At 42.1% G+C, this 121896-nt stretch overlaps 14 protein-coding genes, 1 long non-coding RNA gene and 1 other non-coding gene across 28 annotated transcripts; 10 read left to right on the top strand and 6 right to left on the bottom strand.

The window, feature by feature from the left end:
* The first annotated feature begins 268 nt into the window (after positions 1-268).
* Positions 269-2540, top strand: hax1 (HCLS1 associated protein X-1). 3 transcript variants are annotated; one of them, XM_086193792.1, is made up of 8 exons: positions 317-461; positions 677-750; positions 835-1109; positions 1217-1443; positions 1596-1659; positions 1737-1861; positions 2022-2142; positions 2225-2540. In XM_086193792.1, exons 3-8 carry the CDS (start codon positions 854-856, stop codon positions 2263-2265), a joined length of 834 nt encoding a protein of 277 aa, XP_086049918.1. In that variant the 5' UTR covers positions 317-461; positions 677-750; positions 835-853; the 3' UTR covers positions 2266-2540. The 3 variants fall into 3 exon arrangements, with proteins under 3 accessions (XP_086049917.1, XP_086049916.1, XP_086049918.1); XM_086193791.1 differs by lacking the exon at positions 677-750 and having other exon boundaries at positions 269-461; positions 2292-2540; XM_086193790.1 differs by lacking the exon at positions 677-750 and having other exon boundaries at positions 270-461.
* Positions 2541-2869: 329 nt separating this feature from the next.
* Positions 2870-7512, top strand: aqp10b (aquaporin 10b). Of its 2 annotated transcripts, XM_086193788.1 has the most exons (7): positions 2870-2999; positions 3276-3626; positions 4735-4861; positions 4937-5074; positions 5506-5624; positions 5980-6194; positions 6270-7512. In XM_086193788.1, exons 2-7 carry the CDS (start codon positions 3405-3407, stop codon positions 6481-6483), a joined length of 1035 nt encoding a protein of 344 aa, XP_086049914.1. In that variant the 5' UTR covers positions 2870-2999; positions 3276-3404; the 3' UTR covers positions 6484-7512. The 2 variants fall into 2 exon arrangements, with proteins under 2 accessions (XP_086049914.1, XP_086049915.1); XM_086193789.1 differs by lacking the exon at positions 2870-2999 and having other exon boundaries at positions 3267-3626.
* Positions 6449-15017, bottom strand: znf687b (zinc finger protein 687b). 2 transcript variants are annotated; one of them, XM_086193785.1, is made up of 10 exons: positions 14767-15017; positions 11726-14071; positions 11088-11350; positions 10770-10954; positions 10167-10343; positions 9905-10067; positions 9257-9607; positions 9001-9101; positions 8800-8887; positions 6450-8579 (listed from the first exon to the last, which is right to left on the bottom strand). In XM_086193785.1, exons 2-10 carry the CDS (start codon positions 14055-14057, stop codon positions 7971-7973), a joined length of 4269 nt encoding a protein of 1422 aa, XP_086049911.1. In that variant the 5' UTR covers positions 14058-14071; positions 14767-15017; the 3' UTR covers positions 6450-7970. The 2 variants fall into 2 exon arrangements, with proteins under 2 accessions (XP_086049912.1, XP_086049911.1); XM_086193786.1 differs by lacking the exon at positions 14767-15017 and having other exon boundaries at positions 6449-8579; positions 11726-14068.
* Positions 9721-9855, bottom strand: LOC147240666 (small nucleolar RNA SNORA13). Its single transcript, XR_015111402.1, has one exon. It is a non-coding gene; the product is annotated as a small nucleolar RNA SNORA13 (small nucleolar RNA).
* A 420-nt stretch (positions 15018-15437) lies between the features above and the next one.
* On the bottom strand, positions 15438-18911 carry psmd4a (proteasome 26S subunit ubiquitin receptor, non-ATPase 4a). 2 transcript variants are annotated; one of them, XM_086192935.1, is made up of 10 exons: positions 18754-18911; positions 17813-17953; positions 17578-17692; positions 17374-17460; positions 17217-17285; positions 16917-17132; positions 16629-16737; positions 16398-16529; positions 16205-16257; positions 15438-16059 (listed from the first exon to the last, which is right to left on the bottom strand). In XM_086192935.1, exons 1-10 carry the CDS (start codon positions 18777-18779, stop codon positions 15889-15891), a joined length of 1119 nt encoding a protein of 372 aa, XP_086049061.1. In that variant the 5' UTR covers positions 18780-18911; the 3' UTR covers positions 15438-15888. The 2 variants fall into 2 exon arrangements, with proteins under 2 accessions (XP_086049061.1, XP_086049062.1); XM_086192936.1 differs by having other exon boundaries at positions 18623-18761.
* Positions 18912-19344: 433 nt separating this feature from the next.
* On the bottom strand, positions 19345-28663 carry LOC147240663 (phosphatidylinositol 4-phosphate 5-kinase type-1 alpha-like). 2 transcript variants are annotated; one of them, XR_015111286.1, is made up of 17 exons: positions 28518-28663; positions 28081-28216; positions 27109-27143; positions 26850-26930; positions 25114-25244; positions 24877-24994; positions 24487-24639; positions 23890-24189; positions 23595-23803; positions 23404-23487; positions 23080-23128; positions 22886-22970; positions 22405-22572; positions 22065-22281; positions 21731-21818; positions 21438-21632; positions 19345-20797 (listed from the first exon to the last, which is right to left on the bottom strand). XR_015111286.1 is itself a non-coding variant. In XM_086193787.1 (16 exons), exons 2-16 carry the CDS (start codon positions 28130-28132, stop codon positions 21627-21629), a joined length of 1776 nt encoding a protein of 591 aa, XP_086049913.1. In that variant the 5' UTR covers positions 28133-28216; positions 28518-28663; the 3' UTR covers positions 19345-21626. The 2 variants fall into 2 exon arrangements, 1 of the variants encoding a protein (XP_086049913.1); XM_086193787.1 differs by having other exon boundaries at positions 19345-21632.
* Positions 28664-29538: 875 nt separating this feature from the next.
* ecm1a (extracellular matrix protein 1a) lies at positions 29539-30860 on the bottom strand. Its single transcript, XM_086193239.1, has 3 exons — positions 30702-30860; positions 30334-30590; positions 29539-30098 (listed from the first exon to the last, which is right to left on the bottom strand). The coding sequence occupies exons 1-3, from the start codon at positions 30772-30774 to the stop codon at positions 29895-29897; spliced, it is 534 nt and encodes a 177-aa protein (XP_086049365.1). The 5' UTR covers positions 30775-30860; the 3' UTR covers positions 29539-29894.
* A 1887-nt stretch (positions 30861-32747) lies between these two features.
* Positions 32748-36543, top strand: LOC147240661 (IgGFc-binding protein-like). Its single transcript, XM_086194326.1, has 6 exons — positions 32748-32760; positions 33101-33151; positions 33730-35001; positions 35652-35998; positions 36110-36431; positions 36533-36543. The coding sequence occupies exons 2-6, from the start codon at positions 33109-33111 to the stop codon at positions 36541-36543; spliced, it is 1995 nt and encodes a 664-aa protein (XP_086050452.1). The 5' UTR covers positions 32748-32760; positions 33101-33108.
* An 849-nt stretch (positions 36544-37392) lies between these two features.
* Positions 37393-42605, top strand: LOC147240660 (IgGFc-binding protein-like). The gene is made up of 8 exons (XM_086193168.1): positions 37393-37592; positions 37685-38521; positions 38604-38948; positions 39295-39862; positions 39984-40183; positions 40497-40871; positions 41621-41892; positions 42084-42605. Exons 2-8 carry the CDS (start codon positions 37847-37849, stop codon positions 42091-42093), a joined length of 2445 nt encoding a protein of 814 aa, XP_086049294.1. The 5' UTR covers positions 37393-37592; positions 37685-37846; the 3' UTR covers positions 42094-42605.
* Positions 42606-45606: 3001 nt separating this feature from the next.
* Positions 45607-55804, top strand: hcn3 (hyperpolarization activated cyclic nucleotide-gated potassium channel 3). The gene is made up of 7 exons (XM_086192866.1): positions 45607-46475; positions 50886-51315; positions 51410-51571; positions 52012-52230; positions 52751-52897; positions 53629-53869; positions 54374-55804. The coding sequence occupies exons 1-7, from the start codon at positions 46003-46005 to the stop codon at positions 54571-54573; spliced, it is 1872 nt and encodes a 623-aa protein (XP_086048992.1). The 5' UTR covers positions 45607-46002; the 3' UTR covers positions 54574-55804.
* Positions 55805-56151: 347 nt separating this feature from the next.
* Positions 56152-61637, top strand: ndufv1 (NADH:ubiquinone oxidoreductase core subunit V1). The gene is made up of 11 exons (XM_086192807.1): positions 56152-56253; positions 57499-57608; positions 57697-57773; positions 58339-58509; positions 58780-58963; positions 59185-59374; positions 59454-59666; positions 59971-60137; positions 60226-60307; positions 60952-61097; positions 61377-61637. Exons 2-11 carry the CDS (start codon positions 57504-57506, stop codon positions 61452-61454), a joined length of 1413 nt encoding a protein of 470 aa, XP_086048933.1. The 5' UTR covers positions 56152-56253; positions 57499-57503; the 3' UTR covers positions 61455-61637.
* A 1015-nt stretch (positions 61638-62652) lies between these two features.
* On the top strand, positions 62653-65971 carry LOC147240657 (uncharacterized). The gene is made up of 5 exons (XM_086193157.1): positions 62653-62691; positions 62971-63110; positions 63207-63322; positions 64112-64255; positions 64334-65971. The coding sequence occupies exons 2-5, from the start codon at positions 63011-63013 to the stop codon at positions 64961-64963; spliced, it is 990 nt and encodes a 329-aa protein (XP_086049283.1). The 5' UTR covers positions 62653-62691; positions 62971-63010; the 3' UTR covers positions 64964-65971.
* A 613-nt stretch (positions 65972-66584) lies between these two features.
* kmt2ba (lysine (K)-specific methyltransferase 2Ba) lies at positions 66585-94804 on the top strand. 5 transcript variants are annotated; one of them, XM_086192775.1, is made up of 36 exons: positions 66585-66973; positions 69450-70923; positions 71487-71653; positions 71934-72017; positions 72641-72797; positions 76021-76291; positions 76421-76482; positions 76619-76858; positions 77492-77601; positions 80341-81489; positions 82249-82362; positions 82460-82606; positions 82976-83068; positions 83219-83336; positions 83499-83612; positions 83860-84050; positions 84171-84272; positions 84451-84561; positions 84823-84899; positions 85142-85323; positions 85462-85547; positions 86099-86233; positions 86407-86565; positions 86660-86777; positions 86931-87009; positions 87236-87396; positions 87751-87906; positions 88047-90369; positions 90762-90881; positions 91082-91191; positions 91348-91473; positions 91656-91908; positions 92138-92248; positions 92361-92444; positions 92536-92665; positions 93022-94804. In XM_086192775.1, exons 1-36 carry the CDS (start codon positions 66674-66676, stop codon positions 93295-93297), a joined length of 9690 nt encoding a protein of 3229 aa, XP_086048901.1. In that variant the 5' UTR covers positions 66585-66673; the 3' UTR covers positions 93298-94804. The 5 variants fall into 5 exon arrangements, with proteins under 5 accessions (XP_086048901.1, XP_086048900.1, XP_086048903.1 ...); XM_086192774.1 differs by having other exon boundaries at positions 77489-77601; XM_086192777.1 differs by having other exon boundaries at positions 66587-66973; positions 81385-81489.
* LOC147240654 (small ribosomal subunit protein eS19) lies at positions 94195-101131 on the bottom strand. Of its 3 annotated transcripts, XR_015111145.1 has the most exons (7): positions 101027-101131; positions 100550-100620; positions 99647-99747; positions 98254-98437; positions 98118-98172; positions 96417-98000; positions 94195-96342 (listed from the first exon to the last, which is right to left on the bottom strand). XR_015111145.1 is itself a non-coding variant. In XM_086192781.1 (6 exons), exons 1-6 carry the CDS (start codon positions 101045-101047, stop codon positions 97953-97955), a joined length of 480 nt encoding a protein of 159 aa, XP_086048907.1. In that variant the 5' UTR covers positions 101048-101131; the 3' UTR covers positions 94195-97952. The 3 variants fall into 3 exon arrangements, 2 of the variants coding, with proteins under 2 accessions (XP_086048907.1, XP_086048908.1); XM_086192781.1 differs by having other exon boundaries at positions 94195-98000; XM_086192782.1 differs by lacking the exon at positions 101027-101131 and adding an exon at positions 100825-100981 and having other exon boundaries at positions 94195-98000.
* On the top strand, positions 95751-97598 carry LOC147240655 (trypsin-3-like). The gene is made up of 5 exons (XM_086192780.1): positions 95751-95794; positions 95881-96034; positions 96420-96673; positions 96920-97056; positions 97403-97598. Exons 1-5 carry the CDS (start codon positions 95752-95754, stop codon positions 97550-97552), a joined length of 738 nt encoding a protein of 245 aa, XP_086048906.1. The 5' UTR covers position 95751; the 3' UTR covers positions 97553-97598.
* A 2614-nt stretch (positions 101132-103745) lies between the features above and the next one.
* LOC147240653 (uncharacterized) lies at positions 103746-108013 on the top strand. The gene is made up of 3 exons (XR_015111336.1): positions 103746-104105; positions 107131-107170; positions 107898-108013. It is a non-coding gene; the product is annotated as an uncharacterized LOC147240653 (long non-coding RNA).
* Positions 108014-121896: the final 13883 nt, after the last annotated feature.

The following is a 121896-nucleotide window of genomic DNA, read 5'->3' as shown; positions in this document are numbered from 1 at the left end:
AATTGTCGAACATTAAACAGATATAAATCTCTCGCTCAAAGAAATATTTATGGAGAGTTCGCGGTGGAGAATCTTAACCAGGTTTTAAGCAGCGCTTTCTAATACAAGGAGAACTTGAGCGAGAGACAAAAACTATGAATTACGTAATTCATCTTTCGATGTACATATTTTATTAAAATTTAAAAAGAAAAAAAAAGGTTGGACTTTACAAAATTTCCTCCTGCGCGTTGCTTGCGTTCACTACGGTATTTCAGCATTACGACGACTTACGTCATGCTGAACCATCCAGACTAGTTTATGGTAGTGTGAAACGGGACTGCCTGTCCTTCATGGTGTGGGTTTCTATGTTTGTACTTTTGAAGCTATATTTTAGTTTTATACTGAAGTCGACTATAAATGAGTGTTTTTGATTTATTTCGCGGGTTCTTCGGAGTACCTGGAGGCCATTATCGTGGAAGAAGGTACGTTTGTGGTGTCACGCAGCTGTCACTGAGCCAACGTCGGCTAGCTAGAGAACTAGATAGTAAAAGTTAGTGGACTCGCTACCGTGACCTCACGCACTGGGATCTGCTGGCGTATTAGTGGGTTTTGATGTTGTTAGTGTGTATTTGGGTCATTTAAGTGCTTCATGCCTCTTGAGCTCCGCCAGGAACATGATTTGCTTTGTGTTTGCCAGGATGTCCACAGGGGTCCTTCAGCTAACCAGTGGTGGCGTCATTCTTAGTCAGATATTAGGACTAGGAGGATTGTGTAAGGCCTTTGAGTAACCTAGAGTTGCTAGTTTACATCGTATACTTTAATATCATTGTCATAATTGTAATGTAAATATTCTAGAGACCCCTTCTTCGATGCCATGACCCGTGACGATGACGAGGATGACGACGACGATGATGGATTCACTTATGATGGTTTCCGGGGGGATCAGCAGGATAACTTCTTCGGTGGCGGGAGGTTTGGCTTCAGCCTTGGCCCAAGCTTCGGCCTCAGCATTGGCCCTGACGGGATGAAGATCCAGGAGTCTCCGGTGTTTGGCAGCGTTCTCAGAGAGATGGAAGAGATGTTCTCTCAGCTGGGCCACTGGGACAGACAGTCGGAGTCTGAATTTTCCAGTATGAAAACACAGTCCCAGTAGACGTGATCTAGTGGTTAAGCTGGTCCAGCAGCTTCCCTTACTGTGTTGTTACTCTCAGCTGAGATGGTCTTCCTCCTGTTCCAGGTGTTCCCAGCATCATGCCACCCCCGCCGCATCAGGACGGAACCCAGAAAGAAGGACGAGCATCTCCCGGGAACCCCCTGAGAGACTTCATGCTGAAATCCCCTAACGGTGACCAACGAAGGTCCCACTCAGACCTGCCTAGAGAGCCCAGAAATTATGGCGGCCCCTCTTACAGTTCACCTGAGTTCCCCAGCTCACCGTTCAGTGGCTTGATGCCTTTTTCAAAGGTGAATGGGATGATGGCATGTGAGACCCACCAGTCCATCCTGGAATCTTGAAATCTGAATGGGCCCGTGTCCGTCTAGGTCTCAAGTTTCCAGGTTTATTTCCAGTGATTCCAGGTTTCAACACTTTGATTGTTTTATTGTTGCATTCACAGTTTAATGATATTTGGAGACAAATGCCACAGACAACTCCTGAGGACGAGTGCAAAGAAGACAGAGGTGGATGACGTTTTCAATCTTTCAGTAAAAGAAAGGAAGCGCATGAGTTCACACTGATCCCAACCTCTCCTCCCCAGACCTGGACTCTGCAGTGTCCTCTGGGGGTTTGCATCAGATTCTGTCTCCGCCTGGCGGTGGTCAGCCTCAGACGGGGTCGTTCTTCAAGTCCATCACGGTCATTAGGGTGACGAAGCCTGACGGGGTGAGATATTGAGTTCATGTTATCATCAGTCAGTCACACGTTAGTGGGGTTTGGAAAGCAGATTCCAAGTGGATTCGCTCACATTCATCGTCTGTGTACATCTTGAGTTGAAGATCTATTTCACATCAGCGCTTGTTTTTCCTCCGGTGGCGTGCAACAGTCTGTAGAAGAGAGGCGCATCGTGCGAGACAGCAGCAGCAACCAAGAGACCACCGTGATCCATTCGGGAGATCCTGGGCTCTGGGGGGGACCCGACCGCCAACCTGGACCTGCCCTACCAGGTCAGTTTATTTAACAGAGTCACCATGCAGCTGTTTGTACTGTGTTCTGGTTCTACTCCAGATGTTGTTGTTTTCGTTTCAGCTGGGAAACCCCCTTTTTCAGACCTGGGACCAGGACTTTGACAGCTTCTTCTCTTCGTTCATTGCAGGCTTTAACGTGTACAGTGACGTCCCTGCTTGAAATACTGAACTCCAGTTCATCTTCTCACAACATGCAGGTTTCCCTCTAGCGCTTTGAGCAGTTTTCCCTTTATTTTACTGCCTTTACACAATAAAACCAAAACTGAGCATCTAAAACAATCCACAATTACATATTTTGTTTTTGTATCGTCCTGTAAATAGAAAATTGTACAGAAGGTGAGTGTTTGAACGAAATAAAGAGTTAATGTATTTGTTTAGTTACAGTTGTTCACCTGTTTATGTTCCGTTTCTTTCATTCTTATTTATTACTGAGATCTGTGGCTGACGTAGCCAATCAGATATGGTAACACAGTCGATTAGTAACTGCAATATCTAAAGATACTCGACTCTTGATCACAGTCAACAAGATGTGATGACATCATCAGTTCAACCGGCATTTTTCCCTGTCTTCCAACATTCGATGCTTTAGGGTAATTCAATGAGCGCATAAATAAACGCACAAATCCACATCTCCATCCTCTTCAGCTTCATCTGTCTTTCCGTTCCTCTCTGTTCTCCAGCTTTGTGAAGGAGGGAAGTCCGTGTAAGATAAGCCTCTGTGAAGGGAACATGGCAGCGTGACCTTCATCCAGCTGCGCTTTCATGTGTGAAATATCAAAATGCACCACTGGTTCCTCCTCACGTTCTTCGCACCTGCGTGGGAGTGAACCCAAACTGTGGGTATACGCGTAGAAAACACTGAGCTCACCACTGAAAAGCAGCATTCCTGCAAACTAAAATATGAATTGTTTAACCTTGCGGTTTTTTGTTTGTTTGTCTTTTGTATTTTTTGTAACTCTAAAATGTCTAAAAAAAAATACCAAAAGCGCATTTCATTTTTTCATCAAGCGATATATCATAGGTGAAGAAAAACAAATGGAGAGTTTGGAGTTTTATGTTGAAATCAAATAACCAATCAGATCCCAGGATTAATCAGAGGTCATTCCAAGCAGGTGAGATCACGGCCACGATCAGGTCCGGCTTTCCTCCTCCAACATGTTGTGTACCCTCCTCTCACACATGCACGCACACCACCGAGCCCGCCGTGCCATAAAGTGCGTGACGTCGCCTACACCTCCAGTATGAAAGGGCAAACTCTGCTCAGTCCTCCGACTGAAGGCGCAGCGCTGCGTGGGTCCGATCCAGCAGACGAAGCCGGAGCCACTGCACCCCTGAAAGTTCACCTTTGGCCCGATTGTGAAGAGGAGACGTCAAAGATGGAGGGGCTTCTGAGAAGGTGTCGGGTCAGAAACCAGCTGGTCAGGGAGTGCATGGCTGAGTGTCTCGGAGTGTACGTCCTGATTGTGAGTGTCCTCTTTTATACGGTGAACTTGATAAGACAACAGGTTTCAGCTCTGTATTTCAGGCTCAGGTTTAGGATCAAGATCTCTGCACTTTAGTTCGACTCCCTTCTTCCCTCTTACAAAACCCCACTTTGATCACATGACAAAACACTGTAACACAGTTGCTTAGCGGATTTGAGGCGGTCGGGAGAATCCTCACAATGGGTAACTGAGGACTTTGGCCTGAAAGAGACAGGAGAGGAGTGAGTAAGGGGGGGGGGTGAGGGGAAGGATGGGTGAGGATACAGAGTTGATGCGGGAGTTCGTCATTGTTATGATCAGGGATTTGGAGTAAAAAGTACAAATTGTTTCCCTAATTTCTTTCCCCAGTGTCTCAAAGTTGATGTCTCAAATGTAGCTTTAGTCCCGTCCAGCCTGCCGGGGAAATGAACTTTTACAACAAGCATCATAAAGCAGTCAAGTCCATAAAGATGAGACTTGTTTACTTGAGCCTGAAACTTCCAGATAAATGGAAAAAACAAAAACCAACTTGTTGTCAAATACACTGTAGATTTCTGCAGGTTCAGGCTCTCAGGTGAGTGACATCAGTGCTCTCACACCTCCTGCTACATCACGCCACAACGGAACGTCCTCAGATTTGCCACAAACGTCCACTTGGGCTGAACGTTTGAAGGTCAAAGGTCGCATCAGCTACTGTTAATGTGATGTCCCAGGAGTGACTTGAGGGAATTTTTTTTTTTTTTTTTTTTTAACTTGGCACAAATGTTCATTGGATTTTGCCCTGGTTTAACACTGCTTATGTGATCTTAATTCTGAAAGGCACTAAAGAACTCATTTTAAAAAAAAAACAATAAATATTTTTAAAATCACAAACTTTTATAATTATGGCATTTCACACAAACATTTACTGGCATGAACTGAGCCTTCATAAGGAGGTCGTTCACACCTCGATGTGATATCCTAAAGTTCTGACAAAATTAAAAAAACAAACAAAAAAAAAACCCTCTTCTGGTCATATTCACTTTCATCTAATAAGTTTTTTCTCTTTTTTTCAAATCAAAATTCTGCACCACACACAGAAAATCATGAGCTCTTTGTTCCTTTGCAGCTCTTTGGGTGTGGCTCCGTTGCCCAGGTGACAACAAGTCAAGATAAAAAGGGGCAGTACCTGTCAATCAACCTGGGATTTGCTCTGGGAGTGACATTTGGGGTGTATGTGTCACGTGGAGTTTCAGGTAAAAGGAGCCACAAGGATATTTTTATTTCTTTATGATGTAATATGTCACCCTCTCCTCCTTCTTCTTCTTCAGGCGCTCATCTGAACCCTGCTGTCTCTCTGAGCTTGTGCTGTTTGGGAAGACATCCCTGGGTGAAGCTGCCGTTCTACGTCTTCTTCCAAATATTAGGAGCTTTTCTAGCTGCAGCAACTGTCGGCCTGCAGTACTACGGTAATCAACCAAAGAATACACTCACCTAAATGTCTCCAGTGCTTTTTTTTTTTTTTTTTCAACAAATCTCATGAAAGGAGACAAGTGTTCTCTCCTGTGTCCTCGTCCCCTCTGAAGACTTACCGTGTCATTCATGTGCAGCTTCAATTCCTGACGGACTTTTTTGACCCTTTAAGCATCTCCAGTCCGTCTCAAACAGAAGTGAATTGTGCTTTTGTTTGGAACGCTTTCAGCTGCGGAGTGATATTGCAATACGAGTGAGTACTTACAACAATCATGTTGCTCTAAGTACACTGTTTCCACGCAGATGAATGAGAAAAGAATTCCGGGACGGCGCAATGACGTTTAAATTGTTTTTGGACAGCGGAGGAGATCCTATACCTGTCAGCAGCATCAGGATTTTGTTGTGTGTGTGTTTTTCGTGTTCCTAGACGCTATTCAGGAGTTCAGTGGAGGTCAGCTGACAGTGACGGGTCCTACTGCCACTGCAGGCATATTCTCCACCTACCCTGCTGACTATCTCAGTGTGTGGGGGGGCATCATGGACCAGGTCAGACTCTCATCATCCTCTCGATTATTCAAAGGTTTGTCACTCACATCAAGGTGGAGGATAAGAAGGGTAGAATGAAGAAGTACTTGGTAGCACCTCATTAAGATAAAATGGTTGGATTAGAGTAAATGTCATCTTTTTTCAAGAGATATGGATACGAAAGTTTTGCTAATTCCATTTGAGGAAAATTTCACTTATTACAAGCAAAAACACCCACAGTCAATCAGGTAGGTTTCAGTGTGGCGAGACGGCTTGTTGGAATGTGCTAAATAGACTGACCAATGGCCATGCTCCTTTTATGCATCATCCTGGTCTGAATGCAGGACCCTCAGCTCTCCGCCTGCATGTTCTTCAGGTGGTAGGCACAGCCGCCCTCCTGCTGTGTGTTCTGGCTCTTGGGGACAAAACCAGCTCACCTCCTGAGGGTCTTCAGCCTGTCCTGGTGGGGGCGGCGGTGCTGGTCATTGGGATCTCCATGGGCTCCAACAGCGGCTACGCCCTCAACCCCGCCAGGGATTTTGGGCCTCGATTGTTCACATACATCGCCGGCTGGGGAGTGGATGTTTTCAGGTTGGCGACAACAACTCAGGACATCTAGAAATAATTCCTTGTACCGAGGCTACAAACTGCTGTTTTACTATGCAGGGCTGGAAATAGTTGGTGGTGGGTGCCAATCGTGGCTCCGTGTATCGGGGCGCTGCTTGGAACGCTGATCTATGAGCTGATGATTGAAGTCCATCATCCTCCCAGTCTGTCGGGGCTTCAGACCTCATGCCAAGAGGCCACGGAGGGCAAGACGGGGGTGGAGCTTGAGGGGGTGGAGCCAGACTGTGTAAAACCACCAGAGCGATTAAAATGAAGCACGGGGAAAAAAAAAAAAAAAAAAGGATTTATGATGAAAGTCTTTCTGTAAACTGATATTTTGGATAAGGTGAAAGCAATAAGAGCAGAAACTGAAATCAGATTTTAAAAAAAAGAGGCTGCAAACACTGTTCTGAGCGTGACCCTCAACTCTGCAGGACGACCCCGCTGCACGAGTCAGTCGTCTCTTTTACACATTTATTTTCGAAACAGCACAAAAGTGTATGGCATTTCAGCAAGCAGACCACAACCATGAAAAAGAAAATGACATGAAATTTCCACTATTGATCTATATAAATATGATATGACATATAAAAAGATACAAACACAAAAAAAAAAATCCACTCATGCCTTCATGTGACCGTGAAGGCTGCTTTTTTTTGTTGTTGTTTTTTTTTTTTTAAACGTACAAAAGAAATGTGAGTACAGCAAGCACTGAGTCTGTTGATAAAAAAGAACCGTCTCAAAGAGATACACGTTTGTATTCATACACATTAAGACAACGACCCCCCACCCCCACTCTCTCTCCTTCTGTAATTACAACGTATAGCCTCTTTTTTGGGGGGAGGGGGGGGCTTTTTTTTCTCTTTTAAACTTCAAATAATTTGGGAAGAAAGGAACAGTACAAGTACAAATACTATATGTATTCACATTTTCATAGCAAGTTACTAAACCCAGAATGCTTTCTTTTAGTGTAATTATATGTATTTACATGGTAAAACTTGTACACCAACTACTGGCAGGAGGCCTGACCGCTCTTTTACTAGCTTAACGAATACCAACATCACAAATGACTGACTGACACTACACAGGTTACAAGTAACCTCATCTCCTAGGGGAACGCCTCCGGAGACTCACCTCATGTCTCAGGTTAAATCGCACTGTCTAGTAAGATTTGACGCAACCAACAAATACCAGCAGCAGTAATGTGTTCTCATATAAATAAATATCACAATATCGTAGCAACATAAAGTCAGTGTCTCCAACTCTGCCCTTCACGTGTCTTTAGATCTTGGTGTGAGATCAGTTTTACCAGCTTGTGATGAAGGAGTGGAGCTGGTAAAAGTGATGCAACGCCACCAAGAGGACATGAGGCGAACAAGTGTGAATAAAGTGAAGCACTATGATGGGTTGGGGGTTGGGGGTGGGGGGCAGCAGGAGGTGACGTAGTGCTAGGGGTAGCTGGCTACAGTTGGTGCAGGTTTAGAGTGATGGATCTGGAGGGAGGAGACGTCTCAGCATGGTTGATGATGCTCTGCTCAGTGGGGGTGGGGCTGGGCTGTTCAAGAGTTCAATGACCAGTTAAGATCGAACATGCAATTATAATCGCACACAGGAGGCGTCGTACATCGAGTCCAAGTGTTCATGGAAGCTAAAAGACCAGGCGCAGCTCGCTCTCATCTCAGGATCAACATTCTACCCATCTTCCACTAAGTCGTGACCCTCCTCCTACATCTGTCCGTCACAGAGGTCCCGCCCCCTAACCTACTGGGGCTTGTCTGTCTTGTGTGCAGTGAGAAAGGCCATGCCATGGGTCCTGAAGTGGGTGTTGAGGTCCGAGGCCTTGTCGAAACGTCGGCCACACACCTTGCAGCTCAGATTCCCATCTCCATCCTCGCCTTGTGCCTGAGGGGAAGCAGCTGGAGAACCGTCAGGAGAAACGTGGGCACGCGGGGTGCTGCGATCCGCGTCGCTCTGGTTGTCCCGCACGCGGTGGGTGATGAAGCGGTGCCTGCCTAGAGAACCAGCTGAGGCGAAACACACACCGCATTGCAAGCACTGAAAGGAAGCAGTGTCTGCGCGATGCTGCGGGATGTGACGCTGGAACTCCGCTCCGTCCTCGGTGGAGAAGCCGCAGGGCACGCAACGAAAAATGTTGCTTTCTTCCTCTAACTCGCCAGGTGTCAGAGACGTCAACACCACCGACGCCCTGGTTCTCTTTGCGGGGCCGCCACCGTCCTCGCCGTCCTCTGTGGCGTTTTCTTCCTCATCTCCTGCCCTGCCTGCAGGAGGCCCGACCTCGCCGTCTTGCTCTGAGGAGCTGCCGGGACCCTCTCCACCTGTGGCTGCACGCTTCCTGGTCATTGGGGGACCCTGAAGAAACGGGAGAGGCGGGTCAGACCGGGTGAACTGAACACTGATGAAAAGACTCACAATTCAAAGAAAACCGTTGGCTCTTACCTCGACTTCAAACTAACAAAATGCAATTTGCCGCACACATAGTAGCTGTCATATACATTACATTAGTGTAGTTTTTGAAGTAGGAATGGGATAAAAGTTTGAATGATCCGGAAAGCTATCAGCCTTTTCTCACCTGTCCATCCGTGCTTCTGTGGTGGAGTCGGATATGCTTGTCAAGTAGGAACCGACTGCCAAAGGTGCGTTTGCCTTCAGTGCAATATCTGTAGATACATGTCACAGGGATTAAAACATTTCTCTGAATGTTTTAGAGGGAAACCTAAATTATTAAAGTTTAGATTAAACAAATCAAAAAAAACAAGTCAAAGTTCCTGACTGGCAATGGAAGACTCTTTTGTTGCCCTCGTGAATGACTCGCTCGTGACGTCTCAGGCTGGAGGATGTGCTGAACGTGCCTCCGCAAATGCGACAAGGGAACTGTGGGGTTACACAACACACGCACGCACACACAAGTAGGCAGAGAAAGGTAAGCAGGTTTTTAAAACCCTGACAATGGAAGGCAAATGTATAAGAGGATGTTTTCATTCACAAAAATCGACTCGTAATTAGATGCATCAATGAGGGTTCAGCACCTTGCCGTGTTCCATCTTCACATGACTGAGATAGTCATCGTTGTCAGTGAAGGTCGTCTGACACTGAGGACACGTCCATTCCGTCTGAGCGCTGGAATGACCGCCACCCCCCGCAGATGGCGGGTGACTCCCCGGCGCCTCGTAGTCTTCATCCCCTTCGTCATCCTCGTCGTCCTCCTCCTCTTCTTCCTCCTCCTGTTCACGTCCCCAGTCCTCTCCATCAGAGTTGTCAGTTTTTGCGGAGGATTTGACCTTCAGGCCAGAGGGGCCGGATGTGTTGGGAGGGGCCGCCGCTGAGTTGGAGGCATCGGCTTGAGCGTCCTGTTTCGCTGATGGGCCTCTGTGAGCAGTCTGAGTGCGACGGCGAGAACACATGGAAGTGTTTAGGAGCGACAGTGAACATTTAGCTTCTTCAATCTGATAACTGTTACTATGTATGAACTCGCTGCCATGACAAAAATGACTGGTGTACTTGGTATAGAACTTAGGACAAGATCACCGGAGAGGAACCTTGCTAAGGCCGATCCAAGACTTGCTGTATGCCTTTGTTGACACCACATTCATTGTGTGCAGCAATGACTGGGCAACACAGAAAGGCAAAAGGCTCAGATGGGAGTGTTTCATCTCAAAAAGTAACAAGCAGCTCACCTTAATATGCTCCATCATGGAGCCTTTCTGGGCGTACAGCTTGGTGCAGTCAGGACACTTGAACACATGCACTTTCTGTTTGGCTAAGTGAGTGTCAAAGTGCATGTACAGCAACGGTTTTTGGGTGAAAACGGTGTCACACATCACGCATTTGTAGATCATTCTGTCAAAAAAAAAAGAAAGAAAGAAAGAGAAAGGTAGAGAATTAACGGCATTAAATTTCAGATCCGGCGTATTATTTGATATTTGGCGGCACTCCTACTTGGCTTGTCCCCCGGTGAGTGTTGGGTGCTGGGTGCTGATGTGGCTCTGGGCGCTGGGGGAAGACTTGAAGGCCATGGGGCAACTGGGGCACTTGTGGAAGACCTCGCAGTGAGCCGTCTGAATGTGGGACTTGATGGAGTTTAACCCTCCGAACACCACCTGGCAGCTTGAGCATCTGGACAGAGTAGAAGATGATGATCCAGAACTCTGTTAGAAGTCCTACCCAGGTGTGTGTACCTTAAACTGAGATGTTTTTGGTGTGTAAGAATGTCTCATAAAACCTTAATAGTTCATATGTGCATGTTAGTACTGACTAAAGCACAAACACGGTTCAAGCCCTTAGTAACAGAAATTTCCTTTCAATCAACAGGAAAGAGTTTGTCTTTAAACTTAATTACAAGTTGTAATTAAATTGTCCACAAAAATACACATAAAAACATCTACAATTTTAATTTTGGCTTAACTCAATTTGCTGTGTAAGGAGGCTCTGGAAGAACTGTCTGGACTGGTTTTTGCTCAAGTATCAGAGGAGTAGCAGGATATGATTAGAAGCTGCATTAGAGGCTGGTGTGGCAGCTTGTTTTTGGACACGTCTCCACACCTGTAGCCAATGCGCCTGGCAAAGTGAAGACACGCCTCCTCCAGATGGGTCTGGAAGCTGGCCTGCCGGGCGATGCCTCCACACTCTGGACAGACGTGAGGCGCTCTGTGTTTGTGGATCCTCTGGTGAGCTGCTACAGCGCACGAGTTCGGCAGCATCATGGGAGGTGAGCACTGCGTGCATGTCTGAAACACGAGTAAAATAACACAGCCGGCTTTAACAACAGCAGAAACCAGCTGCGCAATGCGCACACACACACACACACACGCACACACACACACGCACACACACACACACACACTCACTCTCAGGACTCACTGAGTTGGGGGCTGCTCGGATCTGCTGGAAGTGTGTGACTAGCTCCGTTTTGCCATTGAATTGTGTTTGGCACTCTGGACATTTGAAGTTGTTGTACTGAAGTCCCTCCACCTTCTTGCAGGGCAAAGGCATCAACGCTTGGGGCCCCTGGGGTGTGCGGCGGACCGGTCGAGGTTGGGGCGCTGCCGGAGATGTGGAGTCCTTTAGTGGGCTGGAGTTGGCCGAGATGGTGGGACCCCCTGGTGTGGTGGAGGGAGAGGAGACTGGAGGAGAAGAGGACGAAGAGAAGAGCAGGCCTGGTCAACCAAGAGGTAACAGTCAGAAGAGACAAATGGGAGGTTGTCAATGAAGACGATCACACATTCACTAAAAATCCTCAAAGGACATTTGAACTTTTCTTGACTGCCTACACAAATAAGACTGAGCAGAAAATTAATCAATAACTTTGACAATCAAACAATCATAAAACTTTTTTATATGAATATAAACGCCCTCACAGTTTTATGGACACTTTGAGCTCCTTCAGATTTTGATTTTCATTATTTCCTAGCACCTCATAGATTAAATGATTGATCAACTCAGGGTAGAAGTACGCGGCAGTGCATAGTACCATAACTGATAGTTGCAGCCTCACTCACCACCGATGGGCGTTATGTCCTGCTGACCAATCATCTGCTCCACAGTGACGGGCCTCATGACCAGGTGCGAGCACTGCATGACCAGCCCACGCTCTTTGTGCTCCCTGGCATGTAAAAGCAGGCTGCACTTGTTGAAGAAGGCCAGCCTCTTGGCACAATGGTTGCAAGTCACCTCGATGCGTAGTGATCGGCGGTCGTAGTGTCGGGCCAGGCTGCGCTCCAGGGCGAAAGCATCTCCACATTCCAGGCAGCGGTACCCCGTGGCTGGGAGAGGGAGCCCCCACTCAGGAGGCGGAGGTGCAGAGAGGTCGGGCTTGTAGCTCGGCAAAAGATTCTTACTGTTTAGAATTTTATTGAAAGCCTCCACCAGACTTGACTGACTTCTGGAGATGACGGCGCCTGTGCTGTTGACTATGGAGGCAGGCTTATTTGGCTGGAGGGTGCCGCTGCCTCCGTTAGCGGTGCCTTTAGTGGCTGTGCGTACGCTGATCCCACCAGCAGCGACAGAGAACTTGGGAGATGAGGTCACAGCAGGAGTAATAGGCAGGGCAGCAGATTTTGTGATGCTAACAGCTGTGACAGAAACTTTGGCCTTGTCAGATGCAGCAATTTTGTTTTGGACTTTAGTGGCTGCAGCCAGCATCACGCTACTGGCAGCAAGGGTGGATACTGGAAGAGCATTGAGAGCACTTACTTTCTGCTGCTGGGATGTCATGTGACCTGGGGAGGTTTCAGACTTTTGAGACTTGTTTGCTAACACCTTGCGTTCCCCAGTTTGACCTTTAGGGTCAAGTCCTTTCCCTGCAGCGCCGCCTTTAGATGCAACCCTTGTGACAGTTCTGGTTATTCCACCTGTGGAGGTTTTTATTGTTTTTATTCGGACTTTAAGGGGTCGGGATGGAGCGCCAGAGGCTGCGGGTGCTGTGACTCCTGCTTCTCCTCCTTCAGCAGTGGCAGGCTTAGCCTTGCCATCATCTACCTCCATCTTTTCCTCACATGTTCTTGCACTCTCTCCCTTATCAGATTTACCATCACCCACTCTATCTATCCCGTTCCCTACTTCCATCTCCTCTTCCTCCTCCTTGGGTTCCCGCAGTTCAGGAGGAGGTGGAGTGGAGGCCACAGCAGGGCTGGAGCACCTCTTGGTCCCAAGCTGAGCTGTTGATTTTGGCATCTCTGGCTCAGGACTCTCTGGCGAGTCTCTCTCCTCTATGACATGTTCTGGATGTCTGTCCTCCAGCTGAGGATTCTCAGTCCCAGCTGAGCCAGACTGGGGGGTCGATGAAGACAGAGACGTCCCTGAAGGAGTGTCGCCAGGTTTAGGATGAGAGGCTGTGGAGGACGTGGGTTGTGTTGAGACTGAGTCAGACTTGTAACGACGGTTCAGCTGAGCAGAAGCTGGGGAGTCTGGGCTCTCCTGGATCACCAGTGGACTACCCAAATCTGGGTCAGAATCCTCCTCCTCCATCTGCTGGTGCTTAAATCCAGCAGGACCAACCTTAGGAGCTCCGTTAAAAGGCTGAGTTGAGTGCAGTGGGTGTGATGAGAGGGCAGAGGGTGGTGTGGGCAGAGACTTAGAAGGTGGGAAGAAAGGGGGGGCTAGTCCAACAGGCCCGCCTGCAGCCAGAGGAGAAGACCCAGCTGATAGAGAGGAAGATGAAGGTAAGGAGGCTTTGACCCCGTCTGCTCTTTCTTGACCCGTATCCTGCTGCTGCTGCTGCTGGTGCTGCTGAAGAAGCTGCATTTTCCTTGCCCGGCCCACTGGATCTCCAGACCCCTGTCCCAAAAGTGGTTTAAGTCTGTTGAAGATGTTCCCACCCTGCTTATGTGACTTGGCTGCACCAGCGCTCGATGCTTCTGCAGACACTTTTGGGGTGTTCATCGACCACGGCGCTCCGTTGGATTGGGTCTGGCTGAGGGAAAGGGGTGTGGACACACCAGAAGCGCTGAAGCCGTTATGATTGAGAGCCTCAGACTCAGCCATGCCAGGGGCACACGCACCGAGTCGTGGACCCACATCTACCCCTGCAATCACATCAATAGGGTCCTGGTCTGTGTCTCCATCTCCTCCGTCCACTGCTTCTACACGTACTTTATTTTTCACGATCACACTAACAATTGAAGTGTCCGCCTGGGGGTCTGCAGGGCTAGGTGGTCTCAAGGATGACCCAACACCCACCACACTGTCTGTTTTTCCTAGAGGTGCCCCTGTGGCTCCATGGGGTCCCTCTGCCTCATCTGGGGCAGACTGGATGGCCTCTTTGGCATCTATGTCAGGAATGTCAAAAGCTGCCAACAGGTCATCAAAATCTGGGGTCTTCATGTCCCCCATACCGGGATTAACTCCTGTAAAAACATGAATCATAGACACTGTAGCAGAAGGCAGCCAAGTGCAGTCCTATCAGCCTGCCGTTGTCCATCACTCTCATTTACAGAAACTGACACAACATATTGCAAATTATCACTAGGGTCGTTTAATATTGCATTTCTGCGATATGCCGCGCTGGTTATTTCTGTCATGCTTCTTCGTATTGACACTGACTGACAAACTACAGCAGTTTAACCTGTTAGGAGGGAAGCTAGCGAAGCTACATACATCTAACACTAGCAATTAGCCAGCTAGCGCAGCTAGCAACGGTAACCAAACCCCTTCTCGGGAAACAGGTTCAATGCTAATTTGCTATGAATTGGATCCGCTGCTTCCTTGATGCTTTCAAGACATGTTTCACGCTGCAGTGGCGATCATATCAGTGACAGTTCGAACAAAACCCCAATTCGCAGCGGCGACCTCGGCTGCTTTGAGCTAACAATATCCCATCCCGACTGAGGTTGGCTAGCTGGCCGCTGAGCTCCAGCCAAGACAGAGAGGGGTCACTGTGCTAAGCAGCTAGCGTTCGCCATTTAAAAGCAACCGGAGCGGTTTGTTGGGGTAGGGTCTGACAGCGAGATCAACTCGGTGGCTGCAGGGTCGACGATGGCACAGAAAGGGGTGGCAGGGATGAGGATTTTCGTTTAATATTTCATGCATTTTGATTGTTTACCTGGATATGCGATTCCCGACTATCCTAGCTCGTTTTCAGCTGAAAATGCTGTGCTTCCCGTCACGTGACAACAAACATCCTATCAGGCGGTGATAGCGCTGGAAAAAATGCATGGAGGATGCTACAAACGACACGTATATTTATTCCCTCTGGAAATTACACACACCGTCTAAAACTGTCGCTATCAGACTGCCTAATTCTTCGCGCAGGCCTTCGAGACTGACGGTGTATTCTGCTTAAAACTGACGGTTTCCCACGATGGTCCTCCTCCTCCCCCCCCCCCCCCGCCCCCCCTTTCTGGCCGACAGTATCAATTAAATTGCATTTATCCAGCTCGGTAATTAGAAACCACCGGAGACTCCTTTCTACAGAACAAAGGTAAATGGATGTTCTGTACAGAATAGACTCAGCATGGAAAACCCAACATAACATGATCTGGCGTGTTTGAAGTAACTTCCAGAGATATGACATGAGTCAGAGGACCTCCACAACCTGGAAATATCAGACCACACATCCAGGAGTCAAAAGTCGTGCCATGCAATTAACACAGCAAGCAACAAGAGAGGCAGAAATATGAGGTTGCTGTTCGCAGGGGGAGGAGGTAAATCCCCTGGATATCGCATATTCAGTCCAAGGATCAATAAATGTTTCAGAGTGAAACGAAACACCAGTGGGTTGCATAATAACACGTACCTTTTATTGCAAAAAAAAAAAAAAAAAAACAACACAAAAGACATGACAGGAGGGTGGCTAATAAAGTCATTTGGGAGCCTGTCATCACAAATTATTCGCTCTTCTGATAGATTAATTTGTCATTAGAGCGCACCGGGAAGTGTGAATGAAAACCAATTTAAGATTTTCAAAGAAGTGAACCCAATGAGCTAAAGTGGGCATTTAGGTTAAACACTAAATATTCAATCAGCACTGTAAGGTTTTAAATGCATCTTATATTGGTGGTTTTGAGTGACTGAGGCCGGGGGGGGGGGGGGTATTAAATGTCAGAGTGCTTTCTGCGGCTGGCTGTTGGTAAGATGATGCATCAGCATCTTTTCATACATTAATCCTGCATGAGAGTCTGTAATTGTTCTTTTCATCTAGTCAACGCTTTGAGTCCTTGATCGCTCATTTCTTCTTCTCCTCGTCCTTTTTGCCGTCTGGCTTGTTTCCTGTCTGGGAGGCCAGGGTACCCATGGCGTTGCGGATGGCCTCGTTGCTGGGGTCGACACCGGGCAGGCTCTCCAGCACACTCTGGAGGAACTCTGGGTCTTGCATGACATCATAGTCATCTTCCTCCTGTTCAGTACCAGTAGAGGGAATGATAGATTGGTATATTCATGAGGAAAACAATGCGAATAGTGACTAGAGTTTCTCACAACAACTTGCAGTACGGAACAAGATGCACTAACTGCTTTAAAATTGATTTCAACACATCTCTCACCTTGACTGATTCTGTAGCATCCATCGGAGCTCCTGTGTCCATCTCACCATACTCTGTTCATAAAACAGAAGAAACCCATATTTATGACTTTAACACACACACACACACACACACACACCAAAAAAACAACAACACCCGTTACTACGTGAGACAGCAGGGACAAACGTGCGTTAGATAGTCAAGTGCCACCCACCTCCTCCAGCGAGAGACATCTGCATGGCGTAAGCTATCTGCTCCTCCTCTGTCATGCTGCTGAAGTCAGGGAGCACCGATGCACCAGTCTCAGGCTGGGATACCGACATCTTCAATAAAGCCTCCTCTGATTCTGGGGGAGTGAAAACATGTACAAATACTATCAAGAAGCCAACAAGTGTCATTCCAACAGCTCTAGTGCTCGAGTGGCTGTTACGTTTGCTCCTCTTACCATCGGCGCTGGGTGTGGGCATGCCGGCCTCAGCTGCCGACGCTGCGGCGGCTCTGCGGGCCTCCTCCTCCTGCCTCTGTCGCTGCTCCTCCATTGATACACGCAAGGCCTACGGGGGACCAATGCAGTTGATGTGATAAATAAAATCATCATAATACAGGCTTTGACTTTGAAAGACAAAAAGTGAGGAAGCAACATTCCAGCTTTGCTACCCCTGCTTGAATAATCTGCTCAACCTGCCCACCACTATGACAATGTAGCTGGAACCGACACCCTTAACATACTTACCAGTGCAAGTTCTGGGTCAGCACTGGGATCCACACCAAACTCAAAGTCACTGGCACCAAGACCCATCATGGCTCCTCCCTCACCGGCCAGGATGGGGGAGGACAGCAGGGCATCCGCCAGGCTGGGCCCTGGAGGGACTGTGACCAGGTGGGAGCCTGTGCCCTCCTTACCATTTAAAGTGTTTATGAAGGCGGTCAACTTCTCTGTGTTCACCTCCTGAATAAAACAGTTGGGAGACAAAACTGAACACAAGACGTCGAAGAAGCAGGTCAAGCTGAAATACTCTGGCTATTTCCTCACCTCTTCTCCAAAGTTGATAATGTCCACGTTCACTTTCTCCTTTTTCAAGCGCTTTGCCAACTTAACCAGCTGCATGAGCAAGGAGCAGGAAAAGAGAGATTATCAGCTGGGGAAGCAGGGATTGGCACCAAAAGGTGATAGCAGACTTCAGACTCACATCTTTTTCATTATCCTCCACAGGACTCCCGACAAAAGCGATAATCCTCATTTTGTGGTTTTTCCCTTGTCTGTGCTTGAGGGCCAGCTGCACAGAACAGATAGGACAACTCCATTAACGCTTCTGCAGAGCCTCGTTTATAACACGCAGCTCCTCTTTTATACCTAAGTGGTGGATTTAAATGTAAACATCTACGCTACTCACATGGGCCACCCTGATGCCTGTGCAGAAGGAGATCTTCCCCCTAGGCTGGACAGCATGTAGTTTGGACAGGATGCGGCCGGTGTCGGGTGTCAGTGTGGTCAGGACCTCACAGTTGCTAAGGGATAAAACAAAATACAGCCGATACTAATCGACTACTACACTTTTTATGGTACTTTGAGAGGACAAGTGTGAGGAATATTAATCACCCGTCTTGGTATCATGGAGGAAAACTTACTTTGCCATCGTAATAAGGCCCACATTGTTCTCTGGGTTGCTGCGTGTTTTGGAGTGACAAACGATGTTGACGGCGTCCTGTTGAGCCTGTAGCCTTGTGGGTAAAAAGTCTCCATTTCTCATGTATTCACTGTTGTCCACACTGAGCACAAAAAAGTTAAACCAATCACTTGATGTCAAAGCACTGAGAAACTCAAACATTCCTCAATCAATTCCAACCATTTTTCTGTGAGAACAAGAAGAAGATAACATTTTTAAGTGGAGGACTTTAACCAGGCAGAAGACAGAAGTCTGATTTGAGGGCTTTCTGCCAGATACTATGTTGAACAATCGGAGAACATTTTTCATTGGACCTGAATCACGTCAAAGAGTTAAAAGAGGCTTTCTGTCAAATCCTCTGCCCTGAGCTTTAACCAGCAAACATTAGCGATGGAACTCTGGAGACCTGGCATCTGCTTCTTAATTGGTCAAACCTCTCAAACTAACTTTTGGCATCAGACTCTTGTAAAAAGGCGTATGATTGACATCAGAAAATCCTAATGATCTGTTGCGTTTATTAGCACGGCTTGCTAACGTTAGCATTTAAAAAAATTATTTTCGCATCACATTCGTCGCAGAGGGATATGATCACAACCCTCGGTTGCCAGTACAGGCTTAAGATATCGAACACTATTTTTTTAGGACTGGTTCACACTAATGAGGTTGTATGTTTGTATTTAATTTACAACGCTCGTCGGAGCTAACACTAGCTGCAATGACTCAGCCAGTCAACGGAGCGTTAGCCGTGTGACATAGAGTGACAATTACTAACCCAGTTGACGCAGACATTCGCCAAAAACTCAAGTCCACCAACTACCGGACAACCTAAATACCAACAGTGTCTCTACCGAAGCCGTGCAGACATTAGCAGTGAAATTAAAGGGGATTTTGTGGAGCTCTTACCAGACCATAGTACTTTCCAGCACCATTTTGGAAACTTCTTATTGCACTCCCGTACCCCCGCAAGCTCATTGTCTATTGGATAAAACTGAACAACGCGAATTCTTATTGGCCAAATTTTGTAATAAGGACTTATTGGCTCTGATTTGTTGATGGACTGAAGAACATAAATAGTGGCATTTTTCAATTAAAAAAACAAATCGGGTTCCGGTTTTTTCGTCCAACGAATGTATCACAATCTACAATATCGACTTATGGCACTATCGTTAAAAGCCCAGTTTGTTTTCATTGTCATTATAACAAAAAACCCAAGCTGTTATTATTGTGATAATAGACAGAGGTTACATGCATTCATGAAGCTGGATGTGCTCATTTATACACTGTCAAAACTAATATCCCTTTTACATAAATGAAATAACTGAAATATTTACATCTACAACGACAAAATCATTTTCATATCTTTTAGTTTGTTGTATTTTGCAGAATTCCTTATTCCCGAATTCCTGTTGTGTCCATGACAACTGAACCAAGAATGAAAGGCATGTAAGTGGACCTTGAGAGACAGGAAAACATTCCTCATTTCATTTTCAATTTTATTTACAAAGATCGATACAAAGATGGATTTTCTATTTTCCAGAAATATGTGACATTATGTCATACACCGTCCTAAAGATGTAAAACAAAAATAATTAAATGTACAGAATGCAACATTAGCAAAAACAACACTTCTTTGTTTTCTTTAATAACCAAATACATTTGTAAGAAAATATGACAGCCCTAAAAGAGCAAGAGAGAAGAAAGAAATTGTAAATTTATATCCTCAGAAAAGAGACATTTTTCTGTAAGATACAAAGACCAGAGAATGATAATTAATTCAATATACAGGAGATAATTCCAGAATGATTTGTTTAACTGTTATTATAGTTATAAAAAATCATCACAACGTGGCTGGCCTGTAGATAAAAAGATCTCCTGTGCTTCAGGACAATCTAAATTCATCATGGTTTTATGGAAACCAGAGCAAGATATACAGTAATAAATACAATAATAAATAGGACTATTTACAGTTTGGTTCATAGGTTGCATGTTTAAGTCATTTATGGTTTGATTTTTGTAATAAGGCACTGCTTCACATCCAATACTGGGACAAGGCACTGACTGACAGCTTTAGATCAGATAAAGTATACAGATACCAAAACCATGCAAACTGATCTCATCTTAATATTTCAATCAGTTGAACTTATTGCACATTCATTCAGGCCTCTGTGTAGAGTTATGCTGTATACAGCATGTGACATAAATGATTCTGTCGATGCCATCTGCTGCCCAAATTCTGCATGTTATTTCATTTTAAAATATAAGTGGGATAATAAAAGCCACCCATCAATGACATCACGTTTAAACACTGTAAACTTGATCATCTAAAATCATAATCATCTAAAAACCAGGCTGACAGTAAACTAGTAATTACACGAAGTAGGTTAACAGTAAGATCATTTTTTAGTCTTTAGAAACCAAGCAGAATCGCAAGGTTTTCCTAAAAGAAAAAGAAAAAGAACTAAAATACTGTATTCTGGGACCTGTCTCACAAAGCTCTCTGCAGCGTACATTCCTCACAGTGCACCGGCTATTCTGGATATACCAGTAACCAGGTTACTAACTGCCGTTCCAACTCTGGGCTTACCAGCCATATGACAGACACGTGGTTTGTAATTCTGCTTGTACATTACACTGAAATGTACACATCAGCAGTGTAAAATCGAATAAGATACAGGGTCAAACCACTACTGTCAGGACTATGTTGAAACAAATGAAAGCTATGACTTTGCTCAGGCTAAGATTTATTGTGTCACTTTTCCCTTAAAAAACTGCTTGGTCAGGTCCAAAAATAGCTTTCTTGCAGGTTTGACCGGTAGCGTTAGTTTCCATGGCAACAGAACAGCGCTCATTCTAAATTTAACTAGTTAAAACCAGCGATCTTGCTTCCTGAGACAGGCTCCAGATCAAACACAATCACTTTGGTTATGGTCCAGTTTACACAGTAAATCTGAAAGATAAGAGATTGTGGAGAGTTAACATAAAACATTCATAACATTATTTCACCTAACTTTGTGAATACGAGAGGTGACGCCATGAAAACAAAACAGGTCCCATTACAGCAGCTGGTTAAAAAGTAAACACATGCTCTTTTTCCAGCACTTGCATTCACAGGAAGCCAAGGAAAAAAAAGAAAGATTAGCATGAATGAATACAGGCATTTCTTAAAAAAAAAAAACAAAAACAAAACAGAACAAAACTCCATTTTATTTCAAAATATTCCATCCAAAGAATGTGGTAGTGAGTTTGAGTAAACGAAACATATGGAAGTCACAGTAACAAGTAAACACATATGTGAGTGGAGGGACAGACGGGGGAAAGCACACAGGTGAAGCCAAGTGTGAATGAAGAGATGTAGAGATTCTCTCTTAACTAATTCCAAGTGGCATAGCTGGGATATAATAAGGAATGATTGGTTTTCAAATAGACCTCATGTGACACTTGACACAGAATGCTGGATTAGTTGGGCCACTGCCAAGAAAGATCTTTTTGCTTGTGCATGGCAGGCATATTTCTGAGATGAATAATACTGTTAGCACCGCACCTAGCACCTGTTTATTATTAGTGTCACGACAGAACCTCCCACATACCCGCTCAGACCAGGCTGGGAATCGGAAATCAAGGAGCTGAAACGCAACAAACTCCATATCCTTTCCTGGACCAGCAGTGTGCACCATCGGATGAACGGTTGCTCAGTTAATTGAGTTAACAACAGACATGCATCCAGAGATGTCTTGAATTTATGCAAAGATGATGATGGTGATGGTGATTTCCCACTCCTATACCTGTAAACCAAAGAAATCTTAATGGTAAGAACTACACCGGGAATGACAGAGCTGTTCAAAAATCATGGACACATTTAGAAGTTGTATTATTAACTTACAGAACATTTGCTCGTACTTGGAACCACGTCACTGAGTGAGACGATATCCTGGGCATCGGTACGCTTTTCATGAGGCTCAAACTGAGTTCTGCAAGCAACATGGGAGTATTGTGAGAAAACTAGACAGGGAACCCGAATCACCTATAAGTAAGGCTGGCTATGTGCGTAGGTGAAAAAAGAAATACATCAACAACAGAATGCGCCTAGTGGTATTAATTCAGTTGTAAAACCGGAACCCTTGCATGCACGTCAACCTTAACACAGGGTATTTATTTCACCATCAGTGCTAAGACATAAATCACCCTCTCGTGCCTCATGTAGTTTCCCGTCTTACCTGTGGAGGGAGCTCTGCTCCATATCTTTGTCACTTGGGTAACTTGAATCTACTCCAGCTGACCTGGAGGTGTTCAGGGAGTGAGGTGGAGACTGACTTGTCTCAACATATCCAGAGGTTCCCGAGGAGGTGGAGAGATTGCTTTCATCATCGTTACTGGCAGTGTTGCTCAGCGGCAAAGTCTTAGGGAGGAGGTCAGGACGACCTGACTGCATGACTGGGTGGAGACAGATTAAACACTTTCAGTACTTTGCTGAAAAGAACCACTTCACATGCTGGTACACGCTGAGTCTCTGTAGGCATCTGTTAAAATTTTGTTTCCTCGTCCTCAAGGTCTTACTGTTGTCTCGCTCAGCGTCTTCTTTGGTCTCAGTGCTGACTTGATGTTGCAGGGCTGGATTCTGGTTGTTGCGGCTCAGTGGGGGTAAGAGAAAAGGTCCAGTACCACCTCCCTTTTTTGGAAGACCGTGTGTGACTGCACGGCGCCTCTTAGATGGGGAGGACTTTACTAGATCAGAGAAGAAGAATGATGAAATGAGAGGCCCAGAGAGTGAAGCTGTATTCCAACTAGTGCTGGGAATCAGCTACAGAAAGTGATCAAATTTATCAGATCAAATTCCCGCGATGAGTAAAAAGATCAAGAGTATTTAGTTGTATTTTACATCAAAATCCACACATTAAGGTTTCCAGTTTAATTGTGAATGTTGGCACGTCAACATTCCCAGGACTAATTCACACTCATGAACACACACACACGCACTTGCACACACACGCACGCACACACACACACACACACACTGTTTCAGTAAGTATTGCCTTACATGATATCCTCTTGAAGACTGTGCTGCACATGAACTTCTGAAATCTATCTGCATAGAAACTCGGTCTGTGCACTGATACAGTATCCTGAAAAGGATTTTTAAAAAAAAACAAACAAGGAAAAAAGATTACATTTCCAACTTTTTTTTTAAAAATTTGAAATCTGCATCATCTACGGTGTGTTGATGTACCGTACCCCATCATGAACCAGAGCTTTCCACGAGTGTTCCAGCTTCTTCACGAATCTGAAAAGGACAAGGTGAAATTCTTGTTGACAGACTTGTTTTCACATGGTACCTTCAAGCATTCGACTGGTGTCCAGTGTGTCACCGTTGCTTTAAGAGAACAAATAGAGCATAAAAACTGTTGTTACTTCCCTTACAGTTTCGATTCACCGCCTCATTTGTTCACCGTTTGCTACCAGCTGTCAGGTATCAGACGTCATTATTCTAAATCTCACGAACCTAATTATACTTTGTAATAAAGTCCTTAGAACTGCAAAGATGAAAATACTGTTCACCTGTAGGATTGCAGAATGTCAATAATGCCAATGTACAACAGCAGCTTCTCGCCTTTGGAGTTTTGTGCTGGAATTCCTCCCGTTCTGTAAAACAGAGCGAGAAATATTTCATCTTGATACTTTCATCATTTGTTTTCCGTGAGATTCACATTTACTGTGGCGACGGCATCAGGATCTTGTCTCAGACTCACTTGTCCTCTGTGTTCAGTGACCCCAGACTCCCTACGTCCGCCTCGATGGCCTCCAGAGCCGTGCTGTACAAGGACTTCTGGCCCTGTGGTCTCCTCTGGTCCATAGCTCCAGCCACTTCTTCGGCGCTGGCCTGCTCTCGACAGGCCTGGTCTACGTTGTGGATTCCCACCAGAAGGCTGTAGTCCATAATCTTAAAACTCTGCAAAAGCTGAGGAGGAATCGAAACAATTACGGCCAGGATAGAAAAGTGCGGCAGAATTGTGGAGCAGACGGTGAATGTGCCACTGGTCTCACCAGGCAGTCTCTCTGGATGGTTTTGCAAACAGCATTGTGCTTGTCCGCCTCCAATAAGAGCCCCTCAGGTATGTCCTGCCTGAAATCCAGGTCCTTGTACGTGGGCACATCTTTCTCTCTCTCCTTATCTGAAGCCCGTCTCTTATAGGTGGAGCCCTTCAGATCAAACTTCAGGTGCATTCGTAAAGTGTTCGGGAGCAGATTGTTCATGACTACGATACGGATGTTATTACCCCCTGCCTGGACACAGTAGAGTCCATAAAACTTAGGTAATAAAGTCCGCTTGTTCTGGTTCAGGTTCTGGAGGAGGTAAGAGCACATGGGAGAAGAAGGGTACGATATGGTAATGTCATTTTTTACAAACCTGAAAAAAAACTTGGGAAAAAAAAGAATGTTTTGGTCCTGTAATTTGATGTAACAAAAATATATATACAAGCAAGATGCATCATTTATTGCTGAACAAACAGATACACATAAAAAAAGCATTCAGATCAACAAGAGGCGCATTACTTTTCAATTTCCAGGGACCAGGGGGAAAGTCATGTGATTGTGTGCGGTCGTTACATGGTTGTTACTATATTGTTCATCAGATCTTACCATAAAGTATCCTGGAAGCAGTTTCTGTAAGAATTCAGCCTCTTTGTGCTGAACCGTTTTAATAATGAACTCGTCGTCACTGGAGACGTAGAAGAGCGATCCGCTGGCTCCAGAGTTGGACAGCTCGATCAGCGGCTCGTTACACAGCGAATACTGTCGACAGATCAGTGCACAGACGTTAGGCGTGCGTCAACAACAGTCTCAAGCGCTTGAAAACAGGGAAACACTAAAGTAAGCTGTGACAGCCGCAGCTCCACCTCGCTCATGTCAACATCATGATTTCACACTTCCCTAGTTGCACTCCTTCTGGTTCCTAAATCACACTATGTTTACTGTCAGTACCTTTTACCAGGCTTTGTGTATATGTGAACGCAGCGTTAAGAGTAGTACCATATAGTCATCAGGCGGGATGCCGAACATCTCCCTGAAATAGCGAAAGGCAATTGGGGCGTACGTCTTGAACCTGAAGTCTCCGTAATGATGTGCTGGTGTCAGATTGCTTCCTTCACTGCCAGTAAAAGGAGGCGGAGGGTTACGCCACAGACAGGGAGGGTACGCAGAGGAGAATTAGTGCACAACAGACAAAACATCCTGTCACGTGAAATGAAAACACTTCAAAAGTCCCACCTGGGGAAGAAGATGCTTTCTACCACTTCAAAGTCCTGCAGCAGCACATCTCGCTCAGGTTTCTGACTTAGGCTGCCCACCGTGTAAGTGATCCCCAGCTGGATAGCACCCCTCAGGGTCCTCGAGGTGGTCTGGGACACACAGAAATGCAGACTTTACTCATTCAAAAGATAAAGTTTACTACAGGAGTCGATTGTAACCCTTCAGATCAATCAATCACACACAATTCTGATAAGATGGCAAGAACAACACGAATCAGAGATTAAACACTTGCAGCTCGATCATGTTTGTAGATTTTTACAAATCACAATTCTAAGAAAAAACACCAAATGTAACAGAGTCCAATTAATTACTCATGATTTGGGGGGGTGTTGACATATTTGTCATATTCTAACACGTGAATATGTTTTGTTTTGAACCATTCCATTGTCGCCTTGGCTTTATGTTAAGGGTCGTTGTCCTGCTGGAAGGTGAACCTCTGCCTCAGTCTCAAGTGTTTTCAAACTCCCACGGACGCTCTTCCAGGATTGCCCTGCATTTGGCTCCATCCTTCTTCCCTGTCCCTGCTGAAGAGAAGCACCCCGGGAGCCTGATGCTGCCACCACCATGTTTGACAGTGGCGGTGGTGTGTTCAGACTGATGTGTGCCCCCTCATGGCTTCTGGCAAACTGCAAACGGGATTTCTTGTGGTTTTCTTTTAACAATGGCTTTCTTCTAGCCACTTTTCCATGAAGGCCAGATTTGTGCAGTGCACGACTAATAGTTGTCCTGTGGACAGATTCCCCCACCTGAGCTGCGGATCTCTGCAGTTCGTTCAGAGTCACCACGGGCCTCTTGGCTGCATCTCTGATCACCGCTCTCCTCGCTCGGCCTGTAGGTTTCGGTGGACGGCCGTGTCTTGGTAAGTTTGCAGTTGTGTCGTACTCTTTCCATTTCCAGGTGATGGATTGATCGAACAGTGCTCCGTGAGATGTTGAAAGCTTGGCTAATCTTTTTACAGCCTAACCCTGCTTTAAACTTCTCCACAACTCTATCCCTGACCTGTCTGGTGTGTTCCTTGGACTTCATGACGCTGTTTGCTCCCCAAAATTCTCTGAACAAACCTCTGAGGCGTCAAAGAACAGCTGTCTTTGTACTGAGATAAGATTACACACAGGTGGGCTCCATTTAGTCACTGGGTCAACATTTGGTCATTCAGCATTCATCAGGCAGCTTCTGAGGGCAATTGGTTGCACTCAGAGAAAAGGGCGCTGAATGCTTTTGCACGCCGCACTTTTGAGATTTTTATTCATAAAAAAAAAAATAAATGTAAGTCATGTATAATTTTCTTTGTATTTTATAATTGTGTTCCACTTTCTGTCGGTCTTTCACATAAAATTCATATAAACATATTTATGTTTGTGGTGACGAAATGTGGAAAAGTTCAGGGGGTGTGAATGCTTTCGCAAGCCGCTGTATGTCTAAACTGGTTCCACCACCTGAGTATGAGCTCTGTTGGCGAAAACACGCAAGATTCAGTCAATGCACGAGTGCATGGTTTTGTTTTGGTTTTTGTTTTTTTAAAAAGTACCAATAAAAAAAACTAAATAATTCTAATAATAATTCCCAAATCTTGTAGAATAGCAATTTTAAAGTTGCGTAAAATAAATGGAATCAGAGCCCCCCAAAAAATGGTGACAGTATTGAATCCGGAAAATGTGTGAACCTGCGTTGGTCAACAGTAGCTGATGTCCCACCTTCTTGTACGTGGTCTCCCCGGTGGGGTCGATTCCACGATGACCGATGGTTTTTTTCATGGTCTGAGAAGTGAGGGTGCTCTGTCAGTGAAAACACAAGAGAATTACTGGAGGGAAGTCTGCAGCAATAAGTCATCCTACTGGTGTTAGAAAGAGGAACAGACGATGTGAAATCGAGTCAGTTCCAAGTAGTCAGGATGAACATCTTGTTTCCTGACGAAAGTCAACTACGCACATCCTCCAAACCGTCATTTCTCACCTCTGCACCAACAGCTTTTCGTGGCCCGCTTGAATCTGAAGCGAGGGAACATTTGAGTTAGGCAAGAAATGAAAAAATAGGCAACAAATCCACGCTGCATGCTTTCATATCAAACCATTTTCCCCGTAAGTCCCTGAAGCCACTGAGTGCAGCTCAACAACTAGCATGCAGGGGCACACCTTGTAATTACCCACAAGTCTCCTCCAGAACCGACTCTGCAGGTCTGTGAGTGGAATGGGAGGAACTCTGCAAGTATGCAGTCACTACTGTGTTGTAAGGATATTGTGTTTTTGTAGGCCGGCTCAGACATTAGCATTGTCGCGGTTTCCCTCGACCAGAAGCCGATGGAACAGAGTTTAACGTCCCAGGCAGCCTCTGTGGTCGTGTTTATGCTTTATGCTGTCGAACTAAGTTTTAACCATCCTAGCGTGAACAACTGACTTTATTTCAGGCATTTAACTGAAATCAAATATATATTTTACACACAATTTGGCTGGTAGTCAATAGGTACCAATATTATCTGTATCTAAAGTTAAATGACATTGTTTAATTCCTGAAAAACATGTAAACATTTTTGATTTTGAAAAATTATCCTTTTCATTTCAATGTTTGGAGAGGCTCATGAATCCTATCATATTGTTGTTTCCTCTTCACTGACGACATAAATATCAGCCATCGCACCCAATACGAATACATTTTCAAAAAGGACCGATATCTTTTGATACCGATGACATAAAGATATTATCCTGCATCCCTAGTAATTTACTGACAGCATTTCTTGTCTTGTCTGAATCTGATGGGCAGTTTTAAGGTTGAATTGTGGAACAATAAGACATTAAACTAGTGCAGTTATCTGGCTAATAAGATGCATAAATGTGTCTCTCAAGAGGATCCCAGATCAGATTTGATACATTGAATTATATAACGACTATTACTATAAAACAATAATAACAAGAATAATGTATTACTGACTTCCAGCGGGGGCCTGCAGCCCCCCCGGGGGCTCCTCTGCAGCTGTGGCCATTCAGACCCGATACTCAGCTCCCGGTTGGGGTCAACCGTCAACTCTCCTGAGTGAGGGAGGGAGGGACTAGTTGCTGCGGAGGATCTGAGAAACACAAGTAGACTCCGTCATTCGCTCCCCGGGTGACTTCATCCTCCAAATATGAGCAGCAGACGAGTTGAGTGGACCTGCTGACGGTTTAACTGACTGTAAAGCCGTCTGATTAATGTTAACGATCATTTAAAAAAAAAAAAAGATATCATCTCTATTCTAAAAGGCTGCCACGCTAGCAACCGAGATGTGTTGCGGGATCGAAACTCTCAGTTAACGTAACTCTAACTTTTCCAACTTGACGCGAGCTGGTCAAAAACCTAGCTCAGTGACAACATACAGACGGCCTACTCACTCAGGTGTGCTGTGGAGGAGTCCCCGCCGTTTTCAGAGTTCAGGGATAAATTCAATCCTTACTGGTATAAAGTAAACACGGAAGGAGCGCGGAAGCAGCCGTGCGTTCTTGTGAGCGTTCGACTCCGCTGCCTCGCTAAACAGCTGTCCTTTCACAATAAAAGCCCGCGTCACAATAAACGCAGAGGAATCGTCGGTGCGACCAGAACGTGAGGATACCATGATATCAGGATTAATATAATACTGTGATAACGCATTAAAAAGCTATAAAAAAACAACAAAAATGCAGTGAATTTAACACAGAATCTTTTGATATCATTTCAACTACATTATCTGGTATTTGGAAATTTTAATCTCCAAAATGCATCACGTTGTTTTTTTAGGGCCTAAGCCTGAAGGTACTTCAGGCGAAGACCCTATTATGTTTGCTCGGCAGAGCAACACATTAGCAGCACAATTTTTTTTTTTTGGGGGGGGGGTTCATGATTGTTTTATATAAGCTTATGTAAGCTTCAAAGTAATTTACACAGTTGTCTACTAAATGTAGAAAAGTAAAAAGAACACCTTTATTGTCCAGAAGTGGATGTGAAAAGTGTGAGAGAACTCAAGTAAAGCACTCCTATCTCAGGTTTACATTTAAGGAATGAAGTTCTGCACATTTGATGCTTGTTTCGCATTTGAAATACATGAATGCGTTCAAGGCTGCAGAACCTGGTTACATTCACTCACTTGTATTTAGATGTCTTGATGTAACAAGAATAAAACTGTTGTCCTCCCTGTCACCATAGTTATCATGTACCAATGAGACATGCGTTTATTAAAGTATTATAGAAGCTGATGGGCTCGCATGTACATGTACCCTGTAATTATGTTTTATGTTATCAAGAGATCACTTCCAAAGTTACTTGTACCCCCCCCCCCCTTCCTCCAGCTCCTACATAAACACTGACCTCTGCTGGACGTATTTTAAACAACATCCATAGTTTTTGTCACTAAAGTACAAAAGAGACATCTCAAAAAAGTTAATCAATATTTTTTTATTTAATCTCTTATAAGAGAGAGAATATTACATGAGATATCAGACACTGTGAGATTAGGATAAAATGTATAACTGGAAACAGCTGTTATGAGCTTATGCTGTGGTAAGTAAACCAGCATGTCCTGTCCTCATCTCACCACCTAGGATCTGTTGCAACAATTCAAAGCATTGTTTTAAAAAAAAAAAAAAAATCAGCCTTAATTTCCATGCGCTTTTGACTAACACAAATATTTTTTAAGAAATTTCATGTCAAGCCAGTTTTTATGCAGTTGTTTTCTTATAGTTTCATTTTCTATACATTCACATGCATTCTGATGTATTGCAGTCAGGTTTTAACCTTTAGCAAGCATGTACGTTGAATGTGAAGGCCGGGTCCGGAGGGACTTGAGGTGAGTTGACGGCCGGTGTGGGTTCATAGTTCGGGTTTGGTGTCTCACGGTCAAAGCAGTCCCACCGAGCATCTCCTTTGTCCTTACAGCACAGGTATGCATTGGTCATGGTGGAATATTCCTCTACACAGAAACGGGACAGAGCCTGTCTCCACTGCAAGACAACAACGGTGTCACAATGTCAGTGTGTGTTTCTTATCCCCGTCGGAGCCAAATAAGGTACGATTCATCAAAATGATGTAGATGTCTGTGCAAGTCTGAGAGTGAAACCTCTTCTTCTCACTTAAAAATCTGTGTGTCTGCTGTTTTCCTTGTGTTCTCCTGTTCAAAAACATCTCCTCTGCTACTTTCTGTCCTCTCTCACAACCAAACAAACACAGAGGACTCACGGCTTGCTGGGCACAGCAGAGGATATGGCTGCTCTCCTGGGCTACCTGTCCACTGCAACACAAACTGTACCAGGACTCCAGTTTGTTGATGGCGTCTCCGCGTCGCCGGAAGTGGCTGGCGCCAGATCTAGGAAAGAAGCTGGCTGGGTATCTGGGTCGACCCTGACCCTGATAGCAGATGGCAGCCAGATTCTCAGCAGTGGGCTTGGCAGGTGGGAAAGGGACGTCAGGCTCATTGAGAGAGTTTCTTTGAGTATCTGGGGAAATAGAAAAGAGGAGGACATACACTTAATTATTTTTATTATTAATAATACCTCAGCAGTTGAAAGCATTACAAAAAAAAGTATATTTAAAGTTATTAATATTACCTCCCAAATCTGCACTGTGAAGACTCAGCAGTGCAAACATCCAAAATCCTGCAAGGCCTCCTGTCAAAGTCATAGCTGTGCTGGTGTGGTGATGTGGAAAATGACAAAAAGCTGCTGTCGCTTCCACGAGTCGATCAAAAATTTAAGGACTGCTTCGGCAAGCGGCTTATATGGGCGAGGGGAGTGAGTCTGTGGGCGTGAAGTGCTTGGAAGTAGCAAGAAGGTGTTGAGGAGAAGTGGTGATGGTGCGTGTGTGGGAGGGCAGCCGAATGTCGGGAACAGTCAAAATACACAGCAAACCATCTAACGCCATCCAAGTTATCTTATGAAGGAGCTAATCTCCCAAGGAGCTAATCTCCCAAGGTCAGCAGCTTTCTTGGAGGTCCTCCTTACTAACAACCCAGGCAGCAAGTAAACACGAGTGTAATTCCTTACATCAATTTAAGATATTTTCCATGTGGTGGGCCAGGTTTCTAATTGTTGCTGCTGGCTCAATTGAATCAAATAAACATTATTTATCTGCAATTCGACATTGCTGAGAACCATAATGTTTGTTACTTCACCCCATAAAAATCAGTTGTCGTTAACAATATTACCGTAATTCAGTGACTACATTACCACTCAAACTTCATACGCTCGCCACCAGCCTTGACACCTCTTTTTCTAGTTGGAATAACCCTTTTTTTTCGCAGCTATTTTGACAAGTACGACCTACATGAGTGGAACAATGCCGGAATTAATGTTTTTCTGTCACACATCAAAATGGGTGCCGCGGAAAAGGTATTTTTGCTCACAAAGTCTCGCAGGCTTGTTTCAAATGAAATGGAAATGAGCTTTACAGATGAAAAAAAGCACGCGCCAATGTCCGCCCGCATTATTGTTGTGAGTGTAACTCATGAATTTACTGAAGTCTTATAAGCTCAGAAAGAGCAATCAACAGTTCCCATGAAGGATCAAACGAGCACAAATGTTTAATATGGGATATAATTGCTTTTAGATGCGTCGTAAAGTAAAAAACTCGGTCTATCCCGAGCTTTTTGGTGTTATGGAGGGACAGGGTGCTGACGGGGTAAAGTGTGGAGAAACACTGTGAACTCTGGCATGTTTATCCAGACTGATCTGTTGTCTTTCCCAAAACCTCACAGACCCGATGGTAAACTCCTTCCATCCAAGGTGCCAAAAACAGCCTGAATGTGCTTTTCGTTATCTGGGGATGGCTAAAAAGTCACCCCACACGTGAACATCTGTCTGTTTTCAACAAGTGGTATTATGACTTGTGGTCAGAATGAAGAACGCACTCAGTGAATCATCCAAATGGTTTCTCACCCCCTGAAATTCAAACAATTCACAAACAATTATTGAACTGATACAGAGGCTTGGACCGCTCTCTCTTTTTCCAGCTGTTACATTAATATTTATATTATTATATCTTGACAACAACATAAAAGTTTTGATGATTTATTTTATTTTTTTCTTGATTTTTGGGGTGTGGCTTGAGATAAGATCATGCACCACCCTTAACATTTGCAACGCGATCATAAATGCATTCTGCAAATGTCAAACAAGCATTTTTGGCGTTCCCTTTTAACCTTATTGCTTTTCATTTCTTTTGTTTTGGTATTTGGTATCCAAGGTTCTCCAACAATAGAAAACAGTGTCTCATTACCTTAGAACATTTTTGCCTCGGATGGGAAAAAGCAACAGCATACTAGGCTGGGTACTAAATAACCTGTTGGTAGATCTGTGATAAATAACAGCGTCAGTTCACTTGAACTTCAATCAAACTTTTGAGAGGTTCAAAAGGGAACATCGTTTACTAAACCTCACCGGTATTTCTCAGATAAAACTTCAGAAATAAAGCCACCACCAACCTTTAAGTATGATTACGTTGATAGATGTTCACGTGCGATCAGGAGATTTTGCCATGTGATTAGGCGCCGTGTGACCTGGCAGGCCACACGGCGCCTTCCCTCTGATTGGCTTTTTCTGCATCACTGAGACAAATAAAAGGAGGTCAGTCAAGTTGCAACCCATCCGAGTCCCTGGTTCTCCGGTTCAGGTAAGTTTTATTTAAAAGATGATTTCTATTTTGCCTCTAAAGTCCTGCTGTTCTTCCTTTTGGAAAGGAAGTCTGTAACGGTGTACGAGGAGTAAGCTGTTTGACAGTGTAACGGTTTGTTACACAATTAATACTGATTTTTTTAAATATGCCGCAAAACAGGATGGATTTTCTGATGGTTTGAAGCTGCAAGTTAAAACAAATTACTCCTCTTAACATTTACTTAGACAGTGTGTGTGTGTGTGTGTGTGTGTGTGTGTGTGTGTGTGTGTGTGTGTGTGTGTGTGTGTGTGTGTTAATAATGTAAGTGATTAGTGTGTAATGTGTTGCATTGTTTTAGGAATAAGGATGAAACAGCTGGTCTTCTGTCTTGTGGGTTTACTGTGGGCTGGTAAGTTGTGAAATAATCCAGAAATATCTTATCATTAAGGTGTTCATCCAGGTGAGAATGTTATGTTCACATATTTAAAAGAATAACAGGGGTTCTCATGGTTTGAGATGGAGGGCCTCCCCATAGACGAAGCTTGCCATTGGCAACCTCCTCACATTATTTGTAATTATGTTTCTGCATGCCTCTGGAATCATTATTATGTTATTTGGACCCGTAGACTGTCAACTATTTAGCCAAACTAGCCTAATATGTTGCACATAACTTGAGAATCCATTAAATAGTGAAAACAGTCTGTCCAGGGTCATTTATTTGTTTCACACTCTTGGAAAGTAGGAAAAAACTGTGACATTCGACTGTGTTTCTTAATAGTATCATTAAAAAAAAAAAATCGCATACATTAAGGCTCCACACGATGGCCTTTGAAAATGTATAAGAAACTGTCTGGAGTGCCACTGGGGAGGCCAAGTTCACCCTGACTGAAGGTGTGAACCATTTTAATGAAGATAAATAGAGGATAATAGATCATTTATCAAATTACAAGTTTCATTTCCAACTATTTATTCTCATGGTTTGCGCAGGACCCGGCTCTGCCGTACCAGCAGGAACAGAGTTTGCCACATCTTTCATGCAAAATGCCTGGGGGGACGGTAGGGACACTCGTCTCTGGGTTGAAGTTGCAGCTCTTCCTACATCTCAGGGCAACACCAAGGTGAAGGTGACTGCCTTGGGTAAATTCTATGAAAAGGAAATTCCTCCTGGTAAAAGTAAAACCTTCAAGCTACCCGACAATGTAGAGATGAGAGGCAGTCAAAGATCCCGTCAGACAGTTCTGATTGAAGCCAGTCAAGATGTCACTGTGACGTCCCTCAACTACAAACAATACACGGCAGACACTTCAGTGGTTTATCCAATAAAGGCCTGGGGGACAGAGTACGTCATATTCACTCCTTCCAGCTTTCAGATGAACACCTTTAAAGAATTTTCCATCACCAACTACAAGGAACCCAACATCGTTGAGGTTTATCTGCAGGGCTCTGTTAGATTCCAAGGGAAATATTACGGAAGAGGAACCAGGATGACAATAAAGCTAGACACATATGAAAGTGTTCAGATTCAAAGTCAGGATATACTGAGTGGTACTAGAGTCGTCTCACGCCTTCCTGTGGCTGTGTCCTCGGGCCACACCTGTTTTGTGAAGTACACCTCCTGCAACCACGTGTACGAACAGCTGCTTCCTGTAAACAGCTGGGGAAAAGAATTCATCATCGCACCCCTGCCTTACAATAATATCTTTCCATATTCCTTTGACATCTTTTCACTATTACATGACAGTATTTTTGTTCAAGCATCGCAACCCACCAAAATTACAGTGAACGTAAATGGAAAAGTCAAAACTTCCCATATATCTGCCAGACAAACTCTCAAGGTCGACTCAAAATGGCCACAAGCTGTGTATCTGACTTCTGACAAAGGGATCCAGGTGCTATTTCAGTTCAATGGGGGCCCAAAGTATTCAGAAGTGCGTTATGACCCCTTCCTCATGTCTGTACTGCCAACAAGTCATTTCAGCACTTCCTACTCCCTGGAAGGACAGGAAGATTTTGAAAATGATATTCTCATTGTGGCTCGGAACAAAGACCTGGACGGCATCATCATCGACCACAAGGCTAAATCTATAAACATGAACTGGAACAAAGTAACCGGGACAGATTTCTCCTGGGCCAGGGCGCACTACAGCACTGGAGCGAGCTTCTGTCAGATATCTCACCCCAGGTCTCCATTTGGTGTCTACAGTTACGGCGTCGCTGCTGCTAACAGTTACGGATCCCCTGCACCTGTTGACACAGCAGGTAGTTAAGAAGATGAATGAGTCACAGTATTGAGTCACACACTTTATTACATAGATAGCACAGCACAACAAATTACAGCCCTGCACACAGCAGCTCGCCCAGTGCAACATAGCATAGGATAGAGAAACTGCAGCACCCTACAGCGCACAATCATACAGCATCACACACTACTAAAGGACTTTGCTAAAGTCAGTGTATGTAGCAAAGACCTACATCGCAAAAAGAATACAGCATTGCTCAGCATAGCAAAACAAAGCATGACATAAGGCAAAACATAGTGTTAGAGCAGGTTAAGGGGCATGGAATATGAATATGGAAGCATAGAAAAGCATAATATATAATAGCATGGTACAGCATAGCATAGCACACACATTATTTCCATGTTACAGGACTCAATCCTGTGCCACTCTATAGTGTATGATACATATCGTACTTTTAGTATAGCCTAGCATGACATAATATAGAATAGCATTGTATATTAGTATTCTAATATACCATAGTATTTTTTTATATAGTATTTTGCAAAATAGCATGTTGTTCCGGGATAAAATGGGAGTGGATACCATAGCGTGGCATAACATGAGAGTGTGGACAACTTTATGTGAAAAATAAATGTTTAATTTGAACACTTTTCTCTTACGTCGTATCAGAGAAGCACAACTGCAGCAGCATAAAATGTTCAGCTGGTAAAGTGTGCCAGATGAAGGGAGACACCCCATCATGTGTCATAAAACCACCAGTCATCCAAGCGGGTACCTGCTGGGCAATGGGTGATCCTCACTACCGCACATTCGATGGGAACTACTATAACTTCATGGGCAGCTGCACCTATACGATGGTCAAGAACTGTGACTCGGATGGAACCCACCCAAATTTTGAGGTTGATGCTCAGAATAGGAAACAAGCTGGTTCAAAGGTCACATTTGTTGGCAAGGTGGTCATTAAGGTCTATGGGTACACCATAACGATTGTTGAATCAGAATTTGGTCTTGTCAGGGTAAGTTTTATTTCTTTTTACTATCGTTTTTTAAAATCTTTTTTTAAAGTACATTACTCACGTTATTTGTGGAGTCCGTGTGGAATTAATCTAAAAATATTGTTGTTTTAGATGAACTATACATTGTGGAATCTCCCCATCAGTCTGGATAATGGCAAGGTGAAGCTGTCCCTGAGCGGTTTGTCTGTCCTTGTGGAGACAGATTTTGGCCTGATCGTGCAGTATGATTGGAAGCAACATCTTGTCATCACAGTGCCGGGCAGTTTGTCCGGCAAGGTCTGTGGCCTCTGTGGAAATTTCAACGACAAAAAGGAGGACGACCTAGTCACTTCTAACGGCACGTTGACTAATAGTGTGGTGGTCCTGGGGAAGAGCTGGAGGGTTCCCAGTGAGGAAGATGATGCTCAGTGTAAAGATGAATGCACAGGTCAATGTGAGACCTGTGATAAAGAAAGCATTTTGGGAAGCTACGCCGACAGAATCTTCTGTGATGGGCTGTCCATTGTCATGACTGGACCACTGAGTGACTGCAAGGCTTTGATTGACCCCCGAGTCTTCCACGAAATGTGTTTGTTTGATGTGTGCATGGGTCAAAGGATCAAGGACTTCCTGTGTAACACTTTGCAAGTGTATGCAGATTCCTGTCAGAGGGCAGGCATCAAAATCTATAACTGGAGACGTCTTGCTCATTGTGGTGAGTATTTATTTATTGGAGATGAAAGCAGCTGGTTATTTGAATAAATTAGTCTTTCAAAACAAAGTTCAAGCAATTTTAGGGTACATTTTGCTGCAGGGATTCAAAAATGCAAATAATGGGTTACTGGTGGAGGCTAACAAGTTTATGAAATGTTGTGAGGGATGAGGTGGGGGGCTGCAATGTCCAGCTTATTTGTTGCTTGACTCACGATATCCCACACACTGATCCTTCAAGATTTTCTGAGTCACCGCATCCAATGATGTTAAGGTATTGTTTTTTTTTTAATCTGAAATAGCTCCACCCCCATGCCCCGAGAACAGTCATTATGAGTTCTGCGGAAATGCCTGTCCTGCCTCCTGTGAAAACCCAGATGCTGCTACCAGGTGCAACAAAAGCTGTGTGGAGACCTGCGTCTGTGACAAGGACTTCCTGCTCAGTGGCACCGAGTGTGTCCCTAAGGACCAATGTGGCTGCTTGTACAAAGGCCACTACATAGAAGCTGGGGCCTCTTTCCTTAGTGATGACAACTGTACTGAGACATGCACATGCAACAAATATAACAAGACAGTTCATTGTGAGACACCAGGTTGTCAGTATGGTTATGAGTGCAAGAAGGTCGATGGCCTCGTCAGCTGTGTTCAGGCGGATTATGCTGAGTGCAGCATTTTGGACGGTTCTCACTTGGAGACATTTGATGGTCATGAATACAATTTCCAGGGTACTTGTGTATATAAGCTGGCTGGGGTCTGCTCAGAGAATCAGTCCCTGCAACACTTTGAGGTTCTTGTAGAAAATGATGCCTACGGTAGACAAGTTAGTTCTGGTGCAAAGACGGTGGAGGTTGATGTTTACCAATATTCCATCGTGATCACGAGAAAGCACAAAGTCTCAGTGCTGGTGAGTTCACCAAACTGATCTTATTCTGTCAGGGTATTCTAATCATATTGGATGACATCACCAATCTTCATTTACGATATCTTGCTTTGCAGATAAACGGAGAAATTAAAACATTGCCCGTCTATTTAGGGAACAATATCACAATCCACAAATTTGGTGACTTTGTTGAGATCACGACTGACTTTGGGCTGCAAGTGTCCTACGATCAGCAGTCAGCAGTACATGTGAGAGTCCCTGGTACATACAGTAATGCAATGTGTGGCCTGTGTGGCAATTATAACCACAACCCCAGAGATGATCAGCAGCTGAAGAATGGCACTCAGGCAGCGTCCGTAGGGGAACTGGGCAAACATTGGAGGGTTGCTGAGACCCCAGGCTGTGTGGATGCATGCAAGAATCAAAAAGACTGTCCCAGCTGTGACATCATCCAGAAGGAAAAATACAAGACAAATAATTACTGTGGTTTAATAACAAGCCCTGATGGCCCTTTCCGTGACTGTCATGCCACCATACGTCCTGAAAGTATTTTAGAAAAATGCCTAGATGATGTGTGCCTTTACAAAGGCAAGAGAGATTCCTGGTGTGGTCACCTTCATAGGTACACCATCAAATGCCAACAGTTGGGAATCAATGTCTCCCGTTGGAGGACACAGGATTTTTGTCCCGTATCTAAGATGAAACATCCTGAGAACAGTCACTTTGAACATTGTGGCAATATGTGCCATGCAATTTGCGCCACCAGATTACCACCCAAAGGCTGCAAAAAGCCTTGCCAGGAAGGATGGGTTTGCAAAAATGGCTTCTTTCTAAGTGGAAACAAGTGTGTGCCTCCTGACCAATGTGGTTGTATGCACGAAGGCAAATATTATAAGAAGGAAGAGAGTTTTCTGTCATCAGACTGCGGTGAGAAGTGCACATGCAACAACACAGTAAGTCTATATACTTGTATTTAAAAACTTTGCCTCCATATAACATTTTTCTCTGTTACATATATGAATGTTACTGTTACAGATGATGCATTGTGAGCCGCACTTTTGTGGGCCATCTGAAAAGTGTGAAAAGAGGAATTATGTTCGAACATGTCAACCAGTGGGGAATGCTACATGCGTGATCTCAGGTGATCCACATTACAAAACCTTTGACCAAAAGAAATATGACTTCCAAGGCACCTGTACTTACACAGCAGCAAAATCATGCCACCTGGAAGGCACCCGACTCAAAAGCTTCTCTGTGGTCGTGGAGAACGACAAGTGGACACTCACGGATCAGCCACACTTGGCTGTAACCAAGGTTGTTGTTGTGGAGGTGTATGGCTACACTCTGGTCCTCAGAAGGAATCAACGGGATGTAGTTATGGTTGGTATACTTCTGATTTCTGTTCATCCATTAAGATAACTTCATAATTCAAACACTTTGATTAGCGCTTAAAACAAACCAAGTTGTGATGAAGAATATTCTGAGATTCTGTTGTCATTTTTAAATGATGAGAGGGTGAATATCTAATGGTCAGTAACTGGATATTATCATCAGCAATTGATCTTTTTTTGTGGAGAAACATCGTCTTCAAATGAGAATTTGAAGCTAATTTGTTTAAGTTTTAAGACATTTACATGGAAAATCCTCAAAAATCCCTAATATATGAAAACAAAAATAGAAATGACATCTGAAAGTAAAGCGTAACCCATTTCTTTGTGTTCCCCAGGTGAATGGCACCTTGACAAGGATTCCTTTTTACCTCGATGACAAAAAAGTGCACGTTTTCCAGGAGGGCACTCACTATGCCATTATAACAGACTTTGGCCTGAATGTGACCTATGACCTTGTCTACCATGTCACAATCACAGTTCCTGGAAACTACAAGGGCAAAATGTGTGGTCTGTGTGGCAATTATAATGGCAACAAAACTGATGATTTTCAGCTGCAGCATGGAGGCGTGACTACAGCACCCCAGATATTTGGAGCTTCTTGGAAAGTTTCTGTTCCTGGAGTGGTCTGTGAGGATGGTTGCGTTGGCGACCGGTGCCCTAAGTGTGACGTTGCACGAAAAGAAATCTTTGAGAAATATTGTGGACGGATCACAGATAAAACTGGTGCCTTTGCTGCTTGCCACAACCAACTAAACCCCGTGTTTTACTATAGAGATTGTGTCTATGACCTCTGCATGGCTCATGGAGACCGCAAAGTTCTTTGTGACAGCATCGCAGCCTACGTGACTGACTGTCAGGAAATGGGAGCAAGGGTCGACAACTGGAGGACGAAGGATTTCTGTCGTAAGTTCAAGTTTTTTTTTGTGTGTGTGTGGAAGAACACCTAAGGGTAACGTCTAATGACAGTCCTACCCAGTTAAAGGTCGTCTACTTCGGTATTTACTTTGCGCTGATTATTTTGCAGCTCTCGAGTGTCCAGCAAACAGCCACTACCAGATCTGCCCTGGAAAACCTGTCTCTCCATGCCCCGGTCTCACCGACATGATCCCTTACCCTGACAGGTGTGCTGAAGGCTGCACCTGTAACAATGGCTACCACTTCAATGGGACTGGTTGTGTTGCTCTTGACGATTGCAGTTGTTACCATGAAGGACGCACTTTAGAGGTAAGAGGAAGTAGCCACCAGTTTGTTGAACGTGTTGGTGGTTTTGCCAGTTTTGCAAAAGCCTGTCAGATTGAATACCTGTTTTCCAGGTGGCCATTAATCAATAATCATGTCAAAACTCAAAGCTTGAGAAAAGGGAAGTAGTCATAGTGAATAAAAAGCCATTATTATCTTTAGTCTAAATTTCAGTCATCAGTCAAACTAAAATCTGACACTATGAGTGTCATCTATCTAGTAAAAAGTTAATTATTTTTTCCATTCTATTCATACCTGAGATTAACATACAGAACGTAACTTCTGCTCTCTTCTTAAGATTGGTGAGTCGTCGCTGTCTGACCATTGTCAACGGAAATGCAGTTGTACAACATCTGGCCGTGTCCACTGCGAGGACTTTTCATGTAACGCAACAGAGACCTGCAAGATTAAGAACGGGGTCCAAGGCTGCCACCCTAAAGAGTGCCGACTGGAGACTGGAGGCTCCATCACTCTTTTCAGCGGGATGACCGGCACAGTCTCTGTCATGGGTGTTTATGAGATCATCGCACATTGTGACCCTTCATCTGTTGACTGGTTCAGAGTTGTGGTCAAACTCTATGAATGTGCTCTGACCGGTGTGAGGCGCGTTGGCGCTGTTTACGTCTACTTTAATGACCTGAGTATCACTGTTAATGACCAACAGGAGACCTGGGTGGGTACCTGTGCAGGGTTTATTGAACACCTTGAAAAGAGGGCTTGTGCACTTTGTTGCCTGGAATGTGAATATGAAGCTAGAGCCACGACATGACAAGTTCAGTTTAGAATCCATCCGTCCAACCATTTTCTGCACCACTTATCCATTAAGGGTCACAGGGGGCTGGTGTCATCACCAACACTGGTTTGTTTGCAGGATAAATCCAAACGTTGTTGGAGTTGGATGAAATTTGGTCAGATGGTTGAAGTTGAGCGAAGGAAACCATTTGATATTTTGTGATGAAGGAGAGAGTTGAGATCATAGGTACATGCGCGCCCTTTAGTTGTTCTGTCATTTTAATTCATGCAAAAACAAACCAAAAATGTGAATATGTCAAGTATATAAGTCATATTATTTATCATGCATCATTGGGCAAAAAATAATAGAAAAATAAAGGATTAATAATGAGGACAGAGAGAGGGAGAGAAGGAAAAGAAATACAAAAAAAATCATATGGATGAAATTGTCCAGGTTCTGGACCTTAATGCTAAGCTAACACTGCCCTAACAACCCTCTCCTGGAGTGGCATTCATGTTTTTTGGTATCTCTCAGCAAGTAAACAATTGCATTTCCTACTTCAAACTATACTTAACTGTATTAAACTATTCCTTTATGCATGCACACATGATACGAACTCCACCAGACAGCCTTGATAAGTGAACACACCAACATAAAGCACTAAAATCTGCCTCCGATGTTGTTCACAGGTGAATGGTAAACAGGTGACTCTCCCCATCCTGCCCAGAATGAACGTCTCAGTGAGAGTCAGTGAGGGGACCATCATCATTGAGAAGTTGTCACACTTCCAGCTGTATTTCAGCGAAACCCAGGAAGTCATTATAACTGTGAGTGACAGCATGGCCGACTCGGTGTGCGGAGCATGTGGCGAATTCCTCTCCCTGAATGAGGTCATAAGCTTCTCGCAGGAAGCGATGTTGGAGTACATGGCTGTGTTCATTGCACAAGACTTCCCCGTCTGGTGAGGATGCACAGCAGCAGTATCTTCCTGTCATGTGGCGGCTTTACATTTAGTGGTTAAAAATAAACCCTGACAGAAGCAATCCAAAGGAATTTTCATTTTCTGGGTTCATAGATTGAAGATCTTACGTGTGTGGGGAAAAAAAGAACTTCAAATATGAAATTTAACACAATTCATTTTTTCTCTTTCAGTGGGTTGTAAATGAAAATCATCCTTAAGACACCCAGAGGCTGAAGCAACGTCATCGTCTATAAATCACAAGTGCTACACATAGTTTTTGATGACTTATCTTAAAATTCATTTAAATTGTGTTCATAAACTGATCTGATAAAAAAAAAAATTTCTGCAGTGAATCTAAATTTGAAGCTTCATTTCTTTCTACATCTACAAGGTTCAGACTATTAAAACTGGTTCCTGTTTGTAACAAGTTATGATTTTCTGGATAAAATGATGAAAATAACCTTACGAAGTTGGGTTCATTAGTTTGGTCGATTGGTTTATTTAATACTTGCATCTTTTAATAATGCAGAATAAATACACAGAAAATAGTTTCTTTAGAAATGATGCGACACCCAGTTTCCATGTCAGTAAGGATCATGATTCGTTGAATAAAGTGCTTCTCTGAAAGAATCAAAAGTTTAAAAAAAAAAATTGGGTTTTTGTTTGAGCAAAGATTATTGGACGATATATTAATTTTCTTTCTCAGCTGACGTTAAATGTGTTCACTTATATGATTTTTTTGAATTTTGAATAGTTGTCAAGCCATAAATAAAGGCCTTTTCTTCATCTTTTCAATTGAACAGTTTGCTTCGAGTTTTTATGTTTCCTGCGTGTTGTGTTACTTTAAAAGGAGACAAACTGATACTTTCTTGTTGCGACATTTTTTTTCTTTTCTTGTGCTGTTTTTTTCTTTTACTACTGTTTTGTATGACAGAAAAATTATTATTCTCCTTTCAAATTTTGTATGCCTCCATTAAATGGGAGCCGGGGTGGCATGGCTCAAAGGTAGAGAGGCCGTATCCTCCGTGATGCAGCTAGTGTGGCTCATTCTCCAGGGAATCTTTCTCAAACCCATGAATGATTTTAAGTACTGCCTTGCTGTTTAATTTGTGTTCTACAAAAGTCAGCAAAGAAACATTATTAACCAGCAGGATTAACCAATAGACTAAATTAAGCTCGGTTTCATTATTAATGGATTCTTAAAGCAGCAGCTTTTCTTTATCACAGCAGCCTGTGATGCATGAATAATGTATGATATCTTTACCTTGTAGGTTTGGCCTTTTGTAGTAGCAGTGAGTCAAAGGGAACAGGGCCAGCTCCCATTGTAGTCTAAGCCTTTATCACAGGAGCTGCCCTCAGCACAAGTGCTGGTGCGTGTGAAGGCACCAGGAGGACGTGGAGGGATACAGGATGCAGGTGTCAGAATGGCTGTTGAGTTGAGAGCTGTAAAGAAATAATAGAAGCTGTTGTTTCTTTGGTTTTCTTTATTTTCAGTGAATGGAACCGAATGTTGAATGGATGCGAACTGAGAGATTTTATTGTTCTAGACAGTAAAGAACAAGAATTTCCAGACTGCAGCAAACCGCACCACGCTGCTCTAAAGACCTCTGTGTCCTTGGTCACATTTCCATCCAGCAGCTGTAGCTCATCTGTTTTGTTGTCATTACAGTGGTTCACCTCTGTTAGTTTCCAGGGACAATAAAGGCCAAAGTCAGTCATAATGACATCATTAGCCCCCTCCTGATAAACCCTCACTGCACAGCTGAGGAGCTTTCATGGAAGGGGATGTTGGACCTCATTATCCTGCACAGTCCTTCATCAATGACAAAATTAGCGGCGTGCACAAAATATCTAAGCTTCATTGAGAAAAAATAGACCCATAATGGTCACAATTGTGCATTAATATCGAATATCTACATATGTGCTTTGTGAACTGAAAAATCCAGTCCAAACTCAGAACAAATTGAACTAAAATAAAGCAGTTTTGCAGCTGCACTCATCGCGACCTGCATATATTAATATTTTACATACAGATTTTGAGCTTCAGCTTCAAAGCATTTTGTGCCTACAGATTCTTACAAATAATTACAGATTTCTAAATCTCATTTTTCATTTGAGGATCTTATTATCTTTGGTAATGAAATGCTAAACTTCACCAAGGAGCAGCTGCAAAGAGTGTCACAGTAATTATGACTTTGGTGGCTCAAGTGTGTCTGTAAGAGCATCTGAGTCGTTGGTGTAAATGTGAACATGACACCTGCCACTTTGGAGCACGGATGACGGTTGACAATGGTGAAAAGTGATCTGGTATAACAGTCCATATAATGGTTTTGAGCCTGAGCTGGTCACTTACAGGGAACGGCCAGGAGAGAGCGCTGTTCAGAGTGCCTCTGTTCAATTTTTACAGGCTGGTAGGGTTCTTGTGTCCAAATATATGATTTGTGCATGAGTAAAGTACAGTTTATGAGTCTGGGTTCTACTATCAAGTGCCACTGAGCTTCTCTGTGCACGATCAAAGGTCAAATGTCAAGATGCCATGATATAAGGCACTAAACCCTGAGGGGAAAGTGTGTTAAACTGCAATTTTAAGTGTTGGATTGGAGGAGCCAGTGCATGCTCAGTGTGCTTTTACTGACACAGACCAGTAGAAAAGGAAGTAGATTTGAATTTCATTAGGTTGTTTCACTTTTTAGTCAGCATGGATTAGTGATCATTCAATCAAGGAAAAGTATTCAATTTGTCAAAAGGTCAAAGTTGTGTGAATGTATTTGGAAATCATCAGGCTTTACTTCCTTCCTGTCAGACTAAACTGAGGGCTAATAAAAACCCTTAACACGTAAGAACAAATAACAAACATTCAGCGAATGAGGTGTATTGTCTTGTATTGTCCTGAGGATCTCCAGGAGGTTGACAATGTGATGTTCCATAAAGTTTAGGAGGAATTTATGCTGCGTGCTCACAGGGAACATTCATGATGCTCTCAGAATCTTACAAGAACACTTTAGAGTTCGCAGGCTGTCCCCAGATCTCGGATCTCTGTACTTTTATTTAAAGTCATGCAAACATTCTTGGGATGCAGAGCCCTGGAGTTAACATTCTATATGTGTTCTCCTAAATTTCCCAAGAACATCATGCCATGACAAAGTTCCCTGAAAGTCCCTTTCCACGTCTTGACCACCAGAAACCAATTAAAGACCAAGACAGAACATCTGAAACTGGTTGTTCCTTGAGGAACTTTTTACTCTCAAAACATTGTAAAGGGAGCATTTTAGAAAAATATACTTGTTAAGGACAGTAGGAACTTTAAATAAAAAAAACAACCTATAGAATAACTAAGATGGAACGTTCTCTTCAAGTGATACAGAGATCTGTGAACTTCAGGACTTAAGGTTCGTCACCTTTAACCTTTAGGGAACATGGGGTCACTAGATCTCTCCCTCCTGAACCAACGACGGGACAATAGGAGAGACACTCGTCTTACTCTTTTATTTTATGCCAATTATAATAAATATCGAATGACCTCGAACAGGTCTGGGGGTGTGGAGCTTTACCGGTGATCGGGACGCAGCTGTCCTGAGGTTGCCCAGTCTAGTCTGCGCAATTTCACCTGCAGCCGCATCACCGCCCCGTGTTAGTTAGGGCGGTAGGAGGAGTAGGAGGAGGAGGAGGAGGAGGAGGAGAGGTGAGAGGACGTAGTCATTCCAACAAGCCGATTACTGGAGGCTACTGAGCCCTCTGTGCCCCGTCCTGGTCAGAAGGGAGGCGGACGCATGCGTCCCCGAAGCGCTCGTCGTTGTTTCGAAACTACACGCATCACAGGAAAGTAGCCTACTTTTTTTAAGGATGCTTTCTGGATTTATATTGTGAGATGAGAATTTTTGGGCGTTTGCCGTGTATATATTTATAAATATATATATATACATATATATAGTCAGACAATTTTACCTGCCTGCCTGGGGTCTCCTGGTGATGCTTCTGTCTGCATTGTATTTTAAAGGATTTTTCACATTGCACATCACAAGAACAATGTCATCTGAAGAAATATTTATTTGTAAGTAACTTTGTAACTAGACCGAGACAGATCTCAGGGATCCTTTAGCTCAATTTAAAATGCAATCTATAAAAATGGCCAGCCCCTCCAGGAGCACAGAGGAGCACAAGGGCATCAGTGAGAGTCCAGCTCACAAAGCAGAGACACCCAGGTACCGAAGCTGGAGCAGCCTCCGCTTCTCCAGGTGGAGAAGTGGATCCCAGAGAGCCAGCCCCCCTGGTTCCCCCTCCCCGAAGACGGAGAAGAAGAGCGATGTGAGCAAGACCCTCTTCTCTCTGGTCAAAACTCACAACGATGACTACACCGCAGACCCTGATGGCCTGCTGGACGGCAACGGTGAGGATGATGGAGTTGCCAGTGACACCCAGCTGGACCAGTCCACCTACTTCCAGAGGCAGTTTGGCTCCATGTTGCAGCCGGGGGTCAACAAGTTCTCCCTGCGTATGTTTGGCAGTCATAAGGGGGTTGCTGCTGAACAGGCCAGGGTCAAGTCCTTCGGAGTGTGGATCATCCACCCCTACAGTGACTTCAGGTAATGATGGTTATGACTTTATCTTCATTTCAGCATATGAAAAGTTAAATGACCTCTGCCTGAAAGTGACAGGAATGTGGAGCACAGCAGGACTTTATCTTTCCAACAGAATGTCCCCCAATTTCAACTTTAATTTCCCTTTCACTTTCCATTTGAAAGCCTGTGCCATCATTCCCAGATTCTCCAAGGGCAGACAGCTGATGCCACGATTCCTCGCACATGATAAGGCGATGAATGGATTTGATTAGTGATACAGTATATAGGACATGATCATCCGGATTAATGATACCACGTGTCACTCTCTTTATTCTCCCCCTGGTTTTGAGGAGGTAGAACTCTCCTAATAGATGATCCAATATGTTCCATCTCATCCTTTAGTTAACCTCATTTTGGGAGAACTTTGCAGATCTTGTGAGATCTTTGCAGCCGTGTCCTAACAATATAGGGTTACTAACAATAGCAAATGTAAACAATTTTGAAAAATCCGGCCTCTGCCAGACAGAGAGGATAAAGCTGTACAGAGGAATTATTGCCGGTAAGAATCCCTATAATTCCAATCTTGCTTTATTATGCAATAATACACAGACAGCTGTTTGAGGGATTACTGGGGGCCTGTTCTCCTTAAACCTTATGCTCCAACTTCCCTTTAAAATGGACGAGACTGAACAGCACATTTTTAGGGGTTGAGGTCAGCAAAAGCGCTCCGTTTGTTAAAAATGGATTAACATCCAATTAATCCTATATTGAATGTTGGTTTTGAACTAAGTGTTTTTGCTTTTTCACAGAGATGGACAGTAGAGAAAGGACAGGATATGAGAGCAGAGGGCATCCCAACCTCTGGTCCGATGTTCTTGGTGTTTCTTTACCTCCTTTTGTCTTTTTTTTATTTTCAGCTAAGATCAGTTTACAAAAACATGTTTAGTTCATTGAGAAAACAAAGACAACTTGATCCACTTACTCACTATCACCCAATTACACCATAGTCTTCATTAACAGGTAGAATTTCAGCTGTCTGAGCACTTTTTGAAAAAATGGGATCAAATGACTGAGAAAAAAAGTTGATCTGAGCGGCAAATATGTCTTCTTGTAAAAGAAGCTTAGCTGCTGTGCTTCAATTATGAGTAAATCATGTGTTCGATCAAGTGGAAAACATTTTGGCAGCAATGATATAATCGTCTGAGCACAAGAAATATATAATTGGTTAATTTTTTACCAAATATATATAAACTGCAAAAAAAAATGTTGAAAATACAAGAAATAGTTTTGAATTTGAGGATTAAATCACTCGTCAAATCTGAATGAAACAAACGGTGGCTCAATAACTTCTGGAAAGTGTAACGAGAAGCTGACTAGAAATCAGACAAACCGGTGCAGTGCAGGTTGTGTGTGGTTGTGTGATGATGTCACACAGCATCAAAGCTGTCCAGAATCCTGACTTTCATCTCTGTTGATCCCCCTGACTGCCTGTTCCCTCTGTCAACCTGACTGTGATCTCAGGACTCTGACCCTATCACAAAACCATCCAATAACAATGTGTCCTGAAAGAATAAAAACAACAACAACAATAAAAAAAAACTTCTGGCAGTTAAAAATGAGATTAGTCTTCCATTCAAACTCAGCGCTGCACTTGCTTGGGACATCAGTAACAATTGCTTGAAATGATCTTGGGAAAGACTATATAACTTCTGAATTATGACTTAATTATCATTTATTTATTCAGATAACATGAGCTGAAGCTTACACCTTTTCAGACGGTATAATCCTGCTGTTGCTGTATCTTATTTATTGATTTATATGTGCAGGCAAACAACTAAATTAAGCTGGACTGACCTGAACTGAACATCAATACAGACAGATATATATAGATGACTTGCTTTATGAGATATTTACATGGTAAGATATTGAGTTTTTGTGATTTCAGGCTTTAATCATCCATTATAGCAACTGATTTTCTGAGTAGTGGTGCAGGAATGAGTTCGTAAATCTCCCAAAAATAACTAGCATATGTGACCGGTCACTTCTGGGTTGACCGATAGAAATTCATCATTCCTGCAGCACTCTTCTGAACTGGCAGTTGGAAAAAATTGCCCTTAAAAACCTTAATTTGGAGGATTTTTACAGTATGATTGACCAAACAGTCAATTGGGGAAAAAAAAAATCCATAACACAATTCATTTATTTAAACTCAAAATAAGTCGGTATCAGAGTGCATCCTTTGTTACAGTATGATTGTTATTAATGGTTTGTCCGAAAGGTTTTGATGGAGCACAGATGCATCTGCTTCTCTGACACACTTTCACATGGGCTGCCGTCCAGAGTCTTTGCTGGAGTTCTTAGCAGCAAGCAACCTCTAATCTGCTGCAACATGAGAGGAGATGATAAGTAGTCATGTTAATCAGAGTGTAAACACACACAGGACATGGACGCAACAGACTGACGGAGGGATCAACTTGAGCGAGAATGACAAACTCATTTATCGCTTCTGCTCTGACTGGCTGAAGAAGAAGGTCATTTTCTCACACGGTTCAAGTTACCATCGCTGACCGTGATCTAAAATAATGGCGTTCATACTCTGTGTCTGTGCCTGTGTAATGAAAGAGAGGCTGAGAGCAGCAGATAGACCTAGTGTGATTGACACTTGATGACTACAATCTGTAAGGAAATGCCAAACCGTCTCCCTGTGGAGCCACTGGAGACTTATAGGAAAATGTGACTTGTGTGACTGTGAGGTACCGCTACACTCAGCTCAGACGTCTCCCCTTCAACGCTCTGATGTACGAGGTCTGCAAACCAAACATTTCCAGGGATACAGACATGTTCTTTTCTGTGTCGGGTTCCTGAGGGAAACATGGTACATTTTTAATGAGAAGGGTTCCTCCTGTGACACGAGAGGGTCACTCAGAAATGGGTCACCTGGTCAAATGACTTCATTTGACCTGTTAGCCGGTTCCAGATCTGTACTTACATTCAAATTGTGTAACTGTGAGACACAGACTTCATGAGAGTGCTGTGACTTCCTAGTGAAGACACCTTCAGCATCTAGTCTTCCATTATTACATTTGTAACGTGAGCATCTTGGTGCAGATGAATTATTTGCTTCACATTTCCCTCTTTACTTTCACAAACGTGAATAGGCTCATGTTCTTTGCATACACCAAAAATAGGCACGAACTAACGAGAAGACTTCAGCAGCATGAAAACATTGCCGTCTTTAAGTGTTTAATCTGTTGTCCCTTCAACTATCAAACTTATAAACATAATCTTCACTACCCAAAAACACCAAGACAGCTGTTCCTTTTATACTAAGCTTCTGAGGCTATTAACTCAATGCGCTTGGTTCCTACCAGCTGACAATAGTAGCCCAATATTACAATCAAGTCCTTAAATCAGTCTGCCTGTAATCAATTTCTGAATGTTCTATTATTGCACTCAGAGTGCCCATACTTCGATCAAAGCGAGCCAAACCTGGCGTAAAACAAGCAGCAGAGAATGAACCCTCGCACCCCCACGCACATTGCGGCATTTGGGTGCCGTGTGGAGCGAGAAGTGAGGACAAACCTGATAATATTTGGATTCGTCATGGAGAAGCAAAATGCAGAAGGAGCCAGCAACGTACATTTAGCTTAAGGCTAATGGCGTCTGATGGCTAACGACAGCAAAACTGCCCAGAAATCGTCACTGCCTCAGTAATTCACCCACACTCGGATTTGATTTGAAACTATATCCCTCCTGGTTTTATTTATTTTTTTAGTGTTAGCCACCAGTCTCCATTAGCTTCAAGCTAAATATAATTAACTGCCTCTCTCTGCATTCTGGAGACATACAGAAGTAATGCAGTGAAAAAAATATGTCTTCATGAGCTTCAGACACCTGTTCAAAGAAAGCCGAAATACGTTTTATTAGGAAAGTACAACTTTATGGCATATCTGATGAAATGATCTGGTCGACTCAGGAGGAGAACAAAGAGTAAAAAAACAACAAAAAAGAGGCGTTATGTCCTGTTGCCACCAGGTGGCGCCTTGATGAATCTGGTTCTGAAACTAATCTTAATCCCAGTGTTTGATTGAGATCAACCTTAATCTGTCAACAATGTTGCTGATTTGAAAGAGAGAACTGTGAAGTTAATCACTGGGTATTAGTTAGCAAAGTCTTTTTCAGGAACTTGGCCTCTCATCACTTAAGGAGATCTCTCAAACAGTTGTGAAGTTGACCCCTATCATTTTAAGAAAGGAACAAATGAAGTTTTTAATGCACACTTGATCCTCTTCGGTACTTGTTTACACTGATTCTTTTCAGGTTCCGATTCAGTGAGATTCTGGATATGGAATGTGAATCTTTGTATAGCAGTACAAGGTTACTGGTTAAGCTGAACAAGTAATCTGACTCTAAAGCCGTTGGTGTTCTGTCTAGGTTTTACTGGGATATCGTGATGCTCCTGCTGATGATGAGTAATCTGGTTATTTTGCCCTGGGGAATCACTTTCTTTGAAGACCAGAACACCATGCCCTGGATCACCTTCAATGTTCTGTCTGACACACTCTTCCTCATGGACCTGCTTTTCAACTTCCGCACCGGCATCCCAGGCGAGGACAGTCACATTATTCTAGACCCCAAAGAGATCCGCACGCATTATCTCCGCTCCTGGTTCCTCGTGGACTTCATCTCATCCATCCCTGTTGACTACATCTTTCTCATTGTTGACCTGGAGTCCCGGCACGAGTCATCTGATGTGTACCGCACTGCTCGGGCCCTTCGCATCGTACGCTTCACCAAGATCCTCAGTTTGCTGCGCCTTCTTCGACTGTCTCGCCTCATTCGCTACATCCACCAGTGGGAGGAGGTAAATGAAGGAAGGAGGGTTACATAGAGGTAGGACAGAGGTTTTAGGTTTAAAATATCCCTGTTTTTTCTTGTCGTTACTTTCTCTTCATCAGATTTTTCACATGACGTACGATCTGGCCAGTGCTGTTGTGCGTATCGTCAACTTGATCGGCATGATGCTGCTACTGTGCCACTGGGACGGCTGTTTGACCTTCATGGTGCCAATGCTGCAGGACTTTCCCTCAGACTGCTGGGTGTCCAAAAATAACATGGTGGTGAGTTCATTCTTATTAGCTCAAACCTTTTAACATGCACACATTCATGCTTTTTGCATAACTTCCTCTGAGGTTAATTAGAGAGGAAGCACTGATATAATTGCTTTTTTGCAATTTATTTCATGGCTGATATGAAATAGATGGGATGATGGGATTTGCAATCATATAGTTCATACATTACCTCAGTAAGAAAGTGGATGAATCTATGGGCTTTGAAAACTGAAGCCAACGCAGAAGTGCCTCAAATCTACATTCAGTTTTTGGACACAAAAAAGTCTATGTAGACCTTTTTTTTTTTTTTTTAAAGCCTATGATTCCCACCCTGGAAATATATGAACAAATTGCAAATAAATTGTTGTGAACGTGTTAAAAATATTTTCTGTTCATGACAATTTCGCAGAGTTTTCCATAACCTCCTGTTTCCCGTGCTCTATCCTTAGAACGCTACATGGCACATACAGTACTCATACGCCCTGTTCATGGCTATGAGTCACATGCTGTGTATAGGGTACGGCGCCCACCCCCCAGAGGGAATGAGTGACGTTTGGCTCACAATGGTCAGTATGGTTGTAGGCGCCACCTGCTACGCCATGTTCCTCGGTCACGCAACTAACCTGGTCCAGTCCTTAGATGCCTCACATCGGCAGTATCAGGAAAAGGTAATCTGCTCTGACTTGAAAAGATTATCCAATGAAAACATTTAAATACCTTTGTTTGGTGGACAATATGTCCCCGGAGTCTCACGTGGAAGCTAATGTGATCCTGGCTTCGAGGTTTTATATCACAGGCTTGCGTTCTTCCTCGTACTTTACTCATAGACATGGTGCCAAATGTCTAAAGAATATTTGTGTTATCTAATGGATTGCGTGGCCTCACAGTGACCCATTCCAGGGGATTTTCACAAGATAAAGCAGAGGGGAGGATAGACAAATGGGGGCACCTTTGTTTGGATCACTGTTTGCTAATGCCCATTACAAATGAGTTTTGTAATCCACTTATAATGGGGCAGAAAAGCCTGTCGAGCAAATAGAATAACCATGTAATTATTATGCTGAGGAATATTGTGTGTTTCTGCACAACACATGGTGGAAAATGTGACTAAATCCGACATCTGACATCAGAATTTCTATTGTATCCTCATCCATGTTCTCAGTATGTCCAAACAAATGTTTCCATTAGTACAAACAAGTGGAGCAGTACATGTCGTTCCATAAATTGCCAGCAGATGTGAGACAGAGGATCCACGATTATTATGAGCAACGATTTCAAGGCAAGATGTTCGATGAAGACAGCATCCTGGGAGAGCTCAGCGATCCGTTAAAAGAGGTGTGTACAGTAAATTCAGTCATTTTGGCTTCTCGCCACACCTTGCTTTAGTTGACATGTAACTACTGAGTATTTTCATTAATGAATCTGCTTTTTAGTAATTGTTTAGAGAATTAAATGTCATAAAATAAAAGGAGAGATTCTGCAACTTATTACATCGCAGAGGCCCGAATCCGAACCATTCTCCTCTTGAAAATTGTTAAAGTGATTTGTGCAAAAACTACGTATTGTTGTGATATTGTAATAGTGGTAGAAGTATATTTCGAAAAAATGGTGATAATTGAATGTATATAAAGTGCCAGAAATACTGTCTTAAAACTCATTTTCTAAATGACAGGATTTAGATGCTTCCCTTTTTCATGAAATAAGACAAAGAAAGTTCTCATAGAAAATTCAAATATTCTTAAATCAAAATACCTGCGAATCAGTTTCTGTGGATGGATTGGAAATTGATTATTCCATGAGTGGTTTTATCTCTATGCTCTTCACACGTGTCAAACAAGAATTTTAATTGAACCAAATTTAATTTAATTTGATTTTTATACGCAAATTTGAGGGCAGAATGCAGTAAAGCAACATGTTGATGTCATTAATTCAATGAATTGCATGAAATTGTTGAAAACTCAAACCATATATTGTCCATATTAATCAGCACATTGTCCACAATTAAGAATTAGGTATTTCACTGTCACCTTGACAGTTTCTGAATGTCGTCTGTCTTCATTTTCCAGGAGATCGTCAGCTATAACTGCCGTGGACTCGTGGCGAACATGCCACTCTTCGCCAACACCGATCCTCATTTCGTGACGGTGATCTTGACCAAGCTGCGTTTCGAAGTCTTCCAGCCTGGAGACTTGATTATCAGAGAGGGAACGCTGGGTCGGAAAATGTACTTCATCCAGCACGGCACTGTTGTGGTCAGCCCACGTGGCAGTAAAGAGATAAGGCTCAACGATGGAGCCTATTTTGGAGGTAACGTTCTTTCAAACAGTTCCACATCAAATCTATCCATCAATATGATCCATACCTCCTTATATACAGCTGCAACTATTATTACTATTGTTATAAAAGATTAATCTGCCTGTACTTTTCTCAAATAATATATTAATATTTTGGTTTTTAAAATGTCACAAAGTTGATAAAAAGGCTTTCCAAAAACTAAAGCTCAAATCTGTATTTTTAACCTCTAACAACCTGAAGATACTCAACTTACCCAGAAAGCTAAAATAGTAATTACGCTGTAGGCACTGGAACCAGTCATTTTTGGTTCAAATTGTTATTTAGATTAAAAATAGCTGGCAATGATATATTGTTCGACTCAGACTGGAGGTATATGCAATAAATTGGCTCATTACTTTTTGTAGACCAAGACATTTTAACGCATAGAATTATAGCGTGATATTGTCTTTCACACTCTGGTTAAATATTACATCTTATGAAATTGTGCCGTGTGTTTTCCCTGCGTTCCTGCTCCAGAGATCTGTCTGCTAACCCAGGGACGACGCACAGCCAACGTGATGGCTGAAACCTACTGTCGTCTTTACTCTCTGAGCGTGGACAGTTTCAACGAGGTCCTGGAGGAGCACCCTCTGATGAGGAGGGCCTTTGAGAGTGTGGCTGTGGACCGGCTGGGCCGCATTGCACGGAGACCCAGTTACCAGCCTCCTCCAGAGTGACTTCTTCCATTTCTACAGGAACCTGCGGGAATGAGAAGGATATTTATTTATGTTTTGATTGAACTTGACCTCATAACAAAGAAAACAATCATGTAATTGTATTTATTTCTGTGGAATTTAGTGCATATGGATGAACAACATCACGGAGTCTCTTGATTTTATTTGATAACATATTTTTTTCCACCCTTGGTTGAAAATGTTGGACTTGAAATTGATGTCAATAAGCTGATGTATCAATATTTCAATAAATGTACTTTTTTTTAATGTTAGATCCTTTGTGAAATTCACAAACTGTATGAACGTTGAAATGAAATTGATCACTAATTTCTTCTTCAGGAATAAGTCACATTTCATGCATACGGGTGCCCATTTTCACTGCAACAAACGCAGTGGCCTGTATTCAGGTTGTCAGTCACACAGGACAAAGAGCACCAGCCAGGCTGATCATATACACAAAAGATAAACTGCCATCATGTACTGACAAGATGTTCACATTCCTATTTACACTAAACTGAAATGTAAGAATCACTGCTAGATAATATTTACTATTATCAGAAGTGTTTTTTTTATTTGTATTTATTGTTTGCCACACATGCTCACTTTCCTTTTAAAATGCAATGTAATCTGTCCAAAATTTTATGCTTGCATCAATTTTTGATTAACGCAATAGACGGTTGGTTACACAAGTTTTGCTGGTTCACAATTAGTAATTTGATTTCTGGAGGCTGAAATGATGTTGCCATTGCATTTAAGTGTCCCTGTAAGCCATAAATGAACGAAATAGGATGCAGCACTCATTATCAGTTACACAGCTTGTAAAGCTTTTGTGTAAATTCTGGAAAAATAGCCCATTATGAGAAGTGAAGCCAGAGTTCCTGCTGTTTATATTCTTAAAAACAATTACTTATGGCTAAAGGGTTGACAGTCTAATCACCTGCGCAATAAAAAATGATATTGAAAAGATACGTTTTCTTATAATATGAGTGCTGCAATTGTGATAAGGTTTAGGCTATGTATTACCACAGCTTTACATACAGTGTCGACTTTTTTTTCCAGGTATATTTAAAACGTATTAATGAATAGATTTTTTTCAGTGAATCACTGTTAACAACTGTACAAATTTGTTCAATTTTGCTTCCCTTACTTTATGATATAAATGTTTTCCTCATACTAATGATCTCATGTATATATGAATATTTCTACCCTCTAAAGATACATAAAAAATAAAACATGTATTTTGCCTAACAGTTGGTTTTATAGCTTTTTTCATATTAACTACTTAAAAACACACATAAGCTATGCCTGCTAGAGATGAAAGAAATAATCACCTTTACTAAATCGAGGGATCAAACCCCATTGGAAAATGCTATTTTGCAATTCAGTTATGTATAAAACATTGAAATTTAATTTTAAAGCACCATTAATGGTTAAACTGTCATTTTAGCTCATTTCTCTACTGTGCAGGTATGTTAAGCTCACTCATTTGTAACTGTCAAACGGAGTAAGTGGTACAACTTAACAAGAGTTACGTGACACAATTAACACAAGTTAAACAGAGAGGATTGTTCAATGTAGTGTAAACAGCCGTCACATGCGTGGGACTGTGTTTTTGATGACTGTTTCCGGCCCTGCTGACTCCGACTTCCTGTGCAGGTTTCATAAACTCTGAACGAAACCAAGGTAAGGCTCGACCATTGTTTGGTGCAATGATTTATTCATCATTTAATCGCCAATAATTTACTAACTAATATAAACCAATCCATTTACGAGCCGCCGTCAAGATATTTGCACGCAGCGGTGTGAGTTAGCTTCATACATGTTGACATTACAAGGTTAACCGCTAGAAAGCTAGTAGCATGATAGGAGCTAGCATTAGTTATGTGAGCGTGTGGCTCAGTGTACACGTTTATAATCACTAAACAAATTAAAAACATTCCAAATGTGTTCACCATGATTCTGCTTGTTTGCACTTGTGTTTATCTGAAGTTTAACATCTGGAGTTGAATCACTGTAACTTTGCAGTCTTGCCAATGTTAGCTCTCTGTGACATAACGTCAACACAGAGTGTTACACAAGGTCTCCGTCAGCTCCGAATAACGAACAATTTTACATAAGAATGAGATCGCCCCTAACATAATTAGAATTCTAAATAAACGCTAAATTCAATAATCCTCGCGATAATTTATTGTGTAACTATATTTTCCGAAGCTGCAGCGGTATACGGTTACGTATTGCATTTGTTTTGATGCTGTTTGGTGGTAGGAAAACGCTGTTTCGTAGTTTTAATGAATTTCCTCCTTTAACTTGGACGGTGACACGATTATGTGAATTTAATGCTGTTAAAAAACAACTGCTGGGGACAGGAAAAGACGTATCATGGCGTACATAGACTGGTTGATGTTCTTCACATTGTTAGTTGTGGTGCTAAGGAATAATTCTGGGCTATTTATGGGGAGAATATTTTGTTTTGGGTGTTTTTCTATACCAGTGCTGATACTATGTCTTGCTGTATTCAGAATTATTCTCACTTTCCTACCAAAGAGAATGATTTAATAAATTAAATGTTTCCTTGAGTGACAGGAACAACAAGCAGCCTTTTGTCAAAGAAAATGGTGACTTTATTTTGTAGGTTGAGCAAACAAGAACTTGAATTTTGAGCACTTGTGACTTTTTCTTAATTTGTACTCAACCTGTTTGTGTAATTGCTCCACATTTTAATTAAGATGACATACAATGTTGAAAATAATCCAGTCCATGCAGTAAACTAGTTTACAAATTTGCCATCTTTTCTTCTTAAACTTTAGCATTACAAGGGAAGCCCCTTTTATTGTTACCTAGTTAAACAATACAGTAAACTTATAAAACATGCACATCCACATGTCTTGAATGCCATTTGACTTGTCTTGTTGTGGTGTTTCCTTTCAGGAAGGATGCTGTCCCTGTCTCGAGCAGTAGTGAGCGGGGTGGCGCGCACCCCGGCTGCCGTCAGTCAGGGTGGAGTGACTGCTATCACCAGATTCAACAGCACCACACAGGTATCAAGCAAAAATTCTGATTAAACTAAAATAAATTAATTTCATAGCAATCATTGTGTTTTGACATTTTTTTGTCCTATATTTGCAGGGTGCTCCCAGGACATATGGGCCCCTGGCAGATGAGGACAGAATTTTCACAAACCTTTATGGTCGTCATGACTGGAGGTAACACTACTGATACATATTCATGTGCTCCATAACATGCTAGGTTGATCATTGCTGTGATTGATCTACATATACAAAACAAGCTGATGTTCTCAGTGTAAAAAAAAAAAAAGGTTTTAATTGGGGGTGAGACTGCGATTGAGAAATAGCTGTTAAAAAGTGGGTCCCAATCGTATCAAAGCATCAGTATTTTAATGCATCTGAGCCTGCAAAGACATTTTATTGATGCTAGACTGTTTTTTCTGAGATTATCACAATTATAATCAAGGAAGGTGCGAAGGAAAATACAATTAGAAATGTTGCTTCATTTCCCAAATACTGAGGGCAGTGTTTGTTTTCATGTCTCTAAAATGATGGTTTCTGTAAGGCTGGGAACACAAGCAAGATGTTGACACATCTTCCTGTGTAACATGGGCTCAAATTTCAAGAGTGCCATTAAAATGCTCAGCTGCACAAAGCACCATTTAAAATCAATCCATCTGGGAACTGATAGAGAATTGGAAGGATAAGCAGAATGAATGATAGCATTGGTATGATTGTTACTCCTGCTGATGCTGGTGCTCAGGTTGAAGGGGGCGTTGAAGCGTGGAGACTGGTACAAGACGAAGGAAATCCTTCTGAAGGGAGTCGACTGGATCCTGAATGAGATCAAGGTTTCAGGCCTGCGTGGGAGAGGCGGAGCTGGTTTTCCAACTGGCATGAAGTGGAGCTTCATGAACAAGCCCAGTGATGGAAGGTCAGGGAGAAGTCATCCTGCTGAATATTAATGTACAGATCCATTTCATATTGTTAATCGATTCACTTGCACACAAAAAAATACTTACTCTTATATACACTCAAGTGACACCCAAGTTTTTATGTCTTCAGACTCATTAACTACTGTAGATCAGAAAATGGACCAATTAAATATTTCTGCTTATTTTATTTTGATTAGTTTAGCAGCTGAACTAATGCTCTCGTCCAATATCAAGACCCCTGTAACCGTAGTTCTGATTCCTCCCTTCAGGCCCAAGTATCTGGTGGTGAATGCGGACGAGGGAGAGCCCGGCACCTGTAAGGACCGAGAGATCATGAGGAACGACCCCCACAAGCTGGTGGAGGGCTGCCTGGTTGCTGGGAGGGCCATGGGAGCCCGTGCTGCCTATATCTACATCAGAGGAGAGTTCTACAATGAGTCGTCCAACCTGCAGGTGAAGACAGACACAGGGAAATTATTACAGGACTTAAAATAAGAGTGTTCCAAATCAGTTTAGTAAATTTCATAAAGTTGACATTGATTAAAGCCTTTTTAATATTTGTTTTTACCAGAAGACTAACTTGGAACATTTTTCCCTTTTTTTTTTTTTGGACGATAAAATCTAAAAATTGAATTGATTGTGTGTCAGCATCATATTTTCTATCACTATTTTAGGTGGCTATAAACGAAGCCTATGCTTCTGGGCTCATTGGAATGAACGCCTGTGACTCCGGTTACGACTTTGACGTGTTTGTGATGCGTGGCGCTGGAGCCTACATCTGTGGAGAGGAGACAGCTCTTATCGAGTCCTTGGAGGGGAAGCAGGGGAAGCCCCGCCTCAAGCCCCCTTTTCCGGCCGACGTGGGTGAGTGACAGTGTGACAGATCTGGATGTTGATGGCTGCTTCGTCAGGTATTAACTTTTTTACATATTTGATCTTTAAGGTGTGTTTGGTTGTCCGACAACTGTTGCCAATGTGGAGACGGTATCTGTTGCGCCGACCATCTGTCGTCGTGGAGGCTCATGGTTTGTGGGCTTTGGAAGAGAAAGGAACTCCGGCACAAAGCTCTTCAACATCTCTGGCCATGTTAACAACCCCTGCACTGTAGAGGAGGAGATGTCTGTCCCTCTGAAAGACCTCATTGAGAGGCATGCAGGTACAATGGACCCGGAAATGTATTTTTTATTTTTTTTATTAATTGAACCGCTCACATATATTACAAGAATATTTAACAATGTCAGTGTAAAAAAAAAAAAAAAAGTAGGTTCTATTGTTGGGGCACTCTCTTGTGAAATTATAAAACCCTACATGTTAAATGAAAGAGGAAAACCTAATTCATTGTGTTGCATGTTTCCTTCACTAAGGAGGTCATTAGCTGAGAAGATTAAGAAAGCTTAACGTAAGCATTTGCCCAAGTAAATGCAGAGTAGTTTTAATTGAAACAAACATCTGTCTGCTAGGTGGAGTGCGTGGAGGGTGGGATAACCTGCTAGCTGTAATCCCCGGTGGCTCCTCAACGCCCCTCATACCCAAGAAAGTGTGTGAGGAGGTGCTGATGGACTTCGACGGCCTCATTCAGGCCCAGACTGGGCTTGGCACCGCTGCTTTGATTGTCATGGACAAATCTGTACGTTTGTCAGCTCACGTGATCTTTCATCAGTCTCAAGAAAATATCCTAAGATTTGTTAAACTGGCCCTACGTTTTGCTTTTGCAGACGGATATTATCCGAGCTATCGCCCGTCTGATTGAGTTCTACAAACATGAGAGCTGTGGCCAGTGTACACCCTGCAGAGAAGGTAGGTGCTCCTGCAGTGTTTTCCTCTGCTGTCATGATCAGTGGCAGGACTGGAATAATGTGCCTTGCAAACATAAAGTGATTTTTCACCAAATGTATGCATTTTGTCAGCAATGGAATAAACAAGATGATAAACTTTCGGCCAACTGTTGCCCTTCCTGATGCAATACATTTCTGTCAACCACGGCTGAAACCATGTCTGGGTCCGTTGCCTCATCTGAGCAACACACAGCTCTGTCACTGAATTTCACAACTGTTTCCAGGTTGTGACCGACACCTCCTGCCTGAGCCTTCCTACTATGGGATTTAATCGACCTAAACAAATTAAAATACTGCCAAAATAACTCAGTCATGATCCAGATCTTTCCAAAATATGATTGTATGTTGACGGGTCTTTCTGCACAACATCAGTCAAGAAACTTTCAGAACTGATGTTTTCTGAATGGAATCTGGTTCTACTCAAGCTACTAAATTTGATACATCATTGCAAGAATGAATGGGATCTCGTGTAAATTTGCATCAATCCGCATCTTCACGTATAGTTTATAATCACCCGGCCCAGCTGCTACGGCTGGTTCCACATCAGCCCCGTTGTTTATAAGGCCGGAACAGTTTCCTTTTAACCCTTTTCTCTTGTTTGTGCAGGAGTTGACTGGATGAATCAGATGATGTGGCGTTTCGTGCGTGGCGACGCGCGGCCATCGGAGATCGACATGATTTGGGAGCTCAGTAAGCAGATTGAGGGACACACCATCTGTGCCTTGGGAGACGGCGCTGCGTGGCCCGTACAGGTAAAACACAAACACTGGCATGAAGCCTGTTCATACCAACAAGATCACTGAGATCCAGTATATCTCAGTAGGTTAACTGGTAAATACTTCCCTCCAAACCAAAAATATGACAAGCGACAATAAATGACACGACTGAATATGAGGAAACAGGGAAGGTTAAAAATGCTCAGTAAATTCATGCTCCATACTTTTTTCATGCTCGCTTTGCACTTCAACTGGCTTTAAGTGGAGCAGGATAAACATAACATTCACCTCTGTCTTCTCTCCCCGGTCCTCCAGGGGCTGATCAGACACTTCAGGCCTGTGATGGAGAGCCGAATTGCTGAGTACCAGCAGCAGAAGCAGGCCCGAGCTTAAAATGGCTCCTTCGACTCCTTGGATATACTGTTCTGCTTCTCATATTCTGAACCCTGTTCATCCCTTGTCACTCACGAAGTATTTAAAAGATAATGTGCCGTCTTATCACCTCATCATCAAGTTTTGCATTGATGTGTTTGCCTTGTCTGAAGAAATTACCAATAAAGTTCTATGAACCTTGAATTTGCTTTTACCTTGACTGTTTTGCTGCTATTGCTGTGTTATTATTATTGTTGCACAGACATTATAAGAGCAATATGTTATAAAATATCTATCTATATGAAATTTTCAGCAAAATTGGATTTGAAACTATTCAGTTTCTGGGTGTATGTTTTAAAAAAAAAAGTTGTCCACTTTGATGGTTTTGTAGTTTTTGTTAGGCAAAGGTAATCTTGGTGTCTTGGAGGAGCCGAGTGAAGTACTGACTGTATGAGAAAAGAAATCACAACCCATTTTAAACCAACTTGTAATTCATGTTTTAAGTACCAACCTAAACGAGCACGTCATTATTTGCACAAAGGTTTTAATTTATGCAGTACATTCAAATTGACTCTAAGGTTCCATCTAGTGGCCGAAGTTGCTCCATACATGCATAAACATCCAGCCTGAAATACACAGAAATTCCATTATACAAGGACGTTTGGATTAAATCTTACCTGCTAATGCAATTGAAAATGGATGCATGGGCTGAGTCAAAATAAAGTATGCACAAAAATTGAGACCCACATAAATTACATGCACTCGCATAATATGTAATCCCAAACTGTAAACTGTTAAATTTGTCAGAATAGTGAACATGAAAAATGCATATGCAGTCATTTGCAGCAGAGATAGTTGAACATTGGTAGCATAATCCTAGACTGTGAGTTTCATGTCAAATAGGTAAAGTTCCATTATCGTTGTACAATCAGCTTCAGAAATGAATAAAAAAAAACACTCCAGTTAATGTATATAAATATATTTATATGGATTATTTATTTTCTAACGAAATTCTATTTTTCCCTCGACAGCTACATTTACAGCAAATTGCAGCCCATTCATTAGTTGGTGAAATATGTTTCATTTTTTAATTTTCAGGATTTTTCATTGGGATGCCGCAGAAACAATGGAATCGTACCTTTCAGGGAAAACTGCGTTTTTCCTGGATCTCGCGTTAGTTCGACACTGTTCCCTGTGTCACGTGATCCGGGTAGCCTAGTCTCCTCTGCTTCATTTCGGTGGATGGATGGCTCAAACGGTAAGAAATTGATGTTATTTTCTTTTTATTCCGACACCAGTCAAATTCCGGCTCTGAATTGAAATGCATACTGTCCTCATGACAAATACACACAAGTCAACACAAATGAAATATTATATGAGTTTATATTTATCCTGCTTTTAGATGTAATGTTCGGTTTGCAAGTCAAGCAGGGTCCAGTGCGCCCTTCCATCCTTCTGTCATCTGTGTTACCTGTTGTCCTTCTTCAGCCTAATACCTACTCTGCCTGAGGTATGTTTCACTTCACAATCCCCTCAGGCTTGGTTTTATTTTCTGGGAAGTGCGTGAAGGCATCAGCATGGAGATGATGAAGATAGAGAAAGTCGTTGTAGGGGGTGATAGAAGGACCACCTCTGCAGAGATCAAGTCTGAGACTGTGATGGCCCCCCTGCAGCCCTGTAAGCACTCAGCTGTCCTAAATTCACGACAATAAATCATGCACATTTATCTATAATTTTTTAACTCGTTAATAAGTAAATGTCCCCGTGATGCAGATCAGCAGGACAGCCTGCAGTGTTTTCAATGTTTCATCACCTTCTCTGACTACAAGGCCAAAGAGAGGCACATGAAGAAGAATCATCGGGAGCAGTACAAAAAGCAGCTGCAGGAGGTAAAAACAGCTCGGACCAGTGATGCCCGGCTGCTTTTATAGCCAAACAAATTCAGCAATGTGTGTAACATCCATATCAGCCTATTGTGTGAACTACAAATGCAGTATGAAACGGAATCATGAGTGGATTAAGAGGCTGACAGACACTTGGAGTCTGTGTTCAATATTCACAGCTGAGAGTCACATTAGACAAATACGTACCTGTACCTGTTGGACAATTTATAAAGTAAATATGTATGTCAAATTGATGAAATCTTCAGTTGTGGAACTCGTTATTATCAATCGAGACGCTGATACCAGGATGCCTGGGATTTGAACGGCTTGGTATCATCTTGCCAGTGATTATGTCAGCTTGACAAGAGAAATTTTGATTTCATTATAATGCTGTTTAATGAAATGGCAAAATGTTTTGTGGTTTTTGATTTCTTAATTTTTTATTTTTTTTTTACAAAGTAAGATCGCTTAAGTCATTTTCTTCTTGTGTAATAGTAATTGTTAGGATTTAGTTAATACTCCTCCTAGTTTGGTTATTAATGCTACTGATGTTGGTCCAGTATCATAGCAATATGGATGTGTCAGCCTGTATCAGTTGGGTTTGTTCCACCTAGGTAAGTCATTTTATAATTAAGGTCATATTTGGAAATCCACATTAAGATGCTATATTTTTAGCTAAGAAAAATAACATTTTAAGATTTTCTTCAGTGAGCTCTTGTACACGCTCTTCTTGGATGATTTCACGTTAGAAGTTTTATGTTAAGATAATACATTTTTTTGCTCATGCATCTGCAGGCTAATACAGTCTTCACGTGTTATACATGTGATAGGAGCTTCTCATCCTCTGAGGAGCTCAGCCTGCACCAGGCCACCCACAGCACTAAGGAGAAGCCCTTCAGCTGTGCTTTCTGTCAGGAAACCTTCTTTACCTCCACCGAGGTGAGGACACAGACACTGAGATGCTATTCTTTGAAAATGATTGTTCATCATATCTCCCAATTGTTCAATCTTTTGCAGCTGACAAGACACAGACGACATGCATGCGTAGAACGACGGTGTGCCTGTAGTTACTGTGGTGCCTTGTTCCCCAGTCCTTCACGACTACGCAGCCATCGCATCACAGCTCATCCCAAGCTCCCCATAGGGACAGATGACATCAACACCCACCAATGTCTTAAATGCAGTCGTGGTTTCCTCACAGAAGAAGAGCTTCTGAGCCACCAGGAAAAAATTTTGAGCAATCAAAACTGTGATGTTATGCCACCAGCCAAAAAACGTGGCAGGAAACCTAAGTGTGCAGCTCAGGTCGACAGCAAGAAGATCAAACAAGAAGAGGGAGCAGAGGGATGCGCCGGTCACAATGACATTGCAATACAGGAATGCTCCGCCAGTGAGGAGCAACCACAGCTCAAGATCCCCTGTCCTGAAGCAGATTGTGACCTTGTGTTCCCTTCAGTTGCGGCCCTGCGGGCACACAAGAAGGATGCACACGGGCCTCCCCCAACATCTTGCAGGATTTATGCACGCTCGCATCAGATCGAGTTGGATCACACCTGTCTCACCTGTGGAGAGAGCTTTTCACAAGAGGGTGTCTTTAAGGTCCATCAGAAAATCCACACAGGAGAAGAGACACCACAGCAAAGATAATATAAAGGGAAAAAACTGTGAATTCATGACTGTCAAATGTATTATATTCTGATTAATACTGGAGGATTTTCATGTGACTGATTTTGCTTGCAAAGTTATGGAACTCAGTTGAATTATGGAGGCTGTTCTATTCTGTTGCAGTTTGTACATACGTAACAGATTTATAGCCAGTATAAGCTCATTACCAGACACATTACCTCTGTCATACCTGAAAGGATTTATATTCATTGTGGAACAAGTAGTTAAGTCTCCATCAAGACTGGGAATGTTTTGTATATAGCTGAATGGTTTTGTTTTCAGGAAAAGAGACGGAAAGTAGTTAACATGAAGCCCAAAATCTAATAAATGGGTCACTGCATAGGTTTCTGTTTTATGGGACGAAATTACATTATTTTGAGGTCTTATTGTCCTCTTTTTTGTAAAAAATAAATAATGTATTAAACAACAATTACATCTCCTTTACATCACTTTCTAAATAGGGTGATGAGTGATAATTTGTAACATGCTTTTTTCTGCTAAGCATCCATTTACAGTTATTCACAGTTACAGTTATTTACCAGCACAGATTTTAATTCAGTTGGAACACAAACATCCTGTTGGAGTCGAATCTGGATGAACTGATTCAATTTTGGTGATCAAAGTCATAGTACTGTCGCAAAACTGTTTTTACCATGATTGAAATATTAATATGCTAATTATTAAAAATGTCAATACATCTTACTAATCTTTACTAATGATGCTGAATTTCAAACAACATTGAATTTACTCTGATTTTTTTTTTTTGGTTGGGAACCATTTATCTGAATTTATATGGATTTGAAATCCCAAATTAATTTAATAAGCTAAAGGGTGTACAATTAATCCAAGGTTTGACCTCCTTTGTTTCAGACAATATTGCAGAAATTAAACCCCTATCCTGCAGTTGAAACTGTGATAGAGTTATTTGCATTTTCACTCACTTGGGAATTTTTAATGTGCAACAAAATATGTAGCATTTAATGAACTTAATGTGATATATAGATATATTTTATTTAATAAAAAAGATGCTGTAAATACATTATGTTATTTGTCGATCTAGCTATCTATATATAGATAGATATAGGTAACAATTTATATATATATAAAAACATACATATACATATTTTTTATCTCTCATATATATATATACCTATATACATATACACACATACCTATACCTATATAACTTTATTTATATATATATACATATACATATATATATATATACACATACACACACATACCTATATAACTTTATTTATATATATGTATATGTGTATGTGTATGTATGTATATATATGTATGTATGTATATATATATATATACACACACACATACCTATATAACTTTATTTATATATATGTATATATGTATATGTGTGTGTGCGTGTGTATATATATATATATATATATATATATATATATATATATATATATATATATATATATATATACACATACATATATATATATGGACGATGTATAAATTATGTCAGTGTCTCACTATCTAAAAGGATACGACTTTGGCCGAACTATATTAATCACGGTTCGTTCTAGGCCCGAACTTGTTGTTTTCCCATGATGCATCCGTCTTTCCTTTCTATCTCGCGCCTTTCCCTCAGAGCAGTCCATCTTGCGTCTCTCGTCGCTGCAGTCGCCGTCTGCCAGCGCGCTGTTGGTGTTGTAGTAAATAATGGCGGCATCGGGAGGTGGATTATCATCCCCCGCTACTATAGCGGGTTTAAATCCTCAAGCTCCGGCCCGAGCTCGCTTTCCGGGTCGACCAGGCTCGGTTCGCAGCAGGCTGCGGTCGGAGAAACGTAGTAGACGCGGAAGGATGGGCTCGGACGAAGAAGAGCTATCCACAGGGCCAAGGCCCGTAAACATCGGCCTTGCGTTGAGCGAGGATCCGTCCCTCCTGCGCCTGCTCGGAGTGGCGGAGAAGCACAGTCGGCAGAAAGATGCGGGCTTCGACTCCAGCAACAGTGAAGAGGTAAATAAGCTAGCTGTTTCATGTCAACTGGATAGTCAACAATACACTGTAGAACACATTAAAAAACAACTTGTGTAGAAGAATTGCGTTTATAATGTATTTGCAACTTACAAAGGATCTTTATGCTAGTGTACGCTACAGCCAGTTAGCGGCAACTTCGTTGAATAACACAAACCATAATCGAGATTTTAGCTCGCTGTTGCCTCGCAGTCTTCACCTCGGTTTGGCTCCATTATGTGTGACTATTTTGTCTGCAGATATTACTGGTTCATTGTCTGTTTAGAAACGGCCATAGCAGCGCTGTTCTGCGGTACTGGCCACACAGAGTGATCCCTCTGTCCTGCCCAGCTGGAGTATGCATGGCGGCTGTATTAGGCGGAAACTTTGGCGGCTAACAATCGTGGATACGTTTTGTTGTGGAAACGCCAGTGATGCATTTACCTGGTGACATTATTACTGGTGTACTACCATAATGGAAGTTCCTTCCATTGTGCTGATAAGCACTCTGCTGTCGTTGTTAAAACGTCACTGCTGCTAACTTCACACTCTCCACGTTGGAGCTGTCAGCTGGCTGCTCGGTGCTCTCAGCGTCAACTTTACGTAGGATGCAACAGGAAGGCAAACACTAACGTTGGTAGTACGTTTTGATCAGAAATGACAGATGTGGTTCAGTCTTGTCTTGAATCCTTACAGTCTGGATTTTAAGATGGAGATTTCACTTGAAATATTTGACAGAATAGGTTAAAAGAAAAGGTTGGTTATCCCTTTAATGCTCTGCATGCTGCAACAAAATTTAACTGTTAACTTTCCATTAAATCTTATCCAAATATCAGTTATGATATATAGTTTTTTTGTACTCCTGATAATTGGAGCATTTGAGAGTTGTCCTAAATGATGATTGTATCACCACTGTCACCTTTGGTTTTTTTTTGTTTGTTTGTTTGTTTTTTTTCAGGAAATGCAGTGAAAAAACATGAAATACCAATCCCTTTATCAAATCAGGTTTATCAACTGTATGGTGTAGATGTGCACACCTGTGTTTTCACAGACAGGGATTTTTTTCCAGAATCAAAAACAGCCCATATCTCATACCAACGTTACTGTGTTACTCACGTCTAAGATTGTCTCATGTCAACATCATTCAGACAGGACGGTGATGATAATGCCAACATGGAGGTAATCACATTATTTAATCTCTGTAGGGGCTTTTGTGTGTGACATCAGTGATGACCGATGCAACCCCTCCAGATCAGACTGTAATGGAGTCTCATGGCTCATGCTAAAGCTAGCAGATCCTGGACTAAAGTGCCACACATCACACACTCACCTGTTCTGCAGATGGAATATATTTGTGGGGTCTTTTGGGGCCTGAAGATGCATGTGAGTCACTAGTTAGATGGAGGCTTGGATGTAGTATAGAATATTTTGCATGGGTGCTTGAATTCCATGATGCCAGAAATTAATTTTGTTTCAAAGAATTTACTTGAACTTGCATAAAAAGTTTGAGAGGACAATTAAACTAAAATTTCTGTTTTGGGGTCGATATTAGGCAAATATTTTATAAATTAGTCGTGTAACAGGGTTCACTGGTAGAAAATCTGCTGAGATATTTCTTATTATTGACTTGTTTCCTGAAACTAAAATCTGATTCATTTGGTGCAACACACTGATGCAACAGCGATGTGACAGTGTAGAGCTGTGTTGACACCAAAGTAAGGATGGACAGCAGAACGGTATACCATTGTGTGAATATTAGGCCTCTTGGAGCAAGTTCTAGGGACAGATTGAAACTTACGCAGTTAAAGAAATACACTATTCAAATGTGAATCTGTGGGCTTTCTGATTATTTTTTTGTTAACTTGCCACAGCAGGTGGAAAAAAGATCAAATAAACACATTAACGTTTTCTTTTTTAACCTTTGCATCAAACTCGGTCCCCATCGGTGCATTTCTATTTGAAAATACTTCTTAGCCGATTTTGCAGAGCAATTCCTGTATCTTGATACAATACTGTGATAAAACATTTTGTACACGGGGCTTTTGGCCACATCACCCACCTACTGGGTGCCGAGGAAGTAATTGAACCAGTGAGATGCCCTCTCTGCTGTTCTGTTGATCCTGGTGTCGAGTCTGGCTGTGGCATTTGGAATCAGTTGAAGTTGATGATGCATTTTTTCTTGTCTTTGTTGTTGTTATTGTGAAAGGCTAGAAAAGAGTGCAATTTAATTTAACCCAATAAGCTAATCAGGACTAAATGAATGTTGGGATTAATTTTTCCAAATTATTAGCAGGTAAAAAAAAAATCCTTTTCTTTAAGAAAAATAAAACAGTCTTATGAGATGATTGTACAGCAGAATAAACAGAGGTTACATTCTGCAAGATAAGATTGGACTGGAATGGGAGCAATGTGACTCCAATTCTCAACCAATAATAACAACGACATTAGTAATGCTTGTGTGTTGTATGTGTTCTTTTAGGAAGAAGATTTCACTGGGTTTGGGACCACAAAAGTTCGTCCACAGAAAACTGTTTCTCAGCCATCGTTGCCCAGCCGAGCAGAGTCTCCGAAAACTTCAGACCATTCTCCTGAAGCAAAACCTCTCATTGGAAAAATTATACCCAAGACCCCCAAACCAGCTTTGATAGGCAAAATTGTACCGAGGGTGTCTAAAGAGGGCCAGGGTGTCAAAGAAAGCCCGGTAAAAGTCAAGGAAATACCAAAGGGTGTCCTTCGACTTTCTGGCAGGCAGGTTACTCATTCAGATGAGCCTGCCTCGGGTAGATCGAGCAGCACAAAATCAGCTGACTTTAGTAGTAGCACTGGAGAAACAGCAGGCTCAGGCAGTATGCAAAACCAAACAGCTGCTACCTCACCAGAAGGCACAAAGCAGGAAACGCCAGTGAGCACACTGATTGCAGAAAAAGGCAATGAAAAGGATTCCAAGGTCAAAGAGCGAGATGAAATTTCAGAGGACTCTGAGAGAGACCAAACTCTGCCACAGAGGTCTGCTAAACGCATGAGGGGCTTTCAGCTCGGGCACGGCAGACGCGCATCTCAAGCTGTCACTCTGTCACTCACGTCTTTTCGCAGGCGACAGAGGAAGAGGTTGACAAAGGACATGGGTGCTTCTCCAGAGGTTGGTGCTGAGGCTGGAACACAGAGTGGTCAAGAGGCAGCCATGCCCCTGGAGGGCAAATCCACAGATTCATCAGAGAAAAGAAGACGGAAAAGAAACCAGCGGAAATCTTTGTTTGGGTACAAGCGAAAGGCAGTAAAAAACGCTCAAAAAATTAATAATCCAATTATTCATAGAAGAAATCGCACAAAGCATGTTTTTTACACCTATGTACAAGAACCCAGTCCAACCACACTGACGCAGGACGAGAACGAGCAGCTTCTGAGTGTCACGCCGTCAGAGGGTGAGCCCAGCTCATTTTCTGAACAAATCCAACAAAGCTCCAACAACTCCTCAACTGCTGTCATGAGTGCCCGGTCCTCCCGCGTTATAAAAACACCTAAGAGGTTTTTGGATGAGGAAATTATTCCCTTTCCAAGAGGTTCTCTATCAACATGGCTGAAGAGTCAACAGAGAGATGATGAGAAAAGCGAGTCAGGTTATGATGGGAAGTCATCGGACAGTGAGCCCACATCTGTGGCCGATAGTCCAAAGTTCTCCCCACAGCCCAGGCCAGGCACGAGCCACCTCGAGATCTACAAGAACCTCAAAAAGCTGACCTTGAAACTGGCAGAGAAAAAGAGAGGCCATTTTGACACTCAAGGGGATTATGTAGAGGATGACAGTTTGACCTCTCACGTCAGAAAGAGGCGGCGGTCAAAGCTCATGATGGAGGAGATGGATTCCCCTGGTGTTGTGAGGAAACTTGCCGTGGTGGTTGATGCTGATGTGAAGGCACCTTCACACATGCCATTAGGAGACACAAGCAACAACAGTAAGGATATCTTGCTTTATAGCTTTTTACAAATACTCATATCCAGTATCTAAAGCAAACATTTGCCAGAGTGATAAATACACTAACAGAGTTTTGCCCTTTTTTTTCCTTCATCTTCATGGGGCTACGGTTGAATTTAGTCCAACTATGGGGGCATATGTTTTCTTTTCAAATCATCAGTATGATAACTACTAAAATAGTTTTTAATAGATATATGGTGGAAGTGTATAGCACTGGCCAAGGTTCCTCCTTGACCAGTTTGACCATTATTTTTTTATATGGGTCTTTGTGAAGGCGCATGGCCCTTGACTGGGATTCTCAATTTAATTTGTAAGATATTTTGGCTTCATCAGACGGCTCAAATTAGACATTTGCGAGACTTAGCGGGGAATGCGGCAAGTTTTTCTTCCTTTAAAAAAAAAAAAAACAACAAAAAAACGTAGACTGCATTTCTAACCAGACTGCAAGATACCCACAAAGTGATGCTTGATGCATGCCTCTCAAATGGTAGGTGATGTGATATCGTCTAACAAGTTTTATTTGATTACTGCTGTCTGGCACAGATGAAGCAGGAAGCGTGGCTGGAGAAGGTAGAGAAGCATTAGAAGCCAGTGGACCCAGCCACCGAATTGGTCTCAGCGGAGCTAATAAGAGAATGCTCCACCTGCTGAAGAAGGCTAAAGTTCAGCTCATCAAGATTGATCAGCAGAAGCAGTTCAAGTTGTCACAGGTAACTCTAACAAGTGCGTGTGTGTACACGTGTGTGCGTGTTTTGTGTGTGCGCGCGCACGGTCGATAGACAGAATCTAATTCACTGATATACTGTAAGGCATTTTGTCGGCGCTTCTTCAGTTACATACAACTTTTACAAAGCTGTAGCCGTGACTGAAGATGAAATATACCCTGCTGTTTCAGTTCCTCCATACTTAGAATACGAGTGCCTCAGTAATAACTCTGTAGTGATGTCATCAACTTGCAACCCCGTCTTTTCTCTGCATCTGCATCAATAGTTGGGCTCCAGTGAATCTCACGTAACAGCGACGGGAGGAAGAAAGAGGAGAGTCAACATATCTCATCGACATATTCGTCCTCAGGTAATGCTTTTAAATGCAAATCTTTGCTTAGATGTGAAGTCTCTCTGCATACATCAGTTTTGTGTGTTTTTTAAACACTTATGATTTGTACCTGCCCCAATCTCTTATTGACCCAGTTTAGACCTGGTATTAGCATGCGTCTTTTAGGTGATCTGAAAAAAGATGGACAGCTGTTGAAGGGATATTTTCGGCTTTATTGAAGTGGGGTCTTACTCTTACAGCTCTGTAGCCCAGCTTTATACTGCTGAGGTTGGGGAAAGCAGCAAAAATGATTTTATCTCCCAAATAAATGGCTAGCTAAAAAAAAAATTTGATGTCTGTTTACATGCATGCGCTTTTTGTAATATTTTCCCCGCTTTCCTATTGCTGTCACCAACCCTTTGTTTTTGATCTGCACTTTCAACTGCTCTGTAACACCAGCACTAGACGACAATAATTTTTATTACAAATATCCATCATCCATTTTCTATACCGCTTATATGTTAAGGGTTATGGGAGGGGGGCTGGAGAGGTGGGGTTCACCCTGGACGGGTTCCCAGTCTGTTGCAGGGATTATTGCAAATATTATCTTAATTTCTTAATCACAATCTATCCATGTTTCATGGTATCTATGTTGTGTGCAGGAGCAGCCACTCGGTGGTCCGAGGATCAAGCATGTCTGTCGAGCAGCAGCAGTAGCCTTGGGGCAGCCCCGTGCGATGGTTCCGGATGATATTCCGCGACTCAGCGCCCTGCCGCTCCATGAGAGAGAGGGCATCACCTTTTCCCCCGCAGCAGAAGGTACAGTCTGTCTACAAGTTTGTTTTTAAGCAGCATGCCAACACCAAAATGTAAAACATGGTGACATTGCACAGTTTGAAGTGCAAAGATTTTATTGAATGTTCAGCAACAATTAGACTAACCTTTACACAAGTCAAAATCAGTATATAAATCCAGGTCAGAATAAATTGCCAAATTTAAACTACTCATTGATTATTGGAAGGTATGATAATCTCTCTTTTTATTGGTAAACTGCATGCAAACTAAATGGTTTGACTTTTGTGTTTTAACATTCAAATGCTGTCCTCTTGTGAACAAGTTTCCTTATAATACAAGGAGGAAGGTCTTGGTTATGGTTTGAAATGACAAACTAAGCATGCTAGCATAGTTAGGCTAACACATCTATGCAGTTGTCAGTGTCTCCCTGTTTATCATGTGGTTTGAAACCCACTTAAAGGACAATGGAGATTTGCTTTTAAAGTACGTAGAGGAGTGAATAATAGGGAGGAAGAGAGAAACAAACAACTTCAGAGTTTCAGAGCTTGTTCATCCCCACAACACCGGCAGTTGCTATTATATTTTGGTGTTATGTAATGTCCCTCGAGGATCAACGAAGTATTTATGGTTCTGGAATATTTCTTAGTCTCAATACTGCTCTCAGGATAACCACGTCAATAAAGTTTTTTTTTTTTTTAAAGGTCCTCACTGTGTTCTGGTAGGTTACACACAGTATCTTTAATTATTCCAAAATGTGTCACTTGATTTATTCAATTGGAAAAAAAAAACTGCTCTGCTAATTTATTACATGGGGAAAAAACCAGCTAAAACATTTTTCAAACGTGTAGTTCAGCATCTGCAAACACACACAAAAAAGCTACAACAAAAAAATCTGCTGAGCAAAAATCTGATTTGTTAGCTCAATGTAGTTGTAAGTAAAATATTTGCCAGCAAAAATATCTTTTGTCACACACAGATTAGCCACTGCTGTTGGAAAAGCTTTACCCAACACTGGTCGAGTGAGCATCACTCAGTATGAGGTGAGAAAGTGCTGTTTGACAAATAGACTCACTGCCCTCAAGTTTGTCTCCTAATCAACACATGTAGATTAAACTTTACACGAGGTCATACAGGGCTGCATGGGACGGCCTGACATGGAGAGATGGGTGACAAATTAAAGGAAAATTTTGGGCTGCGACGAGCTGCCAGAACCACTTCAATATGGCCAAGTTGGCATAGATTCTATTAGTCTCTGGTCCCTCATGAAGGAATGAACATCCTCCACCAAAAAGATCTGGTGTTTTCTAACATTGTAGTCCAAAGTCCCTCACAAGATGTGGGCATAGTCATCCTGCTGCATTTATATATTCAGATATTTCCTTTTAATTTGTCCCCCATCTGTACATCAGTGTTATTTCAAGCTGAAAGCATAGATGTAAACGGTGTACATCACACTACATAAGCTCCTTCCTTTAAAAAACAACTAGTCCATGTCAGCAGCCTGCAACTGTTAAGGGGTATCTTCCAAATGTAACGTGTTCATCCTTCAGAACTGGTCTGAACATGTGTTCTCAGTGATGACATGTACAGGTGTGAACGCACCAAAGACACCATTATTCAACTAGCCTTCCTTACTCGTCAGTGAAACAAAGAAAAAAATGTCATTACACAAAATATATCAATTTAGGCAATGTAATAGACATTGAAGAGTGTGTAAAAATCAATAATCATATATTGTTGCTACGGGAAGGTGTTAACGGCAACCAGAAAGGATCCAGCTTAGACTTTATTGAAGACCTGTGAAGTTCCATGGGATTCAATGAAAAAGTGACAATGTGGACAGTGGAGTGTTATTGTAGTACATTGTATGTGTAGTACCCTTGAAACAGGTTTGGATGGATACATTAAAGACAAGCTATCATTCAAAAGCAATTGATTACAACTTTAAAATTAAACAAATGTACAAGATTATAAGTTTTAACATCATATTGTGTAGTATGCAGATTAAATCAATATTCCCATAAAAGGCGTGGTGTCTCTGTACAGTTTTGTCCTCTTGTGGACATTGAAAGAATTAAGGACCAACCTTCTATAACATAACCTTGGGGTTTACTAACATTAATGTGTCAAAACTGATACAAAAGAATCCAGATTTGAATTGGTCCGAACCCATATCATGTCAGGAGTAATATTCCAACTTGTGTTTTTAAAGAAAGTTTTGACATTGACAAATAATAGTTTTATACCCTTGTGTTTCACCACCTACAATGTATCCCCACCATGAGTTGAACCAGTAGCGCCGTCACAGCGGATGGCTAGTTGGGATAGGAGCTGTTGATGTAAGGCTGTTCCCAGTGGGGCATTTTAGCACACTTTATTTGTGAGTGTGCGTAGATTGGTTGTAGAATTGTGCAATACTGATAGTTTATCAATATACAAGTTTCCAATATCAGTATATGAAAAGAAATCCTGTGTGGATTTTACTGCAGGGCTGAGTTGCCTCCAGGCACCCGCACTATTTCTGTCAGATAGACTGTCATGGCGGACAACAGGAGAGTGGTGCCTGCAGGTTTGAAAGCAGATGCTTTGGTGTAATTTTGTTTTTAAACCAAACCAAGACGTAATGAATTAATGTGTGTGCACATATAAGATGACCCAAGTGTTACTCGGCAAGCGATATTTTCATCTTTTATTTTGAAATTTACGCAAAATTTTGTAGTATAACCTCGTGACCCAAGTACCCTGACACGTGTTGTTGACTACGCATGGTCTGGTTCTATCATAGGGCAAATCCATACTGTTTACCTTTTGCTAGAGTTGAGAACCATGTTAAATAACCTTTGAGAGGTTATTGGTGGTATAAAGTTGAAAAGTTGCATTTATACTAATTTTTACATCAAGAACAGGTTAGCTAAGGGAATGGCCGCGGGAAATGGATTCGTGTTCCTTTTGACTCTCGACTGAGTAGGATGCTAGATTTGGAACACTTCAGGCAGCTGTTAGTATCTTGTAACTATAGAAACAAGGTTGACTTCTTGGAGATGATCTCTAAATCACTGTATTAGACCCCCCCCCCCCCCCCCCCCCCCCCATCCCACCCCACCCCCTCAATTGTTGTTGCACTAGTGTCCCCTTCAGACTGACTTTTCTGGTATTTAAAGATGAGCCCTCACATCACATGTACTTCATGATATTATCAATATCTGTCGTGGCTCTTCTACCCATCCTCCTCCTGTCTTGCTTTCAGATGTTGCAGATGATGATGATGACGTCTCTGGCCAAGGCAGGGCTCAGTGGATTGTCTCTCAGGAACCCATCCAGCGGAGGGTGAGGGGGAGGAGAAGGGGCCGAAGGTTAAAAAAAAGGAAGATTCTGAGTCGATACGCACCCGGGGGTGTTCGGTCGCGGCGCTGTGGAATCTGCAAAGGCTGTTTGGTAGAGAAGGACTGTGCCAAGTGTGTCAACTGCCGCGATAAGCCTAAATTTGGGGGACCCAACACAAAGCGACAATGTTGCATGTAAGTTCCTCACGTCAGAACAACCGCAAAGATTAAGACTGGACCAAAAAAAACAGAATAAGGTTCAGTACTGTAAAGTAAAGAAGCCTAAAACTGGATCATGACATTTTTCTTTTCCCCTGCCATCAGATACAAGAAGTGTGAGCGTATTGAGAGAGCGAAGATGGAGCGCTTTGTCAGGCAATTTAAAGGTAGGTCTCTGAATAGGTGTTGCCTCATATGGCACCATACTGACCTGACGTAACTTATTTACTAGACCAGAACTCAACATATCAACAATATTCCATCACATAATACATGATTAATCACAAAGCTCCCTTTTCTCAGTCCAGGCGAGGCGGTCATCCTATGTTTCAAGCAGTGACGATTCAAACTGGGGTATTGAAGGCGAGGGATCGTCCTCAGTGGCAACTGGAGTTAGGAAACATTCCCTGCGGAACATCAAACCACGTTCCTATAGCAGCCTGCTCAAGTCTGAATCTGAAGAAGAACAAGAGGAAGAAAGACAAGACTATAAGACGGATAAATCCTCAGTCAAGACAGATGTAGCAACTGCTGGTAACCAAGGTAAGTAAGATTCTTGGTTATTTTTATTTTTTTGTCTCAAGCCTGCTCCTTATGAAAAGGAGATAACTCTGATATCTCCTGTTCACTTACAAATCTATGGACATGGATTTAATTACTTGGCAGTCTGGTTCCCTCCACTGGGTTGTCTCCAGAGGGAGAACATGCTCTCTTGATTAAAATGAATCCCATGGCACTCGGGGAAAGAGGTGATATAAACAGCAAGACTGTTGCCCTTAATTGTCGAACTTTAAACATAGATTTGTAAACTCTGATTACAAAATAATGGGTCTCTTTTATTCAGCTCAGCTCTGCACTATGACTTTTTTTTGGTTGTGTAATAATAAATTGGACCAAAACGGAGAAGAATATTCAAATGAATTCTTCCTCACCTACCAAATTAAGTTCCATTGCAAATCTTCATTGCCATGGTTTTACTGTTCGATATCAGTAAGTAAATGTCATCGAATAGACACAAGCATGTGCTCAGCAGCTATGACAACACCTTGAAACTGAAGCTTAGTTCAGTCTTAGTATAAAGAAAAAACTTTTTTGGAAAAAATACAGAGGTTAGATTCATTTATGCACAGTGTTGTTAATCTGTTACTCACACAAACTGTTTGAAACCACCAGTAGCTCGCCTATTACAAGATGGAGGATCAGTCCCCGGTGACCTTCTCCTAGATACAGTGAAACATCGACGGGCATTCTCCAGAGGAGCTGGAAACAGACCTCGAGCTTACAAGGTAATCACACCCAGAACATTTCTATTTCTTGCCATCAGATATTCCTCCTGATTAAGCCTGGGTGAAACATTTTTGGAAAATTATTGTGATGACTTGATTACTGGTAAGCTGTTTGTTTTCCTGGTAGGTGATGTCATGTGTAATCACAACCATTACATTCTAAATTTCTCTTTACAAATAGATGGTTAAGAATTTAGCGGCTCGAGTGTTCACCACAACAAACACCAACAATAATTTCCGAAGAATTTTTTGCCCAGGACTCCCTCACATTTAGTCTTATCAATTTGATCATCTATTTCCAGTAACATCTTGTCAAGATTCAGCCAAGCTAATCTTCTTTTTCTCTGTTAAATTTTCTTCTTCCTATTAATCTCTTTGCATGTATTTTAACTTGTTTTACCAATATGGTTTGATTTAAGATGTGTGTTTTGATTTAAACTAGCATGTGCAGTAGAGGTCGGCCGATGGTGGATTTTTAAATACCAATAATTTGAAGCAGGAAAAAGCTAATAGCTGATGAATTTGGCCGATACCCCACTGCTTCAATGCAAGAACATGTTTTTGGCTTACAAAGGAAAATAAAACAAATACTGTGGTACCAAGTTGATGCCGATGTCAATGATCGGCCAACTCAAACCTGTCAACCTCTTATCTGTAGTATAACTGTGTTTTTGCTGTTCCGTTTCTGTGTGACGCAGCATGTTTTATTTTATGTGCACGTTAACTTATTTTGTGATCCAGGTTTGACACGTAAGATGTATTTTTTTTTATTTCAATTGGGAGTGGTTGTAATAATGGTTCCCATTTAACTTCTTGGAGTCTGCTGGTGTCTTGGCAACATCACGGTGAAGACAAAACTACAGGAAGTCATTACGCCCGAACTTAAAAGATAGTTTCAGTACACAACCCCTTTTCCAGAGATGGAGTGTGTTGTAGTCTTCATCTATTTGTGAAATTGATGGCCTTTTTTTCCTCCCCAGTGCACTTTCAGTTGATAATATCAACAAGTGGTGGATGAGAAACTAGTTTATTTCATGCACAGGATCCTGTTCACAAAGGTTTATTCATCCTCATGACCCGTTTCTGCTCCAAGACCTCTGAGAAGCTTATTGAGGTTATGATGACTTGAATCATCATCTCAACTGTTAAATAAAAGGCAGCATCACTTTTAACACTACTAATGTTAATGTTGAGAAGCTGTTAGTTTGCTGGCTGTGCCTCTTTTCTTCCGCATGCACGCGTGACTTTTTTTGAAAGCGCTTTAACAGTCATGCAAACCTTTTATCTAATGAATCGAATTTTTCATCCACTGTGAAAGATTTTTGCTGTCTTAGAATTTATCAGAACTCATTTATTTGATTTTTTTGATGTTTTTATTGACTCGTTGCTTGAGTAATCTGCCATTTGTACATGTATTGCAATTAATTTGAAGGACTTGTCCAAATGAAGTACAGTTTACATCAAAGTACATTCTTTAGCTCTGATCGGGGAATCCTCAAAGAATAAGTGGCAGCAGTCAGCAAGGCTGCAAAGCTGCCAAGGCCTGAAGTAATATTTAAGTGCATTGCATTGAAATTTCATGAACTGTTGGAGTGCACAAATGCCTGGAAGGCATGTAGCTGATATTAAATGTTTGGTAAAAGATAGAATAAAATCAAGAATGCAAAATGGCTTCAAAAGGAAGTGACATTTCTGCAGACTAAAACTTGCCAAAATCCCTGTATTTATGCTACTGAACACATCCCTTTTTGGAAGGGGGGGGGATGTGTGTGTGTGTCAACCAATTCTGGCAACACTTAGCTGATGCATTTGCTTATTTGGACATTTTTGATGCTGCGCCGTATGACAGGTCTTGACCTTGTGACAGATGAAACATGGTCAGGGAAAGTTGGGCATCGCTCAGGCTGTCCTGAAGACAGTTGCAATGCCTTCTGCACAGTAATAGTCTGACAATTTATTTTCCTCCCCATGTTAATCCAAATCACAGTGCAGAAATGAATTGATTTGTTGGTTGCAAGGTAACTGAAGTCTCTTGATAACCAATGAACTGTTTTGGCCTTTAACCAAGCAAAAATATGACAGAAAATGCAGACGTTTGGGCTTGTTTTATTGGATGAACAATTCAACAATTTGAAAATGTCACTTTGGGCGATACATTTTCCAAATTTTCTCAACGTTGCCTCGATTAAACGGTTCATCTATAAACTGAAAATAATCACTAATGAACCAAATTGTCAGTCGCTACATTATTAAATAATTGCTACCTTTTTATATTTCTGGCTTCGAAAGCAAAACTTTCTTACAGTTTCAACCCCATATTTGCCCAGTGCATTGATGTCCAGGTGCACATTTCTAGTTGAGGATTGTCATGTTAATTTCTCTGGTTCTAAACCTGTTGTAGGACCTAAATGGATCATTGAAACAGCCAGAGATGCAATAAGCTTTATGTATTGAAAAAGTTCTTTGTTAGTGTGGAAAATTGATTTTCTCATTAAAAAGATAGCATTTACAGCTAAGCATGCCTCTTAACATTCACTAGGTCTGAAAACCTTTGCCAATTTCTCCTTTAGCGCCTCTTACTTCTTGATCCTGGCAAATATATGACTCCCAGAGGTATATTGCTTCTTCCTTTGTCTGTCACTTTCACTTCTGCCGGTCGCCTCGTTTGCATGACACTAGTTGAAATGTAGCTTTGGAACCTGTCTTTCTGGTTGGCTTAGGCAGTCCCCTCCTTCACAGGAACAGGAGAGCATGGAAGAGACGGAGCCCAGAGAAACTTTCCCTGAAACCAGCCCATCCAGGAGCCCTTTGCCGAAACTGCGGCAGCAACTACATATACATTTACATCGTCTGCCCGAATCTATCCTGCAGGCTGTAGGATCATTGCCGCAGCAGCTGCCTTTGTGTCCGGATTGTTGCATTACGCCGTTGTGGCCAAAAATGTCCAAGCCTGTAACACAGTCTCCTAATTCACTCTCACCAAATACCATAACACACATGGAATTTTCCAAGTCTGTTACCCAGCTCCCTATTTCAGATGGACCATATAACATAAAACACTCCCCTTTAAAAATGTCTAAGCCCGCATCACAGTCTGCTGTTTCACCTTCACCACATACTTTTACAGACGTGTCTAAGACTGTTACCCATCTCACTATTTCACCTTCGCCACATACCATAGCTCACACAGAATTATCTAAGCCTGTAACACAGCCCCTTATTTATGAGTCATCGCATACAATGACCCACTCTTCTCCTGAAATATCAAAAACTGCTACCCAACTCAATATTTCACCATCGTCACATACCAGAACACACTCTTCTCCTGAAACGTCCAAGTCGTTAACACTGTCCATATCTGCACGATCACAGCAGCTCATGACAGACATTCCAAAGAAATCCCTTGTGTTGTGCCTGCATCGTTTGCCCCAGTCAGTGGTGCAGTCAGCCTTGCGTTTGCACAAACGTGTATCATCATCCTCCCAACATCCCCGGGCTCCACTACACTCAGTTCTGACAGAGGTTTCACCAAAGTTGTGTGTTCAGGAACATTCTGTGTTGGCAGCACAGCCCCCACATGTCTTGAGTGACACAGACAGAGCTGACAAAGAAAAAACTCTGGACAGAACCTGCGGAACAGAACCCGCAAAGTTACAGCTGAGTGCACAAGAGAAGCCGAAGGACAGACAAATGGATCGGCATGAAGAGAAGGACACCTCAGTAAAAAAGACGAAGCTGCAAAACTGTCCAGCAACTGATTCACACTGTGTGCTTCGTTCTCAGAATCCTGCAGATTGTACCTCAGTGAACACCCTGACGGGATTAACTAACGGATTTTCCCAAAAGGGCCTGTTAAGGAAAAACCACAAGATCCGTGTAGATTTCAAGGTGAGTTTTTGATACATTGTGGCAATGCATTTTTATTTTATCATTCATGCTGAAAGAATGGCTCACATTTAGCTTTTCAGCGCCAGAATTACATGTCTCTGACTGTTTTCCCTCATATTCTTTACACTGCTCTAAAAGTACTCTGTTTGAATTAACTGTTATCCACATCCTGTGTAGTATTTCCTATAAATGTAAGTATTCTTTCACTGGAGGTGTTGGCTTGCTGTGTACGCTCATGCAGGCAGTAAAACTACACATGAATACTTAGTATCAAGAAGTTAAATTCTTATAACTACTGCAACATTTACAAATAGAATGTTCAAATCATATAAATGATATTTCTTTGCATTTCTGAGTTCATAGAAATTAAATCAATTATATGAAGTTCTTTCATTTCATTTTGCCTGCAGGCATCAGTATGGACACATTTTTTTTAGTTTAAAGTTTGCGGTTTGTTCTTTTAGAGGGATCATAATCATATGATCATTTGATGAAATAATTCATGAATCGTGATGAATTCTGATACTTAACTCCTTTTTTGTTATTTCACCCTTTTTGGAGGTGTGAAAACACAAGTTAAATCTTTTCATGCCATGAGTATTCTTTTATTTGATATTAGATCAGACAAACGTTTGAGCAGAATTTAACTAAGTTAGTTTTCCATGTGGAGTCCCAGCCTTCCCGCCAGCTTCTGTTTGGAAATTAAGATTTTAATTGGAGTTAGAACTCCTGATCACTCTTGTGCTTCGTGTCTACCAGGAGGACTGTGCTGTCAAGAACGTCTGGCTAATGGGCGGGATCAGCGTCCTTACATCTGTCCCTACCACGCCACAACCTGTCTGTCTCCTCTGTGCCAGTAAAGGCCGACATGAGGTACGTTGGTACTGACTCAGGCAACCACCTTCCAAGGAAATTATGATTTTTTTTATTTTTGAATAATAATGTGTAACTAAACTCATCCTCTATCCAGATGATCTACTGCCAGATCTGCTGTGAGCCCTTCCACATGTTCTGCCTCTCACCTGAAGAGTGCCCTCAGAAGGAGAACAAGGAAAACTGGTGCTGCAGGCGCTGCAAATTCTGTCACGTGTGTGGTCGTAAAAGCAAGAGCTCAAAGGTATGCAGCCAAATATCCTCAGCACGTGACATTATCCGTCATTCTTATATAAATTGTGTTGTTTTACTTGTTTTATTTTTTTAAGGGATGCGCAATACATTTCAGTTGTGACAAATATTTTGCGCAAATAATGGAAATGTCACATGTATAAGACTGATAAATCACTTATAGCTGATTACGTGAAGCAGGTAGGAAGGCGTTTTACTTGACCTGGATGATCATGCCCATTATTAGGACCACAAAGCTCTTTTACATGGACTAATGTAACAAGTTCTATTATATTATTTTACTTTGATGGAGTGATGACATAAGACAGATGTAATACACAGATAAATAGGAAATTAATGTACCCTTCTTTGTATTTTCTAGCCTGTGTTGCAGTGCAGGAGATGCCAAACCTCCTACCATCCATCCTGCCTGGGACCAACATACCCAAAGCCTCTGAACTGCAGTCTACCCTGGGTAGTTGCTTTAATGATCCTAACATATCAGAGAATCTCCATCGAACATTTGTAGTAGCAACACTAATCGAATACACGTATATAAACTGTTGTACCAGCTTATCAATTAAAAGTTTGATAGTAAAGCATTGTCATTTCTATGGTTGTGTAGGTGTGCATGACATGCATTCGGTGTAAAAGTTGCGGTGTGACTCCTGGAAAGACATGGGACATGGCCTGGAACCATGAAGAGGACCTCTGTCCTGACTGCACCACTCTCCACAAGAAAGGTTTGATTTCCGAGAAGCACCCAAAAAATATGAGGGCGCACTTTCCACTGTTGTTTTTTTACTCATTAAAATGACACAAGTTTGTAAGTTCAAGGGATTGGCGTGGACCAGACCAAAGACATGGATGATGTGACCGATATGTGATCTGTGTTTGCTACTCAGGTCATTTCTGCAAAGTCTGCCACAAGTGCTATGAAGACGGCAACCAACACACAGAGATGATTGAGTGTTCAGAGTGCAGCCACTGGGTTCATTACAAATGTGAAGGATTTTCAGGTGAGTAATAACACTTTTTTTTTTTTTTTTTACATAGAAGTGATCAGGATTTTCTTTCCAATCAGACTCAAAAACCTGGTTTACAGTGTGGTTATTTATGAAAAAGTGCTGAGTTGGCAGACAGTAAATCCCATTTAAACAGTTAAACATCAGTTTAAAGATACACTTGCCTCTTGTATAGGATGTATAAATATTGTCTAAAGTCTGAAGAAGTGTTTTTTGTTTTTTGTTTTTTTTTTCATTGCAGAAGAGCTTTTTGGACTCATGTCATGCCAACCAGAGGATGGGGTTTTCACCTGCTCCCCCTGCAGACGGCATCAACCCGAACTCGGCAGCTTGAAAGAAAACCTGCTGCACCGAGTCTTGAGGGGTCTGGAGAAGGTGCTCACTGACCTCCTCTCCTCCAGCATCACCCAGCATCTCCTTATCTGTAAATCAGTAAGAAAAACTCTGCCTAGTTCTTCTGTATCGTTGACTTTTAAAGAGGCACAAAAGAAGTAAAGGATGTTTGTGATTATTTTTGCATTGTTTATTTATATTGTTACATTTGTGTTTCAGTGTCAGGAAATGAACAAGACAGAGTTTGTCAGGGAACAGCAAACGGCGTGTGATCTGCAAGTCATGGAGAGGAAGTTTAAAGGTGGCGTTTACACCTCAATAGTGAGTACATTATAACTTACAGAGTTTAGTACTTGACTGTTAATTCTGCACAACAGGACTCTGTTGACATCTATTTAATTAGACAGTCAGTAAACATATGTTCGTCGTATTCAGCAGATAAACGGCATCAATTTTCTCTTTTTTGTGTGTAACCATTTCTTTCCCCTCATCCACTCAGAAAGCTTTCCACGCAGACGTTGTCGCTGTGATGAGGAAGGGGCTGAAGGAGGAGGATTATCTACCAGAGGATCAGAGGCTGACCAATCAGGCCAGAGACCTCTATGTCAAAGTAATCCTTCCTCCCATCCTCCAATGCTTCTAGTTTATTTTTAAACTTTTCATTGATTGCCATTGGAAATGCTTTTTTTTTTTCTTCCTTTTTTTTCTGTTCTCATGATCAATTAATGAGGATACTGGAAACAAAGTCATTACCCAAACACACCATTATTAAAAGGGCTTTCATGTGACTTAATCTTTCATCAGGAAACATTTCTTTAATCTGACTGAAATCTTGTTTTTGTTGTTGTTGTTGTTGTTTTTTGTTTTTTAGTTGATGGAGCAGGTTTTCAGTTGTCTCCCTTTACACCATCAACAGAAGTGGAACTCGTTCACTGAGGACTTCCCAAGGCAGGTTTAACTCATTACAACACATCCATAAGTACAATAATCTACACAACAATTCCCAGTATACACAGTGACAATGTTGGCGAAAAATGATTGATTAGTTAGTTATTAACATTATTTTCACCAAACTGGGACAACTTGCATAGACTCATACAACGTGAAACGCTCACATTGATGAGTTACGCCATATTTAATGCCACGCATCAACTTTTCATGTTTAACTGTCTCACTCCTGCTCTCTTCAGTGGGATGTTGCCTGAAGCAGTCCTTCCACCATCTAAGGAGCACAGCTATGCACAGTGGCTGAAGAGGACATACCAGCCCAAAGAATCCGGAGGCCCACAGGAGGGGAAAATGGAGCTTCCGTTATCTTCAGTCACTACACTCCAGTCTACTGCAACACACAGCCTCCCTCTCCATTCATCTGGTATGGAAGTCATTGTCAAGTGTGCAAAGGAATGTTAGAACCTCTTACACTGGCTCATTTCTAGCTCTCAGGTTTCACATTTGCAAATGACGCTAATAATGTGCTAATTTCTTTCATGTGTTTCTGTCTTCCACACAGGTGTAATGAGTGATCACGAAACTTCCATAACTGAAGATTTGAGACAGTGTGCCTTGTGTCAACAATATGGAGACTCTGCTCCCAGTGTGAGTGGCAGATCCAGGACGGATGTCTGCAAACACGTCATTGCAGTTCTTGTGTTAGCTTTGCAGAGGCTGTACGTCCGTTGTCTGTACATTTGTCCTGTTCTTTTGAAAACTCTTATCTTAGGAACAGCCTGAGGGATTTTTTTATTTTATTTATCGATTTTTTAAAAAAATTTCCAGAAATATTCACTTACCTTCACATGAGTCAGATCAGTATCAAAGTTGTAATTTGCTGTAATCCCATAAAACACATTTTGGCCGTAGCTCAAGAATTCCCATAATATCTAATAGATAAGGTAAGAACTTTAAGATATTTGTTGATCCGAAAGGTCAACCTCAATGCAAAAAGACATTTCTGACCATTAGTTAACAACAAAACTCAGCAGATACAGTAGGGGTACACGTAGTACATTTTATTAAAGTCCTTAAAATTTAACCTTCACTGGATAAGATGCAACTTAGCAAAGGGATGCAACTGCAAGGCAAACTCACTGCAAAGTATAGAAATACCTTTGTTTAGCATCTCATTAGTCTCTCTTTGGTCTCTCTAGGATGCTGGACGGTTATTGTACTTGGGACAGAACGAGTGGGCCCATGTTAACTGCTGCCTTTGGTCTGCTGAGGTTTATGAGGAGAAAAGTGCTATCCTGCAAGTACACAGTGCAGTCTCCAGGGGGCGCCATCTGGTAAGGAAGTGCTCAAGTTATGATCAGAATTTAATGCAGTCATGATAAGTTGGCTGAAAGGAAGAAAAAGAATTGTAGGATTTCACTTCTACAGATGTCAAGTAACTGCTTAAAACAGTGCAAAGTACCAGGATGAAATTAAAATAGAACTTCTCTCTTTCTTTCTTCTCAAGCGTTGCGATCGTTGTGGGCAATCGGGAGCCACTGTGGGCTGCTGTCTCGCCACCTGCCAGAGTAATTTCCACTTCATGTGTGCTCGAGCCCAAAACTGTGTGTTCCAGCAGGACAGGAAGATGTACTGCTACAGGCACAAGGACCTCGTCAGTGCAAAGGTCTGGAAATCTTAATTGTTAATAGAGTAGGAAGTTATCAGTGATACATTACACGGGGAACATCATTCTCAGTCCATTTACTAAATCCTTTCAGATTGTGTCTGGGCAAGGTTTTGAAGTCCCTCGCCGGGTGTATGTGGACTTTGAGGGGATCACTCTAAGAAGAAAGTTTCTCACAGGCCTTGAGCCAGAATCCATAAACATGACCATAGGTAAGAATATCTGGGTTGTGCCTTTTGTGAGTTAGTATCCGCTTGACCGTTGTACTGGGCGTGTCCCCATCAGTGGATGAAATATCTGCTGCTGTGAATCAGACTTCTCCCAGTGTGCTGAAACACGCATTCCTTTCCTCCTTTGTTTTCCAGGGTCACTGCAGATTCAGAAACTTGGTGTGTTGTCAGAACTCTCATCAAATGGGAGGATATTGTATCCTGTTGGCTATCAGTAAGTGATATTTCTGAGTTGGGTAGTTCCAATCTTATTAAACAAACATACAGGAGCAAAATTACTAGTAACACTACTTGTAAATACTAAAAATTAAATTAAATTATAAAGTTACCTAGCAGTTTCCCCCTGTTTCGCCTTTTTTAAACTTGAAGACCCACATAGGCTTACTAGCCTTTTAATTCTTATTATTCTCTCCCTTTATTATCTTTCTTTTATTATCTAGATGCTCTCGCTTGTACTGGAGCACTGTGGACCCTCGCAGGCGCTGTAAATACACCTGTAAGGTGACAGAAGTCAGCACCCCTCTCCCCGGTGAGGAACAAGATCCAAGGTGGGACCAGGAAGGGAATCACACCATAGTCCACAGTCCCAGTCACCACAGAGGTGAGACCAGGCTACTCTTTTATGTCTGTCTGAGTGATAACACTACTAGACATTTCTATGAGGAAGCAAAAAGACCTGATGTGTAGCTGCAAAAGAAAAACCTGACCCTACAATTTATGATAAACATAATTGATTAGTTTCACTGTCTTCTGACATACCAGGTTTTTTGCAAGTCCGTAAAAGTACATTGCCACAGTAGTCTCTTGTTTCCCCAGGAATGTTCCTTATCAAAACTTAGGAACCGGAAGTTGCAGCAACAATCCTGCCACATGCAGAACAACTTGTCCTTTTTAGATATTCAAGGTCTCTTTATGTTCTAAGTTGCACTGTGTTTGAAATGCTTGCCTCTGTCAGATATGGAGTCCCCAGAATGTTTAAGCGCTTCCTCAAGCCCAGTTAAGTCCACTACGCCGTCACCCACCTCCAAACACCACCTCGGATCCAAAGGTCTTGTCCATACTCAGACAAGGCGACCAGCAGGAGGGTCATCCCGACCTCTCCCATCGCCAGGTATATATGAGACTTGGTGTTAAAAATATGTTTTAGTAAGTAATACCATTCCCACAGCTTAAAATGTCCTATATCTTAACATAGAAAGAAATCCCAGATATCAGTATTGTTTCTTTAGTTTGTCTCTCTTGGTATTTTAGGGTCAGCTGCTCCCAAATCCCATCACATCCTTACATTGCGGGATCTGGAGGACACCCATAGGCCTCGCAGGCTGTCATCAAGGAGTCGGTGCAGCTCCTCTCCAACTGATAGCGACCCATCTGTCCCAATGACCCTCCGCTCAGGTGGAACCATCCACCCCAGATGTGCTCTGTTTAGTTCCCCTCCAAGATCGTCTAACTTCGGATCACCATCTCCTCCACTGTCCCGGCAGAACTCAGCATCACCAGTCTGGAGCTCCCCACCTCGATCCGGTATTTCTGCAGGGCTTTCACCTCGACAAGGATCCATCACTCAGTCCCCTAGAGGGAGGCACAACTTTAAAATAACCACTCCAGTCTCTGCAGAAGTTCCTCAAGACTTCCTTGCATCATCTGAGGCGGAGGATGCAGCAGTGGCTACTACCAATGGAATCTCACTTGCCCCCGATAATCTGGAGGAGGAAGTAGCCCACCTGATGGCCCAAGAACTGCCCTACACCGTGTTTGACACTGACACAGAGGTGGCGGTGGCCTCCGTGTTAAACGCCAAGCTTGACTTTGACGAGACTCTGCTCACTGAAAATGTGGTACTGAACTGCGGAGCACAGAGCGGGAGGGTAGAAGTGGAAGGTGTAGTGCAAGATGTGGAAATGCAGGAAACTCTTCAGGAGAAAGACTCTGACGATGAAGACTCCAGCCATTATTTTAAACTTTCACGCACAGTGGTGTGTGAGGCAGCGAGCAGCAGCGAAGTCTCAGAACTGCCTTCAACACAATCGATCCCCCAGTTAGATGGGGCGGACGGTGGGTCAGAGAGTGATGAAGCCGAGGAGGTCGATGTTGAAACTCAGTACACAGAAAGCGGAGAGTCTCAAATTCTCACCAATCTGACCACACCCACAAAACAGCTGACAGTTGCCCTCAAGAGGCTGGAGTCTATTTACACTGTGTCCAAGTCAACAGTTGAACAGGGTACAAGTGAGGAAAAATTTCAAGAAGACACATCCGCTTTTCTTGAAGCATTTGACTCAAATATGTCAGTTCAAAGGGAAGAGGTTCTGATGAGCTCCAACACATCTCCGGAGAGTGTGTTACTGGATTCAGCTACAGGACATTTTGTTTCTTCAGAAAGTGGTGCTCCTATGTACCCAGACAACAATGATGTTGATGATAAGGAAGACAGCGTTTCCTCAGCTGACTCTGTTGAAGCATTTAAAGATGATTTGAATGACCCAGACTACTCCCCTGAGCCTAAAACCCCCAAAACTCCTATAGCACATATGAAAAGCGTGTTTGTGAAGACCAAACGCCCAACACCCAACGTCAAAAATCTATTTCCAAAACCATGTCTGCCCCAGCAGAACAGACTCAAACTTCTGTTGTCCTCTCGACCAACTCAGGCTGTCAGTAATGCGTCAGCTTCCTCTGCTGCTACAACCACTTTTCTCTCAGTTCCACGCACAGTCACCTCCCCTATTGTGATTAATGGTTTAAATGCTTTACCTGTGCAACCTGGTGCTACACGAGGTAAGATAATCGCCATCCGCTTGGACAACTCAAAGCCGCGGGGTCAGCAGCACCTGGTGTTTCAGAATCAGGCTCCAACCGCAACCACAAGTCCACCCTCAGCTCCTACTACCCCACAGGTCCTGCTGGTCAATCGTCAGGGTCAGATCCTGATCAAAGACCCAAGATCCAACACTTATCAGTCACTCAATGCTAATTCACCTACCTACAACAAAATAAGCCAGATTGCCAAAGTTCTCCACAGCGGCAATGCCCTGCAGCGTACTGTCCCTCGTGTGATAATAAAACCTCACTCAAGCTCCTCGGCCACACACGTCCCACCTGCTAGTAACCACGTAACACCTGAAAATAAAATCATCATCAGAGTGGTACCTGTGAAACACAGTGCAACAGCCACTCCCTCACCTGCGGCCAGTGTGCTCAAATCCCCTGAGATGGGTCCGAACCTGGAAGCCAGCATGGCTCAGGATATTATTAACAGAGCAATGGCAACCCACCGTGAAACCCAAAAGACAAAACCCATCATCCTCAGCACTCAAGGCCAAAAAGCCAAATATCAAAGATCCATACTCCAGGATACTGAGACCCAAGAACAGTCAGACCTGGCTAGTTCAGAGGGTCCCGGTGGGCTCCTCAATGTGCCAGTTGAGGACATGCAACCAGGACTTACTTCAATGCGCCCTCAAGTACGAATCAAGAGAGTGTCCTCATTGTCTCAAAGGCCCTCCAGGAAGAAATCCAAGATGGACTTCTTGAGGGATCCCTCAAGCGAGGCAGAGGAAGTTCAGGATTCCAGGTAAGAAGTTATTTAAGTCTCATGAAAAATGTTTTTAAAGGATTTTTTTAATGACTGTGCGAAGAGAATTACTAATCACTGTCAAAGATCCAGATAATGCATTTTGCCCCAAAAATAACTTTTGTACTGCAGTGAGATTAAAACATTAGCTTGCCGCAAATCATTATTTTGGCTGTGGCTTAAACTGTGAAATGATACATGTGATGTTTTTGGATTTGCAAAATGAATATAGTATATTATTAGAATGCAGGCCACTAGTCACAGGACCCTTCTGCCTGAGGGGCTGCACGCCATTGTGATTTAATTCAAGAAATCCAAATGGTGGCTTAAAAAAATAAATTAAGGTGATCGTGTCAGCAGCACTGGGTTCTACCCTGGTTCTCCCTCTACAGGCCGAGTGGTGTGAGAATGAAAGCACCAACAATGAAGGATGTTCTTGATCTGGATGAGGAGAATTCACCTGAGATGGAGGGGGTGAAATCTTCTGCTCCACCACGTCCTGCACCCTCCAGGTCAGCTCAACCTTCACTTAAATCACTTTGTAAAACATGTTTTCACTGTTGTTATTTGTTGCATCATCTTACTGAAAATGTTAGTTCACATTGTATATGATTTTAAATAAATTGAGTGTTTCTTTGTGTCAAGGGCGCTATGTTTACTTTACTTACCGTACTTATTTATGTATTTTTATTTGTCTTTTCTTTCTGCTCAGTCAATCTCAGTTTGAGAATCCACTTTCCAGTTCAGAAACCACTCAGGGTAAAACACACACGTGGTTCAGTGCTCGCCATGGAGACATCTCTGAATGGGGCCCTTATTCAGGTTTGTCAATTAAAGTACACACATGCTTGACAGACTTTTACATCGAGTCTTTGTTTTGTTACTCTTGAGATGTGCACCTGATCATTGATTTATTTTTAAACTTGAAATCTCGCATTGAATTCAAATTTCTGTAAAACTTGTCATGTTATTTCCCAGGTTTTAGCTCAGAAGATGACGCGCATGCGTATAAACACAAAAAGAGGACGTACATGAACCAGCCTCACCTGCGCTTTGAGATCACCAGCGATGACGGATTCAGCGTGAAAGCCAACAGTATTGAGGGTAAGAGCTGCTACCAATTGCACTCCTCTGAATCTGATTTTGGCCACAAAGAGATGAATGATGGTTTGTTGCTGAGCTGAGATCATCAGGGTAATCTGCATTTATCTCAATCTTGAGACCAACAGCTGCAACATAAATGCTGTATTCGATTTAAAGGGGCTCTTTGGTCATTTTTGTCTCAGTTGCATGGCGCGCGGTGATTGATGGTGTCCTGGAAGCACGGGCAGGCTTCCACCTGAAACAGCTTCCTCTGGGCGTGATGAGCGGGTCGCGGGTGCTCGGGGTCGTCCATGACGCTGTCATCTTCCTACTGGAGCAGCTACAGGGTGCTGCTCACTGTAAGAGCCATCGCTTCCGCTTCCACCGCTGTGAAAACATTGAGGAAGAACTTCCCCTCAACCCAAGTGGCTGTGCTCGGGCTGAAGTTTATACACGGTAAGAACTCTTCCTTACTCACAGGGTGGTTCCACATCAGGGATCCAGGCCCAGATCTGAGTACTCGTGTCTGGCGCTTGGGCATAATTCGCTTGAAAAGGTGGTCTGGTCTTGGTGTATGGTCTGCAGGAGTCATGAAATAAACTGCACCAAAACAAGGAAGGATTTTCATGATTGAAGTTAGTTTGTGGAGAAACCTCCCAATTATTCTTTCTTTTTTCTCTTTTAGGAAAGCGACCTTTGACATGTTCAACTTCCTGGCATCTCAGCACCGAGAGCTCCCTGATATAGTTGGGCCTTTTGATGAAGATGAGGATGAATTCCCGCTCAAATCGAGCAGGTCAGGACATTAAAGTTGTGATTCTTATCTTCAATTTACTAAAAAAAAAAAAAAAAAAAAATAGTACACTGTGCACTGTCCATGTTGATCTTTTCTGTGTGCTCTTCGTCAGGCGAGCCACCAGCAGTGAGCTTCCCATGGCAATGAGATTCCGACACCTGGAGAAGATCTCTAAAGAAGCTGTGGGAGTTTACAGGTAATTAAAAAAATATGCAAGTGTGATGTTTTACAAATATAACAAACTGCATTAGATATGAACTCACCCATTTCCTCTGTAATCATCTTAGATCTGAAATCCATGGGCGAGGTCTTTTCTGCAAGAGGAACATTGAGGCCGGGGAGATGGTGATTGAGTACGCCGGCGCCGTCATTCGTGCAGTTCTGACTGATAAGCGGGAGAAATATTATGACAGCAAAGTTAGTAACGCACACTACACTATTATTCTTGGAATTCAGCAGCATCACGGCAGCCAAAAAGTCTGTCTTGTTGCTTGGCATGAACAGTCAGGTTGTGTGTTTTCAGCTCAACACGATCAGCTCCTGGCAGGCTTTGTATGTCTGTATAAATGTCAAATACTGCCCTTTTTCATCTTTTTTAATGTGTTAATCTTTTTTTGTGGTGTTTTTAAAAAAAAAGAAAGAAATATTTTATGGTTAGAAAACAAGTTTGGAAGAAGGAAATGTTTAAATAAAAAAGTGCAACCACTTGATGTGGTGAGTGTGACCTTGCCGTTTAGAGTGTGAGAACTGACAGTTTCCGTTCCCTCCATCAGGGTATCGGCTGCTACATGTTCCGTATTGATGACTTTGATGTGGTGGATGCTACAATGCAAGGCAACGCCGCCCGTTTCATCAACCACTCGTGTGAGCCCAACTGCTACTCACGCGTCATCAACGTAGACGGGCGCAAGCACATAGTCATCTTTGCCTTGAGGAAGATCTACCGGGGCGAAGAGCTGACCTACGACTACAAGTTCCCCATTGAGGACGAGGACAACAAGCTGCACTGCAACTGCGGGGCGAGGCGCTGTCGTCGCTTCCTGAACTAATGCTTACTCACCAGTGGCCATAAGAACTTAAATTCAGGATCTGAAAGAGTGAGGTCACTGATCTACTGAAAGTTTGTTGGAATCTTAATTTATAGACTGGTCCAGGGCGGTGTGCATTTGTTCATCTGTCCTCTGAACAGCGACAGAAACCAGATTGGAGCCATACGTCAAAAATCTTGATGAAGACTATTTATTTGATTTTTAAGTGCAGTTTAATTGATGAAACTGCAGACTTCTGAGATATGTGTACTGTTTTCCATCTCATATACTGCACATCTCATCTATTTACATCTACTGGGGCCATGCAACCCCGGGGAGGCAATTATTACCTGGTGCAAACTCGACCAAGCTGTTATTACTCAGTGTAAAGAGAAATCTATTAATATGTGAGCATCTTTGTAAATACAAGACCAAGTAGAGGAGGAGAATTTATCAAGCACCTTAGTTTCCCACAATCCTCTGCCAGCACTGACAAACACAGGAAACACGATGTTTAACCCTTGAATAAAGTATGTTACCAACACACCCCTTGTACATGATAGTGCAGCTACATTTTAACCTCACTCTGGATTCCATAGCAGGGATACGTTTCTGTTCATCCCTTTATTAAGGTGCTTGTGACATTTACCCAGAGGTGGATTTAATACCCAAACCTGTTTTGACACACTCACCTAATTTATATGCCCTGATTTTATTTTGAAAAGGTGCCGATGTTGTGGTCTAAATGCTTTTATCCTGCAATTACAGTCTGTTCTTTGTTATGTTTGTGTGTGTTAAGGCGTATAAGGGAGAGTTCTTTGTCGCAGGGTTAACAACGATGATGTCGTCCCTTATAAATCTTGGCAAATTTTTTTTTTTGTAAATTTGAACAATAAATGTATATTGAACAAGCTGATGGAAATAAATGTGTTTGAGCTTTTAACTTGCTATCTATTTCTAAGTGAAGGCTGATTAACAGAAGTGAAGCTATTGCGGAGTTCTTTTTTTTGTTTTTTTTTTCCCCTTTCTTTCTTTCTTCCAGTTGAGTTGCACCCTAATTTTGTCTTGGCTTTCACAGGTGTACTACCTCAGGTGATGCAAGAATCAGTTTTAATATTTTTCTCTCTCCTTTTTTTTCCTGTCATTCGAAGAATTTAGAAAAATCTTCCCACCTTGATGGTATCAAACATCCATGCTCTGACAAGATTTGCCTGCAATATTGTGCGACAATATGTGGCCCCTGTTATTGGTGCTCATTTGTTCTTGTGTGCAACCACACCCAGCCGGTGGATGTAGATAAAATCCTCATTGGTGGCTCAAAGATTTACTGGGCTTCTTCACCAGGGAGTTGTGGATGTGCATTTTTTTTTTATTGCAGGAATTAATTGAATTTGACGTGCAAAATTGTGTTACATTATCAGGTCTGTGCATGTACATAGTTGTTCAAAGAATTTCTAAACCTGTTAAATATTTTTTTACCCACAATTTTTTTTAATTTATGTTCAATAAAAAATTGACGTGTTCCAAATTTGCTTTCCTTTGTCAATACTTATGACATCCAGAAAATATCAATGGGTGCTAAAAAATTGTCAATCTCCATCCAGGAAATCCAGGTGTCTCAACGGTATCAAAACAGGGAGAAACCACTAAAATTTGAACAACGGGTCCATTTTTTTTCTTGAAAATTACTAACATGCTTTATTTTATGAGGCAAAACAAAGTCCCAATATTAATATCTACATTACATATTTTCATAGAGGTGTTCTCAGGGCTCAGGTGAGACTGATAAGCGTCTATTGATATCTGAGGAACCCACCAAGTGTTGCTGTTGTAGGCCGATGTGATAACAGCTGTAAGTTGACCTTCTGTCAGATAGGGCCGTACTAACCTATGTTTTTTGTTTGAACACTGTTCACTCAAGTCTTAAAATGTCTTATTTTCAATGTTATAATAAACATTAGCCAAGTCAACATTTATTACACATCTTTTAATGGTACCTCTGACCCTAACATTGTATTTTTTTACTGTCACATGAACCTAACTCACTCTATGAAACCACACAAACTACTTACCTTCACACTTAGTCTGCCTTGCATTTCAGCATCAGGTCTCCTTGCACACACCTTGTTTTAATCAAATGTTCAGCCTGTATGAAAGGACACATCTCTTTCCTGATACATAGCTTTTTTTTCATTATTAAACTGTTGTTCTGGTATGAAGATGATGTTTCGAGCAACTAATTTGCATCCAGGCGTACACTGCACAGGCTTCATTGGATTTAAATTACGTAACGGTTGATTACATAACTGGTAAATCAAGTTTTGATGTCAAGGATTTGCTGTTGCCTTCAGCCATATGTTGCGTTCCCAGAACAAAGTTCCACCTTTCACCTTACTGACACTGTGAATGTAAAGGGCAGGAGGATGTATATAAGGCAGTCAGGCAGGGCTGCTCTTTCTTTGGTACTCAGTCATCATGATGAAGGCCCTGGTATTCCTGGCTCTGCTCGGAGCAGCGTGTAAGATATTTCACATATCAAACACACTATAGCTGATAAAAATGAAGCCTTTCCAGCTTTAGCATAAACCATGTGTACCGTTGCAGTTGCTGCAGCTGAGGATGAGAAGATTGTGGGGGGGTACGAGTGTCCCAGACACTCTGTCCCCTATCAGGTCTCCCTGAATGCTGGTTACCACTTCTGTGGAGGATCCCTCATCTCCAGGCAGTGGGTTGTGTCTGCTGCTCACTGCTACAATTCGTAAGTAAAGGGGCTCCAATCTGTTTGAGTGAAAGCTCTAAGCCAAGTCTCTTAATGTGCATTTCAAGTTGTATTTAATGGGCTAGGCGTTAAATGTGTGATCGCAGCGTTATTGTCAGTAGCAGAGCATCAGTGTTTTACTGGTCTCCTCCATGATGCAAAAAACTGTGTAAAACTGGTAATATTCAAGAATCACCAGTGAGATGTCATCATTGTAAAAAACTTACCGTTGTCACCGCTTTAGCAGTTTGTCACAGTCTGCAACCTCTCCACTAGATGCCACCAAATCCCAAACACTGGCCCTTTAACTTTAAATACACGTTATGTAATCACTGGGTTATTGAATAGAACATTTTTAATCAATAAAACTCTGTAATCTTACAAGGCGTATCCAGGTTCGTCTTGGAGAGCACGACATCTCTGTGAACGAGGGCACGGAGCAGTGGATTAATGCTGCCAAGATAATCAAGAACCCAAAATATAACAGCAACAATCTGGACAATGACATCATGTTGATCAAGTTGAGCCGCCCTGCCACCATCAACAGCTACGTCCAGACCGTGGCCCTGCCCACCCGGTGCCCTCAGGCCGACGAGAACTGCCTGGTGTCTGGGTGGGGCAACATGTCTGCTAACGGCAGTAAGGTCAATCTGCCTGCGACAAGAATATCCTAATATTTACTGTTATTTCTCATGTCATTGTGTATTTCATTAGAAGCATTTCATCATACATCAGTCTATCTTTGTTGTTATCCATGTGACATCCTTACAGTGCTTACAGTTAAAACCAATAGTTTTAAATATGGAAGATATTAAACAATGACATTCCTGGGGTGTATTATGTATTTAATGGTACAGTAGGTTATCGCCCCTCCATCTTCCTCAGACAACTTCCCTGACAGGCTGCAGTGCCTGAGACAGCCCATCATCGATGACCGAATCTGCAGGAGCGCCTACTCCTACCTCTTCACTGAGAACATGGTTTGCTCCGGGTTCATGAGTGGAGGAGCCAGCAGCTGCCAGGTGAGATGGACTGAACCACTATGAACACACAGGAAGTAAGCTGGTGCATTATTTACAGACTAGGATTAAAAAGGGTGGAGCATACATCTAGATGAAAAGCCTCTCATGGAAAACTCTCATCACTGTCAATCTTGAATATCCACTGCTGCTTGGATAAAACAAAATGTAAATTCATTGTGTATCCTAACACACATTAGGCCCGAGAGACATTTCATGTCCAAGTAGAAAAAGATAAGGTGTCTCTGTCATGGCCTGATAGTTTTTAAGATCGCAGTGACATCATTGTTAACCCTGTGCGTGCGTGCGTGTGTGTGTTTGTGTGTGTGTGTGTCCCCTTGTTTTGCAGGGAGACTCTGGCGGTCCTCTGGTGTGTAACGGTCAATTGCAGGGCGTAGTGTCCTGGGGTTACGACTGCGCCATGAAGGGACATCCCAGCGTCTACGCCCGTGTGTGCCGCTACAACAGTTGGATCAGCAGCGTCATGAGCAGCAACTGAACACACAACCATCACCCATAAACCCGGAGAGTCAGCCATACTTAGTTTATTTTCCAATAACCTGTGTACACTATTGAAACTGAATAAAATCATGATTTAGCATCCAAATGCTTATTTTTTCCACATGGAGCATCATGTTTGTTGGCAACAACATTAACTGTGTCTAACGTACTGATCTGAGTTCTGCTGTCACAACTGTGCAAGAATTCACAATGAATTCCAAACAAAAGGTATATCATATGTATAATATTGAATTTGTACTTACTATTGGACACATGCATCTCTGTGAAATACCTTTTGTGCTGGTTACTACAGCCACCAGAGTGATATGGGAGACAAGCAAACTTGAGTAAATAAGCGATAAAGCATTTCACTTGTCTGGAAGCTGTACATACATTCCTCAGATGGCGCTATGTAAACCTCGCTGTTTCTTGTTTGCTGAGGCAACCTGAACATACAGAGATGAAGACATGAGAGCTCAGGGTCAGACAGTTGTGCTCACCCTCCTCCCATCAATGTAAAAACAAAAGCGCTGCAGCTAGCAGCATCATGCGCTACAACCCACCTGACCGGCGATCCTGTCCAGGTCTCTCTGGCCCTGAGGAGTAAGTCTGCGCCCACTGTAACCACATGTAAGGAACACATGACACCTTACTGAAATCACCACAATGTCTCAAACCCAGGGACCCCCCCTGTCTTACCCATTGGGGTCTTTCTCCACCATCTTAAGGCCCTCTAGAGCTTGGAGGACCTTTCTGGCCACATTCCTGGACCCCTCACTGAAGTGGGCGGGGCAGACACCGTTCCTCTGACGCCCTCCGTAGATCTTGATCATAGAGCGAACGCCCACCCCACCTCGCAGGTAGAGGTGACGGGCTGTGGAGGCTGTTGATGAACGAATGAAGTCCTTTATCATCATCGTACAATGACATTGAACAATTATCCTTGACGGGGCAAGACATTAAGAAAAGCCTTAAAGTCCCAGCTACCAGGGTGATGTCATCACCTTAAACTCTAACCATTCCTCCATGTTCCCTCTGCATCCCGCTAGACAATGGGTAAACATGCCTTCTGTACTTTTTCCCTACACTTCTGGAACGCCTTTCAAGAGCATCTCAGAATGGCAGCCTGTTCCATCCCAACACCTTTTGTTTTTTAGTCCAATCCATCACACCAGAACATAATAGAGACAATGGTTTGCCTACACCATCGCTGGATGAAGAATTATCGCCTCCAACACCTGGTCCAGTTGCAGTTTACATCCCAGTTTATCCAGTAAAATAAATTGCAATGTAGTTCAGCCTTTCAAAGGAATTGAATACAGGGTTTGAGTCTTTTCTTTTGGGTCAAATTTAACTTATCATTATTCTCTTTATTCTGAAATGGCATTAATAACCAGTCAACTGTTTTTTTCAAAGAACATTATATTATATTGAAGTTGACCTTTGACCTCTTTTGGATATATCGCCACTCCATCACTTCATACGAGGTGTGTGGGACACTTTTTCTCAATTCAAGAAATTATGGACAAATGTTATTTTGACCACCAAAAACCTAAGTTCATCCATTTCACATGAGGATATTTGGAACGTTCTGCACTGTTAATGTCCAACATTGACAGTTAAAGTTAAAGTACATTTAACGTGTGGACATGAAAATGTCCCCTTGAATTTAACGTGACAAATGCCCAACAGGTTAGAAATCCAACATCCTATCTTATCAAACGTCGGACATCTTTCCACAAAGCTTCTCCCTGAGCGCTATTGTGGTGTAAAATACCTGCGTAGATAACGTACGTGACTTTTATTATATATATAGTGGCAGTTCTATCACCTACAGATAGGCTTCTTTCTGATACCATGTAACTGTTTTTGTTGGACCATACTGTAGAATACATCACTTCCTAAAACAAGGTCTACACTAGAGTCTTCTTTTCATAATTACGGGGGTCTATAGGACATTGTATTCCACTCCTACCTTGATACTCTTGATATTACATTCCATACAAATGATTCGGTTCTCAGTTTGGATTCTACTCGATGAAATGGATGAATGTACTAATTTATGCGCTGAAATGGTTCCAGTGTAACCGACCTGCTCTGGTGTAAAACCAGTTGTCATCGCAGGGCGCCAGCTCCTTGTGCCTCGCTAGCTTCACCGTGTCGACCCACTCTGGAACCTTCAGTTTGCCAGAACTGAAAAATCAATTGGCAACAATTGGCAGAGGAAAACAAGATCTTTATATATTTTACAAATTAATTCAGGTACAAAAAAATAAATAAATAAAAATACCCCTTATATCATGAAATGAGCCAATGGCTAAAAAAAAACATCTAGTCATCATTTTTGTGATATATTTCTTTTTATTTCAATCAACCATTTAAAAAATTGACTTTCCAAATTCTGTCAGTTTCAACACTTTTTATTGTATTTTTTTATTGAATGCAGGAGGGATATTTACTCTTACTGTATATGGTTATCACGCTGCTTTTTAAGCTTTTTTGGCAACATAAATAAATAAATAATCTCATTGATCTGCATATATGTCTGCTCATTTGTTGTGTTACGCTGACTGCGCATTAGTTACTCATTACAAGCAGCTGCATTTGCTACACACGTATTGCTTTGAGAATGAAATGTAATTCATATCTTATGCTGCTTTTGTGATTGCGATTTGATTTTTTTCTGGTCATGTCCTTTATTCTGCTCTTATTTATTTAGAGCTTCTCTTCTTGTCAAAGGGTTCAATCCCAGTGTTACTTAATAGATAAATAAAGGTTAAATCAAAAGCAATTACTGAAACCCCTGTGAATAGGAATTCCATGTGCATTCTAAATGAGTAGCTTCAGTTCAACTGACATGAAATACAAAACCATTCTCACTGAAAGGGTCAACTGTTTTTAGCCCTGATTTGCATACACCATGATGCCCCGTGATTGACAGGTGCCAGTCAATCCCACACACAGTCCCGCGCGCAGGTCATTAAATGCAACTCACTTTTTGAGGAAAGCTGACAGTGCTCTGACAAACTCTTGCTGGTTGACATCTTTTACCGTGACACTTGGCATCTGAAAATTGGAGACAGAGGTGAGCTTAAATTAACGTTTAAACTGCCATATTGATTGAAAATAGGAGCCAAAAATGCTGGAACTCTCTGCTGATGCTAGCTAGCTACTTTAGCTTGTTAAACCATTAACTGTCGGCACTCAGAACGGTTTTACATACAGCCCTCACATTATGCAGACATAATTAATATCCTACAGTTTATGTACCTTGCCAAAGCCGAGAGCCAGGCGGCTTTGAAAGGTGCTTATTTAGTCCTGTTTTTTCCGGTGATAGCTAGCTTAATGCGGGGGACGCAGCAGTGGGAAGGATGCTGCGCAGGGAGGGAGGGAGACCAGGGAGTCTGTCCTCATTTGGAGAGGAGGATACCATAGCCTGAGTTAACCTTTCCAGCGTGCTATTCCTGCTTACCTTACACCTTAAAAACAGCATCAACTCAAACAATAGCGCTATTGTGCTCCGTCTGCGATTTTGAAATGACGCAGTATTTATCAAATATGCGTCAAATTGATGGTTGATGCACTTAAATACCGAGTGTGAATGACTTCCACTGAATTCCGCCAGAGGGTAGTGTTGTGACAGCTCTTGTCTGTCTGGCCTATTTGTCTTTTTGACAGACCCCCCCCCCCAAAGTGTGGTGCAGTCAGCTGGCAAGGAAAAAGCAGCACAACATGGAAGAGGAGATGGTAAGCCTTTCTATTTTAGCAGGCAGGCAGCATTAAGCGCCTGCAACATGTTGCCTCTATTTGCCAAAAATAGACAGATTATATATAAAATGCACCTTGTGCTTACATGAAATGCAAATGAGAATACATCTCACTGCAATATGATTTCTTTTAAGGTCCTTGTTGGCATTCACCCGCAAAGATGACTACTACCCTTGGACAGCAAAGCCGTGTGCAGTGAGTATTTAATTAATAAAATCTCTCAAGGTTGGCACAAATGCAGTAATGTCTAAAAAGGGAGTACAGAGGAAGGCTTTCAGTACATTTCTATGTCACCCTTAATGAATCACCTTCCCTCATCTTCTCTGTTCTCACATCTCTGACAGCACTTCAGCACTTACATCATCTCATAGTTTCATTCATTTTACTCTCTCTCTCTCTGTCTCTCTCACTTTCTCACTAAACCTGTCAAAGACTGCAATGTTAGCAAGTCTGTGTTTAAGGCATTTGCTAAAGCGTCTGTCTCACAGTTCAGGCAGGTTCATTCACTCCGCTCTAGAGGTAATGATTTGTAACACTGTTAGTGAAGATGCAGCATTATTAAAAGTTTAAATTAAAAATGTATATATTTATGATCAATTAAAGGTTAAAGAGATGTCTAACTTGTTCTAATGTGTAGTCAGTAACAATTAAATCTATAGAGTGCCATATTTTAAGGCCAAGCTTACTGGCTACGTTCAATTAGCTCTATTCTAACTTGAATGTGACAAATGCATTGTAGACCCATCCATCCATTTTCTTGGCTTATCCTGTTAAGGGTCGCGGGGGGACTGGAGCCTATCCCAGCAGCCTTCGAGCGCGAGGCAGGGCTCTTTCTGGACAGGTCACCAGTCCATCACAGGGCCAACACATATAGACAGACAACCATTCACACTCACAGTCACACCTACAGTCAATTTAGAGTATCAATCAGCCTCGTCCTCTCTTGATGTCTTTGGACTGTGGGAGGAAGCTGGAGTACCAGAGAGAAACCACACAGGAACAGGGAGAACATGGAGACTCACACAGAAAGATCCCGTGCTCAAGCCGGGACTCGAACCCATAACCCTCTCGCTGTGAGGCGACAGTGCTAACCACTGCGCCACTGTGCCACCCTGTACAAAATGTGAATATCATAAAATACAGATAATATCAAGTGCAAGAAATACCTGCCATTGGTCAAAATAAGTTGTAAAATATCAGCATGTTGGATAGCTTCAACAGATCCAATATTGTGCATACCTACATCATGGCATTAAGTACAACTATGATGTAGAATTACCAAATAGTTCCTTCTCAGGTGAAATAATCTGCTGCTATTGTCCGTCTCTTACTATATTTACTCTATTTTTCAATTTGGCTGTTAATTTTGGACTCTGGTAATGGCATTTTGTCTCAGTGTTTGACATTTTTTTAGACTGAATAATGAATTGACAAGCAATAGTTAGATTGTGTCAAGTTACATGCAGAAAATTAATGAAAATATTTATTACTTGCAGCATTGCATTGTGTGATGTGGCTAATTTCACTTCTCATGTCCTCATGTCCCTCTTATTTTTTTGGGTGAATAATACATGTAGATGAACACTAGTGTGTGAAATGTACGTGTGTTTACAAATATGGAGTATGTTCATACGTGCGCACACATACACACACACACACACACACACACATACACAGACAGACACACACACACACACACACACACAGTCCGTCAGCCTGTCTAAGCTTCATCCCCTCCCCCCCTCAACATCTCTCTCCCCTTTTCTGTCCCCCTCGCCCTCTCCTTTTCCCTCCTGCTCACTCTCTCCTGCCTGCTAGCACTATTTTGAGAGAGAGAGAGGCAGCAGCACACACAGATGCGCAGTTGGAGAGAGACAGAGACAGAGAGAGAGAGAGAAGGGAGGGGAAAGCCGACAGGATTTAGAGTTCAAGTGCACGTGCAGAAAATAGGCTGAATAGAGGAGAGACGGAGCAGAAAGGAAACCAGGAAAAGGAACGTCAGGGGCGGTAGACAAAGCACACAGTAGCTCTTTCTCTTCCTCTTTCTTCCTCTCTATTTTACTCCCACAGAAAGCAAAGATATTAGCCTTGGAATGAAGGGGTGAAAAATTGAAAAGCACAAAATACCATGAGCGTTCAAGAAAAAAATGTATTCTATTCCTGCCCCCTCCTCTTTCCTCTCCCCACTGACACACTCCTCCTCTATCCCTCCCTCTTGGATATTTCTCCGTGAACCCTGAGTCTCTCACTCTCTCTCTCTCTCTTTCTCTTCTCTCCGGCTCTCGTTTCTCTCCCCTCCCACCTCTTCACACACACACACACGCACACACCCCGGACTCCTTCTCACTCCTTCCCTTGACGCGCGCTTACTATCTACTTTCAATGGAGACAAACCGCAGCAAGCTCTGTTTTTATCTCCTTTTTCTACCATTCCTTGATCTTGGTCATTCCCTCACATACAGAGGCACCAGCACTCAGACGCTTCACTCCTACTATGCGTGGCGCCCATGAAAAACGCAGGCCGTGGATTGTCTCTACGTTTAGACTGCATGCAACAAACCTCTTGTCCTCTCCTGTAAATTTTTTTTTTCGATTCATCTGCGGTATATCTTTTTTCTATTAGAATCCTGTTTAAACCTTTTAAAAGATGATATCTGTACTCTGAAGTAGGAGCCATGGGTGAAGGAAAAAACGAGAACAGTGTGGGGACAGAGGAAAAGAATGTGGGGAAAATGGAGAGCATGGTCTGCAGGAGAAAGCGAGAAAGACAGAGAAAGCGAGAGGTAGGAGAAAGAGTACCGGCACTGGCAAGAAAAACGGGAGGGGGAAGAGAGGAGAAGGGGGACCAGTAGGGGATAGACTTAGGAAGGAGGGACAGCTGGATAGGAATTGGCGAAATCGCGGGAAAAAGGAGAAAAAATGAACTCCAGAATTGCAAGAAACTGGACTTCTCTCTGAACTCAGGGCTTGCGCTCTCTGGTCGCCTTTGATTTTTGCTTTTTGACATGATTTTTCACCACTTCTCCGGTCACCCTCATTCATCTGTGAGTATACTAGATGTCCTTTTCCATACATGCACCCTTTCTGCCTTTCCTTTTCTCTTTCTTTTAAGCCTTCTACCCTACGCCGCGTCGCTTTCATATCGCCCACTTCATTTTTCAACTCTGCTCTTTTTCCTCTTGTTTGAAAAATGCCCCCTAGGTTGCTAATCCCCCCATCCTGTTCATCTTTCTCATCTCCCGCTTTACCCCTCTCTCTCTTTCACTGTCTTTTGCTTTTATTCCCTCGACTCCTCTTTATCATAGGTTATCGCTGTTCTCTTTGCGTCTCCTTGAAGGATTACCTCTGCTCACATTTAAATGAGAGCTTTGGAAAAGGGATCACTGTGAGATTGCATCCAGTGTGAGGGCATCCATACATGTGAGGCTAGCACATGAAGGAGGCTGGGTGTCTCCATTCGTGTGTATGTCTGTATGTGTGTCTGTATCTAAGTGTATCGGTCATGTGAGCATGGGAGTGAGTGTTGGCATGTTGCGATGCGATTTCATGCTTCATGTTCAAGATATGATTCCGAAAAAATGAAAAGTGAGGTTTTAAAATGCGGTGAAAATACTGCAGGGTTTCTTCTTCTCTCGTTCCATTTTTTTTTTTTTTTTTTTTTTACTCCTCCCATGCTTCCCCCCCTTTGCTATCCCATCTTCCATCCGGGTATCCCCAATACGCTGGTCGGTTTCCCCTCCAAAGACAAAACCCACTGTCCAAGATGTGGTCCGGTATCAACAAAAGACAAAGGTGGATTGATTCTGGGACGAAGTAATGTCACTTTCAACAAGTTTTTTTCATTTTCATAGCATACACATTCGGGAATAATTCTGTGCGATGTGGAGACGTAACAGGTAACGACAGAGGCTTTGGTATTAAATGATGGCGTGTGTGTTAAATATCTGTGATGGGAAGTTGACGGCAGTGGCGGCTTATGAGAATGCACTGTTGTGCTGTGAGTAACGAGAGCATTATGCTGGGCCGTAGACTGAGGCGTACAATATAAAACACGCCTGCTTTCGTCCATTTGCTGTCCAGTCGTGGTAAACCCCGTCGACGGGCCTGCGTTTATCTCCCACTCTTATCAACCTCAAAAATCTCCTGACATCTCTTTCCTTTCCCTTCTTTTCTCTCTTGTGATCGTATGTGAGTGTTCTCTTTTTTTGTGTGTGTTTCTACTGTTATCGCTCCATACAGTTTCCCTATCGCTTACCACTGTTGCTATCTATGTCCAAGATTGCAATCTGGTATCTTTGGGAGGACAGTGCATGTAAAAAGGACATGACGGTCCAAAAAGTTTTGATTAAAGATGATTTTCAAAAATCCATATTTTAGCTATGGTATAAAAGTGTTGTAATTGTATAGAGAAAGAGGCCGTTACATAGCAGTTAGTGGCCAAGCTCTTTAATTATGTACAGTGCCTAAATGTGTGCTGAATTCATTCTCATGCAGTGATTTGATTAATACACATGATATGACATTTATGGGGGGACAGCATCACTGCGTTCTGTGATAAGCCAAGCGGGCAGGATGCTTTTGTTTGGCAGCGTCCCGACCTCGACCTCTCTGTGACCTCCACTGTTGCACTCTCGCACTGTTGCAAATTAAGGGTTTGATGTGGGATTATCAACGTTTGGGAATTCCAGTTCAAGACACTTGAGGGTTCAGATGTAGAACCACCTCCAGAACTTTTATTTGTTATGAGACGTGACTTTTACACTACCACACCTGCCCAGCACCTCTAATTACACTCCTGAGGGGATTTGATGGTAATACCAGTGTTGTAGGACCACCAGGTTATGAAATATTACTCAGACAGACCTGGCGTTATGTAATCTTACATAACTGAGGCGGCAGCTCAGCAGGCTCGTGATCAGGGCCTCTGGAGGAGAAGCTATATGGGTCTGCCTATGGTATGAACTCACTGGCAGGGTCAACACACTCCTGAATACCTGGGCCTTAAAGGGAAAGAGGCCCCGGCTGCATAAAGATACTTCAGTATTCACACATATGGTGCCCGACACCTAAAGACTGAGGAAGTACCATAACCTCACTTATAGCAGAAACATTTAGCAGCGTGTTGTTTGGATCTTTGTAATTCATCTTTTATGTTCTTTTCTTTTCACTTTAGCAAAAGTAATCTGATCCTTTAGACTCACCTCAGTGTCCCGAATTAACTTGAAATTATTTGCTTATCTCTGCTTCGATTCCGGCTCTAATCTAATTATTGCTCTGCTTTAGAAGTACTCAGCCTTTTAAGATTAGCCCACCCTGTACGAGCTAACATCCGTTTGCATTGGCTTGTCTTCCCCGCACAATATGTTGTAAATATTGAAGGCACAACTATGGTCCAGTCAATGCCATCCCCTGAGTTCTCTACCAACTCGGTTCCTCTGTGTTTCTCATTCATAATTGATGACTTTCAACTGCAGCATACGTTAATGGATTGAACAGACCTCAGGAATTCCTATACTGCTAGTGTGTGTATTGTAGGTTTGAATTTGGGCTGCTGAATTAGCATATTCCCTGTGGGGAAACTGACTAGCATTAACAGTCCTAATGTGAAACACAAACATTTCTGCAAGAATCACAAAGGTTGTATTTAGGAGAAGAGATCTTCAAGTAACCATAGCAACAATTATGTAAAATATCCCATTGATATTTCACTGTTTTGATTTGCGTAAAAATATGGTTGAAAATACAGTCAAGTGAGGGCCAAGGCTGGATCCCAATCACATATAACTTATATTTTTTTCTGGTTTTCAGACTGGGCCTTCGAGATGACTAAAGATACTATTTCAATCAGGTAAGATTATGCTTTGTATTTTTTATTCAAAAAGACTCCCTAATAAGCAGTGAGTTGTGTTCTTGGTGTGAAATAAAGATGTATTTATATTAGTTAAAGCTATTATTTATATTAAGTCTTTTTTGTGTATTTTGTCTAAAATTCAGTCCTTGACCAGATTTTAATCCAATGGAACGCTACAGCAAAAAGTCAATGCAGCATCGGCCTAATAGAATTACTCTTCCCTGAGTCATTCTGTCGTGATCAACCTCACAGATATGTGCTATCTGAGAGCCTGTGTGAAAGCATACAATCTTTCATTTTGCTAACACGCCTAGACAGTGAGCTGTATTGGCTGTGACCTATCTAAGTAACTTGTGGAAGGGTCATTTGTTGGTCACGTCCCAATTATCAGATTTTGTTGAAAAGTGACAGAACGCAGGCATAAAGAGCAGCCTGTGGTCGAACGCTGAAGCTTGCTTTGGAGATGCCTCACATTACATTTTCATCTTTGTGCTGATGTCACCACACATGCCCCTGGTCCAGCAGCGGCAGCAGCAGCAGCGGCAGGAGAATAAGAGCGACATTCTGCCTCTGCAACACAATAGAGCCCTTCTTGCCCTGATATTTTCACAATGTGTTTTTGCAGGGCCCTGTGCACACACATTCTCTCTAGGCAGCACAGACTGTATTGATTCAGAGACGCTTGAGCTGCGTGTTTTACCTGATATTTCAATTCTTCTTGCAGGTATTTGCTCAGAGATTTGTCGCAGTTCACTGTCAAGAAGCACGTTGGAAATAAGCTGTGGGTCATTCATTAGATTTCCAGATTAATCCGCTACAGCCTTTCAGAATTGTGAAGATTGATGTGTTAATGCTTCCTCTATACACTGTATAATATCAGCAGCATGTTTGTACATCTGATAGTTTTTGTTGTTGTAGCATGACGCCATGTACTGCAGTACAGTGGTGGTGTGGTATGGGTTAACGTCTGAGGACTAGAGGAATGTGTCCGGGTCGACAGGGAGAATTCCTCAGTCCTGCGCGACTAGGTCACTGCACTGACAAGAGTCTGCCATCTATTTTAGCATGCGCACTGCCGCCCTGCGTCTCATTGCTCTGTCTTCCCTATGCCCGTCTTTCTCTTTCCTCTCTTTTTTCCTCCGTCTGGATTTAAGTCTGTCCCTCTTTCACTCTTTCATTTACCTTGTTTCCTAAAATTTCATCTTTTGCTCCTCCTGCTTGCTCTTTGTCTGTCTCTGTCTCTCGCTTGTGTCTCTTTTAGTTAATCTCTCTGTCTGTCTTTCAGTCACGCCATCTATTTTGCTGTCCTACTTTGCCTCCTGTTTTTGGCACTGTTCATTCCGTCTTTTATTTGTCCCCATGCATTGTTTTTATCCTTCAAATATTCATACCTTGAGGTATTTATACTCTGAACATCATTGTTCTGTCATTGTTTATCCGTTCTCCAACCTTTTGCCCTCCAGTCTGTCTGTTTTTATTTCTTATTCCTTTTCTGTGGCACAATGAGTTCAGTGCTGCAGATGCTTTGAAGAGGACATGGCAGCCGGGAGTGCAGGGGAGTGAGATAAAAACCATCTAGACATTCTCTGTATGAGTACGGCACTGGCAAGCTTGTTATTAATGCAGTGCAGTAGCATGCATATGGTGCCTGGTAGTGCTGGTTATGTATGATTTATATGGCGCGTTCACACACACACACACACACACACACACACACACACACACACACACACACAGTCAGAGGGACTTCATACTTCATTCATGCTTCACACCAGCTATTCCTGAGTGATGGAGTTAGTAGAGTCTCACCTCTTCATTGGCTGACAGCGGAGGTGACAGACAGACCCTCAGGTACAGGCGAGATTTTTTTTTTTTTTTTTTTAACAGTGATGGCAGATGTGGCGATTTGACGCAGTCTGAACCTTGCACCTGCTCACTGACTGGAAGCATATTTCTCTCTTTTGTGTAAAGTTTGCAGAGGTTTATACCTCACGCAGAGGGAACTCATCAGTCACATCTAGAGGCTCACATGCTCTGTAGCCTACAATCAAAAGCATGAATATTGCCTGAGACTTACCCGGCTTTGCTAGACAATGTAACACATTCCTAACTGTTCTATTGTCTCATCTATCCTGCCCTGGTAGATTATGACTGTTCTAATGTGCCCATTGGGTATTCTAGGTCAAAATTAGCCGAATGAATCAAGTGAGAAATGTATGTATGATATCTTTTTTCTGGTACTTATATAAGCAAGTGTATGTGTGATGTATACTTAGAAATGTGAATGGTAATTTAATTCTTTTGAAAATGTAGCCACCTCTAAATGTTTTTTTTTTTTAAATATATATATTCAGGTTCCAGCAACCCAGAGAAAGATATTTGCTTGTTTTGTAAGCCTGTAGCCTGGGCTGGGTATTGAATTATGATAGCGTCCAAATCACTAGGTTACTGCTCCTGAGTATCAAAAAAATGCCATATCATTCAATACCAAATTTCAGTACCTATGAAGTAAATGTCTGTTTTTATGCTGCGGTACTACATAAAAGTAGAAAAATGCCAAACATAAAACTAAAGAGTTAAACTAGACAAATCAAGTTAAACTTCATTTTTTTGGGGGTGGGGGTGGGGTGTTCATGTTATGAAAGGTGTTAAAATGCCAGTGAGCTGAAAAAAAAATGGACCATCTAGTTGTTTTTTTTTGTTGTTTTTTTTTAAATTGTCATTCATGAACCAGTATTGAGGGCAAGGGGTCAGTATAAAGAAACACAAAACCAAGCCCTAGTAGCACTAACCCTTGTACAATGATTTTTGAAAAAATTATTCATTAGAAAAAGTAAGGAGCTTAATAATCAGTGAAAAGAAAATTGAAATAGCTATGGTACTCTTTACTGTTATATTTAACATGCTGTTATTTCCAACTTTTATTTCATTTGATTAAAACTAGTCATCAGTTTTTATAGTTAAACATTTGAATAGAAAATATATTACGAATTTCAGAGAATTGCTTGCCAAATTCATTAATTTTACTTCTGAACCGTGTTAGATTTAACTGACTAAACTCCCTCAGGTAATAAACATTGTATTGACATAGATTTAGGATGGAGCTCCGAAAATACTTTTTTATTTTAACTCTGGCAGTATTTGTGTGTACGTGTTTGTTTGTGCGTGCGAGCCAGTGTTCATCTGGCCTGCCACCAAACACCCTGGCAGTTTCAGACAGTGAGGTGAGGTGAGATGTGAATAATAGCGGTGACTGATGATGTCACAGACAACATTGCGCCGCTTCAGCTGCCCCCCTGACCTGACTTTAGGACGGCGGCAGCAGCGCACAAACACCCGTGGGTAACACACGCCAAAGCACATTAGTGGCACGGAGATGGGTAGAGGCGGAGATGGAACACACAGAACACAGCTCAGGGGGACAGAAAGAGAGAGAGAGAGAGAGGGAGGGAGAGAGAGAAGTCAGATTAAAGAGGAGTGAGAGGAGGAAAGCTGAGAGACATGGCAATGTTTGCCTTTGCATGCTTTTTTATCTTTAGCAGGCTGTCTGGTTGGAGTGGATGTTCTCTATCACTGCCTCAAGTATCTCTCTCTCTCTCTGTCCTCCCTTTGGCTGCTTCTGGGGATTTGGCTTCCTTTATCAGTTAGGATAAAACTCCAAAATACAAAAAGAAGATAAAGCTGATTTAGGATTAGTGCAGTGTTAGCAAACGTAATGTGTTGATTATTCAATAAGTCAATGGACAGAAATTTAATTAAACAACAATTTTGATAATGGGTTATGTAAGTTATCATCATCTGCTTTTCAAACGCCATTTTCTGCTTTTGTCCTTTTAATATTTAGTGAAATGCTTTTATTTCTAAGGAGGGATGTTGGATAGGTGATGGCATTGCTGTCACATTTCCTGAACATTTATCAGTCATTCATTTATGCATTGGAAACTAATCAGCAGATTAATCAGCAATTAGAAAAATCATTATTTATGGCCACACATAGGAACTCACTCCTTTTCAAGTTTCTTCCTTACCCGTAACACACACACACACACGCACACACATTTTTATCTGCAGCATCCATCTCTCGCCTACTGGCTCCCTTTTTATCTCGTTGGTATCCATGGTCACTGTCTCAACTTTACTCAGTGTGTGAAATTGCCAAAGGTGAAAAATGATAGTGGGTTCAACAAGGGTGAAATCAGCGACACTGATGTAGTTGAAGGACTGCTGAGCTCACCGCTTGAGACATTATTTTCCATGCTGAAATCTGTTAGATTGACTCAGATGCCCGCTGTCGTCGGCTGCATCTCCCCTCACCGAGTGTCTCATCTGATGCACCGGGTCCTCTGAGTCCTCCAGAACGCAATGCAATTCATGATGATTCAGCAGTCATAGCATTTTACCCACTGAATTTTTGCTTTGATGAACAATTTCACCACTCGAATCTAGAGGCCAAACTCATAAAGCACATGGTTTTAGAGGGAATTATACTAATAAATATTAAAAGCTGTTTAATTAGTTAGTTTGAAGAGCATTATTGCAGCTGCATCAATCATCAAAGAATAATTTTTGAACATTTTCAGTGTGAAATTGGCATTCCAAAGTCTTGAACAAACCATACAGATTGAGGATTGCATGTGGAAAAGTGTGAGTGGTGGCTGTCTTGCATGACACCATGACACACAGAGACTAAACAACCAAAGAAACTTTTATTTAAAACATTAAAGCTGCAAACAACCTTGGTGCTTGTCAGAGTGTGTGGTAGTGCGTTAAGATGCACAGACCATTTATAGGCTGCTCACAACTTTAATTAGTCTTGCTACCATAGAGCAACAGGGTTGTACAATGAACGCAAAGTAACGACACATTATGTTGCTGTGTCTCAATTTGAAAAAGAACACGCCATGTGTAGAAAATTTCTTAATGTGAAGTATTTCATGCAAATAAATCAGATAAACTCTGGTTTAAATACAAAAAACAAAACAACATATGAGGAAAACACTCAAAATGATGACTTCATCCAACTACAACAATATGGTCAGTAACTGAGTCATGTTTTCCAAAAAAGAAAAAGACCTTCCATTAATTAGGGGGCGCTACAGAGCTCACCAACTAAATGTGAACACAATTACTTCACTGTCCATTCAATTGTCTATTTGCCAATTTTCCTGATTTTTCGAATTTTCAAACGCATCTGAAGGCTAAAATCTTTAGGGGCTCACTGTAAAGGCAAGGAGACATTATTTTCCATGCTGAAATCAGTCTTATCCAAGCCCAGATGTGACACCAAATTAAAAAAAAAACCTTTCCTCTGCATGTACAGATTTGAATGAGCTTTCGAACAATATAAAGATCTCAGATCCTTGTTAAATCCTAGATGGAAGATTTCCAACACATTTCAGGACTTTTTTTAACCCTCAATGTAGTATTATAGACAGGAAGTGAAGCCTGGTGGTTGGTTATTTTTGACTCCTTGCTCCTGATATCTATTGTTTACCCCTTGTAATATTATAGTTGTTGAAAGCCTGGGCGATCGACACTTACAGTGCTTGCATAAAAACATTTGCTCCTACCAATCTTATGAAAACCAAAGTAACCATATTCCAATAACTGTTGCAGCACTAGTCAGACTCGTAACAACTCAAGTTCAGTGTAACAGTAGCAGTATTTTTTTTTTTTAAACGGTGAGAGCATTCCACCAAAAGATTTCCCCTGGGTATTGTATACACAGTATAACCTGCCAGAATATAATTTCTGAACATTTTTTCTACACTGAGCTCATAGAAAATAAAATGAAACCAAATTAGATCATCGTACACAAGGTGAAATGTGTTGAAGTGAATGTAGAGCTTTCATAAAGCTAATATAAGCTGTCGAATTTAATGCCCTGACTGCCATTCAAGCCTCTCTTTCAAGGCCAAATATTGGATTCCATCCATGGCAATAGGTCCTCAATTAAACAATATCCTATACAACCTACAGTAATTTCTCCAAGGTATCATAAATGGAATCAAAGCTATCAGAGGTATTTAACATTGAAAAGGCGGAGGAACCTTGAGCTAGAAGTGGAGGGTGCACGTTCACAAGCACTCAACACCCATGTGTTTGTTTTTGCCACTATCACTTCAAAGTCTCATTCAGTTCCGACTCCCAAATGGCTCTTGATGCTTTGATCTCACAGCCGAGAGATGAGAAGATACACAAAGCCGAGCAATCCTGTTAACAATTTCAAGGCGATACTCCAAGCAAAAGAATCTGCAATACTTTTCCGATGTACTGTAAAATATATCTCTGAGATTATGAGCATGGAATTTACCATCATGCAGCCCACACTGTAATCCTATAATTCCTATAAATAGCTAAAAGACAAGCATGTAGACTTAAAAAAAAAAAAAAAGCGCACAAATATCAATACTGCAATCCATTACCCATGTATTTCTTAACTGAAAAAACATTCACTGGAGAAATGTGATAGTTGATGTTGTATTTGGGGATTTTTTTCATCCCAGTCCAGACATACAATCATATCGTCCTCTAGAATATCACTTTACATGTGCTACAGGTGCTATACAGGCGCCATTGTAGACCAGAAGAGGTTTACACAAGTTCAAACCACCATTAAGTCTAACATTGCTTAGTATGTAGTTAAACAATGAGAAATAGGACATGAGAGCGCAAGCGCAACCAATCTGATGAATGTATTTATCCCCTGTCAGGTTTAGCTGTAAATGTCAGGATGCGACTGGGAGTTGAAGTTCAGAATTGCATTTCTAGCAAGCCTGAGATTTCTAATCTTGAACATTCTTGGGGAGAAGAAAATGTGTTATTTAGGAACAGAATAGAATGAAAAGGGTAAAAGTTCACTTTGAGTACAGCTGCTGAGAGCTGACAGTAGCAGATGTCGCTCTTGTGAGTTCAAGGTTTGTTTATTTGCAGCCGTGACCTTCTCTCCTCAGTCATCACCAGATTAGTGTTGCACCACAAAAACGTGAGACATAAAGGTAAAAATACTCTGCTAAGACGCATTAAATGGTGATAGTGGTTGTGTGGATGACTATTATTGTCACACTTCGCATTAAAAACTGTTGAGGGTGGGTGTATAAGAAAAAAATATAATATTAACTGCAATTCACTCTGAATTATTTTATTCACTCATTTTTTTCCCAGGACATATTTGGTGAAGGGATATTAAAAAAAAGCCAGCTAAAATATTCAATCATGCTGGGATTAAAAATAGTAACAGAAAGGAAAATAAGCGCGATCTCTATTCTTAATTTCACAGCGACTTTCCACTAAAAGACACTGGAATGCGGCAGTCGTCTCAGGAGCTCTGCTGCTCTCTTGTCTGTTTTCTCTCTATACCTCGCTTAACCATCCATTTTAACCGTCAATGACCTCAAAGCGCTGAGGTTTTTGGCTGTAGAAATGAGTGGTCTTTCCCAAGTGTGCAGTTAGTCGCTGTGCTGCTGGTAACACATCACCCTTCCAACCCACCACCACCACCACCCCTCCTCCTCCTCCTCTTCCTCCTCCTCCTCCTCTGTGGTGCATCACCCCTCTCACTTGCTTTCAGTCTCTCCTTCTCTCCCCTTCACTCCCTGGCTTAATATTGATCTGAATTCATTTGTTTCCTATTGATCTGCCACTCCACCCTTTGCCGCATTGAACAAACACAAGGACACACATCATGCGCACACATACACGAACCTGCACAGATGCAGCCTCATTCAAGCCTCACCTCACACACACACACACACACACACACACACACACACACACACATATGTGTGTGTATATATATATATATATATATATATATATATATATATATATATATATATATATATATATGTGTGTGTGTGTGTGTGCACAGGAAAAAAGGCTGAAACACTAATTTACAAATGTAAACATCTTTGAAGGTCAAGATACACACACACACACACACACACACACACACACACACACACACAAGCAGCTTCTCTGCTCAATAAACACCTGCCATCACACACTTTATCTGTGGGATTTCAGTGGCTGAAAACATGAAGGAGAGGTCTCAGCTCAAGCATCAGACAAGCTAATGACATATAAAGCAACCTGGATTGCATATTGATCAAACACCTCAGGAGTGAGATAGACACACAGGCACTGGCAGGCAACACAATTACAGCTGCAGTTCATTTCTCAGGCTTGTTGGTTTGTACTCAGAATCATGAATATGACAAATGTCAAGAGTTCAGTAAAATCAAGGTTTTCATGAATGTACTCAGAAACATGAATACGACAAATATAAAGTGTGCAGTAAAATCAAGGTCTTCACCTTGATTTTCTATTAAAAAAATGTAATTTTTTTGGAAAAAAAAACATGAACAAAATGACTGCAACAGTTAATTGATTTATCGATCAAAAAGAAAATTAGCCACAAACTGTTTTGTAATTTATCATTTCACTCTATTTTCAAGCAGAAAATAACCTTGAATATGAGGATTGCTGCTTTTTTGGTGACTTGTGACAGAGCATTAAAAAAATCTTAACTTGATGTTTTGTACTGTCGGAGGACAAAAGAAACGATTTCAACATGTCAGTTGGGGCTCAACATACATATTTCACATACTGTAAATGGGCTTGTACACACCTTCTAGTGACAGATGACATCCATGTGTGTGAATGGGTCAAACATCAGATTTGCCACGGCATTTTCATTTGCTGTTTCTAGCCGAGAGATTCATTTTTCTTCCCACAAGTAAAGACTTTTAAAAACCACAAATCTCCCCTAACCTTTTCTAAGATCGTAACCATGATGGTGATGATGAAGGTGGAGTAACCGCAAACTAAACCAAACCCTGATCTGTCCCTGAACCAGAGCTTAACCATGGCATTGACATGGTCATAAAACATTTGTCAAAATACTGCGTAATGTCTGATGACAGCTCAACTCCCTCTAGGATTGGGTTTTGCTAGGCCCCTCCAGTCTATATCTTTGAGAAACACATGATGATATTCTATATCATGAATATTAACGGACTTTGCTAACAGCACCACCACCAATATCCGTCCAAGGTTTATTGTTTAACATGATTGACTGAGCTATGAGTCTGTGATAAGGTTGATCAACCTTTCCGGTGGCCCCTCCATTTTTTGGTTGGTGGCATCAAGTTGCCATGACACCAGACTGTTTGTCCTGCCCTCTGACCTCATCTCAGGACATGCTGTGCTCAGTCAGACTGCATCTCCAGCAGCGGCTTGAGTTCAAAGGGCCGGGGGGAAAAGAGGCAAGGGGGAGAGACAGAGTTTCCTCTCAGTAATACTAGATAAGATGCACCACGGGCAGTACTTGCTTTCCCTAAGTGCATGCGGGCAGGAAGACCCATATACACATAGACGTGTGGGAATTAATGAGCATGCAGCAACACAAGGCTGCATCTCTGTTGTCTTTTATTGTGTTGCAGTGTCATAATTATTGCATTTGTTTGGCTCACTGCTGTTTAATTTATGATGTTGGATTGTATTTTCCAGCATTATTAATGTATTATTCATCACCATTGTCTTTAACCGTCACTGCTGCACATGTATTTCTGTACCACTTGATGCCACAGTATTCATTCTCACCATTATCTCCCACTTTGTTAATCCATTTCATAACCTACACGTGAAGATGTACGCTTCTTGTGTCATAAATGCCTCTGTTTCTATTCACGTCTTTGAGCTGATCAGGGTTCTGTCCATGAAGATGTAATTATGTCGACATATTCCTTCATGATGGAGCCCTGGGTGAGAAAATCCCAGTAGTGGTACCAGACTAGAGGGCCTGGATTAAAGCCCAGATAAGTTTGTGTCGTGTAAGGGTGGGAGAAATAATTTATTTACTTATTGTAATTTCATGGCTCATGTGTTTATTGAAGTTCGCCTTCCTATCCTGTGGTATGCTAATAATCTGCATGATGCTCTGCTGATTTCAGGAATGCAGCGGTCAACCTTAGAAGCTCCCCAGTGAGAAGAGCCATGGGAAAAAACCTCAAACTAAATTCTGGTTGGGAGGTAAATGCTTTGGCAAAATTTGTTTCTTCCCGTTTATACCAACAAAGAGTCTTTGAATACAGCTGCTGAAATGAAAGCGAAGGGCAATTAGAGAGAGAGAGAGAGAAGCAGACATGTTTCAGAGGAAGATCAGAGAACGTCAGCTTCAAGCACAGAGAAAGACAGCGATATCCTTCTCTCTCTGTCTCTTCTGGCTGTTATTTTTACCCTCATCATTAAACACAAAGATTGCTCCTATTTAAAATGTACATTTAGGAGAAATCACTGCTTTATCAAGAGGCTGCTACTTCCAAATTGCAAGTTATTACAGACCTGTTGAATAAGACTATCAGAGTTATCATGTATGTTATACAACATAATTGCATATAGGACCTCACATAACGGCTTGATTATGTCTCATTTTCAAGCACACGCACAGTCTGGAAAAAAGTTGTATGCATTAGCAAACAAAAGATGCCTCCAATCATTCACGTCACTCGCAATTCAATCATTCAAGATCAATTTTATGTTAAATAATTGCATATTGCTAGCATATGTTTTTTCTGCTTATAGACTTGTTGTGTGGTTTATTCACAGAAAACACAAATATACACACACGTATTACCATACATGCTTTCTTTGCCCCTCTTGCTCACACACAATGACATCCACACACACACACATACACACACACATGCACACACATTTATACAAGTCAAGCGCACACAAACTGGCACACACAATCTAATATCCATTGACAACAGTGCCCTAGCAACCATTGGGCATCATGCCAAGCCATTGAGGTTGCTTGGTTGTGTGTTCCCATGGTAACGTTTTCTGCCTTTGTAAATAAGTTACAAGCAGAGCTAAAAGGGGGGGTTGAGAGAAATTACATGACCAAATCTCATTCTTTTGAGAAAGAGCTACTGATTTATGACTTGTGAGTGGCAAATACCTGTTGTGGCCTTGAACTTCATCTGATCGGAGAGCTCAGAGGGAGACGGGACAATGAGTGTCATGCGAAATGGCCATATACAGTACATTTTGTTGAGGTGAAAACAGGAGAAATATTAATTATAGTTTTGTAAACCTCATGAAAGAAGTATGACATTTATAATCAAAATTTACTGGCAGTTTTTAGACAAACCTATGCCAAGGATTTTCCCCTCTTGATGAAGATTTAAATTATTTGAACAGAATGACGGAGCAACAATACGTTATTGCTCAGTATTGTTGCAGCTGTTGTTAGGCAAGATTAACGCATGTTGTTGGTGTGTTAATCCATATCCATATCCCCAGAGTCATTATTGGATGTGATTATGTTTTAAATTTAATTAACACATTAAATTAATGCTCAATTTAATTTTAGAGGTTCACTTTAAGTGTAATTTGAAAAACAAGCTTTTAGCCTTAATTAGCTTTTTGGGAAGTTAGCCACTGTAATTGACTTGCGGCAGAGCATTTTTGGCAAACTTTGTGAAATATGACGTATAATTATACAAATTTTTTGATAGCCACGTTGATATATTTTTTTTTAATCTTTTTTTTTTTCCCTCCTGCTTTAGTAGTTGTCTAATGTACATCAGGGTAATCGGTAGCCTCATGGACTTTGGTCACAAACTTTTATGTGATTCATCTCAGAATTAGAGGTTAAATAGTGTAACACTAGCTATATCTTAAAGATTATCATGATCCTGTGCTTTTAAGATAATTTCTGATTCTATGTGAATCTAGATTTATTGTTTTGCTAAGCATGATTAATTTGTTTTTTCTCACTCAAGAGGCTGAACCATAATCCTCACAAAGCTTCACCTGACCCGACAACAGCCAGGGTTGGAGCTTATATCTGCCACCCTGGCCTTTGGTGCAGGGGCTTCCCACCAGACTCACATTGGCACACAAACACACCCAGGCAGATTGGCAAAGAGCTGGTATTGGCACAACCATGCCGCATTCATGCGTGATCTGCCTGCGAATGAGTCTGTGAGAGAGGTTTTAAAAAGGGTAGGAGTGGAATCAAGGGGATGACGGGGGAAGACTTAGTTGGTATGAACAGAGAGATTGTCTGAGCAAAAAAAAAAAAAAAAAATCGTAAAAGATTTTGAGGCCTGAAATGTTCTGTGATGAAGGACAAATAAGAGGTACTTAGACAGGCGAGAGTACAGCCAAAGAAAGAAAATGAAGGGTAGGCGGAGGGTGGGCTTTTAGCATGGCAGAGGGCAGCGGAGAGGAGAGGAGAGGTGAATGGGTTTGCATTTGGATGCTGTCCAATTAAAAAAAAAAACAGCCCATGTCTCTATTAAGCATATGGAGCGGCTGTACCTTTACAAGTTAACACTTACTTGGCTCATCTTTCAGTTAAAGCTGGTTAGGTTTGTAGCACAATTGAGGAATTAGGGATATACCACTCTCAGTGTTGTGTGTGCTTTGTGAGTGGGGCCCAAGCCTTCTGAGACTTTAAGGTTGTATTTTTGGTGCATTGACCACACTGAATAGGAGGCCTAGCAACTCAGCTGTGCAGCAGCTATCATGTAATCAATGAGTCCTTGAGGCACACTGGAGGGGTGTCAAAACACAGCCATTGACTGCTAACAACAGCCAATTTGCTGCGTTTGCAGGAGATCACCTCAGCTAGATGTCGAATGTGTGGGTGCACCCCATTATTTATGGAGAACAAAGAGGGAGATTGACTGGATAGTGCTGTTACTCCAAATTGTCATCCAATTACTCACCAATTAGATCGTATTTGTTACACTGAAAACTGTTCTACTCTGCCAGTTCCTGCATTGCCCTGAATGCACCTTATTAAACAGAGCAAATCATCTTATCCTGTTTTGACGTGGCACGTTATCAGACACCATTCCTGAGATTCTGATGAATCAAAAGTGTACATAAAACGTATTTACTGCCTGAAAACACAAAATAGCACATTTATTCATCCAAGCACACACTCACATTTGGCCTCTTTGTGGCGATTAGGTATGTCCGTTTTAACAGGCGTCATTAACTGCAGCACTGCTGAACTCGGTAGGGTGCCTCACATCTGTGACACTGTTTACCCTTGTTAATATAAAGACCCATGGGCAGTGACGCGTTGCTTACTGCAGGCGCTATTCTGTTGGATCATGATAATCCTCAGGCACAAGGTCAGTTAGCCATTTTAGGTACATGCTGCTTTGTAAAGATATTTCTACCTTTATTTGATAGAGATCCACAGCATGCAGCAAGAATGTAAAGGAAAACTCAGTGAACCACCAACAGAATACACAATGTTACACTCAATTTTACTCTCAAAAAAAGACAATAGTAGTTTTGTGGTTGTTTATTTTGGATAATACAGAGGACTCAGGTCACTCAGCCCTCAATACGACAACCTTTACTTTTTTGTTTTTTTTATGTAGCACCTCTGAACGACAAGGTGTGTCAGTGCTCCACGAAAGACATAAACGCAAGATAAAGAAGACAAGCAGACATAAAAATGATTATAGTTTTAGAGAAGGTATACAGAGAATTGGGCTAAACCTGAGCAGAAGTTTATTGAAAATTACAGTGAATTATTTAAAATTGATATTAATGTTTTATTCAGATACTTTTATAGCTTGATGTGTAACAAAAAGTTGACGTAAGATACTGAAATAAGTAATTTAATGAGCAACTATTTTGATAATCTAAATCTTGTTTGAAGAAGCACATGTATTAAATGTTTGGTGTTCCAGCTACCCAAATTTGAGGGTTTGCAATTTTCTTTTTAAATTTGGTGTAATGGCAAATATTTGTGTGTTTTTAACCGTGATCAGCCAAAACAAGTCATTTAAATACGTTAGATATGACCTGAAAGTTGCTTTTCACCATCTAGTATTTCATAGACAAAATGGCAGCATAATAGATAATATGACATTAAGTCTGAAGAGTATTTGTAGTCTGATACCTTCAGTTAACTGTAAACAAAGTAAGGAATCCAAACAATATGGTGCGTTTATGTTTCTTTAAGCTGAAGTATCTCATCTATCTAAAAACCGCAACAGGAATCTAACAAATGGTTTGGTGAAACGGAGGAGGAGTATTTGACTTTAACCTCAGAATGACAATGAAGTGCTCAGTAGCGCTGAATCGAGTCTTTGAGGATATGGAAGATTCCAGCTCTACTTGCAGAAGTAGGTCAGGCAGACGCCTACAGTAAGCAACTGCAGGTTAAGTGCTTGTCTTTGTATTCAGAGACAGAGAAGGTCTGCCTTGGCCTCTGGTGGGAGGTGGAAGTGTGGTCTATGTTCTCTGTGTACCCACAAGAGGGAGACAAGTGCCCAAAATGCATAAAGTGCAGTTAGTTAGCCAGTCTCAGCTATTACTCCTCTCTGTTCCAACAATATTACAGTATTACACTTTACTCTTGCAGCCACAGACCACTTCCTCTCAACCTGCTGTATTAACTTTTAGCAAACATTCAATCGATGTAATAACTGCTTTCTTCTGAAACATGAATTTTTGGACATTACGAATGAAGCGAGACAGAGGATAGTGAGGAGGGCGGACAGAGACGGACGAAGACTGACAGAAGTAAAAGATTCTGCGTAGAAGACGAGGAGGCTCCAGCGATGACCCTGCTCCGGTGCTCTGCAGTGTGAGGTAGTTGGTTGTATGGTTTCGCATAATAAACAGCCTGGAGATAACTGTACAACCTTCTAGCTTTCCTTGCGGTGTCACCTAGACTGCAC

The sequence above is a fragment of the Aulostomus chinensis genome, chromosome 22, assembly GCF_037954235.1.
Source record: "Aulostomus chinensis isolate RoL2024-O1b breed Wild chromosome 22, RoL_Achi_v1.0, whole genome shotgun sequence".
Classification (NCBI taxonomy): Eukaryota; Metazoa; Chordata; class Actinopteri; order Syngnathiformes; family Aulostomidae; genus Aulostomus; species Aulostomus chinensis.
Note: the sequence above shows the minus strand (reverse complement) of the source record. Positions and strands in the feature narration are given on the sequence as shown.

Coding starts and splice junctions, on each gene's coding strand:
- kmt2ba (XM_086192774.1), top strand. CDS start 66,674: ATGGCGGCATCGGGAGGTGGATTATCATCCCCCGCTACTATAGCGGGT. Junction 70,924..71,486: donor AGGAGACACAAGCAACAACA/GTAAGGATATCT, acceptor TGTCTGGCACAG/ATGAAGCAGGAAGCGTGGCT. Junction 72,798..76,020: donor CTTTTCCCCCGCAGCAGAAG/GTACAGTCTGTC, acceptor TCTTGCTTTCAG/ATGTTGCAGATGATGATGAT.
- LOC147240660 (XM_086193168.1), top strand. CDS start 37,847: ATGTGTGGCCTGTGTGGCAATTATAACCACAACCCCAGAGATGATCAG. Junction 39,863..39,983: donor GAGGACGAAGGATTTCTGTC/GTAAGTTCAAGT, acceptor ATTATTTTGCAG/CTCTCGAGTGTCCAGCAAAC. Junction 40,872..41,620: donor ATGACCAACAGGAGACCTGG/GTGGGTACCTGT, acceptor TGTTGTTCACAG/GTGAATGGTAAACAGGTGAC.
- ndufv1 (XM_086192807.1), top strand. CDS start 57,504: ATGCTGTCCCTGTCTCGAGCAGTAGTGAGCGGGGTGGCGCGCACCCCG. Junction 59,375..59,453: donor CCCTTTTCCGGCCGACGTGG/GTGAGTGACAGT, acceptor TTGATCTTTAAG/GTGTGTTTGGTTGTCCGACA. Junction 60,138..60,225: donor TGATTGTCATGGACAAATCT/GTACGTTTGTCA, acceptor TTGCTTTTGCAG/ACGGATATTATCCGAGCTAT.
- LOC147240661 (XM_086194326.1), top strand. CDS start 33,109: ATGAAACAGCTGGTCTTCTGTCTTGTGGGTTTACTGTGGGCTG. Junction 35,002..35,651: donor TGCACCTGTTGACACAGCAG/GTAGTTAAGAAG, acceptor ACGTCGTATCAG/AGAAGCACAACTGCAGCAGC. Junction 35,999..36,109: donor CAGAATTTGGTCTTGTCAGG/GTAAGTTTTATT, acceptor TTGTTGTTTTAG/ATGAACTATACATTGTGGAA.
- LOC147240654 (XM_086192781.1), bottom strand. CDS start 101,047: ATGCTGTTTTTAAGGTGTAAG. Junction 98,173..98,253: donor GTGGAGAAAGACCCCAATGG/GTAAGACAGGGG, acceptor ATGTGGTTACAG/TGGGCGCAGACTTACTCCTC. Junction 98,001..98,117: donor TGGACAGGATCGCCGGTCAG/GTGGGTTGTAGC, acceptor CTGTATGTTCAG/GTTGCCTCAGCAAACAAGAA.
- psmd4a (XM_086192935.1), bottom strand. CDS start 18,779: ATGGTGCTGGAAAGTACTATGGTCTG. Junction 17,954..18,753: donor CTGGAAAGTACTATGGTCTG/GTAAGAGCTCCA, acceptor TTTTGTGCTCAG/TGTGGACAACAGTGAATACA. Junction 17,693..17,812: donor GGCCTTATTACGATGGCAAA/GTAAGTTTTCCT, acceptor TTTATCCCTTAG/CAACTGTGAGGTCCTGACCA.
- znf687b (XM_086193785.1), bottom strand. CDS start 14,057: ATGGGGGACATGAAGACCCCAGATTTTGATGACCTGTTGGCAGCTTTT. Junction 9,608..9,904: donor CCATGATGGAGCATATTAAG/GTGAGCTGCTTG, acceptor CGTCGCACTCAG/ACTGCTCACAGAGGCCCATC. Junction 8,580..8,799: donor ACAGAAGCACGGATGGACAG/GTGAGAAAAGGC, acceptor CCGTTTCTTCAG/GGTCCCCCAATGACCAGGAA.
- ecm1a (XM_086193239.1), bottom strand. CDS start 30,774: ATGACTTTGACAGGAGGCCTTGCAGGATTTTGGATGTTTGCACTGCTG. Junction 30,591..30,701: donor TCACAGTGCAGATTTGGGAG/GTAATATTAATA, acceptor CTATTTCCCCAG/ATACTCAAAGAAACTCTCTC. Junction 30,099..30,333: donor TCTGCTGTGCCCAGCAAGCC/GTGAGTCCTCTG, acceptor GTTGTCTTGCAG/TGGAGACAGGCTCTGTCCCG.
- hcn3 (XM_086192866.1), top strand. CDS start 46,003: ATGCAATCTATAAAAATGGCCAGCCCCTCCAGGAGCACAGAGGAGCAC. Junction 52,898..53,628: donor TCAGCGATCCGTTAAAAGAG/GTGTGTACAGTA, acceptor TTCATTTTCCAG/GAGATCGTCAGCTATAACTG. Junction 53,870..54,373: donor CGATGGAGCCTATTTTGGAG/GTAACGTTCTTT, acceptor TTCCTGCTCCAG/AGATCTGTCTGCTAACCCAG.
- aqp10b (XM_086193788.1), top strand. CDS start 3,405: ATGAAAGGGCAAACTCTGCTCAGTCCTCCGACTGAAGGCGCAGCGCTG. Junction 3,627..4,734: donor TCGGAGTGTACGTCCTGATT/GTGAGTGTCCTC, acceptor GTTCCTTTGCAG/CTCTTTGGGTGTGGCTCCGT. Junction 4,862..4,936: donor TGTGTCACGTGGAGTTTCAG/GTAAAAGGAGCC, acceptor CTTCTTCTTCAG/GCGCTCATCTGAACCCTGCT.
- hax1 (XM_086193790.1), top strand. CDS start 397: ATGAGTGTTTTTGATTTATTTCGCGGGTTCTTCGGAGTACCTGGAGGC. Junction 462..834: donor GGCCATTATCGTGGAAGAAG/GTACGTTTGTGG, acceptor TAAATATTCTAG/AGACCCCTTCTTCGATGCCA. Junction 1,110..1,216: donor GTCGGAGTCTGAATTTTCCA/GTATGAAAACAC, acceptor CTCCTGTTCCAG/GTGTTCCCAGCATCATGCCA.
- LOC147240655 (XM_086192780.1), top strand. CDS start 95,752: ATGATGAAGGCCCTGGTATTCCTGGCTCTGCTCGGAGCAGCGT. Junction 95,795..95,880: donor GGCTCTGCTCGGAGCAGCGT/GTAAGATATTTC, acceptor GTACCGTTGCAG/TTGCTGCAGCTGAGGATGAG. Junction 96,674..96,919: donor CAACATGTCTGCTAACGGCA/GTAAGGTCAATC, acceptor CATCTTCCTCAG/ACAACTTCCCTGACAGGCTG.
- LOC147240663 (XM_086193787.1), bottom strand. CDS start 28,132: ATGGCCACAGCTGCAGAGGAGCCCCCGGGGGGGCTGCAGGCCCCCGCT. Junction 24,995..25,113: donor GAAAGCATCTTCTTCCCCAG/GTGGGACTTTTG, acceptor TTTTACTGGCAG/TGAAGGAAGCAATCTGACAC. Junction 24,190..24,486: donor TGCTTCCAGGATACTTTATG/GTAAGATCTGAT, acceptor TACCTCCTCCAG/AACCTGAACCAGAACAAGCG.
- LOC147240657 (XM_086193157.1), top strand. CDS start 63,011: ATGGAGATGATGAAGATAGAGAAAGTCGTTGTAGGGGGTGATAGAAGG. Junction 63,111..63,206: donor GATGGCCCCCCTGCAGCCCT/GTAAGCACTCAG, acceptor CCCGTGATGCAG/ATCAGCAGGACAGCCTGCAG. Junction 63,323..64,111: donor ACAAAAAGCAGCTGCAGGAG/GTAAAAACAGCT, acceptor ATGCATCTGCAG/GCTAATACAGTCTTCACGTG.